This window comes from Mobula hypostoma, chromosome 24, assembly GCF_963921235.1.
Source record: "Mobula hypostoma chromosome 24, sMobHyp1.1, whole genome shotgun sequence".
In the NCBI taxonomy this organism is placed as follows: Eukaryota; Metazoa; Chordata; class Chondrichthyes; order Myliobatiformes; family Myliobatidae; genus Mobula; species Mobula hypostoma.
The window spans coordinates 4,465,062-4,609,240 of record NC_086120.1 but is presented as its reverse complement, the minus strand read 5'-3'; the positions used below and the strand labels follow the sequence as shown (position 1 = coordinate 4,609,240).

Sequence of the window (144,179 nt, the reverse complement as noted above, 5' to 3'; positions counted from 1 at the left end):
TGCTGGAGGCTTCCCCGTGGTTCAGGCATTCAGGCCCTGCACCACTTGGCCTACTTATTCCAAGCAAGTGCTTCCATCAGTTGACTTCTGCGGTAACATTAATGTAGCCAACAGCAGTGCTTTAATGCAAAGTTCCCTTTGTGGAGCAATTGAGAGCTATTTTCTACCACCTTTTTCATCATTGCATCATCCATTCATTCAGAAGCAATGCTTTCCAGGAGCTGGAAGAGTGCTACCTCATGGGAATTCTACAAAGTCCATTGCTTGTTTAATGAATGTTGTTTGATGTTCAAAGACACCAAGGTGAGACACTGACAACCAAGTTGCTGGTACAACAAGTAATTAGGAAGCTACATTGAATATTGCCTTTTATTATGAGAGAATTTGGCTCCAGGAGTAGAGACGTCTTACTTCATTTGCATAGGGTCTAAGTGAGAACAATGTACAGTTTTGGTCTTCTTCTTCTTTGTCTTAAGCCGATCACCCCTACTGGAGCATAGACTGCTAAATGCAGCTCACCAGAGTCCTCTGTCCTAAGCCAGTCTTTCAGGTTGTCCCCAGGTTCAGTCCATCTTACGTGTTCTAGGTGAAAATAATTCCTCACCCAGTGACGAGGTCTTTGGAGCTTCTGATGATATCTCTATATCTCTGGGTTTTATGGAATGGGGTTACAAGCCCTATAGCCAACCCTCCTCCAGGCTTGGTACCGGCCATGGCAGGGTTATATTTTTAGTCTCCTAACTTTAAAAGGATGTATTGTCATAAGGGAACATTCACTGGACTGGTTCCAGGGGTGGTAGGTTTCCATAGGAAAAGGGATTTAGCAAGAGATCGGATGTGGATTTTGAAGTTGGTTAACTGTTCTTCAATTTGTGCTAGCCATTCATTGATTCAATTTAAAATTGTACATCGTTATCATTTGACGAAGGAGAGACTTTCTAAAATCTTTTCTAATGTTGGTAGTCATTGTGATAGATGTAAAACTGAGATAGCTACACTGACACTTATGTTTTGGTCTTGTTCTATATTGGAACAGTTCTGGAAGTCAGTTTTTCCAACAATTTCTAAAGCACTTAAAATTAATCTACAACCTAATAAATTAACTGTGCTTTTTGGAATAATTCCTCAAAATATTCATGGTATTTCTGTGACTGACCAATATGTGATTGCATTTGTTACATTGATAGCTAGGAGGGCCATTTTGTAGAAGTGGAAAGATACATCAGCTCCCACTTTGTCACAATGGTTCTCTCAAGTGTTGCTATGTCTTAGTCTGGAGAAAATTAGAAGTCGAACCTTTGAATCTTTATTTGATTTTGAGAAAAGATGGGGCTCATTTGCTCGTTATTATCATTTGAGGTAATTGATATAATTTTTCCACGATCTAATTGTAAATTTTTTAGTATATTTTCTTTTCTTGCTGGCGGTTTGATGTTTATTTTTAGAAGCTTTTTATATGACTCATGACTCGGGGGTTGTACACCTAATGGGTTCTTTTTTTTCCTCACTTTTCTGCCTAGTAGGTTTCTTTTGTTATCACAAAAATTTTTTTCAATCTTTATGATGATGTCTTTTTTGAGACATTGTAAGTGTTGTTATTTCAATATACTCATGTTATTTTTTCTGTATAATATAACAATAAAAAGATTTGAAAAGAAAAGAAAGAGATTTAGCAGACCAGGTCTATATTCCCCAGAGTTTAGAGGAATTAGAGGGGTTTTATTGAAGCATAAAATTTATACAGAGCTGTACTGGCTGGATGCAGGAGGAGGTTCCTCTGGTCAAGGAGTCTTGAACCAGATATCACCATCTTGGAATGATGAGCTGGTCATTTGGGACTGAGATCAACAAAGCCTGAGAAGAAGGTGAACCTTTATAGTGCTCTACTTCTGTGGAAATTCAGTCACTGATTGCATCTACAAGTGAGAGGGATAGATTTCTGGATATTACAGGAATAAAGGGAAATGTGGAGTATGTAGGAAAATGGTGCTATGTTGAAGATCAACCACGGCCTCGATGACTGGTGGATTGGATCAGGGCTGTGGATGGCCCAGTGCTGATCTGTTCCACAGTGGTTAAGTCCTTTTAAAATCTGACTGCAAAGATAGTATCTGCCATGGCTGTAAGAGTGTACTATAGCGCACCCACAGAAATACAAGAGGTGCTGGAATACAAAGAGCCTACAGATGCTGAGTATCTGGATCAACGCACGCAAACTGCTGGTGTAATTCAGCAGCTCGGGCAGCATCTGTGGAGGGAAATGAACTTTCAACAGTTCGAGCCGAAGCTCATCAGTCTTGATGAAATGTTTCAGCCAAGAATGTTGACAGTTCACTTCCGTCCATGGATCCTGACTGATCCGCTGGGTTCCTCTAACTTTTTGTGTGTTAGAATCTCGGAGCTGTACAGCACGTCCACAAACCCACCACCCTCTGTGTGAATATGTTGCCTGGCAGATTTCTTTTAAATCCTTCCCCTCTCACCTTAAATCTGCGCCCCCTAATTTTAGACTCCTCAATCATGAGAAAATTACTTCAAACCTGCTCAGACACAGTTAGAAGGAAGGAAAATCTGCCTCTTCCTCTTGAAGCAAAACCCCTCAGGAGTCTGATCCAGATGTTTAAGAAACAGGCTGATATCTGCGCTCCAAAGCAACATGGCTAGAACACTATATATTTGCTACAATCATTTCAGGACTCTTATTCTCCTACATTCCTCGATCAAGACTCTCCTGCCAAAAGAAATAAATTCTAGCCGCCTATCTTATCTATGTCCCTCAAAAATTTATAAAGCTCTACAAGGTCACCACGCAGCCTCCCACGTGACAGTGAGAATAAGCTCAGCCTATCTAATCTCGCTTTATAATGACAGCCCCCATTCCAGGCAGCATCCTCGTGACTCTCTTCCACACTCAGCACATCCTTTCTGTAGTGTGGCAATCAGATCTGTACACAGTCCCCCAACTGCAGCTGAACAATGGTTTGTGCAGCTGCCACATGACGTCCCAAACAGCAGTGATTTCACTGCACGGTGCTGAGGAGAGGCCTGCTCTTTCCCCTCGTAGGTCACTTTCCCCAGATGCTGCACCCATGTAAATTTCCCCAGCTGGCCACAACCGAGGTGATACTAACATTCAGTTAGTGTGACCACAAAACCATAAGCCCATAAGAGATAGGAGCAAAATTAGGCCATTCAGCCCATCAAGTCTGCTCCTCCGCTTCATCATGGCTGATCCATTTGGCCTCTCAACCCCATTCTCTTGCCTTTTCCTGTAACCTTTCACACTCTGACTAATCAAGAACCTATCAACCTCTGCCTTAAACGCACGCAGTGACTAGCCTCCATAGCCACCTGTGGCAACAAGCTCCACAGATTCACTACCCTCTAGCTAAAGAAATTCATCCTCACCTCCGTTGTAAATGGACATCCCTCTATTCTGAGGCTGTTCCCTCAGGTCCTAGACTCCCCCACTATAGGAAATAGATTCTCTGCATCCATTCAATCGAGGCCTTTCAACACACCCCCTCATTCCTCCAAATTCCAGTGAGCACAGGCCACGAGCCATCAAATGATCCTCATTTGATAACCCTTACATTCCTGGGATCATTCTCGTGACCCTTGTCTGAACCCTCTCCAATGTCAGCATGTCCTTTCTTAGATAAGGGGCACAAAACTGCTCATAATACTCCAAATGAGGCCTCACCAGTGCCTTATAAAGCCTCAGCTTTACAGTACTATGCAAATGTCTTGGGTACATTATATATATATCTAGAATGCGTAAGACTTTTGCATAGTACTCTGATTGTCAACGTGGAGTAGAGAGCAAGTTTGTACGTCTGGCAGGACCAAAGCATGTTGGGAGCACCAGGGCAATGGTGTGGGACAGGTGGCAGACTGCCAGAGGTGAGGGTTGGTGCGGGTACAGATACGCTCAGCCTCGAGACCCCAGGCAAAGTCATTTCATTCCAAACAATTGGTTTATTGATTATTACAGAATGTCTCTCTGTGCTTCAATCTCCCTCCCCTCTTTCTTCCCCTTTTCCCAACCATGAATCCCCTCTCCCTGCCCCCATATCAGAATCAGGTTTTTATCTTTCACATATGTCATGAAATTTGTTTCTTTGCTGCAGTACAGTGGAATACGTAAAATTACTAGAGTGCCGTTCAAAAGTCTTAGTCTTTGAGCAAAGACTTCTGTACAATATTGTACATTCTTGCTTTTATTTTCTAGTAATCCTGAAAGGAATGCAAACATTGCATTTGCCTTCTTCTCCACCAACTCAACTTGCAAGCTAACCTTTAGAGAATCCTGCACAAGGATTCCCAGGTCCCTTCACACCTCAGATTTTTGAAATTTCTGCCTGTTTAGAAAGTAGTCCACACTTTTGTTCCTTCTACAAAAGTACATAACCATGCACTTCCTGACACTAAGTCGGCCCGAAATGTCGACTGTACCTCTTCCTAGAGATGCTGCCTGGCCTGCTGCGTTCACCAGCAACTTTGATGTGTGTTGACTGTATTCCAACTGCCATTTCTTTGTCCATTTTCCTAATCTGTTTAAGTCCTTCTGCAGACTCCCTGCTTCCTCAAAACTACCTACCCCTCCACCTGTTTTCATATTATCACATACATGGCCACAAGGCCATCAATTCTACCATCTAAAGTATTGACATTTAACATAAAGAGAAGTGGTCCCGACACTGACCCCTGCAGGACACCACTAGTCACTGGCTGCCAACCAGAAACGGCTCTCGTTATTCCCGCTCTTTGCCTCCTGCCAATCAACCAATCTTCTGTCCACGCTAGTATCTTTCCTGTAATACCAGAGGCTCTTATCTTGTTAGGCAGTCTCATGTGCAGCACCTTGTCAATGGACTTCTGAAAATCCAAGTACACAACATCCACCAATTCTCCTTAGTCTATCCTGCTTATTATTTCTTCAAAAGATTCCAACAGATTTGTCAGGTGAGATTTTCCCTTAAGGAAACCATGCTGATCTTGGCCTATTTTGTCCTGTCCCTCCAACTACCCTGAGACTTCATCCATAACAATCGATCCTAACGGCTTTCCAACTGCTGAGGTCAGGCTAACTGGCCTACAATTTCCTCTCTTCTGCCTCTCTCCCTTATTGCAATTTTCCAGTGATCTGGAACCATGCCAGAATCTATTGATTCTTGAAAGATCATTATTAATGCCTCCCCAATCTCCCCAGCCACCTCTTTCAGCACCCTGAGATGCAGTCCATCTGGTCCAGGTGACTTATCCACCTTCAGACCTTTCAGCTTCTCAAGCACCTTCTCCCTAGTAATAGCAATTGAACTTTCTTCTGCCCCGACACTCTCGAACTTTGGACATACTGTTAGTATCTTCAACAGTTAAGACGATGTAAAATACATGTTTAGATTGCCCACCATTTCCTTGCCCCTCCCCCCCATTACTACCTCTCCAGCATCATTTTGTTTTTCCCTGTGGTCTGGTATCTATTCTCATCTCTCTTTTATTCTTTATCTGAAGAATCTGTTGGTATCCTCTTTGATATTATTTGCTAGCTTACCTTCACATTTTATCTTCTCCCTCCTTATGTTTTTTTTTAAGTTGCCTTCTGTTGGTGTTTAAAAGCTTCCCAATCCTCTAACTTCCCACTAATTTTTGCTCTGTTATGTCCCCTCTCTTTATTTTTTATGTTGGCTTTGACTTCTCTTGTCAGCCATGGTTTGTGTTATCCTGTCTTTAGAATACCTCTTGTTCTTTGGGATGTACCTATCCTGCGCCTTCCGAATTTCTCCCAGAGGTACCAGCCGTGACTGTTCTGCCGTCAACCCTGCTAGTATTTCCTTCTAATCAACTTTGGTCAGTGCCTCTCTCATGCCTCTATAATTCCCTTTACTCCACTGTATTACTGATAAATCTGACTTTAGCTTCTCCCTGATGGTGAATTCAATCATATGATGATCACTGTCTCCTTTACCTTAAGCTCCCTAATCAAATCCAGTTCATTACACAACACCAATCCAGAATCGGCTTTCCACTAGTGGGCTCGACCGCAAGCTGCTCTAAAAAGCCATTTTGTGAACATTGTACAAATTATCTCTCTTGGGATCCAGCATCAACCTGATATTCCCAATCTAGCTGTATATAGAAATCCTCCATGACTATTGTAACATTGCCCTTTTCCCATCCATTATTAAGGACGCCCATCACCCAGGGCATGCTATCTTCTCAGTGTTACCATTAGGAAGGAGGTACAGAAGCCTGAAGGCACACACTCAGTGATTCAGGAACAAATTCTTCCCCTCTGCCATACAATTTTTAAATGGACGTTGAACCCATGAACACTGCCTCACTTTTTAAAATATATATTACTTCTGTTTTTGCACTATTTTCCTTTTATTCAATATGCATAATTGATTTACTTATTTGTTTTTTACTTTCTGTATTATTTATATTATCATGTATTGCATTGTACTGCTGCTGCTAAATTGACGAATTTCACGACGCATGCTGGTGATAATCAACCTGATTCTGATTATCCGCCGGTCCTTTCTCACTGCACAATACATCTACGGGTATACCAACTAGATTCAGTGTGAATCAGCTGCCTGTTTTGTACCCTGACAGCTTCTTTATTTAAGCCAACCAGATCTGATTACTCAGGGGGGTTTGTCTGATTGTACAAAGGAGTCTCCCAGACATCCTTCCATCCTCTGTAAACCTCAGGTCATCCCTAACCTTGTTTGTTGTCTGTACTCAGGGACCACATCAGAAACTCCCTCTGTGTCTCCTCCTCCCCTTCCCCTGCAGCGTCCAACCCTGGGAGAGAGATTTAAAGGGGTTCTGAGAAGCAGGATTATCGCACAGAGGGTGGTGGGCATAAGGAATGAGCTGCCAGAGGCACTGTTAGAGACTGGAACAGGATGCAATCACAGTATTTGAAAAACATTTAGACAGGCACATGACAGGAAAAGTTAAGAGGGTTATGGTTCGAACACAAGCAAATGGGATTAACGTAGATAAGCACCTTGGTCAGCATGGATGAGATGGGCTGAATGGCCTGTTGCTGTACCGTATAATTATGTGACTGTGTGCAAATGTATCTGTGAATGAGCTGAAGGTCTGCTAGGTGAATGGAAATGTGAGTGGGTTTGTGAAGTGTGTGAGATGGCTCACAATGTTTGTGAATGATCTGGTCACTGAATGTGATTGAATCACAGGCACCACTCCATTCACACACCCTGTCAGCATTCCACTCACACTCCCAGTCATCAGTTCTCTCACACACCCAGGACGTGAATGGGCTGAGCAATTGCTGCAGAATGAGACTCTCTCTCTCGTTCAATGATTAGGTTATTTAAGGCAAGAATCATTTGAAAAGCAGACTGTGTCCGTATTGGCTCTTACTCCAAGGGCACACAAAATTGAAGAAGTTACTGTATGTCATCTGACTACATTACAATGCCAAGGCCCTATGTTTATCCTTAAGTCATTGTAGCATTGAGTCTGAGGCAGTCTAAGTGATCTGTCAGTAAGATAGGCCACTTTCAGTGTGATTTATGCTGCAGAGCAGGAGAAGCAATTATCTGTGGCAGTTACAAGGCCCAGACAGAAACGAGGCTAAAATCTACTCAATTACTGGCAGCACTGTTACAAGTTCCAGTTGTTTTTAGGCAAGAAATAGTCTTTAGTATTTGAGTCAGGCCTATTGGTCTGAACCTCCTCAGTCTCTGTATTACGGATTAAGACAAACTGAAACGTCTCCCCAGCCTATGCTGCTGACAGATATGTGAGGTCCTACCCTGGGGAGACCCCATCATGGTGTGTTTAATTATTAACACTCGTTCATCCCACAGTCCTGCTGCATTTGTGGGCAATCCAGTTCCAGCGAATGCAGGACTGAATGAGTCGGTGTACGTCCTGAGGCAGGGGGATCTAAGGCTGTCTGCACCGCTGCCTCCTGGTGAGGGGCATGGCAGCGTTCCTGATTCTGGCCTGCTCAACGTAACAAGAGTAAGACATGGCTGGCAGTTATCTTGACCCTTCACTGTCCCCAAGCCTTTACAACTCCGGATGTGCAGTCAGTGTTCTAACGAAGAAAGCTGTGTAGCTAAGTCATCCACCTCAACACACACAAAATCCTGGAAGACCTCAGCATGTCAGACAGTATCCATGGAGAGAAATAGTCAGTCAATGTTTCGGGCCAAGACGCTTCATCTGGGCTGTAAAGGAAGAGGGCGGAAGTCGGATTGACGAGGTGGGGTTGGGGGCGAGGTGGAGGAGTACAAGCTGGCAGGTGATAGGTGAGGGGGCATATGGTGGGTGGGGGGGTGTTGCTGTGAGAGACTCTAGGTAATAGGTGGAAGGCGTAAAGGGCTGAAGGAGAACAAACCAGATAGGAGAGGACAATGGACCATGGAAGAAAGGGAAGAAGGTGGGGAACCAGGGGGAGGTGATGAGCAGGTCAAGAGGGGAAGTGAAAGGGTGAGACGGGTGTTTTCCGTGATCTGCTGAGTTCCTCCAGCATACTGTGTGTTGCTCAAGATTTCCAGCATCTGACGCTGATGCCCATTAGCATTCCGTTGGTTGATATCAGCTGAACTCTCCAGCATCCTCTCTCACTCTTTGTCAAAATAGTGCATTGAAAGAGGCGCAGACTCGTGGATGAACCGTTACCATAATTGAAACAATGATCTGGTGTGTTGTAAAAAATCTTAATCAATGTCACCAGTGTCAAATGAGGGAGCAGGAACTGGCACATTTTGTGCTGCGTAATCAGAGTGCTGGGTGTTGGGGTACAAACACGTCTCTACCAAAGGAGGTAAGCCTAACCCTAAGACGCACATTCTCTCTGCTAGCCTGTTTAGCCCACCCACCGCCACCCCGATCAGGGCCTCGTGAAGCCATGGGAGCAGGTGGTGGGTGGTCGTATGAGCAGCTGGTGCAGATCACAAGTCCTGGTTATGCGACCACTGACGCCGGGCAGACAATCTCTGAAGAGTATTGATAATGGCTGGGGTCACCCGTCTTGTAAAGACACTGCCCAGAAGAAGGCAATGCCAAACCACTTCTCTAGAAAAATTTGCCAAGAACAATCATGATGATGGAAAGACCATGATCACCCACATCATATGACGCGGCACAAAATGAACGAATAAATGCATCTGAGTGTACAATAACGAAGCGTACCGAGGTAACAACAGGATGTCCAGTGTCAATCTACTCAGGCAAAGATCTCACAGCAAACTCATTCTTCTTCTGAGTACAACAGATACCAAAAATGGAAAGTAAATCCCCTCACCTTACTAATGAGGACGCAAAAGAGGCTGCAGCTGCTGGTATCTGGAGCAAAAAACAAACTGCTGGTGGAACTCGGCAGGCCAGGCAACATTTGTGGAGGGAAATAGAGAATGAGGTCCGAGGAAGATGACCTTAACCTTCGAATCGCAGCTTCTCGGGGGTGAAACCAGAACCAATTTGTTGATTGTGTGTACCTGCAAACCTGGGGCTGTTTCTGCCAAGGGACGCAAGTGGGGTTCTCTGAGGAGGTTTAGAACTCATCTCTGCACCTCCAGGGATACGGAGCAGAGGAGGATGCAGGGTTTCAGATCAGCAAATGATCCAACTTTGTTCCTGGTTCAGAGATCTCTTTCACCATTCCATCTTTTGCCAGATTTGAAGGACTGATGCATTCTACCCCATTCCTTACACTCCAAACCTACTCAAATTATGGACCTCAACAGGAGGTGAATTATGTCTGCATTAACACAGTCAAGTTGTACTGCTTTGAGGAATGAAATTAGGCACTGATTTTTGCATTTTTCATGATAAATTGGCCAAGTTTTCAGGAGGAACCTTGAATGCGCAATAAATTCTGGCCTATTCATTCAGCTACTCCCCTTATCAGGGTCAACAGCAGTTAACGTGCAAGCACCCTGGAATGTGGAATTGCAAGGAGAAAGCTTGCTGTTTCCATAGCAATCCTGAGGCCCTGTCATTGTGCAAGTGTTTCATAACAGCACTTAAACTGATTGTAAATGTTCGAACAGCCATGTGGAAGCAGTTCAGGCAAGAGCCTGTGGACATAATGAAAGAGAGAACTGTGGGGGCAAAGCTGTAGGAGAGAGAGTGAAAGGCATCGAAACCACCAATTGCCTCCATACGGGGCAGCACATTGAAGGTTGCTGTGTTAGTTTCTTGTCAGAAAATGTTGCAAAGAGCTTTGATTCCTTACTATTCCTGATTATCTCAAAAGCTGATAGTGCAGTTCCCTATATTTTTTTAAGCAGCCCTATAAATCAATCCCAGTTCAAGCCTGCTCCACCATTCAACAGATGACTGATCCTCAAAATCAGGACCAAATTCCTGTCTCTCCCACATACACTTGAAGCATTTGTCTAGAAATCCATCCATCTCTTTGGTGCCTACATCCCCCAGAGGTGGGTGAGGCTGTGGAATGGCAGTGGATTCCACAGCCTTTCCAGACCCTGAGTAGAAGAATGTTCTCCTCATCTCTCACTCATCAATTTCTCATTGAGTAACTCTTTGTTCTTGATTCACCCCGCCCTACCAGAGAAACACCCAGTCACATCCAGTCTCCCTAGCTCAGTCAGAATTTGATGTCTTTCATTTAGATCCCTTTCTCACTCTTTTAAGTTCTAGTCAAAGCCAAAAGTCAAAATTGTGTTTATTGTCTTACGTAAAGGTGCATACAGGTAAAATGGAGAACTTAAGCACAAGAGATTCTGCAGAATGGTGGGGAACTTGGCCGGTCAGGTAACATCTCTGAAAAGGAATAAAACAGCCTGATTAAAGATCTCGGGCGGAAACACTGACTGTTTACTCTTTCCCATAGATGCCTCCTGCTGAGTTCCTCCAGCATTTTGTGTGTGTGGCAATGAAAACCTTAATTGCAACAGCATCATAGACACATAGGAACAGATACACAATATTCACAAAAGAAAGACATAAATTAAGCAAAGTTATACAAGAAAGGACAGAATTAGAACCAAAAACAAGTCCATTGTAGTGCAAAGTGGTCAAGTGATGCTAAACTGCGGTAGTGATTGGGTTTTTGATGGTTGATTCAAGAACCGAGTGGTTGAAGGGAAATGGCTGCTCTTGAACCTTCACACTTTTGTACCTCCAGCCTCATGGTAGCTGTGAGAAGATGGCATGGCCCAGATGGTGGGGACCTTTGATGATGATGCTTTCTTAAGGCACAGCCTCCTGTAGATAACAGTGAATACAAACCCGGTTGACTTAATTTCTTCTCAGATGGCAGCTCTGCCATCTCAAGAATTAGTCTGGTGAACCTTGGCTGCCCTCTCTCTACAATTAACCCTAGCTTACTTTATGGTATCAGTGAAGGAGAGCAAAACTACACATACTACTCCAGGCGTGGCTCAGTATAACTGTAACAAGATGTCCCTGGTCCGGCACACATATTCTCTATTCATGAAGACCAACATACTCCGCCTGGTGTTTTCAGTGGATATTGTGACAGGACACCCAAATTTCCTTATACATCAACACTTCCCAATGCAACATAAATAATACAGTGTTATCTTTGCATCTACTGAAGCGGGTTACTTTATCTTTCTGCATTTCATTATGTTACTGCCATGAAGATGCCCGACGCAGGCCTCTCATGGTCCGAGTCGACGTTCCCCTTCCCTCCCCATGTAGTTACCTACCTGCTCAATCTAACTCAATCGTAGAGACACAGTTAGAGATAGATACAACACGGAATCCATCTAGTACCCAGTTTTTGACTAATCTTGCCCTAACTTATTTTATTCTCCCCTCGATCCCATTAACTCTGTCCCCACAGACACGCTAGGGGAAAATTACAGAGGCCAATTAAACCTTTGGGCTGTGAGAAGAAACTGGAGCACTCAGAGAATACCTACTGGGCCACAGGGAAAACATGCAGACTCGACACAGACAGCACCTGGGGTCAGGATTGAAGTAATTGTGAGGCAGTGGCTCTACTGGCTGCACCAGTGCCCCACCCACAAGGTCCTTAGAAGTTTTCCCGGTTGTGACTGAGGTCCAGCACTTCCAGAGTAACCATACTTTTATCTTGTAATACTGGGTTGGGAAGCTCTTAAAGTCACTTCCACCCTTGACAGTGACCCTGAGGGGTACCCTCTCAACACACACCAAAACACCCCTTAGACTTCAAACCTCTGGTCTCAAATCACATCCTCTTAGTCTCAGGTCCTGTACCTCGAAGCACAGACCCCAACGTTCTATTCTCAGACCATCTACTATCGAATTTGGAACCCAGCCCACCAATTTCAGGTTCAGAATCTTTGATCTCACCCTGGACCTGACCTTTTAATCTCCATCTCTGATCCTCTCTTCATGGATTGTGAGGTCCCAAGCCTCTCATTTTGGCCTCAAGTGTCTACTCTCAGAACCCAATTCACTTTCTCCCAGTCCCCACACTCTAATCTCAAGTCCCAACCCTCTGACTCCAGGCCCTGTTGCTCTGATCTTAGGTCCCAATCATCCTGTATCAGGGTCCTCATCTTCAAATCCATGGCCCTGGTCCTCTGATCTCAGATCCTGACCTTTCATCTCAACCCTGCCCTTCCAATCCCAAGATCTGACTTCCAATCTTTAACCTGGCCAGAAAATCTCAGACCCTAGCTCTCTTATATTCTTTTTATTTTTTTTAATACAAATAAAAAACCGAAAAGAAACAACACATCTACAAAAACTACGACCTTAACAAAATCTAATTAAATATTGAGCAGCAAAAGGGAGAAAAATATACAGGCAAAAGTAAACATACACAGCAGAGGTGCACCACACCAAAAAACCTCAGTCCTCACCCCGTAAGAAAGTCCAATACAGGGCCCCATATCCTTTCAAAGATGTCCCCTCTGTCCTCATTACATAGTCTCAGTCTCTCCAAATGTAAAGTATTTGCCAGTTCTCTCTGCCACAGATTGCACATAGGCACAGAGTCCATTTTACACATTTGTAGGATTAACTTCTTAGCAGTCACCATGCCAAACAATACAGCCATTTTTTCATACTTATTGGCTGAAGATAGTGAGCTTGCTGCTCCAAGGATGGCTATGAGCGGGTCTCGTTCCCACCACTTCCCAAAAGCCTCAGAGAAACAGTGAAAAATACTTTTCCAGCATGCATAAAGCTTACAACATGACCAGAATGAATGTGACAAGTTACTGTTCATAGATTTACATCTATTACAAACTGGTGAAACATCAGGGTAGAAACTGTGCAACTTTTCTTTGGAATAATGAAGTCTATGTATTGTTTTAAACTGTATAAGTCTGTGTCTGACATTGACCGAACAATCATGTCTACTCTTTAAACACTCATCCCAGACCTCCTCTGTCAGTTCTATACCCAATTCATCCAACCATGCCTGTTTAAAACCTGCAGTATTCACCCGAGCTCCATTATGTAGGAAAAAAATAGGATACCGCACTACGAGTAACAGGATCAAATTTATTTATTGCCTCCAGGGACTCATGTTTGTCTAAAGCTTCGAAGTTAGGTATATATTTTCTAAAATAATCTCGAATTTGTAAGTATCTAAAAAAACTAGATGCAGGGATATCGTAAACTGCTTGTAACTGTGCAAATGAGGCAAAGCTTCCATTAATATATAGGTCACCTACGCTACAGATGCCTCTCTGTTTCCAGGTAGGAAAAACAGTATCATTCAGGCCAGGCAAAAAGGAATGATTGTCACAAATCGGAGTGTTAATATAAGTTTTTGGGGCCTTAATGTGTAGTTGAATCTGCTTCTAAATTCTTATAGTGCTGCCAACCACGAAGCTGTTACTAAAATGTGACTTATTAACTGCATTAGGGACAGCTGGTAAGGAAGTCTTCTTACAAAGCTAGCTCTCTTATGCCTGAGCCTCTGTTCCCAGATCCCACCCTCTAAAATCAGGCCCAGCCCCTCCTGATCTCAGATCACAACCATCTAATCTCAGGCTTTGAATCATTAATCTCATGTTAATCATAATCTCAGACCTCTGATTTTGGACCCAACCCTCAAACTTTAGGCCCCAAGCTTCTGATCTCAGTGCCTCATCTTCCAGTCTCAGGCTCCGACACTTTCCCGTGAATCTGATCATCGACTAGACTATCTCCAGGCCTAAGTATATTCTGTCCTATTTACTCCTCGTCAGTGTGAATCCTGTGAGAGACTGTCACTGCCACTGCCAAGCCGAGGTGGGTGTGGCTCAGATCAATCGCTCCAAAGTCTCGTGCTGTTGGAAGTTCCAATAAGTTTCAATCAGTTATTCTGCCTTTGTCTCTCACAGCTCCTGTGTTCACCTCGTTCCCTCCCTGTTGGTGATCCCTCTCACTCCCCACTCCCCCCACCCTAGATGTGAGGGGGGATCCCTCACATCTCCCCCAGACGTATCCTTTGTCATTCACCAGCTTCAGCACCTTCTTTCAGCTAACCTTTAGAGTACTCCCAGTCTTCACCCTTCTATCAACCTTTTCTTTTGCTCTCTCCAATCTTTCCCTCTTTCTCCACAGTGTATTTGCTCTCTATCTGCTTTTCCCAGCCATCAAGCAACTCTCCACAGACAATGTCTGATGTGATCTTCCCATTATTTACTCTTTTTATTTTATCTGAAATCTGAGCGGAATCACGAGATGGGAATTAACATCCCGGTGGAATTGTTCTCAACAATTGCCTGAATAATGTGGCTCCTCTGACATCAGCCAAATTCTTCCCCAACAATTGCTTTGTGCTGCAGGAAGTACATTTTTAATGGTACAACGTCCCCCACTGTTTAGCAGCAAATGAGGATTTGCTCAGGCATGTCAACATTAACCAGCTTTCAGTTGAGATTACAGTGTGCTGTATTGCCAGCAGCTGCCATATCAGTGTGACTTATCTCTTTCCACTGTAGAATGTTATGTGCTCTAAGTTACTACCCATTGAACCTTTCTGCTGACTTAAGAATTATGTATAATGAAGAAACATCAAGCAGTTTGCTAAGTTATACATCACCGTGCCTCCTTTGGCTGTAGTCTGGCTGTTGAAAGGTTGCTCAGTTTGTTCTAAGTCCATGCCTGGGGAAGCTCTCGCCTGGAGGGGCAAAGTTCACACATCAGACAGCATCGCTCACGGACAGTCCAGGATGTCTGATAGTGAGGCATGGGTGAAAGTGGAAGGCAAGAATATGCCCTGGTGACATGGGGTCACCAGTCTGCTGAGCCAGGGTGGGCAGTGCTGTGATGGTCTGCTGGGACTCAGACCCTCCTGAACCTTTGGCTGCCTGTGGTCTACTTCCCTTGTACTCCAAACATGGAAGCTTATGAGGTGTGAGTCTGTTCCTTCAAGATTCAAGATTCAGATTTATTTATGGAAGCATCATTGAAATATGACAAATGCACACATTCTGGTGCTAAAACAGCATGCCCACTATGCTCGGCGTAACAAAAACAAAATATAAGCAACAAAACAACAGGCCCCATTCCTCCCTCTGTCCCACCTACGTACATACACAGTCCTCTAACCCCAGGACAGGACATCTTCGGCCTCCAACCTCAGACATCCCACCCTGCAAAAACTCATTTCGGGGAGATAGCACCATCAATTTGCGGGAGACTTCCGGGACAGGTGGGATGTCTGCAATAGAGTAGCTCCTTAGCAGCCAGTCAGCTAGTTTAAATAACGTTCGCTCTGCTAATGAACGAATGACACCTGTTAAACTCACCTCAACATGTCTTTCACAGTCTTAACCCACCATGGGCAATAGAAAAGTCACTGTTGCAAACAGTGCAGCGAGCAATACTCTCATTATTTTTGACCCCTGTTACGCAGGGGTACACTTTAGTATAGTCTGGGGTGACGTACGATTTATATTTTCTTTTTTTGGAACACTCTCCCATAGCGAGCTCTCGCTCGTTCGCTCTCTCCCTCTCTCTCGTGGTCTCTCTCTCTCTCTCTGTCTCTCACTCGCGCGCTCTCTCGCTGTCTCTCACTCTCGCTTGCTTTCTCTCTCGCTCACTTGCTCTCGTACTCTCTCTCGTGGTCGTTCTCGTGCTTTCTCTCTCTCTCTCTCTCGCTCTCTCTCTCTCTCTCGCTTGCTTGCTCTCACTCTCTCTCGTGGTCGCTCTTCGCACTTTCTCTTTTGCTTTCTCTCTCGCGCTCTGTCGCTCGCTCGCTCTCAAAAAAACTGATTTCCGTGACATTGTATATAATTTGCAGGCATCAGGGAGCCACTATTAATTTGCGGGAGACTCCCGGAACTTCCGGGAGAGGTGGGATATCTGCAACCTCCAGTAGACTCGAGGAATTGCACACACTGGCCCTCAACTTCACCAGCTGAATCACATAGATCTGCAGAGACACACACAGGCTCCTGTCATTGGGCCCCAGATCTAGGCTTCTGATCACCTTCAAGCTTCTGTCTGGACCTCCTCTGAATATTGTCTCCATTGTCCAGACATTCTTGTTCCCAGAGCAGGCAACTGCCACCAGCTCATGTGGGGAATGGGGAGAGGGGGTAATTAATCACCAAGACTAAGAAAGCCATACCATTCTTCTCCAGTTCAGATTGCCTCAGGGAGTTTCACAACATCAGAGATGTGGCTGTGTGGTCACTGTTTCTCAACAAAGCACACAGTAAATTCCAGCAAGATTACCAAGAGAATGTTTCATTGCTGAGGAGTAAACAAGGCCATGTTGTGATCAAGAATAACTCCAATGTTACAATATTTCTCCTTTCTTGGGAAACTTACGTGTAGTGAGATGTTAGATTATTGCCCGTTGATTTGAAAATGGAGAGGAAAAGAAAATTGCAGTTAGCTGGAGTTGAGCCAGATATGAAGGATGTAATGGTGTTATAAGATGACCCTATTAGTCAGGACAGTTGTCTTTCCATTCCCAATTCAACAGGCCGGCTGCGAAAAATAACCCTGTTATTTGACTGGCACTTAATAGCTTTGCTTCCAGGATATTGATGCATATTCATCTCTCTGTTATTGAATGTAGTCTCATCTGTTCCAGGCTTGAAAAGGAGCTCGAATCACTGGAAAATGGAGACATTACTATCTGTAAAGAAAATAGCATTGACGAGAAGGAGAAGGAGAAGGAGAAGGTATGTGCAGTGCTGAAGACCCTGCAGGGAGAGGGTGCCTGCACTGTTGTATATGCTTGCTGACTTTACTATACGTCAAAGATCAATGATCACAGTACTTCGAAAGAACTCTGCTCAATGAGGTCAAAGATTGGGCCGGAGAGTCACACAAATCACATTAAATAGCACGTGCCTGGATTTTCTTATTGACTCTATGTTTTCTTACCCATTGATTTATGACTGACCTGCAGATATTGTGTCTGCCTCTGATATGTGAATATCTTAGGTTAACAACAACCTATCAATTACAGATTTAAAATTATTAACTCTGTTTTGTCAGAATCAGAACCGTTTAATAATTCGGCATTTGTCATGAAATTTGTTGTTTGCGGCAGCAGCAAATTGCAATACATGATAATAAAAACTATAAATCACAATATGAAATATATATATAAAATTAAATAAATAATGTGAAAAGAGAGGGAAAAAAGAAAAATATATAGCGCAGTATATATAATAACATACCAGCCGGTGGTATGGTAGCATCAACACCGGACTTAAGGCAGATGGTTCTGAGTTCAGACCCAGCCGGGTCCTGACCTGGAAGCAACAGTATCTGTGCGGAAGAAAGGCCTGGCAATCTTCTTCCATATCTTGCCGTGAAAACCCTATGGTCCATGAGGTCACGAAGAGTCGGACTCAACTGAACAACAAATAATAATAATAAACTATAAATTACATTAAGATATACAGTGGCATACAAAAGTTTGGGCACCCCAGGTCAAAATTTCTGTTACTGTGAATAGCTGAGCGAGTAAAAGATGAACTGATTTCCAAAAGGCATAAAGTTAGAGATGACACATCTCTTTAATATTTTAAGCAAGATTACTTTTTAAATCCCATCTTTTACAGTTTCAAAATAACAAAAGAGGAAAAGGGCCGGAAGCAAAAGTTTGGGCACCCTGCATGTTCAGTACTTAGTAACACCCCCTTTGACAAGTATTGCAGCTTGTAAACACTTTCTGTAGCCAGCTAAGATGCTTTCAACTCTTGTTTGGGGGATTTTCGCCCATTCTTCCTTGCAAAAGGCTTCCAGTGCTGTGAGATTCTTGGGCTGTCTTGCATGCACTGCTCTTTTGAGGTCTATCCACAGATTTTCAATGATGTTTGGGTCGGGGGACTGTAAGGGCCATGGCAAAACCTTTGCTCATTGCGGCCAAAACTCAGTGTCAGAAGTTTGCAAAGAAACATCTAAACAAGCCGTATTCATTTTGGAAACAACTCCTGTGGGCTGATGAACTTAAAATAGAACGTTTTGGCCGCAATGAGCAAAGGTATGTTTGGAGAAAAAAGGGTGCAGAATTTCATGAAAAGAACACCTCTCCGACTGTTAAGCACAGGGGTGGATCGATCATGCTTTGGGCTTGTGTTGCAGCCAGTGGCACGGGGAGCATTTACTGGTAGAGGGAAGAATGAATTCAATTTAATACTAGCAAATTCTGGAACCAAACATCACACCTTCTGTAAAAAAGCTGAAGATGAAAAGAGGATGGCTTCTACCACAGGATAATGATCCTAAACACACCTCAAAATCCACAATGGACTACCTCAAGAGGCGCAAGCTGAAGGTTTTGCCATGGCCCTCACAGTCCCCCGACATAAACATCATCGAAAATCTGTGGATAGACCTCAAAAGAGCAGTGCATGCAAGACGGCCCAAGAATCTTAAAGAACTGGAAGCCTTTTGCAAGGAAGAATGGGCGAAAATCCCCCAAACAAGAATTGAAAGACTCTTAGCTGGCTACAGAAAGTGTTTACAAGCTGTGATATTTGCCAAAGGGGGAGTTACTAAGTACTGCCATGCAGGGTGCCCAAACTGTTGCTTCAGGCCCTTTTCCTTTGTTGTTATTTTGAAACTGTAAAAGATGGAAATAAAAAAGCAATCTTGCTTAAAACATTAAAGAAATGTGTCATCTTTAACTTTATGCATTTTGGAAATCAGGTCATCTTTTACTCGCTTAGCTATTCACAGTAAACAGAAATTTTGACCAGGGGTGTACAAACTTTTGCATGCCACTGTATATATTTAAAAAGTAAATAAATACAAAAGAGAACAAAAAAAATAGAGAGATAGTGTTCATGGGTTCATCGTCCATTCATAATCTGGTGGTGGAGGGGAAGAAACTGTTCCTGAAACACTGAATGTGTCCCTTCAGGATGTTGTACCTCCTCCCTGATGGCAGCGATGAGAAGGGGTCATGTGCTGGATGATGGGAACCCGTAATGAGGAATGTTGCTATTTTGAGGCATTGCCTTTTGAAGATGTCCTCGATGCTGTAGAGGGTAGTACCCATGATGAAGCTGACTGAGTTTACAACTTACTGCAGCTTTTTCCCATCCTGTGCAATGGCTCCTCCATACCAGACATTGATACAACCAGTTAGAATGCTCTCCACAGTATACCTATAGAAATGTGACATACCATATCTCCTCAAACCCTGTAATTTAGGGGCACAATATTGGATTCCATTGTACCCACTGATCAGACACTAGGGGTCCCAATGTAATGGGCAGCATGCACCGGCCACTCCTATATCACAACTTGTCCTTCTGCCATATTCGAAAAGACGATACTATGTATGATAATTGCTCATCCAGAAGTGTACAGTGTGAGTGTGGAATCGAGTAAAAGCACAACCATCCAAGGAACACTACACTTAAAACATGCCCAGCACACCAGCAGGAAGAATCACCCCACCCACTCCGTCTGATTATTGAGAAGGGTCATCAGAGATTGTGGTGGACTAGGGGTTGACCAGGGGAAGAGCGGCCTGTGTGGAATTAGTACTGCTTGCTTTGTAGATGATGTTAGAGGTTCGGAAGCCCTGAGGGACAACATGAAATTTACTGTGGAAGCCCGCCTTGGAGAGAGAAAGAGAAGAAGGAGAAGGTGGGGGAGAAAAGAAGCTCTCAGAAGGAGTGCAGCAACGAACAGTGGTGAAGGATTAACTGACCTCAGGGAGGGGCAGAATCTGCACCTCAGCGAGGAGTTGCTCATTGAGGTAGACCAGATGTTGAAGGAACTACCACTGAAGCAGAATAAGGCTGTAGTGCTTTGGGAGACTGGAGGAAGTCGGCGTGTGAGGGTCTGCAGTCGGTGTGTGAGGGTCTGCAGTTGGTGTGTGAGGATCTGCAGTTGGCGTGTGAGGATCTGCAGTCGGTGTGTGAGAGTCTGCAGTCAGTGGGTGAGGATCTGCTGTTGGTGTGTGAGGGTCTGCAGTCGGTGTGTGAGGGTCTGCAGTCGGTGTGTGAGGATCTGCAGTCGGTGTGTGAGGGTCTGCAGTCGGTGTGTGAGAGTCTGCAGTCAGTGTGTGAGGATCTGCTGTTGGTGTGTGAGGGTCTGCAGTCAGTGTGTGAGGGTCTGCAGTCAGTGTGTGAGGATCTGCTGTTGGTGTGTGAGGGTCTGCAGTCAGTGTGTGAGGATCTGCTGTCGGTGTGTGAGGGTCTGCAGTCAGTGTGTGAGGGTCTGCAGTCAGTGTGTGAGGATCTGCTGTCGGTGTGTGAGGGTCTGCAGTCGGTGTGTGAGGGTCTGCTGTTGGCGTGTGAGGGTCTGCAGTCGGCGTGTGAGGGTCTGCAGTCAGTGTGTGAGGATCTGCTGTCGGTGTGTGAGGGTCTGCAGTCGGTGTGTGAGGGTCTGCTGTTGGCGTGTGAGGGTCTGCAGTCGGCGTGTGAGGGTCTGCAGTTGGCGTGTGAGGGTCTGCAGTCGGTGTGTGAGGGTCTGCAGTCGGTGTGTGAGGGTCTGCTGTTGGCGTGTGAGGGTCTGCAGTCGGCGTGTGAGGGTCTGCAGTTGGCGTGTGAGGGTCTGCAGTCGGTGTGTGAAGGTCTGCAGTCGGTGTGTGAGGGTCTGCTGTTGGCGTGTGAGGGTCTGCAGTCGGCGTGTGAGGGTCTGCAGTTGGCGTGTGAGGGTCTGCAGTTGGCGTGTGAGGATCTGCTGTTGGCATGTGAGGGTCTGCAGTTAGAGTGTGAGGGTTTGCTGTATTTAACTGTTGTGTCCCAGCCCTGGCAGTAGAACGGGTGTGCTGGATATATGGGTGCTGCTATTAGTGACAAATGAGCCCTTTAACAATTACAGGTGTGGCTTCAATCAGTAACATCCTGTGTTATGACTGTGACTACATCACTGGAGAGGCTGGTGGATGTGAAAGTCTTTATTCTTCACCACAAGCAGACATTCTTCTTGACACTCTCTTGGTAGAGTCTTCCAAACTCAAAGTAAATCAAGATTTTATATTCTTAAAGACAATAGTAACGGTAGGTAATTCAGTAGGTGAACAACAGTATAGTTTTTTTTATAAATTTCACTATATTTCTTTTTTAGCTATAAATGTCTGCAAAAAATATTCCCAGGTAACATATAAGTATTTTGGTACTAAATTTACTTTAAACCTTGAATGATAAAATTTCGAAAACTGCAAAGACGCCATTTAATTCAATATATTGATTCTGAGAAATGGTACCTTTGAAGTAGGTATTTATAGTGGGAGTACTTTGTAACTGATAAAGACACTTCTGAAGGTTCAAGCTTTTTTGTCTAAAAGCTTCAGAGCAGGATGCCCAAGGGATGATTCTCTGAGCACACAAATATCCCGGTTATTGATAAAGCATATGTGCCTATATTCATGTTTGATAAGTAACAAAATTTAGTCTCCTTGATCTCTGCTGGTGCCTTGTTCAGTGTCGCACAATTAACATAGCCATGTTGTCTTATGCTTGTCTGATGCAGCTGAGACATTTCATGGCCACATCATTTGACAAACCATATCCCCTGAGCAGCCAGCCCCCTGCTGTGGGCTATCAGCCTGTGCTCTGTATACAGTGCCATGTGCTTGCAAAGCTGTCCTTTTAACTGCTTGCAATGTGTATGAAGACTGGTTCTCATCTGAATTAATATCTGCTAGATTTACATAATTCTATAACCTCTGAATCTTCCCAAACACCTAAACCATACACTCAAGCTTGCAGCCTGTGGCTCTACATCCAATTAATAAGTGACTAGTTAAACACTGGCCTGTCACTCAAATCAAACTATTGAGGGCATAGTATGAAAAAGATGCAGTCTTACACCAGGTCAAGCATCAAGTTAATTGACCATCAGAATCCCAGTATAGCCCAGTTCATTCATCCCCTGTTATTATTCTGGTAACCCCACAATGACCTCCCTCCAATGTCCATCTGTTCAGCTTCAGGTCCTATGCCTGGACCGTTCACAGGGCTCCAGGCAAGGTGTAACTGTGCCAAGTCCCCTCTGCTCAGTAAACACAGGCATGCCATCAGCTTTGACCTTTACTGACCTCTCCTTCTTCCAGCTGCTTTCCATTTAGAAATTAGCCTAGTCCATCAGTAAAGGTCAAAGGTCTCTGATCCCAGTTTTCTTACACTGAAAGCCACTTTGCATACCGTCGTCAGCATTGGATTCACTCACTTTGTAATTTAAAGCTTCCAGCTACACAGTCTACATTTCTGCCACCAATGTATCATTGAAAATGAGGATATCTCAACTTCTATCCCCTCACCGGTGAATATGAAGAATAGCCCTAGTACAGATTGTTGTAGGACACCTCTCGTCATATCCTGACAATAAAAGTGGGTGTGGCCTTTACTCCTCCTGACACTTAGCCAGCTTCTGACCCTGGTCTCCCTTTTACCTTCAACCCCCTGACCTACAGCTTTTTATGAGGAATTCCATCAAATGTCGTAGACCTAGAGGTCTGTGTAAATAACATCCAAAGGCCTTCTACTTCCCACTCTGAACAAAATCTATAAATTCACAGGGGCCTGTATCTGATCGAGAAAGCATTTTCAAATCACTTTATTTCCTAAGTAATATTCTTAATACTTTCTCTCAAAAGATAATATATCTACAACCCTCTCCCTCTCCCTCTCTCAGCCTACCCCTACCCCTACCCCTCCCCTCTCCCTCCCCTTCCCCCTTCCCTCCCTCTTCCCCACCTCCCCTGCCCCTCCCTCTCCCCCTCCCTCTCCCCCTCCTTCCCTCCTACCTTCCTTCCCTCCTTCCTTCCTTCCCTCCTTCCCTCCTTCCTTCCTTCCCTCCCTTCCTCTCTCCCTCTCTCCCTCCCATCTTTAACTCCCTTTTTTTCCCAATCCCTTCAACACTCACCCAACTAATACATACACTGTCACCCAACAAAAGTCTTCTAGGAGATCACAGTATTGCCAGTCCTTCACAGTCATTGGCAAGTGCAAGTGATATGGAAACCGAGAAGCCACTTAACTCCTCAGACCCATTGCATCATTCAACTGGACCAAGTTTGATCAGTCCTCAACTTTGGATCCCATAACCTTTCACATGAAACCTGGCTATTAACATCTGCTCTGAACATTGGTCACTGACCTAACCCCCCCCCCCACCCCACTGACTCCAGATCCCACTCCCTTTAGTGAGATGCACATTTCACCAATGATAGTTCAGTTCTGGTCTCAAATACACTTCTGATTCCAGACGAAACACCTTGTCCTTATCCCATCTTTTCCTCATTGTGAGTGCCTCAGTTAGATCTGCCGCTCAGAATATGAGCCATACTTGTCCAGCCCAGCCCCTCTGTGCCAATTGACCAGGGCAGGAAGAGCCGAACGCCATACTTCACTGATCCATTGGAACTGGTTACCAAGGCACACTAAAAAGCTTGTACTTCGATACCTCCATACAAATCAAATCATTACACAGTGCATTGAGGCAGAGCAAGGTAAGACAACAATGGAGTCCAGAATAAAATGTAACAGCTATGAAGAAAGTGGAGTGCAGGCAGATAATAAGATTTGCAATTATAACAAAGTAGATAGTCAGGACCAGGCTTCTTATCACTGGCATTGTTGTGAAATTTGTTAATTTAGCCATCGAGTCCAACTTAACATACAGTTCAGTGGTCTTATGATAGAAGCTGTCTTTGTGCCGGGTTATATATGCTTTCAAGCTTTGAAATGGCTATGGGAAGCTAGAACTTACCCGTGGCTGAATCCTGCCTTGGCCTTGACCCCAAGCTCCAATTCACTTTACATTCTTCTCTGTCGACCTTGAATCCCCCCCACCGCCAGGAGTATACAGTCAACATTTTGGGCTGAGGCCCTTCATCAGAGCTGGAAAGGGAGGAGGCAGAAGCCAGAATGAGAAGCTGAGGGGTTCAAGCTGGCAGGTGATAGGTGAGACCAGGTGAGGCGGAAGGCAGGTGGGTGGGATTGTGGGATGATATGAGGTGATAGGTGGAAGAGGTAAAGGGCTGGAGAAGAAGTAATCAATAGGAGAGGAGTGGATCATGGAAGGGATGGGGAACTAGGGGGAAGTTGAGAAGAGAAGGGGTGAGTGGGTACCAGAATGGCAAACCAAGAAGGAGAGGAGGAGGGGTAAAATTGCTGGAAGTAATTGCCATCTTTCTTATTCTGGCTTCTGCCCCCTTCCTTTCCTAATCTAGTGTTTTGGCTTGAAATATCTGCTGATCGTTCTCCTCCATAGATGCTGTCTGACCTGCTGAGATCCCCCAGTATTTTGTGTGTTTTGCTCAAGATTTCCAGCCTCTGCAGAATTTCTTGTGTTTACTAAATTATCTGGAGTTGTGTGTCTCAGAACTGCACAATTGCATGTAATCTTCTAATGTTGCTCCTGTCCCCATTGCCACTGTGTAACTTCCCTTCTGGATTGAAAACAGAAAATGCTGGAAACACTCCGCAGGTCAGACACTAACCGTAGAGGCAAAAACATGGTTAAAGTTTCAGGCCAATGATCATAAAGATTCCCCTTGGAGCATTATGGAGGGGATACCAGCCTATCAGCATTCCCAGGACAATCAAACATCAACAATACAGCACCCAGCTGAGAACTCTCCCTCCAGCAGAACAGTCCCAGCCCTCCCAATGACCTCCCAACATACTTCCCAACCATTCTCCTTCAGAACTCAGTCATCTCATTGCCCCCCACCCAGTTCATTTCCACCCCCAGTCCTTCATCGCATGGCCAACTGCCCCCAAGGTTCTCCTTTCTCTCTGGTGTCCCTCAGCCTCAAGTCTGACAGGGACACTTTTCTCTTTTAAAAAGTGCAACACTAGTTTGCTTACCCTTGAGGTCCAAGGCTTTCATTGCCACCCCCCTTTAACAGTAGCGAAAACCATCAGTGACAAAGCCAGTGTTCCAACCCTCAAGAGAACTCATTAAGAAAACTGGAATGGTCACGGATGAGAACACAGCATAGAATTCCTGGCAACATCCTTGTCAGTTTTCTCTACACTCTTTCAATCTTATTGATATCTTTCCTGTGGGTAGGTGAATGGGACTGTACACAATGCTCCGAATTAAAGCTTCCCAATGTCTCATACAACTTCAACATAACATCCCAACCCCTGTACTCAATACTTTGACTTATGAAGGCCAATATGCCCACAACTTTCTTTACAGCTACCTACCAGTGATGCCACTTTCAAGAAATTATGTTGATGTATTCCCAGATCCCTCTGCTCTACTGCACTCCTCAGTGCCCGACTGCTCAGTGTCCTACTCTGGTTGGTCCTCCCGAAGTGCAACGGCTCACACTTGTCTGCATTAACTTCCATCTGCCATTATTCAGCACATTTTTCCAGCTAGTCTAGATCCCGCTGCAAGCTTTGATAGCCCCTGCTGTCCACGACATCCCCAAAATCTTAGCACCATCCACAAATTTACTGATTCAGTTTACCACATTATCATCCAGATCATTGATATAGATGACAAATAACAACGGACCCAGCACTGATCCCTGTGGCACTCCACTCGTCACAGGCCCCCAGTCAGAGAGGCAGCCATCTATTACCACTCTCTGACTTCTCCCATGAAGCCAATGTCTAATCCAGTTTACTATCTCACCCAAATCAGAAGCAGAGTCCAAGTCAGAACGGGGTTCAATATTACAGGTACAGTATATGTTGTGAATTGTGTTGTTTTGGGCAGCAGTACATTGCAATACATAATAATAATTGTGTGTGTCGTCTCCAAATTTACAGATGTCATTTGAGCTGTGCCTAGCTACGCGGTCGTGGTTGTAGAGAGGGTAGAGCAGTGAGATAAGCACACATCCTTGAGGTTTGTCAGTGTTGATTGTCAGCAAGCAGGGGATCTTACATCTGAGCCGCATAGACTGAGGTCTCCTAATGAGGAAGTCAAGGATCCAGTTGCAGAGGGAAGTACCGAGGCCCGGGTTTTGGAGCTTGTTGATTGGAACCGAGGGTATGATTGCGTTGAACACTGAGCAGTAAACAGCCACCTGATAGAGGTATTGCTATTGTCCAGGTGAGCCGAGACCAAGTGGAGAGGCAGTGAGATTGCATCCGCTGTGGACTGTCATGGCGATAGGCAAATTGCAGGTGATTCAGATCCTTGCTCAGGCAAGAGTTGATTCTAGCCATGACCAGCCTCACAAAGCACGTCAACACAGGGTGACAGTCATTGAGACAGCTTACCATGCTCTTCTTGGGCACTGGTATGTCTGTCGCCCTTTTGAAGCCGGTGGGGACCTCTGACTGCAGCAGTGAGAGGCTAAAGATGTCCATGAGCACTCTCTCCAGTTGGTTGGCACGGGCTTTCAGAGCAGTCCCATGTACACCACCAGGGCCTGACGCCTTGTTCAACCCCTGGAAAGATGTTCCGACATCGGCTTCCAAGACAGAGATCACAGGCTCAACAGATGCAGCAGGAATTCGCACAAGTGCAGTTCTATTCTCCTTTTCAATGCACCCATAAAAGGAGCTGCGATCATCTGAGAGTGAAGCATCCTACCCATGATGTTAGGTTTTATGTCAAGCAACTGAACCCTCTTGACCAACCTGCCAAAGACCTTGCTAAAGCCCATGTAGACAACCTCCATGCCTGATAACTTTCAGCTTTGCTGGTAGCCAGGTCTCCTTGAGAAAGCATCAAGTCTCCTTACACAGTTTAGGTGGTTGATGGTCGGTGGGATGAAGAGCTTGTTTCCTTGTCTCTGTGAAACAATGAAATCTTGAATGAACACTGATGCAATTCTCTTTCATTTTCCATAACAGGTGTCTCCAAGCAAAGGCAGTGGTGAGTATTTCAATAAAAATCAACTGGTGGTATATATAGAAATGTATATTCATTCTCTGCAATGGAACTGAAGTGCACCCCAACATGATTCAAATGTAATATTACTGCCAGATTATATGAAATAAAAGTCAATTGAGAGCGTGTTTTACCATCCAATGACATTATAGAAATCCAGGCACAGTGAACTGATCCTATCCTGGGTTACCCATTAACACTGGACCCCAGTAAATCTCAGGCAGAAATACTGAGCACATCGAGGATAATGGACTGCAACTAACTTCAGAGCAACTTTGTTGATTATCCCTCTGTCTTATCTGGTGTAAAGTGTGCTAGTATATCGATCCCAGGACAAAAGAGGAGTAACAGATGTTAGAATCAGAAACAGAATTAGATTTATTATCACTGACTTGGATTTGTTGTTTCGCAGTAATAATACAATTGAAAGACATAAAATTATGAATTGCAAAATTAATAAATTGTCAATTAAAAAAAGAGTAAGGAGGTATTGTTAGTTGAACATTCAGCGATCTGATGAAAGAGGGGAAGAAGTTGCTCCTCAATCATTGGATCTGGCTCCTCAGGCTCCTGTACCTGCTGTCTGACGGCCGTAGTGAGAGGAGGGGGGCATGTCCCAGATGCTGAAGTTTCTTAGTGATGGATGTCACCTTCTGGAGACACCACTTCGATGGTGCGGTGAGTGTAGTCAAAGTCGAATTTATCAAGTGTACTGTCACCTGCACAAGTACACGTATGGACCGGTGCAATGAGAAACTTACTCGCAGCAACGTCACAGGCACGTGGCGTCGCAGAAGCAGCATCCACCAGAAAGCATAACCATGAATTACACACTCAGAGTCCAGCAGGGAGCAGCAGTATTGCAGGAATGCGAGTCTGCGAAGAAGCTGGAGAGAATGAAGGGAGGGGAACGAGGGTTCCAGGGATTTTTACACAATAGTGAGGCAGAGATGGCAGTGATGGGAACACCAGGCTGAGACATCAGCAAAGCTGAGTAGGTTTGTAAAAAGGGGTGAATATTTTGAATATATCTGTCTAAAACTTTTAGAATATAGCAAGGGCTGACAAGGTAAGCATTTCATGTTCTTTATTTGATTTCCCTCAAAAAATGAGGGTGAACTGCTTTTAAAAAGTGCTGCAGTCCTTCAGATGCAAGTGTTTTCCCCCACCCCATCCCAGTGTTTATTGGGGAGGGAGTTCCAGGATTCATATCCAGTGTTTATTGGGAAGGGAGTTCCAGGATTCATATACAGTGAATTTGGAGGACTAGTGATATATTTCCAAGTCTGGATAATTCATAGCCCACAAGTGCTTGAGTTTCAACAGGTCTCTGCACTTGTCCTTTTGTAGTGATAATGGTGGCAGGTTTGGGACCTGTTGCTGGGTTCGCCTAGGCGAGAATCTGCAGAATACTTTGTAGCTAATAACAATAAAGATAACGATTAGCTTTATTTGTCACAAATGTACATCGAAACATTCAGTGAAGTGGTTGTTCACATCAAACAAATCAGCAAGTCTCAACGCACTTTGGCGCCACTATAGCATCCCAGAACTCACTGACATTAACCGGACCTTTTTGAAATGTGGGAGGAAACTGGAGCACCCAGAGGAAACCCACGCAGTCGTGTGGAGAATGTACAAACTCCTTACAGACGGGGCGAAATTGAACCCGCATTGCTGGTGCTGTAATAGCACTGCCCTGACCACGACACTACCAACGCCCCCAGTTCAGTGGCTACTCTGCAGTCTCTGTGTTCCAGTGGTGGATGGTGCGAGTGCCAATCAAGTAAACTGCATTGACCTGGATGTTGTGGAGTTTGTTGGAGCTGCTCTTATCCGGGCAAGAGGAGAAATTTTCCTCACATTCTTGAAATGTGCTTTGTAGACTGTGGAAGGCCTTGGGGTGTCAGGAAATGAGTCACTGAATGCAAAATATCCAGCCTCTGATTTGCTTTCATTGCTGCAAGATGCACGTAGGGCATGCAAGGCGCTCCAGGGTTGTTTTGAGGTGACAGACTGGCAGGCACTCTGTGAGCCACGTGGAGAGGATATTGATGGGCTCACAGAGTGCATCACTGATTACATCAACTTCTGTGTGGACTGCAATGTTCCGACAAGAGCTGTCCTTTGTTATTCAAATAACAAGCCATGGGTAACAAAGGACATTAAGGACATCCTGAACGCTAAAAAGAGGGCGTTTAGAGATGGAAATAGGGAGGAGCTGAGGGCAATACAGAGGGACCTGAAAGCCAGGATCAGGGAGGCTAAAGACAGGTACAGGAGGAAGCTTGAGTGGAAACTCCAGCAGAACAACATGAGAGAGGTCTGGAGGGGGATGAGGACCATCACTGGGTTCCGGCAAACTAGCAACAGAGGAGCTGAAGGCAGTGTGGACAGGGCCAATGAACTTAACCTGTTCCTTAACAGATTTGACATTGTGGCCCCTGCCCATCCCACACATGAGTCATCTGTTGTCGGCCCCCAACCAACACATATTCCACTCTCTCCTCCTACCCCTCCTCACAGTCCCCCACCCTGCTCTCATGACTATACCCCTTCCCCACACGAAACCACCACGGTGGGCTTCACAGCTGAACAGGTGAGAAGACAGCTGAAACGTCTCAACCCAAGCAAGGCTGCAGGACCGGATGGTGTTAGTAGCAGGGTGCTCAAAGCCTGTGCCCCTCAGCTATGTGGAGTACTTCGCCATGTCTTCAACCTGAGCCTGAGGCTCCGGAGGGTTCCTGTGCTGTGGAAGACGTCCTGCCTCGTCCCTGTGCCGAAGACACCGCGCCCCAGCGGCCTCAATGACTACAGACCGGTGGCATTGACCTCCCACATGATGAAGACCCTGGAGAGACTCGTTCCAGAGCTGCTCCAGCCTATGGTCAGGCTACACTTAGATCCCCTCCAGTTCGCCTACCAGTCCTGACTAGGAGTTGAGGATTGCATCGTCTACCTGCTGAACCGTGTCTACGCCCACCTGGACAAGCCAGCGAGCACTGTGAGGGTCATGTTTTTTGACTTCTCCAGTGCGTTCAACACCATCCGCCCTGCTCTGCTGGGGGAGAAGCTGACAGCGATGCAGGTGGATGCTTCCCTGGTGTCATGGATTCTTGACTACCTGACTGGCAGACCACAGTACGTGTGCTTGCAACACAGTGTGTCCAACAGAGTGATCAGCAGCACTGGGGCTCCACAGGGGACTGTCTTGTCTCCCTTTCTCTTCACCATTTACACCTCGGACTTCAACTACTGCACAGAGTCTTGTCATCTTCAGATGTTTTCGGATGACTCTGCCATAGTTGGATGCATCAGCAAGGGAGATGAGGCTGAGTACAGGGCTACGGTAGGAAACTTTGTCACATGGTGTGAGCAGCATTATCTGCAGCTTAATGTGAAAAAGACTAAGGAGCTGGTGGTAGACCTGAGGAGAGCTAAGGTACCGGTGACCCCTGTTTCCATCCAGGGGGTCAGTGTGGACATGGTGGAGGATTACAAATACCTGGGGATACGAATTGACAATAAACTGGACTGGTCAAAGAACACTGAGGCTGTCTACAAGAAGGGTCAGAGCCGTCTCTATTTCCTGAGGAGACTGAAGTCCTTTAACATCTGCCGGATGATGCTGAGGATGTTCTACGAGTCTGTGGTGGCCAGTGCTATCATGTTTGCTGTTGTGTGCTGGGGCAGCAGGCTGAGGGTAGCAGACACCAACAGAATCAACAAACTTATTCGTAAGGCCAGTGATGTTGTGGGGATGGAACTGGACTCTCTGACGGTGGTGTCTGAAAAGAGGATGCTGTCTAAGTTGCATGCCATCTTGGACAATGTCTCCCATCCACTACATAATGTACTGGGTGGGCACAGGAGTACATTCAGCCAGAGACTCATTCCTCCAAGATGCAGCACGGAGCGTCATAGGAAGTCATTCCTGCCTGTGGCCATCAAACTTTACAACTCCTCCCTTGGAGGGCCAGACACCTGAGACAATAGGCTGGTCCTGGACTTACTTCATATTTTACCGACATAATTTACATATTACTATTTAACTATTTATGGTTCTATTACTATTTATTATTTATGGTGCAACTGTAACGAAAACCAATTTCCCCCAGGATTAATAATGTATGACTATGACTACTACTACCATGTGGCTGGATTGGCAGAGTTTGTGGTCAGTGGTGATCGCCAGGATGTTGATGGTTGGGGACTTAATGGTGGTTGTCCCACTGGAGTTGCAGGGGACTGCAGATGCTGGAATCTGGAGCAACACACAAAGGCGCTGGAAGAACTCAGCTAGTCAGGCAGAATGTATGGAGGGAAATGGACAGCTGACATTTCAAGTCAAGGCTCTTTATCAGGACTGGAAGGAAAAGGAGATAGTCAAGAGATCTACCTATCAACTACAGCTCTGGCTCCACACCTTCATCTTTTTATACTGGTTATCTCTCCTCCATCTTTCATTCCAGATGAAAGATCTCGACATGTAACATCAATTAACGCACACCAAAGTTGCTGGTGAACACAGCAGGCCTGGCAGCATCTGTAGGAAGAGGTACAGTCGATGTTTCAATTGTCCATTTCCCTCCACAATCCCTGCCTAACTCACTAAGTTCCTCCAGCTTTTTGTTTGTTGCCCCATGGCAATCACGTTGACCATGAAGGGAAGGAGGCCAGGATCTCTGTTGTTAGATCTAGTCATTGTCTACCGCTAACACAGTACGGACGTTATTTACCCTTCACCATCCCATATCGGAATGCTTTCCAGGCTTCGCTGCATACAGACAGGGATTGAACATTCAGCAATCACCAGTGAACTCCCTACTTCTGAACCTTTGCTGGAAAGAGGGCCGATGATGAAGATGGTTAGGACTAGGACACTGCCCTGAGGAAATCCCGCAGAGATGTCCTGGGATGGTGATTATAAAAAAATAAGAACATAAAAAGTAGAATCAAGAGGAAGTCAGTCAGTCCTTGCACCTGTTCTGCCCTTCAGTGAAATCATGGCAGGGCTTTCACCTCAGCTCAGCTGCACAAACCCAAGATCCCTTGATTTCTTGATGTCTGAAATATTTTGACCTTCTTCTTGAATCAGCTCAGTGACTGAGTCTCAACAACGCCACTGGGAAAGAGTTCCAAAGGTTCCCATCCCTCTAGGTGAAAATACTTATTCTCTTCTTTATCCTGAATGTCCAACACTTTATTTAGAGACTGTGGACCTTGGGTGACCCAGGAGAAACCTTAAACCGGCATCCTCCCTGTCAATGAATCTCTGACAACCACAAGAATCTGTTTGTGCAAAGTATGCACCCAGCTATGGCAGTCTTTTCCCCTTGATGGCCATTGACTTCAGATAAACCAGGGCAACTTGATTCTAAACTCAGTCAGTCTCCCCTCACCTCTGGTGCTCTGCTCTTTGGCCCATGTTTGACCAAGGATGTGATGAGGTGATCCTGAGTAGAGTCATGCAGTCACGGAGTCATTCAGCATAGAAACAGGCTCTTCTGCTCACATTTTCACTGCTGGCCAGTAAGCCTATCTACCCTAATCCAATCTACCTGCATTAATTCTATATCCCTCCGTGTCCTGCTCATCCAAGTACCTATCCAGAGCCCTCTTCAATATTGTCACTGTTCCTGTCTCCACCACCTCCTCTGGCAGCTCATTCCAGGTACCAATTACTCTTTGTGTGGAAATATACTCCTCAGATCCTTTAAACCTTCTCTGGCTTACCTTAAGCCTATGTCCTCTAGGTTTGGACTTCCCCCCGCCCCCAACCCCCGAGAAACAGCTCTCTACTGTATGTAATTCTGTACCCTATATACATCTACCGTATCTTGTCACCTCTCAGCCTCCATCACTCCAGATCAAGGTTATTGCCAATCAAACTATTGATGACACATGGATAAGTGATCAGGTTTGGGAGTGGATTTTTACTGCTTACGTGAGTAAGTTTGCATATTGTTTGTAGCTGCCAGTATTGTAACTGCCCTGAAACAGCTTGGCTAGACGTGCAGCTAGGCCTTCAGTCCTGCAGCTGGTATGTTATCTGGTTCCACAATCTGTGCTGGAAGCAGTGCTCTTGGCCACTTATCAACATCACACGAAGCGAATAATGGATTTGAAACTTAATTTCTGTGCTGGATGGAATCTCAGGAGAAAGCTGAGATGGAGAATCCGCTCAGCACTCCTGAGTGAAGGTGACTGTGGACGCTTCACCGTCATCTCCAATGCTGACATACCGGGCCCCACTTTGACTGAGAGCTGGGACAGCTCCAGCTCAGCCTTCGGTCTGTGTCCACTCACGCTGGGGCGCGCTGCAATGAAACAACAGAGCCTCAGTCTGATCCGTCAGTTGTGAGATCACTCGGCCCTGCCTGGTACGCGCTGGCTTTGCTGCTGTGGTTTCATTAAAGTCGCACCTCACAGGGGTGGCAAACATTTTTGAGACCGTGTGCCCAAACCTTTGAAAAATTTCTCTCACGTATCATGCTAATTTTGAGCAGAGATTATCATTGACTAATGATTTACTAACAATAACCATAGACTTTTTCCAAGGAAAAGAGGATGAGTCCTGTTGTTTATTTATGTGTATTCATTGTTTTATTATAAATAACTAAGACGGATTGAAATAACTGTTGGATTTTAGAAAAAGCTGTTCAAAATTATTAACATTAATCTTTTTAAAAGACAGTTAGAAAATAACATAATTTCTAAATAGTATTGTTATTGTTCAAAGTAAATTTATTATCAAATCACATCTATGTCACCATATACAACCCTGAGATTCATTTTCTTGCGGGTGTACTCAGTAAATCCAGGAACCACAATAGAATCAATGGACAACCAGGCCCAACAAGCAGACAACCAGTGTGCAAAGGACAATGACTGTGCAAATACAAAAAAAAAAATAATAATAAATAAATAAGCAATAAATACCGAGAACATGAGATGAAGAGTCCATGAAAGTGAGTCCGTAGGTTGAGGGAACAGTTCAGTGATGGGGCGAGTGAAGTTCTCCCCTCTGTTCCTGAAACTTGGTGGTGTGAGTCCCAAGGTTCCTGTGGAATCCTGATGGCAGCAGTGAGAAAGGAGCATGACCTAGGTGGCTGGTAGTGGGGGGGGGGGGGTCCTTATTGATGGAAGCTGCTTTCCTCCAACAATGCTCTGTGTGGAAATGGTCAACAGTGGGGAGGGCTGTATCCATTACGTATTGCATGGTTTTCCATTCAAGGGCATTGGTGTTTCCATACCAGCCTGTGATGCAGCCAGTCAATGTACTCTCCACCACACATCTACAGAAGTTATTCGAAGTTTTAGATGTCATGCCAAATCTTTGCAAACTTCTAAAGAAGTATAGGCACAGTGGTGCTTTCTTCGTAATTGCACTTATGTGCTGGTCCCAGGACAGGTCCTCTCAAATTATAGCACGGGGGAATTTGAAGTTGTTGACCTTCTCCATCTTGGCTCCCCAATGCGAACTGGGTGGTAACACAAGATGGCGCCAGTGAACAAAGCGACCAAGGGCAACGTCCTTCAGACGGGTCGCAAAACTACTTCTTTCACTTCCTTTTCTTTCAAATATGGTTCTGTCACTGTTGAGCTTGTGATCTACATTTTGATGATGTGCTTTGAGCATTCTGGCACTTTGCTGTCTCCGAGTGGTTCCATGAGGTTTTGAACAAACTGTGTGGCCTCGAGGTCAAGAAGCATGGAGACGGGGTGCGAGCCCATGATTTACTCAATTTCCTGCTTTTCTCAGCGATTAAAGTGTTGGAATCATCGAGGTGAGAGCGGAAGGTGAGTGAGTGGGTATTCAGCGCTGTCTACCAGTCTCTCTCACTCTCTCTCACTCTCTCTCGCTCTCTCACGCTCGTGCCCGCCCTCTCCTGCCCTCGCCCCGCCCTCGACCTTGCCCTCTCACGGATGGTGCTGGAGTCCTAGGTGTTGAGCAAGGTTTAATTGATGCAATTTGTGGACTGAACTCTGTAGTTCACATTATGATATGTTTCTGGTTTCTGATCACGCCACTTTTAGTTGTTATTTTGTGTGATTTTGACTGGGGCAGACTGGCTGAGCGACCTGAAGTTAACAGACAAGATTAAACTGAACCTAACTGAAACGGAATATACCTGGACTCGGTCGATGATTTGTGGTTTGGTGTTTTATATTTTGTGTTTTTGGCTCTTTTTTTGCGTGTTGGGTGTTTGATGTTCTTTGAATGGGTTCCATGGCTATCTGTTGTTGTTTCATGGCTGTCTGTGGCAAAGACGAATCTCAGGGTTGTATACCGCATACATTATTCAATAATATACGTACTTTGACATTGACAACATGAACTTCTGGTTTCCTCCTCATGAAGTCAATAATCAGCGTCTTGGTCTTGCAGTAGGAGGTTGTGGTTGATTCTTCACAACCTTTCATTTGGGCAACATTTGAGCATCCTGGACATCTTCAAGGAGCGATGCCTTGAAATGGCGGCATCGCCCAGGACATGCCCCTTCTCAATGCTGCCATCAGGAAGCGGGTACAGGAGCCTGAAGGCACACACTCAGCGATTCAGGAACAGCTTCTTCCCCACCGCCATCAGGTTTCTGAACGGACAATAAATGAACACTACTTCACTATTTTTCCCACCACTTACTTCATTTAACTTTTGACTTCTTACTATAATTGGCAGTTTTTATGATTATGTATTGCCGCTGCATAATGACAAATTTGACAACGTTTGCTAATGATATTAGTTCTGACTCTGAGTCTGTGCCTCACGAAAACAGTATCATTATTAATGACCCTCACTATCCTGGTCCCATCTTATTACTACTGCCGGGGGGGGGGGGCGGGGTACAGGAGCCTAAAGACCCACACTCAATGATTTCCAAACATCTTCCCCTCCATTATCAAACTTTCAAATGGTCCATGAATCCACCAAAACTACCTTGCACAAAATATTGACCTTTTGTAACTTACGGTAACGTTTTATGTCTTGCACCGTACCCCTGCCACAAAGCAACAAATGTGACATGCTGCATGTTAGTGATTACAACACTGAATCTGATCCTCATTCTGAGAATCCTTAAAACTTTCTATTTATGTTAAAAGAAAGAATCAAAATCAAGATGATTACCACTGTCTTAAATGATGAGAAACTTGTTGCTTTGCAGGAGCAATACAGTGCAAAAACATTTAAAAATTGCCATAAATTATGTAAATAATAAATAATACAACCAGAAAAGTAAAAGTAAGTTTAATATTCATGGATTTATGGACCATTTACAAGCTGATGATGGAGGGGAAGAAGCTTTCATTAAAATACGACAGGCCATGGAGCATAGAGAGGGGTTCATGCCTGCCAGAGTGCCACTCATCGAGTGTTGAGTGAGATGGTGCTGGGTAAAGTTGCCCATTGCAGCTACAGGATCAGCAAGTAACCTGGTGCAACACTTTACAATAAGGGTTGTTGCACCCCATCTGGCTGGCTGCCAGCTTGGTCTGGACTAACAGGTGCCACAACTGGTTAACAGAGAAAGACATTGCCCTGGGAGCACTAATTGCAGGCTGGGCCCGCACCTGCTGCCACGCGGCGCTACGCAGAGACAACATCAGTCACATCAAACAATCATAATCCCACAACATCCCTGCAGAGCCCGGCTGCAGTCGTCAGTGCAGAGCGTGGTGCTAACCTGATCACACAAAGCACAGCCCCGGTGATGGAACATCACATCGACATCTTCCAGATGCAGTCTCTAATCAAGTAAACTTTTTGTCCCTTTCTCTCCTTTTATCTTTTCTTTCCCTGGTGTCGTCTCTGTCCATCTTTGACTCACATCCCTTCATCTCCTCTGTCTTTCAGGTTGTTTAATCTTTTCCATCCTCATCTCTATCTCTCCCTTGCTCTCTACTTTCCCCATCCTCTCTCTATCCCTCCAATTTTGTTGTCTTTCCCCACTACTTCTCTCTTTTCTTTCTCTCTCTCTCTTTCTCTTTCTCCTCCTCCTCCCCCCCCCCGCCTCCCCACCTCATTTCTATCAGATTCCCCCTTCTCCAGCCCTGTACATCCCCCCTCCTGGTTTCACCTATCACCTAAAAACAGGAATTCTGCAGATGCTGGAAATTCAAGCAACACACATCAAAGTTGCTGGTGGACGCAGCAGGCCAGGCAGCATCTCTAGGAAGCACCTCTTCCTAGAGATGCTTCCTGGCCTGCTGTGTTCACCAGCAACTTTGATGTGTGTTGCTTCACCTATCACCTTGTGTTTTTTCCTCCCCTCCACCACCTTCTTGCTCTGACTCCTCATCTTTTTTTCTAGTCCTGATGAAGAGCCTCGGCCTGAAACGTCGACTGTTTACTCTTTTCCATAGACGCTGCCTGACCTGCTGAGTTCCTCCAGCATTTTGTGTGTGTTGCTTTGTATTTTCTTCTCTTGTAGGTAATACAACCCCATTGTATTCTAAGGCCCTTACACTCTTTATTCTTTGTCAACAGTAAAATCTCACAGAAGATTAACACACACAATTGGCCCATTTTCTTCTCTCCAAACATATCAGTGTTTACAACCTGATCAAATGTGAGCAAGTTACACACAGCTATTGTGAAGAGAACTATTATTCCCAAAGTCAAATGGCACCTTCTTTTCAAGATTCCCTCTGTCTGTAACCTTTGATCCTCATTAGCTGTGGTGAAATACTGTGTAGACTAAACTGAATGGGTAGGGGAACAGACATAGCCTGTGTGGGCAGACCTCGTTTAACCTGTGCCCTCTCTATTTGCAGAGCTGGAGAAGCACCACAGTAGCCCAGTGGCCAACAAACCCGAGGGATGCACGGAAAAGATGAAAGCTGGTAAGAGGAATGAGTACACAGGTCTTATTCTCCCACCCTCCTCCAGCCACCCCTTCAGTGTGACACTGCTCAAAGGAAGCTTCCGGATTCACCTGCTCCTATATAGCAGCTTGTGGCTGGGTCTGCAGTGTCTCCCAGTCTGAGCTCAGGGCGGGTAGCTGGACTCCCCACACTGAGTCTGAACCCGAATATAACCAGCTGGTTAAAAGCCACACCTCTCACACTGGGGGTGCTCAGTCCCTCAGGAGGCAAAGGACAGAGAGCTGCTGCCTCTCAGCTCCAGAGACCAGCTTCTGTCCATGTGGAGTCCGCCCGCTCCCTGTCTGGTAATGTGGATTTCCTCCCACATCCCAGAAACGTAGAGTTGGGTCGGCTAATTGGCTGCAGTAAGTTGCCCCCTATGTAGACTGGTAGTTGGTGAATTATTCCATTGGCTTATTTTGTCATATGTGCTGTGAAAAACCTGCCTTGTATACCAGCTACACAGATCGGTTCTTCACAGATGCATTGAGATGATGCAAGGTAACAGAGTTACGGTTACAGAGAAAATGCAGTGTAGGCAGACAATGAGGTGTAAGGTCATAACGAGGGAGATTCTGCAATCAAGAATCCATTTTATTGTACTGGGGACCATTCAATAGTCTTACAGCCACAGGGTAGAAGCCGTCCTCGAGCCTGTCTGTACATACTTTAAGGCTTTTGAAGATTCAGGAATGGGCATGTGAGGGGGAGCAGGTTATCGGTGAGATATCCCTTCACTCCCCTCTCCACTCATACAGCCTCCACACTCCATCAGTTGCCAGTGTTACTTGAAATCTACAGCATGTAAAGCCTGGGACAAGAGCAGCAGGAACACGGGAATGAAACGTCCCTAGAGGCTCCACTCCAAAGTACACACACCTTCCCCTGACAGTGAAGTACATTCTTCCTGGCGCTGTGTGTGGGAGAGAGCACAATGTGGGTCAAGGAGGCAGCTCCCCACTGCCTCATCAAGGAGTGACAACACATTCTCCCCGTACCAGCAATAGACAAACACTGAGGGGTTCATTGGCTGGAGGATGTGACCTCAAACACTGAGCAATTGGTGTGACCAGGCTGAGTGAGGACAGTACAAGAATCCTTCCAGAAATCCTTCTCCCTCTTGGATCATTTAGTGGAGGATACATCCAATACAGGGAAAAATCAAGCACAAAGTCGTCGAGTTATACAACAAGGAAACAAGCCCTTCAGACCCTCTCATTCATTCTGAGCAAGATGCCTACCAGCGCTGGTTCCAGTTACCTGAAAGCGGACAGACCAGGGAACTGCTGTGTGAGCTCCGACACCGCCACACCCCTCTCCCTCCCCAGGTCACAGCTGACACTATAGATACACTGCTCTTCGTCTGATGCTGACTCACCAGGTCTCTGCCCACTACCACCTCCTGGTTTAAAGTCCACGCTGCTTCTCAGCTTCTGCTGCAGTTGTGGTGGCGACTGCTGCCACCCTCTGGTGATTGTGCTGAACAGCAGGACAGCCCACAGCTGATTCCAAACTTGTTGCTCACCAGATTTACATTGGGTATAGCGTACCGTTCTATACATGGTGCAATGAAATTCCTTGCTGTGTGAAGCTCGCAGTGTACATGGCAATATTAAATATAACAACAATCACAAATCGGCAGAACAGTGCAGAGACAGTAGTGCAAACTGAGGTCGTGCAAAAATAAATGCTAAAGTGACAGTAACAGAAGAGATCAAATCAAGGATTTCAGAATGCAACAGCACCATTGGGAAGGGGACATCAGAGAGGTGAATAGTTCAGGAGCCAGACAGCAGGGAGGAAGAAGCCATTCTTCACTCTTTGATTCTCAAGACTTTCAAGCTCCTGTTTCTTCTCCCAGAAAGTAGAAGAAAGAAAAGGGAACGGCCAGGCCAGTGGGAGCATAGACTTCACACTGAAAACAAAATAAACACCAACACCACAGGGCCACTGGCACGGGCGACGTACAGCAGCCAACCCCTCCATGGGCAAGACAACATTATCAACATTTGAACTTATATTTAAGCACTTGGAATTTTAGCTCCATATACATCCCATGTCCTCACTCAGGATCCTGGCTCCCACTGATTCTTAATCCCTGCTGTTCCCAATCCTGATCCTGCTTCCAGCCACACACCTACAATGGATACTCCGCAATCCACATTGGAGCAGACGCCAGGGGAGTGCACTCCGTAAGACAGTAGACGTTTACCGCACACAACAGCCCCAGGAGTACAAGATCGGGAGGCAGTAAGCCAGTAGACAGTGAGAACTCAGTGTAGAATGGGCCAGGGAAGGGATAAAAGAAAACAGAATGATGATGGAAAAATCAAAGGAGGATAAGACGTTCCCTATGGAATGTGGGTTTAAAAAGTTCAACAGGGAATATCATTTCCAACTACCACACCCAAAGCACAGACCTGATTAACCCCTTTTGTCCTTCAAATACTAAAGCATCCTCTACCACCCAGCCCCATGTCCAAGCTGGGCAAAGGGTGATGGACCACAGGGAGGTTCCCTGCAGAGAATGTTCATGTGCCAAGCTCACACCCATTAGGATACCGCAGGGAATGTTCATGTACTGAGCTCACACCCATTGGGATGCCGCAGGGAATGTTCATGTACTGAGCTCACACCCATTGAGATGCCGCAGGGAATGTTCATATGCCGAGCTCACACCCATAGGGATGCTGCAGGGAATGTTCATGTGCTGAGCTCACACCCATTGAGATGCCGCAGGGAATATTCATATGCCGAGCTCACACCCATTGAGATGCTGCAGGGAATATTCACATGCCGAGCTCACACCCATTGGGATGCCGCAGGGAATATTCACGTGCCGAGCTCACACCCATTGGGATGCCACAGGGAATGTTCATGAGTCGGGCTCACACCCATTGGGATGCCACAGGGAATGTTCATGTACCGAGCTCACACCCATTGGGATGCCGCAGGGAATGTTCACGTGCCGAGCTCACACCCATTGGGATGCCGCAGGGAATGTTCACGTGCTGAGCTCACACCCATTGAGATGCTGCAGGGAATGTTCATGTACCGAGCTCACACCCATTGGGATGCCGCAGGGAATGTTCATGACTCAGGCTCACACCCATTGGGATGCCGCAGGGAATGTTCACGTGCCGAGCTCACACCCATTGGGATGCCGCAGGGAATGTTCACGTACTGAGCTCACACCCATTGGGATGCCGCAGGGAATATTCATATGCCGAGCTCACACCCATTGGGATGCCGCAGGGAATGTTCACGTACTGAGCTCACACCCATTGGGATGCTGCAGGGAATGTTCACGTGCCGAGCTCACACCCATTGGGATGCCGCAGGGAATGTTCATGTACTGAGCTCACACCCATTGGGATGCCGCAGGGAATGTTCACGTGCCGAGCTCACACCCATTGGGATGCTGCAGGGAATGTTCATGAGTCGGGCTCACATCCATTGGGATGCCGCAGGGAATGTTCACGTGCCGAGCTCACACCCATTGGGATGCCGCAGGGAATGTTCATGTACCGAGCTCACACCCATTGGGATGCCGCAGGGAATGTTCACGTGCCGAGCTCACACCCATTGGGATGCTGCAGGGAATGTTCATGTACCGAGCTCACACCCATTAGGATGCTGCAGGGAATGTTCATGTACCGAGCTCACACCCATTGGGATGCTGCAGGGAATGTTCATGTACCGAGCTCACACCCATTGGGATGCCGCAGGGAATGTTCACGTGCCGAGCTCACACCCATTAGGATGCCGCAGGGAATGTTCATGAGTCGGGCTCACACCCATTGGGATGCCGCAGGGAATGTTCACGTGCCGAGCTCACACCCATTGGGATGCCACAGGGAATGTTCATGAGTCGGGCTCACACCCATTGGGATGCTGCAGGGAATGTTCATGAGTCGGGCTCACACCCATTGGGATGCCGCAGGGAATGTTCACGTGCCGAGCTCACACCCATTGGGATGCTGCAGGGAATGTTCACGTGCCGAGCTCACACCCATTGGGATGCCGCAGGGAATGTTCATGTACTGAGCTCACACCCATTGGGATGCCGCAGGGAATGTTCACGTGCCGAGCTCACACCCATTGGGATGCTGCAGGGAATGTTCACGTGCCGAGCTCACACCCATTGGGATGCCGCAGGGAATGTTCACGTACTGAGCTCACACCCATTGGGATGCTGCAGGGAATGTTCACGTGCCGAGCTCACACCCATTGGGATGCCGCAGGGAATGTTCATGTGCGAAGCTCACACCCATTGGGATGCCGCAGGGAATGTTCACGTACCGAGCTCACACCCATTGGGATGCCGCAGGGAATGTTCACGTGCCGAGCTCACACCCATTGGGATGCCGCAGGGAATGTTCACGTACCGAGCTCACACCCATTGGGATGCCGCAGGGAATGTTCACGTGCCGAGCTCACACCCATTGGGATGCCGCAGGGAATGTTCACGTACTGAGCTCACACCCATTGGGATGCCGCAGGGAATGTTCACGTGCCGAGCTCACACCCATTGGGATGCCGCAGGGAATGTTCACGGGCCGAGCTCACACCCATTGGGATGCCGCAGGGAATGTTCACGTGCCGATCTCACACCCATTGGGATGCCGCAGGGAATGTTCACGGGCCGAGCTCACACCCATTGGGATGCCGCAGGGAATGTTCACGTACCGAGCTCACACCCATTGGGATGCCGCAGGGAATGTTCACGTGCCGAGCTCACACCCATTGGGATGCCGCAGGGAATGTTCACGTACCGAGCTCACACCCATTGGGATGCCGCAGGGAATGTTCACGTGCCGAGCTCACACCCATTGGGATGCCGCAGGGAATGTTCACGTACCGAGCTCACACCCATTGGGATGCCGCAGGGAATGTTCACGTACCGAGCTCACACCCATTGGGATGCCGCAGGGAATGTTCACGTACCGAGCTCACACCCATTGGAATGCCGCAGGGAATGTTCACGTGCCGAGCTCACACCCATTGGGATGCCGCAGGGAATGTTCACGTACTGAGCTCACACCCATTGGGATGCTGCAGGGAATGTTCACGTGCCAAGCTCACACCCATTGGGATGCCGCAGGGAATGTTCATGTACTGAGCTCACACTCATTGGGATGCCGCAGGGAATGTTCACGTGCCGAGCTCACACCCATTGGGATGCCGCAGGGAATGTTCATGTACCGAGCTCACACCCATTGGGATGCCGCAGGGAATGTTCATGTACCGAGCTCACACCCATTGGGATGCTGCAGGGAATGTTCATGTACCGAGCTCACACCCATTGGGATGCCACAGGGAATGTTCATGAGTCGGGCTCACACCCATTGGGATGCCGCAGGGAATGTTCACGTGCCGAGCTCACACCCATTGGGATGCTGCAGGGAATGTTCACGTGCCGAGCTCACACCCATTGGGATGCCGCAGGGAATGTTCATGTACTGAGCTCACACCCATTGGGATGCCGCAGGGAATGTTCACGTGCCGAGCTCACACCCATTGGGATGCTGCAGGGAATGTTCACGTGCCGAGCTCACACCCATTGGGATGCCGCAGGGAATGTTCACGTACCGAGCTCACACCCATTGGGATGCCGCAGGGAATGTTCACGTGCCGAGCTCACACCCATTGGGATGCCGCAGGGAATGTTCACGTACCGAGCTCACACCCATTGGGATGCCGCAGGGAATGTTCACGTGCCGAGCTCACACCCATTGGGATGCCGCAGGGAATGTTCACGTACCGAGCTCACACCCATTGGAATGCCGCAGGGAATGTTCACGTACCGAGCTCACACCCATTGGGATGCCGCAGGGAATGTTCACTGCCGAGCTCACACCCATTGGGATGCCGCAGGGAATGTTCACGTACCGAGCTCACACCCATTGGGATGCCGCAGGGAATGCTCACGTACCGAGCTCACACCCATTGGGATGCCGCAGGGAATGTTCACGTGCCGAGCTCACACCCATTGGGATGCCGCAGGGAATGCTCACGTACCGAGCTCACACCCATTGGGATGCCGCAGGGAATGTTCACGTGCCGAGCTCACACCCATTGGGATGCCGCAGGGAATGCTCACGTACCGAGCTCACACCCATTGGGATGCCGCAGGGAATGTTCACGTACCGAGCTCACACCCATTGGGATGCCGCAGGGAATGTTCACGTACCGAGCTCACACCCATTGGGATGCCACAGGGAATGTTCATGAGTCGGGCTCACACCCATTGGGATGCTGCAGGGAATGTTCATGAGTCGGGCTCACACCCATTGGGATGCCGCAGGGAATGTTCACGTGCCGAGCTCACACCCATTGGGATGCCACAGGGAATGTTCAAGAGTCGGGCTCACACCCATTGGGATGCCGCAGGGAATGTTCATGAGTCGGGCTCACACCCATTGGGATGCCGCAGGGAATGTTCACGTGCCGAGCTCACACCCATTGGGATGCCACAGGGAATGTTCATGAGTCGGGCTCACACCCATTGGGATGCTGCAGGGAATGTTCACGTGCCGAGCTCACACCCATTGGGATGCTGCAGGGAATGTTCACGTGCCGAGCTCACACCCATTGGGATGCCGCAGGGAATGTTCATGTACTGAGCTCACACCCATTGGGATGCCGCAGGGAATGTTCACGTGCCGAGCTCACACCCATTGGGATGCTGCAGGGAATGTTCACGTGCCGAGCTCACACCCATTGGGATGCCGCAGGGAATGTTCACGTACCGAGCTCACACCCATTGGGATGCCGCAGGGAATGTTCACGTGCCGAGCTCACACCCATTGGGATGCCGCAGGGAATGTTCACGTACCGAGCTCACACCCATTGGGATGCCGCAGGGAATGTTCACGTGCCGAGCTCACACCCATTGGGATGCCGCAGGGAATGTTCACGTACCGAGCTCACACCCATTGGGATGCCGCAGGGAATGTTCACGTGCCGAGCTCACACCCATTGGGATGCCGCAGGGAATGTTCACGGGCCGAGCTCACACCCATTGGGATGCCACAGGGAATGTTCACGTACCGAGCTCACACCCATTGGAATGCCGCAGGGAATGTTCACGTGCCGAGCTCACACCCATTGGGATGCCGCAGGGAATGTTCACGTACTGAGCTCACACCCATTGGGATGCTGCAGGGAATGTTCACGTGCCAAGCTCACACCCATTGGGATGCCACAGGGAATGTTCATGTACTGAGCTCACACTCATTGGGATGCCGCAGGGAATGTTCACGTACCGAGCTCACACCCATTGGGATGCCGCAGGGAATGTTCACGTACCGAGCTCACACCCATTGGGATGCTGCAGGGAATGTTCACGTGCCGAGCTCACACCCATTGGGATGCCGCAGGGAATGTTCACGTGCCGAGCTCACACCCATTGGGATGCCACAGGGAATGTTCACGTGCCGAGCTCACACCCATTGGGATGCCACAGGGAATGTTCACGTGCCGAGCTCACACCCACTGTAGAACCACCTGGGCAGTTGTTGCAGTTTGATGGTCCATGGTGGGATGTCCTTGTGTAGAACCAGCTACTATCTTTCTGACTTTACAACACTGAACGGTCACTGACAGTGATGTACTCGGGAAGCCTGTGCTGATGAAAGTCTCCACACAAGTGTAACAGCCTTTCACCTGAGCGAGCTGGGATGTTTATTATGTGAATGGTCAGACCCTCAGCCAGAGAGTGACACCATTCTTTGTACCCATTAATCAGACAGGTACATCAAACAGCAGTTTAGCTGTGATAAGATCTACGGTAAGAACCTTTTGTGAAGTTCTCAGGCAGACAGTTTAAGAGATATTTGGAAAGGTACACAGATCAGAGGGGTTTGGAGGGATATGGCCTAGGTGCAGGTGGAGGGACTAAGCAAAAGATCAAGTTGGCATGGACTAGATGGGCCAAAGGCCCATCTAGTTCTGTGCTGTAGTACTCTGTGACTGTGATTCCAACAGGCTCTGCTGATACGTAAGCTGGTGGAAAGGTCCCCATCAGGAATGAGAGATTGATTCTCCCAGTGAAGACTAAAGCAACAGTACTTGCTGTTGTCACAATTAAACAATAAAAGGTCCCCCTCCACTTGTGACTGGTAATTGATTGATTATTGTCGCGTGCTGAGATGCAGTGGGAAACTTGGTTCTGTACGCCATCCATACAGAACATTCCAGACATCAATACACTGAGGAAGTACGAGGGGAAAGCAATCACAAAGTGCAGTGCAGACAGGCAATGAGGTGCAAGGGTCATGGCAAAGTAGATTGTGAGGGCAAGAGTTCATCTTCATTGTACCAGAGGTCCATTCAGAAGTCTTATAATAACAGTTTAGAATCTGTTCCTCAGCCTTGATGATCTGGGTTTTCAAGCCTTTGTATATTCTGTCTGATGGAAGAGGAGAGAAGAGAGAATGTCTGGAGAGGGAGAGGTTGCTCTGCCAAAGCAGTATAAAGTGTAGACAGTCCATAGGGGGGAGGCTGGTTTCCATGATGGACTAGGCTATGTCCACAACTTTCTGCAGTTACTTGTCTCAGGCACAGCAGTGGCATCTGAACAAGATGCTTTCCATGGTGTATCTATAAAGATTACTGACGATCAACAGGGACATGCCAAATTTCCAAAGCCTTCTCAGGAAGTAGAGGTACTGGTGTGTTTTCCTGACCATTGTGCCTATGTGGCTGGACCAGGACAGACTTTTAGTGATTCTTACACCTCATGTAGTTTATCCCCTCCAGACCATTGCTTGTAGAGCCTTTTAAAATGCAAACAACAGGAATTCTGCAGATGCTGGAAATTCAAGCAACACACATCAAAGTTGCTGGTGAATGCAGCAGGCCAGGCAGCATCTCTAGGAAGAGGTACAGTCGACGTTTCAGGCCGAGACTCTTCGTCAGGACTAACTGAAGGAAGAGTTAGTAAGAGATTTGAAAGTGGGAGGGGAGGGGGAGATCCAAAATGATAGGAGAAGACAGGAGGGGGAGGGATGGAGCCAAGAGCTGGACAGTTGATTGGCAAAGGGGATATGAGAGGATCATGGGACAGGAGGTCCGGGGAGAAAGACAAGGGGGGGAGGGGGAACGCAGAGGATGGGCAAGGGGTATAGTGAGAGGGACAGAGGGAGAAAAAGGAGAGAGAGAGAAAGAATGTGTGTATATAAATAAATAACGGATGGGGTACAAGGGGGAGGTGGGGCATTAGCAGAAGTTAGAGAAGTCAATGTTCATGCCATCAGGTTGGAGGCTACCCAGACGGAATATAAGGTGTTGTTCCTCCAACCTGAGTGTGGCTTCATCTTTACAGTAGAGGAGGCCGTGGATAGACATGTCAGAATGGGAATGGGATGTGGATGTGGATGGGACGTCCCCCCCATCCCTCCCCACTGATCTCCCTCCTGGCACTTATCCTTGTAAGCGGAACAAGTGCTACACATGCCCTTACACTTCCTCCCTTACCACCATTCAGGGCCCCAGACAGTCCTTCCAGGTGAGGCGACACTTCACCTGTGAGTCGGCTGGGGTGATATACTGCATCCGGTGCTCCCGATGTGGCCTTCTATATATTGGTGAGACCCGATGCAGACTGGGAGACCGCTTTGCTGAACATCTACGCTCTGTGCACCAGAGAAAGCAGGATCTCCCAGTGGCCACACATTTTAATTCCACAACCCATTCCCATTCTAACATGTCTAACCACGGCCTCCTCTACTGTAAAGATGAAGCCACACTCAGGTTGGAGGAACAACACCTTATATTCCGTCTGGGTAGCCTCCAACCTGATGGCATGAACATTGACTTCGCTAACTTCCGCTAATGCCCCACCTCCCCCTCGTACCCCATCCGTTATTTATTTATATACACACATTCCTTCCCCCTCCTGTCTTCTCCTATCATTTTGGATCTCCCCCTCCCCCTCCCAGTTTCAAATCTCTTACTAGCTCTTCCTTCAGTTAGTCCTGACAAAGGGTCTCGGCCTGAAACGTCAACTGTACCTCTTCCTAGAGGTGCTGCCTGGCCTGCTGCGTTCACCAGCAACTTTGATGTGTGTTGCTTGTAGAGCCTTGGTAGGTAGGTAGTACCCACACAACTACCCTTCCCAGCACTGATAACAAGTATGGACGTAGTTTTCAATAACATTGGTGCAATGGTTATCTAGTCATTGAGGGCAGTTTTACACATACTTCTCTCATTTGCTAATATACTGCTCCTTTACTGTTGGCCAGCAATGTTTGCAGTGGAAATTACTGTGGAGAAGGACAATGTGACAGGAGAGACTAAGGTTTTGTCCACCTCCAGCGTATCTCCCAAAAGCATCCACCAGCAAGGTGTCAAGGTCTACGAAGATGACCTCAAGGTGATCCATGAAGTACGCAAGGGCGATGGAGCAGCAGAAAATGGAGTCCATCTCCTGAGCACCACGGAGGTCGATGAGCTCATGCAGAAGGCAGACAAGGTGTCAGACTACAACAAAGCTGTGGTTCCTGAGGGGAAAGGACCTTCTATTCAACTGGAGGCCAACAGTCAGTCACCAGGAAAGTGGCAGGCAGACAGGATAGCCGGTGAAAATCTTAAAATCCTTCAGAAAATGCCCGGAGATGGTGCAGAGCCCAGCAAAGACCAGCCAGTGACCATGATTTTCATGGGATACCAGGATGTGGAGGATGAGAACGAGACCAAGAAGGTCCTGGGCTATGATGGAACAGGGAAAGCAGAGCTGGTGGTAATTGAGGATGGTGACACCAAGAGCGAGCGGGTGGTGACAGGCCAGGCCCCACCCAATGGCACAGCGGCCGAGCCCCCAGCCACCGAGGAGAAGCCAGCTGGGAAGGAGAAGGAGGCAGTCGATGATACAAAGGATCTCAAGGAGAAACAGCGTTGTCAGTGTTGCATTGTGATGTGATTATGTGCTGTTATTACTCTAATGTACAGTTGGAATGTTATATGTCCATAGTCTTCATGTCTTCTAACACGTGCTTTTAATTGGGGATGCAAGGATCACAGCCAATTCATCATGATATCTCAAACACCTGAAGTTTTATATACATTTAATCAACATGGTTAAAAATATGAAAGCTAATTTTCTGAGGATTGTCCAAAACACCTCTTCCATACAGCTACACCCCACTTACACTTCCTTGATGATGTCATGACAACATTGTAATATCCTGTTAAATTTATCAACAGCGGAAGCTGCATTTAAAAAAAAACATTGAACAGTACAGAGAGGAAGTGAAGTTGCAATTGACCCTTTGAAATTGCTCTTGGTCAAGCTGTAGGGCAGGGTGCTTTCCCAATGGCCATAGTGTTCCCAGTCTGGAAATCTGATCATCCTTCATAATCTCATCCTATTGCCCTCAAGTTTTCAATTGGCTAAAAGGTCCCCTTCAGTAGTCAGCTAGAGCAAAGCATTTTTTCCTCTAGGGTAGCTTGTCAAAAGGCACTTGCTAATATAGAGATCAACACTTGTAAAGATATACAGTAGCTAAATTAGAAAAACTAAAATTTTAAGAAATGGCAGAAGAGCAAAGGAGGCAGAATGGGAGAAAAAGAGACGTATGCAAGTGAATTTGGTTAAGTGCAGCTTTTATGTAAAACAGAGTTAGTAAAGCAGTAATAAATCTACTGTAGGTAATTTATGGAGTATCTTCATGACTGAAAATAGAGTTTTATTTCAGTATGACAATCCCTGAAATGAAGCCAAACAATTCAGCAATGGGGGGGGGGGGGGCATATGAGTTGAGAATAAAATGTTCAAAAGTTATTGTGGCAGTCAACTTCCAGTTTCACGTTTTGTCATCTGGTCCAGGACAAACACTGGACCACATCCATAGTGTTTCTTCCTGCCCTTCCTTCGAATTATGTCCATCTTTCATTGAACCAGGGACCACTTAGTTCGGTTTTTCTAACTTGATGTTATATATGATGCCTTAAATCATCTGAATAAGCAAAAATTAATATTGATCTTTGATCATTTTGAATCATAATTAAGTTTTCAAAAGAGCTGAAATGTCCCATAGAAGGGGGAGCAGCTATTTTCTGTGAAAACTTTGAGTAGATGAAGGAAAATCGACGTCACTGGGTCCTGGGGAACAGCCCTCCTGTTGAGTTCAAAGCCAGCCACTTTCGGAGAGACCTGAAGCTCAATTATTCTGTTTTCTCTTTGTCACAAGGTCACTTTAATTCTTGTTCAAACCTCAGGTTTAGTGGTCAGTTAAATCACTGCAGGAACTCATTTACACAAACAGGAATCTCTAACCCTGACTCTTTCAGCATCAAAGGTGAATAAATAGGTTGTTCCGCTTTGTCACAGGGTGATCTGATTAATCTATAGTCAAGCTTTTAAATCACTGTCTGTTTAACAGACCACAGAATTAAAGAATACCTTGCTTACATACATGCTGAATTCTGAATTTTTTTTGCAATTCCCACATCAAAACTATACCTGAAATATCTTAGCAACTCTACAAGGTTATCTAAACTGGATTTTCTGAATCATTGCATCCCTAATTTGAATACACTTTTCTATGTCACACGTAAGTCAGATCAACATATCTTATACACTGCCAGTCACCGTGCACAACTCTCAATATTTGATGTGTAACAGTGGGACCATTTTATTTTTTCTGTGCATGTTCTCTAGCTGATTGCAGAACATTATGAAAGCTGTTAAATGACATTGTGTGTTTATTACTTTACTGAAACCTGTCTGGAAGATTTTACATCACTAACTAACCTCCAACAACATGAAACCAGAGGCCATTTGCAATGGCATCATTTAGATGAGGACCGTTCAGCTGTAGTAAGTGAAAGTACCCACTACAAGTCCTCTGAATCAACCATTCCTTCAGATTAAAGAGTCGGGTGCAGCAAACCTTGATCTGTGATCGGTTCTGAGCCCGCGCCGGCCTGATCATAGATAACCTAAGACTATGTTGTCGAAGGACACACATCTCTCTGCTCCAGTGCCAAGTCCCTGAAGTTGCCTATGGGGGAGAGGGAGAATGCAAACAGAAAAGGAACTCATTTGACCACTACTCTTAGCAGTCACTTTTAATTGCTCCGTGATTCCACATGTACCAAAGACCCCATCAAATTATATCACAATGAGAGTTGCTTCACTGGTTGAATTAATGGCAACTTTATTGCAAGTGAGCAAACAAGACAATCAAATTTCCCTTAAAATAATTTCACTACTTTATTGCTGTGCTTGAACTGTAATTGAAAATTCATATATATACACCATACATATATATATCTATTTTTAAACACATTGCCTTGGGAATGGCATTAGCCATGTTATGGACTCCACTGAGCAATTGACCCAACAACAAGGATGTGATAGGCTCCATTGGACTTTATACCATTGTTTGAGCATGCTCATTAGAAGAATAAAGTAGTCCCATTTTATTCAAACACATTCCAGGGGCCTGTGGCACTAGCATTCTCACACAAATTCCCAAGTGTAGCACGTGTAAGCATAACACGCACTTCCTCGAAGAGTTGCGCGCTATGTCTCTCGTGCGCTAATGGATTTCTGAGACCTGAGGCTACGGCCCTCTGTACCAGAGAGGCAAGTATCATTCTGAGTGCAGATTTCCATCACGTGTCGGAAGTTAGCCTTTGTAACTAGTCTGTGTTCTTCGTTGTTGAGTGCTGGTATGAGCTATGTTGTAAAGATGGAAACCCTTATCAATTTCTTCTCTATCGCACCCCATTCCAAAATCCTATGGCATATCAATGGATTCTTTAGGAGCTTTCAAACAGCATATTGTCCAAAAGACTATCTTACAGCATTAACCAGATAAAGGATTCCTATTAGTAAACCATAACAAAGGTGCACACAGAGTGCTTTAATTATAAATTGCAAATGTTTGTCTAACTTTATGTTTTAAAATGAAGGCTTTGTTTTTTTTTTAAAAAGCAGAACTCTAAGTTGCCATTGAAAAAAGAAAATGTAATGCATATATTTTTGTTATGACATCTTATATTTACTCTTGAGTTGTGGTGTGCTCTTCACCCACACACCCACGCACTTCGGTGAAGCTGACTGAGGTGTCCAAATGCTTATTTGGTAAATCATAGTCTCTGGACTTGTACAGGATGAGTTATACATGCTGTACAATGTTTGCTCTATGTTACAGAACCTAAGCAAATCCTACAGGATGAATTCGATGCCTACAGAGTTTTTTTTTGTGAGGGAAGGTTGTATGAGGAATGCAATACAGTTCACTCCCTGTAGGAGCACACGCCTACAGAATGAGTGGCAAGTCCTAGCGAAATGTTGGCTATGCATACAGCTAGCTCCCAAGTCTCGTCTTTCACAGATAGAGCTGATCTATCAACTTTCAACTACTAACAGGACATTATTGGATAATGCTGACAACCTGCACCACTGACATGATGCAGCACAAGAGCTTGTTCGTTTTACTTCTATCAGGGATTGACACAGAGTGAGTGTCTGCCCAATGGCAGGACGGTCTCTAAAACACAGCATTTCATTTGATGCTCGCATTAGACCATAATGGAAAAAGAAACTAAATTTTAAAAATAAAAGGCATGGAACTCCCATGCTCCTAGGTGGAGTCAACTGTATTTCATTATTTGAATCAATGTGAAACTCAATATGCAAAAATGTATAGCAATCAAAAATAAAATCTAGATGTGGTTAAACGGAGTGCATTAATGTGAGTAAATCTAGAGCAAGATTTCAAACAAAACTTAAAGTTCAACTGAAAATGGATCAGGAACCCATCCAGATTTCTCCTGGTAGTGTTTGACTGATTGGGTCAATCCGCTCCTGGTTTTCCGGGTAAATGTGTCTCCAGTTTTGCAGATGCTTTTTAATATTTAGATGTTCAGGACTACCCATATGTTAGGTATGTGCATCTTCGCAGATTCCCACAAATGGGAAGGTAAGACATAGAAGCAGAATTAGGCCATTTGGCCCAGAGACTGCTCCGCTATTTCATTATTGCAGACCCATTTCCCCCCGAAGACCCAATCTCCCACCTTCTCCCTGTGCCCCTTCATGTCCTGACTAATCAAGAATCATGAAACTCAGCCTTAAATATACCCAAGGAGTTGGCTGCCACTGTCATCTGTGGCAATGAATTCCACAGATTCACCACTCTCTGGCTAAAGTTCCTCCTCACCTCTGTTCTAAATGGACATCCCTGTATTCTGAGGCTGTGTCCTCTAGTCTTAGACTAGCCACCATAGGAAACATCCTCTTCAACTCTGCTCTATCAAAGGCCTTTCAAAATTCGATAGGTTTCAATCAGATTACCCCCTCATTCTTCTCAATTCCGGTGAGTACAGGCTTAAGTTCTCCTTATATGATAAGCCTTTCAGTTGCAGAATCATTTTCATGAATCTGCTTTGAACCCTCTCCAATGTAAGTACATCCTTTCTAAGGGACCCAAAACTGCTCACATACTCCAAATAAACCAGCACCAGTGCCTTATAAAGCCTTAACATGACATCCTCACTTTTGTATTCTAACCCTCCCGAAATGATGCCAACATTGCATTTGACCTCCTCGCCACTGTCTCTACCTGCAAATTAACCTTTAAGGAATCATGAGGACTCCCCAGTCCCTTTGCACCTCAGAATTTTAAATTTCCTCACCATTTTGAAAACAGTCTATCCTTTTATTTCTTCTACCAAATTGCACGACACTTCCTGACACTGTATTCCTTCTGCCATCCATTCTCCTAATCTGTCTAAGTCCTTCTGCAGACACCCTGCTTCCTCAACCCTATCTGGCCCTCCACCTATCTTGGTATCAACCACAAACTGGGCCACAAGGCCATCTATTCCTTCATCCAAATCATTGATATATAAAGTGCCTATAAAAGGTATTCACCCGCGCCCCCCCTTCCCAGAAGTTTTCATGTTTTATTGTTTTACAACATAGATTTACAACATGGATTTAATTTGGCTTTTTTGATACTGATCAACAGAAAGAGAGTCTTTCGTGTCAAAGTCAAAATAAATTTCTACAAATTAGTCTAAATTTTTAGAATTATTAAATACAAAATAATTGATTGCATAATTATTCACCCCCTTCAAGTCAGTATTTAGTAAATGCATCTTTGACAGCAAATACAGCCTCTATATAGATAGATCTATCAGCTTTGCACATCTGGCCAATGCAGTTTTCTCCATTCTTCTTTACAAAACACTCAAGCTGTTAGATTGCATAGATCATGAGTGGATAGCCCTTTTCAAGTCCAGCCACCAATTCTCAATTGGATTGAGGTGTGAACTCCGACTTGGCCACTCCAGGACATTAACTTTGTTGTTTTTAAGCTATTCCTGTATAGCTTTGGCTTTATACTTGGGGTCATTGTCTTGCTGGAAAACACATCTTCTCCTAAGTTACAGTTCTCTTGCAGACTGCATCAGGTTTTCCTCCAAGATTTCCCTGTATTTTGCTGCATTAATTTTCCCCTCTACCGTCACAACCCTTCCAGGGCCTGCTGCAGTGAAGCATCCTCACACAGCATGATGCAGCCACCACCATGCTTCACGGTAGGGGTGGTGTGTTATTGACGATGTGCTGTGTTTGGCTTATGCCAAAAAGAGCGTTTAGTCTGATGGCCAAAAAGCTCAATTTTGGTTTCATCAGACCATAGAACCTTCTTCCAGCTGACTTCAGAGTCTCCCATATACCTTCTGGCAAACTCTAGCCGAGATTTCACGTGAGCTCCGCACCCCCCCACCCACCCAACCCCACCACCACACCCAACAGTGGCTTTCTCTTTGCAACTCTTCCATAAAGCTGCAGCTGGTGAAGCACCTGGGCGGCAGCAGTTGTGCGCGCAGTCTCTCCCATCCCAGCCGCTCGAAGCTTGTAAATCCTCCAGAAATGTCATAGATCTCTTGGTGGCCTCTCTCACTAGTCCCTTCTTGTACGGTCACTCAGTTTGAGGACATCCTGCTCTAGGCGGCTTTATAGTTGTGCCATATTCTTTCGATTTCTTGATGATTGATGACTGTACTCCAAGGGATATTCAGTGATTTGTAATTTTTTTCCTATCCATCTCCTGACTTGTGCTTTTCAATAACCTTTTCCCGGAGTTGCTTGGTGTTCTTTTACCTTCATGGTGTACTTTTTGCCAGGATACTGACTCACCAGCAGATCCAGGTGTATTTTTACTACAATCAATTGAAACACCTTGACTGCACACAGGCGATCTCCATTTCACTAATTATGTGACTTCTAAAACCAATTGGCTGCACCAGTGATGATTTGGTGTGTCATGTTAAAGGGAATGAATACTTATGCAATCAATTATTTTGTGTTTTATATTTGTAATTCATTTAGATTTGTAGAGATTTGTTTTCATTTTGATACCAAAGAGTCTTTTTCTGTTGATCAGTGTCAAAAAAGCCAAATTAAATCCACTCTGATACAATGTTGTAAAACAATCAAACATGAAAACTTCTGGGGGTGGGGAGTGAATACTTGTTATAGGCACTAATGTAAAAAGAAGCGGTCCCAACACAGACCCCTGTGGAACACCACTAGTTACCAGCAGCCAACCAGAAAAGGTTCCCTTTATTCTCGTTCTTTACCACCTGCCAATTAGCCAATGCTCTATCCATGCCAGTATATTTAATACCATGGGCCCTTAACTTGTTAAGCAGCCTCATGTGTGGCACCTTGTCAAAGGCCTTCTGAAAATCCAAGTACACAATATTCTTTGTCTATTCTTCTTGTTAATTCTTCAAATGAATTCCAACAGATTAGTCAGCCAATATTTTCTCTTAAGGAGACCATGCTGACTTTTGGCTTATTATATCAAGTGCCTCCAAGTACCCTGAAACCATATCCTTAACAAATCGACTCTAACATCTTCCCAACCACTGAGGTCAGACTAACTGCCTTATAATTTCCTTTCTTCTGCCTTTCTCCCTTCTTGAAGAGTGGAATGACATTTACAATTTTCCAGTCCTCCAGAACCATGCCAGAATATATTGATTCTCAAAAGATCATAACTAATGCCTACACAATCTCTTCAGCCAATCCTTTCTGGCCCAGCTGACTTACTTACATTCAGACCTTTCAGTTTATCAAGCACCTTCTCCCTAGTAATGGCAACATCACTCACTTCTATCCATGAAACTCTTGAACCTCTGGCATACTGCTAGTGTCTTCTACAGTGAAGAGTAATGCAAAATAGTTATTCAGTTCATCTGCCATTTGTCTTGTCCCCCATTACTACCTCTCTAGCATCATTTTCCAGCAATCTGATATCTACTCTCACCTCTATTTTGCTCTTTATATATCTGAAGAAGTCTTTGATATCCTCTCCAATTATTATTGACTATCTTATCTTCGTATTCCATCTTTTCCTTCTTTACGACTTTAGTTGCTTGCTGTTGGTTTTTTAAAAAGCTTCCCAATCCTTTAACTTCCCACCAATTTTTGCTCTATTTTATGCCCATTTTGGCTTGATCCTACCAAAGAATACTTCTTTGGAATGCATCTACCCTGCGCCTTCAAAATTGCTCCCAGAAATTCCAGCCATTACTCCACCAGCATCCTTGCTAGTGTTCTCTTCTAATCAATTTTGGCCAGCTCCTCTCTCATGCCTCTAATTCCCTTTACTCCACTGTCATACTGATAACATTTGACTTTAGCTTTTCCTCAAGTTGCAGGGTGAATTCTATCATATTATGATCACTTCACCCCCACCCCCCCAAGAGTTACCTTAAGCTCTCTAATCAATTCCAGTTTGTTGCACAACACCCAGGGGCCTCTACCACAAGTTGCTCCAAAAAGCCATCTCGTATGCATTCTACAAATTCTCCCTCTTGTGAACCAGCACCAACCTGATTTCCCTCAATCTACCTGCATATTGAAATCCCCCGTGAGTATTGTAACATTGGCCCTTTGACATGTATTTTCTATCTCCCATTGTAATTTTAAAACCACATCCTTGCTACTGTTTGGAGGTCTGTATGCAACTCCCATCAGGGCCTTTTTACCTTTGCAGTTTCTTAGCTCGACCCACAATGATTGTGCGCCTTTCGACCCTATGTCACTTCTTTCTAAGGTTTTGATTTCAGTTTTTAAATCAACAGAGTGACCCCACCACCTCTGCCTGCCTCCATTCCTTTCAATACAATGTGTATCCTGGGACGTTAAGCCCCCACCTATCATCTTCTTCAGCCACAACTCAATGATGCGCACATCATATATGCCACCTTGTAACTATGCTACAGGCTCATCTATCTTACTTTGTATACAGCATGCATTCAAATGTAACACCTTCAGTCCTATATTCATCACCCTTTTCAATTTTGCCCCTTTCTTACATTGCAGCTCATCCTGTTGACTGCAATTTTGCCCTTTCCTCGCCTCTCCTTGCTAGCAGGCTCACTGCACACCACATCCGTTTGTAAGCCAACTGCCCATCCTCAGCCCTATCACTCCATGTATTGTGACCTGGCTTGGTTGATCTCAGCTCTAGTGATCTTTGTCCTCAACCCTTGATCCCATTGATTTCCCTGGATTTGGTGATCTTGATCTCATTGATTTCCCTGGATCTGGCCTTCCCCAACTTTCCTGGATCACTTGATTCTGATCCTGTGGATTTTCCTATCACAATTTATTTCAAGAACCTGATGCTTCGTTTCTAAGTTCAAAACTTTAGTTGATGTCCACACTCTTTGTAATGTACTGAGTTCAAATACAGAGTTGTAACTCACAGCTGGTGTGCAGCAACTGAACTCATCCGATGGAAATCTCTGGGATTCTATTTCCTTTCAATAACTTGCTTTAGGTTTGTCAGTCCTGCTTGATAACACAAGGAAACCTCATCTGCCACCCCTCACCTCCGAGTGCTGCCTTTTCTCATTGGCTGGATGATGAACGATACAGGTTATGTAACCCAGGAAGTTCTCCTTCATCCTTTCATCAGGTGTTTGAGGAGCAAGAAACCAGCACCATTGAAACTGGGTTGCCAGTTGGCCAGGTAAGCCACTTACAGAACTACTGTACCTCCTGCAAAAATGACAGCTACTTCTCAGACAGAAGAGACTTGAGACCAAGGTCTGCACTCCTCCTTAGTGGATGCCGCTACGGTGAGTGAGGTGTCCTACCATGTGAGGTATTAGGCCACAAGATGTAGAAGCAGAATTGGGCCTCTTGGCCAATTAGTCTGATCCACCATTTATTTTCCCACTCAAGACTATTCTGCTGCCTTCTCCCCATAACCTTTGATTCACTTACAAATCGAGAACCTGTGAACCCGTGCTATAAATATAGCCAATGGTCTGACCTCCAGTTCTCAGTGGTGGACCATGCCCTAGCCTGGTATGCTGACTTGCCTTCCAGTGACAAACCCTCATAGTTCTGATCAGCCACCCAACAGGCACTAACCTTCCACACACACAACATACATAAGGTATAGGAGCAGGAGAGGGTCATCTGGCCCGTCGAGCCTGCTCTGCCATTCAATACGATCATGGCTGATCTGGCCATGGACTCATCTCCACCTGGTCTCCAAGTGGTCACATCAAAGACGTGCATTCATATAGTGCCTTTCACAACCCCAGGATGTCCAAAGTACTTTACTATCAACAAGGTTTAGAAAATGGTATAGCTGTTGTGATAGCACTCAGATGATGTACCCCAATGAAGAAACCCAAAATAATTATATTCTTTCATGGTTATGTTGAGCCTCGATCCAACATTGAGGCAGGAGAAATCTCTCCTCTTTCTCCAGTACCCGCTCCTTCACATCAATGGCTGGATCTGGGTTAATCCTGGGTGCCTAGCAGGTAACCACTCCAGCAGACCTGCTTCCCCTTAGTACACCACTGCAGTATTGGCAATCAGCAAGTCCTCAAATTGGGTTGGATCTGCAACCCTCCTGGGATACTGAGCCGAGGTGGACATTAGGACAAAAATCATTATTAAAATCTGCCAAGTAATAAATTGAGAGTGATGATGGGGACACTGAGTTGTTAATGAGGAGTGCTTTTCAGGTGGAAAAGAATCAGATTTATAGAACATAGAAAACGTAAAGCACTATACAGGCCCTTCGGCCCACAAAGCTGTGCCGAATCTATCCCTTCCTTAGAGCTACCTACACTTTACTCATAGCCCTCTATTTTTCTAAGCTCCATGTAGCTATCCAGGAGTCTCTTAAAAGACCTTATCGTTTCCGCCTCCACCACCGTCACCGGCAGCCCATTCCACGCGCTCACCACTCTCTGCGTAAAAAACTTACCCCTGACATCTCCTCTGTTCCCACTTCCAAGCACCTCAAACTGTGCCCTCTTGTGCCAGCCATTTCAGCCCTGGGGAAAAAGCCTCTGACTATCCACATGATCAATGCCTCTCATTATCTTGTACACCTCTATTAAGTCACCTCTCATCCTGGGTCACTCCAAGGAGAAAAGGCCGAGTTCACTCAACCTATTCTCATAAGGCATGCTCCCCAATCCAGGCAACATCCTTGTAAATCTCCTCCGCACCCTTTCTATGGTTTCCACACCCTTCCTATAGTGAGGTGACCAGAACTGAGCACAGTACTCCAAGTGGGGTCTGACCAGGGTCCTAAATAGCTGCAACATTACCTCTCGGCTCTTAAACTAAATCCCACGATTGATGAAGGCCAATGCACCGTGTTTCTTAACCACAGAGTCAGCCTGCACAGCAGCCTTGAGTGTCCTATGGACTCAGACCCCAAGATCCCTCTGATCCTCCACACTGCCAAGAGTCTTACCATTAATGCTATATTCTGCCATCATATTTGACGTACCAAAATGAACCACCTCACACTTACCTGGGTTGAACTCCATCTGCCACTTCTCAGCCTAGTTTTGCATCCCATCAATATCCCACTGTAACCTCCGACAGCCCTCCACACTATCCACAACACACCCAACCTTTGTATCATCAGCAAATTTACTAACCCATCCCTCCACTTCCTCATCACGAACAGTAGGGGTCCCAGAACAGATCCCTGAGGCACACCACTGGTCACCGACCTCCATGCAGAGTATGACCCACCTACAGCCACTCTTTGCCTTCTGTGGGCAAGCTAGTCCTGGATCCACAAAGCAATGTCCCCATGCATCCCATGCCTCCTTACTTTCTCAATAAGCCTTGCATGGGGTACCTTATCAAATACCTTGCTAAAATCCATATACACTACATCTATGGCTCTACCTTCATCAATGTGCTTAGTCACATCCTCAAAAAATTCACTTGGGCTCATAAGGCATGACCTGCCTTTGACAAAGCCATGCTGACTATTCCTAATCATATTATGCCTCTCCAAATGTTCATAAATCTCAGGATCCTCTCAGGATCTTCTCCATCAACTTACCAACCACTGAAGTAAGACTCACTGGTCTATAATTTCCTGGGATATCCCTACTCCCTTTCTTGAATAAGGGAACAACATCTGCAAACCTCCAATCCTCTGGAACCTCTCCCGTTCTCATTGATGATGCAAAGATCATCGCCAGAGGCTCAGCAATCTCCTCCCTCGCTTCCCACAGTAGTCTGGAGTACATCCCGTCCAGTCGTAGTGACTTATCCAACTTGATGCTTTCCAAAAGCGCCAGCACATCCTCTTTCTTAATATCTACATAAAGAATATCAAGATTTTCAGTCCACTGCAAGTCATCTCTACAATCACCAAGATCCAATATCCATTGTGGGGAGATTTGCGAGGGCTACTGAGGTGACTTTAAACTAGTATGGTTGCGGGAGGGAATCAAATTAAAGAGACTAGGAGAGAGGAGGTTAGTTCACAAATAGAGAAAGCAGGTAGACAGTGTGTGAGGGAGGATAGGCAGGGGACAGAGATCAGGAGTACTCAGACCAAAGATGTAGGGAACAAGGAAGAAAAAGATAACAAAGTTGTTTGCTCCATTAAGGATAAACAGAGAGTAGGAGGTGGAGAGTTTTTTAAATGCATCTATTTTAATGATAGGAGCATTGTAAGAAAGATGGATGAGCTTAGAGCATGAATTGATACCTGGAAATATGATCTTGTAGCTATTAGTGAAACGTGGTTGCAGGAGGGGTGTGATTGGCAACTAAATATTCCAGGATTTTGTTGCTTCAGGTGTGATAGAATAGGAGGGGCAAGAGGGGGAGGTGTTGCATTGCTTGTCAGAGAAAATATAACAGCTGTGCTCTGGCAGGATAGATTAGAGGACTCTTCTAGGGAGGCTATTTGAGTGGAATTGAGGAATAGGAAAGGTATTGTGACACTTATAAGGGTGTATTATAGACCACCTAATGGGGACCAAGAATTGCAGGAGCAAATTTGTAAGGCGATAGCAGATATTTGTAGTAAGCACAAGGTTGTGATTCTGGGAGATTTTAATTTTCCACACATACACTGGGAAGCCCATTCTGTAAAAAGGCTGGATGGTTTGGAGTTTGTCAAATGTGTGCAAGGTAGTTTTTTGGAGCAATACATAGAGGTACCAACTAGAGAAGGGGCAGTGTTGGATCTCCTGTTAGGGAATGAGATAGGGCAGGTGATGGAGGTATGTGTTGGGGAGCACTTCGGGTCCAGTGATCACAATACCATTAGTTTCAATATAATTATGGAGAAGGATAGGACTGGACCTAGGATTGAGACTTTTGATTGGAGAAAGGCTAACTTTGAGGAGATGCGAAAGGATTTAGAAGGAGTGGATTGGGACAATTTGTTTTATGGGAAGGATGTAATAGAGAAATGAAGGTCATTTAAGGGTGAAATTTTGAGGGTACAGGATCTCTATGTTCCTGTTAGGTTGAAAGGAAAGGTTAAAAGTTTGAGAGAGCCATGGTTTTCAAGGGATATTGGAAACTTGATTCGGAAAAAGAGCGGGATCTTCAATAAATATAGGCAGCTTGGAGTTAATGAGGTGCTCGAGGAATATGAAGAATGTAAAAAGAATCTCAAGAAAGAAATTAGAAAAGCTAAAAGAAGATACGAGGCTGCTTTGGCAAGTAAGGTGAAAGTAAATCCAAATTGTTTCTACAGTTATGTTAATATCAAAAGGATAGCGAGGGATAAAATTGGTCCCTTAGGGAATCAGAGTGGATGGCTATGTGCGGAGCCAAAAGAGATGGGGGAGATTTTGAACAATTTCTTTTCTTCGGTATTCACTAAGGAGAAGGATATTGAATTGTGTAAGGTAAAGGAAACAAGAAGGGTAGTTATGGAAAGTATGATGATTAAAGAAGAGGAAGTACTGGCGCTTTCAAGGAATATAAAAGTGGATAAGTCTCCGGGTCTGGACAGGATATTCCCTAGGACCTTGAGGGAAGTTAGTGTGGAAATAGCAGGGGCTCTGACAGAAATATTTCAAATGTCATTAGAAACAGATTTGGTGCTGGAGGATTGGCATATTGCTCATGTGGTTCCATTGTTTAAAAAGGGTTCTAAGAGTAAACCTAGCAATTATGGGCCTGTGAGTTTGATGTCGGTGGTGGATAAGTTGATGGAAAGTATTCTTAGAGATAGTATATATAATTATCTGGATAGACAGGGTCAGATTAGGAACAGTCAACATGGATTTGTGAGTGGAAGGTCATGTTTGACAAATATTATTGAATTTTTTGATGAGGTTACTAGGAAAGTTGACGAAGGTAAAATGCTGGATGTTGTCTATATGGACTTCAGTAAGGCCTTTGACAAGGTTCCATATGGAAGGTTTGTTAGGAAGGTTCAATCGTTAGGCATTAATATCGAAGTAGTAAAATGGATTCAGCAGTGGCTAGATGGGAGATGTCAGAGAGTAGTGGTGGATAACTGTGTGTCAGATTGGAGGACGGTGTGTAGCGGTGTGCCTCAGGGATCTGTACTGGGTCCAATGTTGTTTGTCATATATATTAATGATCTGGATGATGGGGTGGTAAATTGGATTAGTAAGTATGCAGATGATACTAAGATAGGTGGCGTTGTGGATAATGAAGTAGGTTTTCAAAGCTTGCAGAGAGATTTAGGCCAGTTAGAAGAGTGGGCTGAAAGATGGCAGATAGAGCTTAATGCTGAAAAATGTGAGGTGCTACATTTTGGTAGGACTAATCAAAATGAGACATACATGGTAAATGGTAGGGCATTGAAGAATGCTGTAGAACAGAGTGATCTAGGAATAATGATGCATAGTTCCCTGAAGGTGGAATCTCATGTGGATAGGGTGGTGAAGAAAGCTTTTGGTGTGCTGGCCTTTATTAATCAGAGCATTGAGTATAGGAGTTGGGATGTAATGTTGAAATTGTATACAGCATTAGTAAGGCCAAATTTGGAGTATTGTTCACAGTTCTGGTCACGGAATTATAGGAAAGATGTCAATAAAATTGAGAGAGTACAGAGGAGGTTTACTAAAATGTTGCCTGGGTTTCATCTCCTAAGTTACAGAGAAAGGTTGAACAAGTTAGGTCTTTATTCTTTGGAGCGTAGAAGGTTGAGGGGGGACTTGATAGAGGTGATTAAAATTATGAGGGGGATAGATAGAGTTCACGTGGATAGGCTTTTTCCATTGAGAATGGGGGAAGATTCAAACAAGAGGACATGAGTTGAGAGTTAAAGGGCAAGCATGAGGGGGAACTTCTTTACTCAGAGAGTGGTAGCTGTGTGGACCGAGCTTCCAGCAGAAGTGGTTGAGGCAGGTTCGATTTTGTCGTTTAAAATTAAATTGGATAGATATATGGACAGGAAAGGAATGGAGGGTTATGGGCTGAGTGCAGGTCGGTGGGACCAGGTGAGAGTAAGAGTTTGGCATGGACTAGAAAGGCCGAAATGGCCTGTTTCCGTGCTGTAATTGTTACATGTTATACGTTATATAAGATCCTCTTCTGTAGTGAATACTGAAGCAAAGTATTCATTAAGTACCTCCGCTATTTCCTTCGGTTCCATACTCATTTTTCCATTGTTACACTTGATTGGTCCTATTCTCTCACGTCTTATCCTCTTGCTCTTCATATACTCGTATAATGCCTTGGGGTTTTCCTTAATCCTGTCTGCCAAGGCCTTCTCATGGCCCCTTCTGGCTCTCTTAATTTCATTCTTAAACTCTTTCCTGCTAGTCTTATCTTCTAGATTCATATCATTACCTAGTTTTTTGAACCTTTCATAAGCTCTTCTTTTCTTCTTTTATTGCCACTGACTTATGCAAAGTGAAATTTGTTTTGCAGCAGCAGTATAATACTGAGATGTAGGGATCTATAAATAGCAAAATTAAATAAATGGTGAAAAATTGAGAAAGTTAATGGATCATTTAGAAATCTGAAGATAGGGAAAGAAACTTCATAAATCATTTAGTGTAGGTTTTCAGGAAACTGGTAAGGATCTCTATTGATAGATGCCACCTCCTTGAGGCACTGCCTATTGAAGATATCCTAGATGGTGGAGAGGGCTGTGTCTGTGATGAACTGGCATCCTTCTGTGATCTGTGTGTTGGAAGCTCCATACCAGGCAGTGGTGCAACCAGTAAGAATGCTCTCCACAGTACATCTATAAAACTGTGACCAAGGAGTCCATCGCTGTACAACAAGTGCAGATATCTAACAACATCTTCTAATTAGGCTTTTGGGCAGAGATTAAAAATAATGAGGTGTGATCATCTTGCTGTAGTTAATCCACAGGCCTCCCAGAGGGCAGCATGAGATGAGCAAAGCAGAGAACTGTAACAGCAATAGGATTATAGATACAGGGGATTTTCACTTTTTAAATATTAACAGATCACCTGAGTGTGAAAGGTTTAGATGTGAAGCTTTTCAATTACCTTCAGGGGAACTTCATGCACCCAGACATAAACAGACCCACTTGCAAATGAAGCAGATCAAGTGGTTGAAATGGCAAAGGCCAAACACTACAGCTATAGTGGCAGAACTCAGCAATGACAACATAATAATGGAAATGACTTGGTCTGAATTGGCTGGAGTGGGTGACTTAATTTCTACATCATTAGACAGGGCCTGGCAAAAGTTGACTCAGCATCTACGTGCTGTTTACTTGGGCAATTGGAAGCCAGAAAAAATCAGTATTAGGACCTTTACTAAATGCATTAACGTTAGTGGTATGTAGGAGGTATGATTAATGTATTTACAGAAAATAAATAGTTCTATGGATAGGGAGAAGGATCATTTTAAGATAAAGTTTAACCAGCTGGTAAATTGGGCAGAACAATGGCAGATGGAGTTTAATCCAGGTAAGTGCATGGAGGTGCATTTTAGAAGGTAATAATGGGGCTTTGAGGAATAAAGGAAACTTAGTGTACAATTCCCAAGATCTCTCAATGTGACAACAGGTAAGATAGCTTTATAAGACATTAAGGAACCCACTTGTATACAGCTTTGGTCACTGTAATAAAAATAGGACACAACTATAATGGCACTCTTCCCACAGCACCTCTACTTTCTTAGAAGTTTGCAAAGATTCAGCATGACATCTACAACTTCGACAAGCTTTCATAGATGCACAATGGAGAGTATACCGACTGGTTGCATCACGGCTTGGTATGGAGACACCAATGGCCTTGAATGGGAAGTCCTATAAATAGTGGAAAGAGATAAAGTCCCCCATCTCCGAGCACACCCACAAGGAACACGGTCACAGGAAAGCAGCATCAATCATTAAGGAACAGCATCTAGACCTTGCATGTAAAGTTGTAGAGTCCTCAGAAATCCACAGGTTGTGGACTCAGTTCAGGTTTGGGGTAAGTGAAGTTATCCCCCCGGTTCAAGAGTCTTGTGGTTTAAAAGTAATAATTATTCCTGAAACCCATGGTGTGGGACTTGGGGCTCCTGTACCTCCTTCCTTGATGGGAGCAGAAAGCAGAGCTTGGCCTGGCTGGTGGGGGTCTTTGATGATGAATGCTGCTTTCCTACGACAGCACTCTTCGTAGATGTGCTCAATGGTGAAAAGTGCTTTGCCTGTGTAGATGTGCTCAATGGTGTGATGGGCTGGGCTGTATCCACTTTTTGTAGGCTTTTCTGTTCAAGGGCATTGATGTTCCCATACCAGACCATGATGCAACCAGTCAGTATACTCTCCACAGCACATCTATAAAGTTTGACAAAGTTTTTGATGACATATCAAATCTGCACAAACATTTGAGGCACTGCTGTGCCTTCTTTAAATGGCACTTGCATGCTGGACAGATACCCGGATATTCCACAGCACTGAGTACTTGTTTCCCCAAAAGCTTCCTTTGTTACAAATTGAAAGGTCCAAACCACAGGTCAACCTTGCTTCACACCAGTTCAAATTCAGGTAGCCACTTCCTCTCCACCCAACTGAGTAAATCTAAACCCACTCCAGTTAAAAACTTGGCAGCAAGTCAGCAGTGTCAAGAGAATTTCGATAAGGCCAATATGTTCTGATTTAACACAGGTAACGTTTTGGATACTGTTGATGGGGATGACCTACCAGGGACAAGTTGCAGTGGTTGCGTCTCTGGCACCGAGATGAGACCCTCAACTCAGAAGGGAAGGAGGGAAAAGAGGAGAGCAGTAGTGATAGGGGATTCGATAGTTAGGGGGACAGATAAGAGGTTCTGTGGAAGAGATCGAGAATCCCAGATGGTCTGTTGCCTCCCTGGTGCCAAGATCCGCGATATTTCGGATCGAGTTCTCAGTATTCTCAAGAGGGAGGGTGAGGAGCCGGATGTCATGGTCCAGGAAGGGACCAATGACGTGGGTAGGAAGAGTGAGGAGGTCCTGAAAGGCGAGTCTAGGGAGTTAGGCACCAAGTTAAAGGACAGGATCTCCAGGATAGCAATCTCAGGATCGCTACCAGTGCCACGTGCAGGCGGGTTTAGAAAGAGTAAGATAGTGCAGATCAACACGTGACTGAAGACATGGTGCAGGAAGGAGGGCTTCAAATTTATAGATAATTGGGCAGTTTTCCAGGGAAGGTGGGACCTGTTCTGGCGGGATGGTTTACATCTGAATCGGAGGGGGACAAATATTCTTGCGGGAAGGTTTGCGAGAGAGGCTCCAGTGGATTTAAACTAGATACAAAGGGGGGAGGGGAACTAGAGTGTATGAATAGATGTAGGGGAGAGGGAAGAAAGAGGAGATAATAAAGTTGTTTGCACCATTAGTGATAAACAGAGAGTAAGAGGTGTAAAATTTCTTAAATGCATTTATTTTAATGCCAGGAGCATTGTAAGAAAGGTGGATGAGCTCAGAGCATGAATTGATACCTGGAAGTATGATGTTGTAGCTATTAGTGAAACATGGTTGCAGGAGGGGTGTGATTGGCAACTAAATATTCCAGGATTTTATTGCTTCAGGTGTGATAGAATCAGAGGGACAAGAGGGGGAGGTGTTGCATTGTCAGAGAAATTATTACAGCGGTGCTCTGGCAGGATAGATTAGAGGGCTCGTCTAGGGAGGCTATTTGGGTGGAATTGAGGAATGGGAAAGGTGTAGTAACACTTATAGGGGTGTATTATAGACCACCAAATGGGGAGCGAGAATTGGAGGAGCAAATTTGTAAGGAGATAGCAGATATTTGTAGTAAGCAAAGGTTGTGATTGTGGGAGATTTTAATTTTCCACACATAAGACTGGGAAGCCCATTCTGTAAAAGGGCTGGATGGTTTGGAGTTTGTAAAATGTGTGCAGGATAGTTTTTTGCAGCAATACATAGAGGTACCAACTAGAGAAGGGGCAGTGTTGGATCTCCTGTTAGGGAATGAGATAGGTCAGGGGACAGATGTTTGGATTAATAAGTATGCAGATGATACTAAGATAGGTGGAGTTGTGGATAATGAAGTAGGTTTTCAAAGCTTGCAGAGAGATTTAGGCCAGTTAGAAGAGTGGGCTGAAAGATGGCAGATGGAGTTTAATGCTGATAAATGTGAGGTGCTACATTTTGGTAGGACTAATCAAAATAGAACATACATGGTAAATGGTAGGGCATTGAAGAATGCAGTGGAACAGAGGGATCTAGGAATGATGGTGTATAGTTCCCTGAAGATGGAATCTCATGTGGATAGGGTGGTGAAGAAAGCTTTTGGTATGCTGGCCTTTATAAATCAGAGCATTGAGTATTGGAGTTGGGATTTAATGTTAAAATTGTACAAGGCATTGGTAAGGCCAAATTTGGAGTATTGTGTACAGTTCTGGTCACAGAATTATAGGAAAGATGTCAACAAAATTGAGAGAGTACAGAGAAGATTTACTAGAATGTTACCTGGGTTTCACCTCCGAAGTTAGAGAAGGTTGAACAAGTTGGGTCTTTATTCTTTGAAGCGTAGAAGGTTGAGGGGGAACTTGATGGAGGTATTTAAAATTATGAGGGGGATAGATAGAGTTGACGTGGATAGGCTTTTTCCATTGAAAGCAGGGGAGATTCAAACAAGAGGACATTAGTTGAGAGTTAAAGGGCAAAAGTTTAGGGGTAACATGAGGGGGAACTTCTTTACTCAGAGAGTGGTAGCTCTGTGGAACGAGCTTGCAGCATAAGTGGTTAAGGCAGGTTCAATATTGTCATTTAAAGTTAAATTGGATAGGTATATGGACAGGAAAGGAATGGAGGGTTATGGGCCGAGTGCAGGTCGGTGGGACTAGGTGAGAGTAAGCGTTCGGCACGGACTAAAAAGGCTGAGATGGCCTGTTTCTGTGCTGTAATTGTTATATGGTTATAGGTAGCTTATGGGATGAGCTACCAGGAAAATGATATAGTGGGTACAATTACTAAGTTTAGGCAGGTTTATGGATGGGAAAGGTTAAAGTAGTATGAGCAAAATACAGGTGAAACAGGACTAGCTCAGGACTTCACCCTGCATGGCATGGACAGAGTTATTCCAAAAAGACTATTTTCTGTGCTGTAACATTATGGGGGCAGATGGAATAAGGTGCAACTAGGGTTTTAAAGTCAAGAGAGTCAGAGCTGAAAAGCCAAGTACTAATATCCATGTTTGTTAAACACAGGCGAGTTCAGATAAACCAAGGCAAATACGAGCAATTTTATGATACAGGTAGTGCTCAGAGCAGTGAAAGGATGCTTGAAAGAAGCAGCAAAATATTTGCCAGGATTCAGTGAGATGAAACCATGAGCCACCAGCCAGAACAGAGGGTAAAAAGGTCAGATCAGCTGGAGGTTATTCTTCGATGGGCATTCACCTTGTAACTGTCCTTTAGTGGGATGTGTTGCTTAAATAAGTGCTGCATAATTAACCCATTTATTCGGTCCAATGTTCCATCTGCAGGAAGAAAGCCCAAAACAACCAGGATTGGCAAAGAATCCTTTTGCTCACCTCTTCATAGATGTGCTTGAGGGGAAGTAAAGGGCTGTTAACTATAGATTGGTAGGCAACTTTTGATCATTTTTTAAAGATCAGTATTGTAATACAGTTCTACATTACAGAGAGATCACCTTTTTCCAGAGATTCACCCAAAACAGAAGAAACAATAAGTAAACAGCTACAATTAATGACACATGAGAAATTCATGAAGTCTCTAAACATTTTTGGTATAATTACAAAACACTTAGCCTGAAGCCAATTATTTACAGAATGAGAGTTCACAACAAGTTAACATCAAAGTCCATTACAAACAGGATTTGGATCCACAAAAGTTCACCAATCAATGATCAAGATGGTCTGACAGTTGGCAGAACGTAATTGCTAATTTGGAGATTCTAGTTGCATGTTCAATATCCCGGTCATTACAAGGCAAAGATGGGGAAGTGCAAAAAGGAATCGCCACAGTGGAAACTTATCTGGGGCGCTCTTCATGGTGTGGGGTTCCAGATGACAGACACTAGTAAATCGTTAATTGGTGAATTGCATTGGAACTTAAAGAGTTTATTCCCAGCAGAACTGAGAAAGCAATTAAAATTTGTAAAAAGCCAAGTGCAATAGAGGTGTACCATTCCAAGCAACGTAACCCATAACAAATTACCATTCCATTCCTCCACACCTTTTGTAGTTACCAACATCTATAACTGGACCTGATATTTTGCAGGATCCACCCATCGGAAAATTCACTTATTCTAAGAGCTTCAGATTTCAACAAAGTTTCTCAACTGTGGATTGTGGAGGAGGTGAATTTAACGATGCTTAGAAGCTGGATTTTGTTAAATAACTATTAACTTTCCTATATCATAGCCTTGTATAGTTCTATTACAGATCATTACTGTCCAGTGTATTTGTACAAACCAAGTTATTGAAGTTTGGTATATTATTGCACAGAATTAGACTTTGGGTTTGCTGTACAGAATATAATGTTGAACCATGAAAATGACATCAAACAATATGGATACCAGTCCAAGACCAAACTTTGTTGGATCTCCAAAGATCAACATCCACTCATCTGCAATAGAAGAATAGATTTCAGTAAAGAACAGCTTCAGTCACTTCAAAATCTACCCGAGAGAGGTTAATTATAATCATCTAGATTTCGAGACTTAAGTACTCTGTGCAGTTGTCCAAGTAGCCTGATCACTAGAGGAGATTTACAGACCAAAGAACATGTGACTGATATTCTAGGAGACAGACAAACCCCCTCCCCCCGGGGTTATTTCACAAGGCAACTATTTCTGGAAAGGAGGTCTTACCATTGTTGTAGGACTGCAAGAACATCTGTAGAAGGCTAAAAATGCCCCCAGTCAAGTCTAGCAGTGTGTTCCAAATACACCAACCAACTGTGCTCTCCCTTTGATAGTTCATGTAAACCTGGAGGCAGAGGAAATTACAGTGAAACCAGTTTCTGACAAACTGCAGGACCACTACCTTGCAATTACGAACTAATCAGGTAATCTGTACTGACAAAGTCCAGAAGGTCAGGCAAAAACATACCAAATAACAACCAACCTGGCTTTCAGGACAAAATAATGAATAAGATGGTGCCAGCGATCATTGACAACATTCTGTGGGCTGCAAAAACTTGTTCCAAAATTTCACTTAAATATACTTTTGAATTACTTTCACTGCAATCTGTAGTGTGCAACTTCCCTCCAAGCAAAGGACTTTTAGGTGCACCTCAAGGCAATACTCATCTTACACTTGTGTGGCTAAGCACAGCTCCAATGCCATACTCAAGTTTGCTGATGACACCACTGCCGTGGGCAAAATCAAAAGCAATGATGAATCAGCATATAGGAGAGAGATTAACTATCTGGCTGAGTGGTGTCATAACACCAGCCTCTCACTCAATGCCAGCAAGACCAAGAAACTGTTTATAGAGTTCAGGAGAGGGAAACCAGAGGTCCAAAAGCCAGCCCTCAGAGGATCAGAGGTAAAGGGTTAACAACTTTAAATTCCTACGTGCTGCCCTTTCAGAGGAGCTGTGCAGTTGTGAAGAAAGCATGGCATACAGGGTAGTGCTATGCTCCGTTTGCAGGATGTGGGAAGGCAGGGAGACCTACAGTATCCCTGACAACTACAGCTGCAGCTTCTAATAAACTGTTAAGGAGTTGGAGCTGGAACTGGGTGAACTCCAGATCATTTGGCAGGCTGAGTGATTGAGAAACAGGAAATACATGGAGGTAGTTACACACAAGGTGCAGAACACAGGCAACTAGGTGACTGTCAGGAGGGTGAAAGGGGGCTCAGAAGTGGGGAGAGAGGTGAGCTCTCGTAAAAGGGGAACAGAAAGGAGGTTCTGTGGACAAGAACAAAATTCCTGGATGGCATGTTGGCTCCTGAGTGCCTGGGTTAGGGACATTGAATCGAGTGCGCAGCAATATTAGTGGAAGAGTAAGCAGCCAGAAGTAGTGGTTAGCATCATGACATCCTGCAGAGTGAGTTCAGGGAGTTAGGTACCAAGTTAAAGAACAGGGCCTCCGGGGTTGGAGTCTCAGGATTGCTACCCATGCCACACGCTAGTGAGGCCAGAAATAGGAAGTCCATGTAGGTGAGAGAATTTCAGATTTTCAGATTATTGGGCCCTCTTCTAGGGCAGGTGGGACCTGTACAGAAGCGACCACTTGCACCCAAGCTGGAGGGGAACTAATATCCTGTGCTAGTGCTGTACAGGGGAGTTTAAACTAGAGGTGCAAGGGGATGGGAGCCAGATTACCACAACAGATAGTGGAGTGGCTGTGGAGAAAGACGTCATTAAGCCCATGTTCATTCAAAGTCAGAGATCAAAAGGTTAAGCATGGGGGTGGGGGGGCGAAATTAATGTTTTGAGATGCACATTTTCAATGCAAGTAGTATTACTGGAAAGGCAGATGAGCATAGGGCATGGATCAGCACACGGAATTATGACATTGTAGCCATTAGTGAGACTGTGTTGCAGAAGGGACAGGACTGGCAGCTCCGTCTTCCAGGGTTCCATTTTAAATGTAATAGAATGGAGGGATTAAAAGGGGAACTACTGTAGTCAGAGAAAATGTCACTGCAGTGCTCAGTCAGGATAGACTGGAGAGCTTGCCTAGTGAAGTTTTATGGGTAGAATTGAAGAACAAGAAAGGGATGATCACATTAATTGGATCACGTTATAGACCACCCAACAATGGCTGGAATTTAGAGGAACAAATTGAAGGAAGATTACAAACTGTTGCAAGAAACACAAAGTTGTGATAGTAAGTGATTTTAACTTTCCACAGATAGACTGTGACTCCCAAACTGTTAACAGTCTGGCTGATAAAGAGCTTGCCAAATGTGGTCAGGAAAGTTTCCCAAATGAATACATATAAGTCCCAGACTAGACAGTGCGATACTAGATCTACTATAGGGAATGAGACAGAGCAGGTGACAGAAGTTTCTGTAGGGGAATACTTTGCATCCAGTGATCACAATTCCATTAGTTTCAAGGTACTTTTGAAAAAGGATAGGTCTGGTCCTTGGGTTGAGATTCTAAATTGGAGAAAGGCCAATTGTGATGGTATCAGAAAGGAGCTGCAAGTGTGGTTGCTTTCTGGAAAGGGTGTACTAGGTAAAGGAGAGGCTTTGAAAAGTGTATAGAGTTTGGATATTCCCATCAGAATAAAAGGCAGGGATATTGAAGTCCTGGTTAAGAAAAAGTTGGTGCACAGCAGGTATAGGCAAATTGAGTACAAGAAATGCAAGAGAACACGAAGGAAATCAGGAGGACTGAAAGGCATGAGGCTGCTCTAGCAGACAAGATGAAGGAGAATCCCAAGGCCTACTACAGACACATTAAGAGCAAAATGATAGCAGGGACAAAGTGGGTCCTCTGGAAGATCAGAGTGGTAATCTGTGTGTGGAGCTGAATGAGATGGGGAAGATCTTAAATTGATTCTCTTTGCATCTGTATGTACTTGGGAGACAGAGGTTGTGGACTCTATACAGATTACAGAGGAGGAGTTTGCTGTCTTGAGACAAATTCGGGTGGATAATCCCTAGACCTTGACAAGGTGTTCCCTCGGACCCTGTGGGAGGCAAGCGCAGAAACTGCAGGGGTCCCAAAGATATTAAAACATCCTTAACCATAGGTGAGGTGCCAGAAGATTAGAGGATAGCTAATGTTGTTCTGTTTAAGAAAGGTTCCAAGAACAAGCCAGGAAATTTAAAGGCCAGTGAACCTGACAACAGTAGAGGGAAGTTATTGGGAGGCATTCCAAGGAATTGGATAGACAGGGGCTGATTAGGGCCTAGTGCGTGGTAGGTCGTGTCTGACCAATCTTGTAGAGTTTTGAGAGGAAGTTACCAGGAAAGTTGAAGGCAAGGCAGTGGATGTTGTCTGCATAGAGTTTAGCAAGGCCTTTGACAAGGTCCCACATGGGAGGGGAGTCTAGAATGTTCAGTCGCTTGGCATTCAGGATGAGAGAGTAAATTGGATTAGACATTGCCTTAGCAGGAGAAGCTAGTGCGTGGTGGTAGATGGTTGCTCCTCTGACTGGAGGCCTGTGACCACTGGTGTTCCATAGATACTGAGGTTGGGCCCATGGTTGTCTGTCAAGGATATCAAGAACTTCAGAGTTCAAAATACATGCATGATCATGTGGTAAACTAAATCAGCAAATTTACAGATTACAGCAAGATTGTGGATGTTGTGGACTGCCAGGAAAACTCTCAAAACTTACAGCATGATCTGGACCAGCTGGAAGAAAGGCAGATGGCATTTAACGCAGATAAGTGTGAGGTGTTGTACTTTGGGAGGATCAACCAAGGCAGGTATTAAACGGGGAGTGGTAGGGCACTGAGGAGTGCAGTAGAATCTGGGAATACAGATCCACTTTCCTTAAAATGGCATTACAGATCGACAGGGCCGTAAAGAAAGCCTCTGGCACATTGGCCTTCATAATTCAATGTATTGAGTCCACTCAGACCCCATTTAACACTGAGGATGCGTTCCTCAGAGATGGAACTGTATGTAAATCAGCACTATACGGGGTCATTATAACATCACGCATATGGACGTGTACCTGATTTTTAAAACAATAAATCAAACCCTAGATACAAGATGTATTATTTTATGTATACACAGTAATTTGTGGAGTAACGATCACACAGATAGGCCTAACCCATACATCAGTGAAGCAACAACACATCGCAGCAGCAGTGCAGGGAATCGGGTGGTGGTTACATCTTACAGGGACCAGGCTGTGGGTCCTCCTCTAATTTTGGTTTCTTCAAGTAGGTGTCGAGATTTTCCTGCCTTTTCTTAAGTTTCCTCCAATGAAGCGGTTCTCAGTAGCAGGAAATCATGTTGCAAACACGTTTCTTTGCCTTACTGCTTCGCTCCCAGTCAGGGTCATTATCGATGAACTAGTTCATGATTTGTGCGACTGCAGTCATGTTAGTGCTGAGGAGTTTTGTGATGAGGTTTGCTGGTGTTCCCTCTTCTCCATCCGTGTCCTCTGATTCACCGAGGATGTGTTGCTCTGCCAATTCTCAAAGCTCTTCGTTATTGAGGCTCTCACCATAAGAATGCAGTAACTCTTTAACAGCGTGATCATTAACATCCTCTAATCCTGCTTCATTGGACAGTTCAATGACGTTTTGGATGACAGGTTCCATCTGAAATCCCAGGACGTCATTGCATGCTTCTTCCACACTGTTCATGCAGTTTGAAGTTACTTCATCCCAGGCTGCTCTGATATTGTCTACAGCTTTCATGACATAGTTTTTCCAAGACTGGCTGATGGATTGTTTGTCTTGACCTTTTGTTTCCTCTACAAGTTGCTTGAATGTGTGACAAAGGTAGCAGGCCTTAAAATTTGATATCCATTGGTTGGAGTAATGAAGTGGTGTTGCGTGGAAGGAAAATCACTCCTACATGAATGCAGGTCCGAAGTGTGTCATGATTCTCAGTGTGTCCTGCTGAGCACCAATACTGCTTTAGGTTCAAGGTCATGCTCCTTACAATAATGCTTTACCGCTGGACAAAAATGTGAAAAAAGCCAATTTTGGAAAACATCAATTGTCACCCAGGCTTTCTTGTTTGATTTCCAAATCACTGGAAGACTTGACTTTAAAATACCTTTCAGTGTTTGTGGTGGTTCAGGCTTTAACTTAAAATCACCCTTAGCATAGCCTCCTAGCAAGAGTTTAGAGAGATGAAAGTATGAGAAGGCATTCTTTCCAAAATAAGCCCATTTCATTCACATTGAAGATGAGCTCAGGAGCATAATTGTCCTTTTCAATAATGGCTTTCAGTGGCTGCAGGAAAATCCTGGGCTGCCTTGCTGTTTCACTGGAGATATGTATGCTATGGAAGGAACTGTGCTGTTTAAAATCGATCCAATCAACCTCTGCTGGCTGTGAACGTTAGCGATGTTGCTTCTTAAATATGATTGAAGATGCTTCTTGCCTTTTCCGTTATTATCAGCTGGCTTAGGGGCATGTTTCATTGTGTTTGGTTATCCATGTATACTTATAGCCTTTTTCAAGCAAATGGCTCCTTGAATGAGTCACCTTTGTTGGTGATAACTTAGAGGTTGTCGTTGCAGAAGCTTTTATCTTGTCTGCATTTTTTATAATTGTTCGGATCATCACATGTAGCCAATTTCAAAGAGGTGCGAACATCAACCTGACACTCATCAGCTTCCAAACACCGTATCACTTGCAGTTTCACATCTATTTTAATGCTTTTCCTAGACATCTTGGATGTGCTACCCTCTCTGGAAGTAGACAGCTGTTTTCCAGACATCATGGGTGGAAAAAAAATGGGATAAATTGGCATGGGAGCAAGAAAGTTTATACACGTGGGGGAGGCAGAGCATGAACTAATACGTGATTGGCTGTGAGTGGCTCAGAGTGTATGTAAAGCGCTCTCATTGGCTGATGAATGATTACTGCAGAGGCGGCCACGCTTGAGAAGTTTTAAGTATTGTTTAGAATGAATTTGTCATTTTTTAACATTTCAATGGAGAATTAAATAACTGTATTGCAATGAATCAGTGCTATGCGGGGTCTGAGTGTATAGAAGTTGGGATGTTATGTTGAAATTGTACAAGCCATTAGTGAGGCCTAATTTGGAGTATTGCATGCAGTTTTGGTGACCTACCTACAGGAAAGATACAAATAAGATTGAAAGAGTGCAGAGCCAATTTACAAGGATGTTGCTGCAGCTTGAGGACCTGAGTTATAGGGAAAGGTTGAATAGGTTAGGAATTTATTCTCTAGAGCGTAGAGGATTGAAGAGAGGTTTGACAGAGGTATACAAAATGAAGGGTATAGATAGGGTAAATACAAACAGGCTTCTTCCACTGAGGTTAAGCGAGACTACAACTATAAGTCATGGGTTAAGGATGAAAGGTGAATGTGGGGGGGGGAGCACATTTTCCACTCAGAGGGTGGAGAGTGTGGAATGAGCTGCCAGCACAAATGGTAAGTGGTTGATATGGATTTGATTTCAACACTTAAGGGAAATTTGGATAGGTATATAGATAGGAGAGGTATGGAGGGCAATGGGCCAGGTATGGGTTAATGGGATGAAGCAGATTAATGGTTTGATACAGACTAGATGGGCTGAAGGGCCTGTTTCTGTGCTGTAGTGTTTTATGACCAACTTCTATGACAGGCACTCGCCTCTCCATCAGTAGCACCTACACAAGGCACTGCCTCAAGGCGGCAACTTGTATCAAATATCCCGACAATCTGGGCCATGTCGTTTCTCACAGCTACCATCGAGCACGAGATACAGAAACCAGAAATCCTACATCACCAGGTTCAAGCCAGTTTTGCAGCTAGTACTTCCCTTCAACCATTCAGTTCTTAAACCAACCTGCACACCCCCAATCACTACCTCATCACAGCAACACTACCACCACTTTACAGTAGACTTTCTTCTATTTATGCACTTTCCTGCGAAGGAAAAAACAATACCAGCTTCCCTCACGAATGTTCTGCCTGTAAGCGTGCCCACAATGCTGCTGCAGGTTCTTCGTTGTGCTTTGTGAATACGTGTCAAGTTGATTGTTACAGGGACAAATGTCCTCCATGGTGCGGAAGCAAGTTACGTCCCAGATAACAACCTTTCCATTTGATGCAAAAGGCAAACAGCAAGCCCTTCTCTGAAAAGATAAAGATTTTAAAAGACTGGCTTCATTTTATTTATTGATACAGTGCAAAATAGGCCCTTCCAACCATGCCACATCAGAAACCCCAATTTAACCCTCAGCTGGTCATGGGACAATTTACAATGATCAATTAACCTACCTGGTAGGTCTTTGAGAGGAAACTGACGCAGCCAGAGAAAACCCAAGCATTCCATGGGATGGATGTACAGAGGCTCCTTAGAGAGGACATTGGGATTGAACTCCAACGTCCCAAGCTATAATAATGTCACACTAACGGTGGTGTCCAATGAATTTTGTTCTTTTTCGTTCATGTATCAAAATCCTCACATTAAAGTTTAAGCTACTTTGAGACAAGGGTGTGGAGCAGACTGTGTTAATGGCATTGCCTTAGTTGTTTAACCAAAGGGGTCTGCAACAGAGTACTGATGTAATCAAGTTGCCAGAGATAAGTTCTGGTCAGTGAGCGCTAAAGCACCTGCTTATCAGTCAACATTCCACAAAATCACTTTGACATCAAGATGCAGATCCAAGATGTACTTATTTATTAAACATAGATGGGATTGCACCATCATAGATGTCAAAGTGGTTTAAAAACAAGACAGCTCCTGTCATTGGTTATGCCCTGCACAACCCTGTGCTTACCTGAGGAATATACTTAATGAGGACGATGCCCAGCTTGATGTAGGAGAAATAGTAGACAAGTTGCAGCCATGTAACTTGACCACTTACAGCCAGGATGAGAGAGATCACAGCAGGTAGCCAAGCCGCTACAAGAAATCCCAAAGCAATCTTGGACACCCTCTGTGACCCCCGCTGAACGACAATGGAAACAAAACAAAAGATATCAGTAACATAGCTCAACAGTCAAAACAACAATATTCTAGACTGAATAACGTCTAACAGCTACACAAAATTAGTTCAATAGTCAAAATTTTAGTGGAGATTTAGGAGCAAATTGATGGGATGGTTTAAGCTTTGTAATTATATTGCACTAAATATTAAATCAACTTCATTTAAAGTGAGCAAGTTTAATTAAAGAAGTTCATTTAATATGCAAATCCTAATTAACTGGACAGATGATCTGGGATAGATCATACGGTATTGTTAAAGTATCTAGTCCACAAAGGATGCAGCTGCAGCAGGTTAAATGATTCTAATGAGACATGTGGGAGGAAAGGAAGGGGGCTATATAAAGGATTCTACTGAGACGTGTGGGAGGAGAGGAAGGGGGCTATATAGAGGATTCTAATGAGACACAAGTGGGAGGAAAGGAAGGGGGCTATATAAAGGATTCTAATGAGACGTGTGGGAGGAAAGGAAGGGGGCTATATAAATGATTCTAATGAGACGCAAGTGGGAGGAGAGGAAGGGGGCTATATAAAGGATTCTAATGAGACGTGTGGGAGGAGAGGAAGGGGGATATATAAATGATTCTAATGAGACGCAAGTGGGAGGAGAGGAAGGGGGCTATATAAAGGATTCTAATGAGACGTGTGGGAGGAAAGGAAGGGGGCTTGATAAAGGATTCTAATGAGACGTGTGGGAGGAGAGGAAGGGGGCTATATAAAGGATTCTAATGAGACGCAAGTGGGAGGAGAGGAAGGGGGCTATATAAAGGATTCTAATGAGACGTGTGGGAGGAGAGGAAGGGGGCTTGATAAAGGATTCTAATGAGACGTGTGGGAGGAAAGGAAGGGGGCTATATAAAGGATTCTAATGAGACGTGTGGGAGGAGAGGAAGGGGGCTTGATAAAGGATTCTAATGAGACGTGTGGGAGGAAAGGAAGGGGGCTATATAAAGGATTGTAATGAGACGTGTGGGAGGAGAGGAAGGGGGCTTGATAAAGGATTCTAATGAGATGCAAGTGGGAGGAAAGGAAGGGGGCTATATAAAGAGTAGCTAATGCTGGAAAGCACGGTTTTGTTCTAAAACACAAAGTTTAGGTTGCTGGAAAATAATCCCAGAAAATAAGTGTTAAAGTCAAGGTGGAAGCAAGTACCCAATGTCAGACTGTACACTTCTACATTCAGTCATTCAATAACTGGATAAGAAATACAAATATTGTAACTGAGAGGTGGAGAGTGATGAGCATAAAATTCCATAATTGGTATTAACATGGAAACTGAAATTTCTAAATGACAGTAAAGGAGGACTGAGTGTTCTCATAATCTAGACATGGAAACTGAAATTTCTAAATGACAGTAAAGGAGGACTGAGTGTTCTCATAATCTAGACATGGAAACTGAAATTTCTGTGGAGAGCATTCTGACTTGCTGCAGGTTCCAATGCGCAGGACTGCAAGTGGCTGCAGAGGGTTTTAGACCCCAGCCAGCCCCATCACTGGCACTACCCTGCCTGCCATTACAGTATCAAGAGTTGTCATCCATCATTAAGGACCATCACCATCCAAGAAATTCCATCTTCTCACTACTTTTATCAAGGAGTGGTACAAGAGCTTGAAGACCCATATTGAATGATTTATGAACAACTTCCCCTCAGCCAGATTGCTGAATGATCTTGAACACTACCCCATTTTGCACTGTTTTAAGGTTTGTGTCTGCACTATAATGCTGCAAAACAAGTTTCACATACAGTATGTCAGAGTTAATGGATCTGGTTGTTATTTACAGCATTGCCTCAGCTAAAGTGCAACAATTGTTGGGGCGGGGAAGGAGGGAATGAATATTTTATGCACCTGTGGTTAGTTACCAAACTGGAGCTTGCAAATCAGCCCATGCTGTACAGAGACACCAACCTCATAGATGCAACACTGAAAGATTGTAATCAAGGTTAATAAGATGGCATGGAGACTAAAAAAGACATCATTTGATTCCACTGGGCTCACTCCCTCTGGATTACACTGAAGAAATTGTTTCTGGAAAGACAAATCAGAAACACCACTCACCAATATGTTTAGGAATCAAGGTTAAATTCATTGAAATACCTCTTTCAACTATTGTACTAACCTCACCATTTCCTCCCCCCACATCACAAGAAAACGGAAGCAGAGATATCTTCGCTATAAAGTTCAAAGGTCATCAATTATATTATAATATCTGCTAGCTTGGGTGTTTTACTTTTTAAACGGATAACCATCATGTCTCCATTTGCTACCACAATATTGGTGGAAATCGGCACTTCACACTCAGTAATGCACAGCTTGTTTTCAACCCTGCCACCACTGTTATTGTGATGTTGGACCACTCTTTACCAGCTGAAGGTCATCATCGACTTCAAAGATTGCCATTTGGTGAATGAGTCTGTAGAACTCACTCCCTTGGGAGTGCATCCAGTAATTTAGCACCAAGTAGATCATATCAAAATTCCAAGCAGCACAGCAGTATCCTTGGCAAAGGGCAAAAATTAAAAAGCAACTGAATAGCAACTACTCAATCAAAACATTCTCTTCTAGTCAAATGGTTTCCTGGGATTAAAGCACAACAGATGTTTGACCAAAGCTATGAAGTGCAAATCATTTGTCTAAATTTAGGTCACTCAATCTCAGCATTCATCATTTCAACAAATTGATATTTACCTTAACACAAGGAATCCAGAAAAGGCCAATGTTAAACACCCCATATGCCAAGTGACCAGTCAAGTTCAGTGCCAGAAAATCAAAGTTCAATCCTATTACGCTGTTAAGGAGATAGAATTAAACAATGTCAGCTAGTATTGAGGAATGATCCTGGAACAGAGCCCCAAAACATGGTCACAATGCATCACCGAACTAGATAATGAATGAGATATCTCAAACATGAGGAAATCTGCAGATGCTGGAAATTCAAGCAACACACATCAAAGTTGCTGGTGAATTGGAAATTCTGCCTGGCCTGTTGCATTCACCAGCAACTTTGATGAATGAGATATCTGAAGTCTTTTGCACATTTCAGCCTTGTAAGCTATTGTCTTAATCAGGTCTTCATACATCTGTCATTTAGGGATTACTGTGGAAAACAGTGCAAACCTTAACTGACCAACATTAAAATCACAAGTTCTCGCATTTGGATATTACTAGACAAAAGACCAGGAAAAGGGCAAAAAAAAGTCAGAACCCCGGCCAATATTTATGAAAGGCTTTCCCTTTTAGACTGGTTTCTAATGAACACTAATGGTTTGGTGGCTTGTTCCTCCTAGTTTTACTGATATCATGAACGCAAGTACATTATGGCGATCTCAGATCCAGGTTTGGGACAAAGATGAAACAAGGAGTACAAGCGAGAGGGCAGTAAAACCGACATTGATACAATGCAAGTGGAAGGAGTACAATCCCAGCACCACAGCAGTGAAAACAGCTGAAGATTGTTGAGTATCAACAGGACTGACATGACGAACACCACTTCCCCCCCAATACAGGATGTCAATATCTGGCAAACCCCACAACGGCCCCCTCCCAGATCTAAGGGGGATATTCAACCTGTAACAATATTCTATATTACAGTACGGTTGACTCTTGATGTAGCAAGATCCGAGCCGCTGCTTTCAACTTTGTTTTCCCACAGTATAATGGTGTAAATGGCCTCCTGAGCTTATGCCGGCTTTCAGGGTATTCCTATCTGTCCTTTTAGTGAACAATTCCACATCCACAGTACAGGTAACTTACAAGAACTTTAAAATCAGCCAGTTCACCATATTCTGGACCACGTGGATACATTAATCTACAAGCGACTGAACTGGAACTTAAGTCTGGTTAGAGTTCAGAAGTCATTCATCAGTAGCCTTTACCTTTTACGCCTCCAGTTTTCAATGACCTGAGGGTAGAAAGAGATGGACCATGCCAGGAAGTATATCCAACCAATAACCTTATTTACAAACTTCAGAGCACTACTGTGCAGTACCAGAAAGTGAATGTGTGCTGAAGACCTACAAAAAAAATTTCAGCAATTAATACAGAAACTGAGAGTGAAGAGGAATGCATGCATCAGGAGTCATTATGGTGGTAAGAAAGGTTTGAAGTTGCAGCTTAATTCTATCTTGCCAAGATATCTCCTCGTTCTGTTCAGACTAGTAGGGTGCCACAGTGGCAAAGCAATTAGCTCAATGTCATTACAGCTCAGGGCATCAGTGTTTGAAGTTCAATTCCAGTGCCATCTGCAAAGAGTTCGTACATACTCCCTGTGAATATGTGATTTCCTCCAGGTGCTCTGGTTTCCTCCCATACTCCAAAGATGTACCAGTTAGGAAGTTAACTGGTCACTAAATTGTCCATGATAAGGACAGGGTTAAACAGGTGGGTGCCAGCAAGTGCAACTCATTGGGCCAGAACAGGCCCCCTCTCTAAATAAAAATAAGATTTGGCTTGATAGGGTGAAAAGACATCCCTACCAAAGGAGATGCAAGGTGCTCTGTTCCTCTGCTAGCCTCCAGGTCACTCTTTGGGCAAAGTGGAGTACCTCCTTAGCACCACGCGCCCCCCCCCCCCAAATGGACACGTGAAGCCGTTGAAGCAGGTTAGTAGCTGGTGCACATCACAAGTCCTGATTATGTGGCCACTAACTGCAGGTAGAAAACCTGAAGAATATTGATACGGTTAGGGTCACCCATCTTGTTAAGACACCACCCAGAAGGTATGGCAAGCCCCCTCTGCAGGAAAATATGCCATGAATAATCACGGTCATAGAAAAGTCATGATCACCTACATCACCCAACACGGCACATAACAAACAAATGAATGGCTTGATGACATATTGCTGGTTAGAGTTTCTTGCTCTACTTTCAAATTGGATTCAAAACTTTCTGGCTTGCTTTTTGTATATCTCAACTTCCATATTGCACAGAAGGCTACTTTAGCCCTCAAATCTATACCAGCTCAGAATGACCCATTTTGCCTATAGCTTCTACCCACCAGCCTAGAGACAAAGTATGGTTGTCAATTAACCTACTATCTTTGGGATGAAATCTACAGAGTCACAGGGAGAACATGCAGTCTTCACGTACAGTAAAGAGTCTCAGGAGCTGCAAGACAGCAGCTCTACTTGGTGCCTATGAACTAATTTATTGCCAGTGCTCTTTAATTAAATATTCCCATCCAGTACAACAGATAGAGGAAAAAAGCACTGAGTTTATTGATGTCCCATCATATTTCTATTCAAGTGATTCAGTCACTGCAATTTTGGCCAATGTTCTTATTAGATTTCCCCTAATCCCAGTGACCTAAGCCTATCATGTCTGCTTATTGAACAGCCTGCAAGAATGGAGCAAGTTCAGGGACAGTTCTATCTCACTGTTGAATGATCCTATAGTATAAGATGGACTCTGCCTCAAACCCACCTTTTCACCTGAGAGCACTCTAACTATAATACCACATACTGCATTGTTACTATTTTACCTATACTGCTTCATCGTGCTGTGTAATGAAATGATGTAACAAAGTTTCAACTGCATCTTAGTACATGTGACAATAATAAACCATCTTATTCATCAAGGTATTTTAAAAGATTTCTGAAAGTTTAAGCATCTGCCATCACTGACATGCTTCAGGAGCCAGGGGTATGCACTACAGTCTTCCCTTCATTATACAAAACATACATCAAATATTCTCCATAGGCCCATGGTCTTTGCAGTTTTGTCATTTTTTTTCCTCTGGCCTTGAAGTGGTAATCACTGAAAATTCCTGCTTAAAGAGTACCCTTGAAAAAAAGATAGGACCCAGGAATTCAAATAAATGAAGCAAATGTACGGCAGTCAGTGTCACCAAGTTGTGTGGTAGTGGACTGAAGATAAAATAACAGTATCTTTATTTTTAAAATCTCAATTTTCAAACTCACACCTCTTACTAAAATGTTAGCCCATTTTAAAAAAAAAACAAGGCTGACACAGCAATAAGCAATATCACTCCCCCCCCACCCAAAAACAATCTCATTTTAAAGTAATTTGAATTTTAAATTCAGTTGAAGTTTGGTTATCATTCAGCCATACGTGAATACCCATGACTACAGCCACATGAAGCAGCATTATTCTGGGGCCAAGATGCAAAACGCAGTACCAAGTCACACACAGCGCAAGGCAGACAGCACATACAAGACAGCAAGCACACAAGATAGCAGTAAAACACAGTCACAAAAATAATATATAGTTCAAGACTCCAAGTCCAAGAATGTTGCAGAAATCTGCAGTTGACCACAAAACAGCTCAAATTCTGCCGAGCAAACACTGAAACGGCACAGACCCCAGCTGGGACACCGCACCATACCAGGCACACCAACTCCAACGCCTCTCTCCTGGGCAGCTGTAAACAGGTGACGCTGCAGCTCGAGACCCTGTCCTCACTACGACTGAGGCCATGCATCTCCACCAGCGTCCGTCAATCGGATTTGCAGCATTCCATATTAATGATGTCCGACAGGGTCTTGTGATCACAAGAAAAGCAACTAATATGCTCACTCGCTGTTAGACTGCATACTGACTCTTGACACCCTTCTGATGCAGGCAGCAGCACGATCCACACCAGATCCAGCTCCTTCAGTTTCTCTACCAATGAGCAACTTGCTGCTGGGGTAGATCTGCAGTACTTCTTGTGATCATAAGAAAAATGTTTATACAGGACATTAACACCTTTGGTTGATCCTGTGGAAGCAGCACCATCTGTGGAAATCTGGTTCAATTAGAGTACAGACACTCCAGGCCCAAGGCAGTGATTTGTAATAAAGTAGTGAGCAATTAGAGAGATGTTCAGAAGGAACACCATGGTTCCAATGAAAGCCACCACTGGGATATGGAGATAACAGAAAAGGATTATTACTTCACATTTCAGTCTGTATAGAAATACCCACCTGGTTAAATTGCTGCTGTTAGAATAAAGGTAAGCACTGACTTGTCCAACTTCAATTCCTCTAACTGTAAATAAAGAGAAGTTTGCAAACTTGGGCAATAAAATCTGAAATAAGAAAAACATTTTCCATTAGTAAATGGTGAAATCAGCAAGTGCAACTCAACTTTAATAAAGACCCCCTCCCATCCCTAAGGGATTATATGTGCAGTGTAAATACAAGCACAAATTACAACTACACAAAATGCCCAAATCCTTCTGCAGTCAAGTTTTCATGTGAACCATGAAAATAAAAATGGACCAATATGTTCTAATGTCATCTTCCCATGAATATTTTTCTACACAAGGCCACAACCAGATCAAAAAGTAACCAAATGTGCCACTAAACTTGAAAAGCAAACAGTAAACATTGGGATTTTATACATGGTAGGCAGAAGCCTGCAGTGACAAGGATAAAACCTTCATTTACAGGATGCACAACCATATGAAAGCCTGAGAAGGAGCTGAACACAAGAACGTGGGAGCAGTATGGATCAGCATTACCATCATGGAGGACATGAGTTTCCAGGAAAGACAATTGCTGGACTTGGAAGTAAATTTGATTATCAATCCAACATTGTTTTACCCTGCTAATTGTCAAGTCTGACCAATGTTACTTACTTGTTCAGGGAGTTCAACAATACTAGTTTGTTTAGATGAAAAGGTCACAGCAAATCTAATGACTAAGGTCTCTGGCAGAGGAGCACTGGGGAGAGGAAAGTAGAGCAGTTTTTAGAGCAGAGATTATACCCAACAAGTAGCTTCCTAATATAGTCCAACCCAAGTAGCAAGTTCACGTTTCTTTACATTGCACAGTTACTTGGGACTTACCTTGTAGCAATCTTGATATTCTGAATGGTGTTAACTGTCAAACTAACAAATTCTGGTACAATCAATGTCTCTAATGCACCTGAAAATAGAAGATTGACTGCTCAGATTATAAATGAAGTCATTCGCCATACAACCCCATCTTCAATTCAATCACAAGCCTTCTTTCTTAGGCCTATCCTATTATTCCCTTAGCAATTACAATATGTCAGAGGAAGTACAAGCCTTAGCCTTTAGTGGGGTGGAGAATACTGCATCATTACCATATACTAAGAAATATTTCCCACCATCTACTCAAATCCAAGCTCATGGCTGTTGTTCCTCAATGCTACAGAACAGTTTCTACACCTCCCCAGCAAAATCCCACAATCTCAAATTACTTTGGATATCCAAAATGAAAAAAAAGATTTTTAGATGACATCCAAACGTCAAAAGGCATAACAAGCAGCAAGGAGAGTACAACTACTGGAGCAGCATAGAATTGCTGTAGTCAGTACTGCCTCCACAGCTCCAAGGGCAGGTTCAATCCAGATCTTGTGTACTTTACGCCATGGCCGCATTGTTCCCTGCTCCTACTTTCCCCGAACTCCTAAAGATGTGCTCGTAGGTTAATTGGCCAGTGCATAGGCAAATAGCAGAAGAATCATAGAAGAGTTGAGAAAGAACAAGTCAGAGCAATGGAGACATAATGTGAGAATTGGAATGATGGTTTAAGTCCAAGCCAGCTGCCTACAATGGGTCAAATGGTCTATGTAATAATAAGCATGTATTCCTCAGAAAGCTAAAATTAAGCTGGCAAACGAAGACATCTCAGCAGCAATTCCAGGTTGGCAGAGAAAGGGTTACTTTAACATTGAAAACTAGAATGAAGGCAATTCTTCACTTCCACAGAAACTTACCAATTTGGAGCAAGTTGACCAGAATGTAAAAGAGAATCATAAGGGGCACTGGGAGCTTCATATCTCTGGTTACAGACCTGCAGGAGAAAAAGTATTAAAACTGGCTTCTATACATCTGTTTACAGTATAATCATTTGCCATAAGGTGAAATTGCTGGCCAATAAATACTTGCTCCAATTCCCATTTTCACTTTGTATGACTGAGATAGTGACCAAAAATCCATTAAAATTTAGTTATCCAAAGTACAATTTTCAATTCAATCAGGAATCTTAATTCTGTCCGTGTGCCCAAAACAAGCAATGATTTTTAAGCAGGTACATTGGTACAAATACTAAGCTACTCCCAACCGATTGTTCAAGAGTTTAAGCAGTTATCTACAACTTGGACAACTTCTGATCAATGGGCTTGGAGTTAAACATAAGGAGAGCAGTTTATTTTAGTTGTTGAGTGTAGCAGCAGCATTTCCAAGTGATTGTTCCCCCCCCCCCCCCGTGACCTCCAGGAGGATGAAGTTAAAACTCAGTGATACAGATAAGCTAGTTCCAGGATGTTGACCCAGAGATAGGTATCTGGTTATAAAACTTGAAGACACTTGTGATTTGTATACTTCTGTTGCCTTGTCAAGGTAAATGAACATAGCAATTTAGAAGTGAAAGGAGCCTTGGAGATTCCAGTGCAGCTATGGTTTACTCTGGACAAGGGCAGTCTATGAAGTCAATATGGCACAGACAAGGAGAGCTGGGTTCCAATTTGACCATGCTCCTTTGATCTTGTAGACAGAAAGGAAGATGGTAAATCACTAACAAAGATCTAGTCTCAGATCAGGTCTTGTTACTACAGTATGCATGTTGGTCTATTGACTAGAGTCTAGACAAATGCTTCGTCTAGCAACCGCAAACATGCAGGTGATCACGGCAAGCACAGATATTAACACAAACTAGTTCATCCAAATCTCAGAAAAGGCCCATTTCACCTGGCAATATGCAAACGGCACCAAATCTTGCAAGAATCACGGCCTTTATTATATCCTGTGCACATCAGTCTTGCTGTATGCTTCCGAAACATGGACTATAACACCAGAACTCCAAAGAAACTTAGAAGCAACAGAAATGTGGTTTCTTAGAAAATGTGGTTTTCTGCAATGTCCTCCCAAGTCCTCAACAAAAGGGAGGGCATAGGCTTGGGGAAAAAAAACAATTCCATGTACAAGCAAGCACTTCTAGTTGTCAACCCGACCAATCTCTCTCCACACCCCTACACTATTCAATAAAGCTCCATCACCTTATTTTAAGGAAACATTGACACCTTTCAGACTCCATTCCAATGCTGGTTTCTATGATCGCATTTGGCCTCCAGCTCCATCCTGGTATCTTACTCATTCATTCTGCTAGTCTTTTTTGTGGTTCTTAGACATTTGTCTTAAGACACTTAAATCGACAAAGCGTAGGACACGGTCCTAATGCAAAGAAATGAGATTATTAGAGGTGGGACAAAGGTCAACAAGACAAAGTAGGCTAAAGGACCTATTTCTGTGCTGGATGATTTTATGACTTAACATCTGCCACTTTTACACCAACCACATTTGCCTCCATGCCAAACACATTCTAATGTAGGGTCACTTGCCTGAACACCAAATTCCCATGATGTTATTTAGATGATCACTGTATTTGCCATTTACAAAATCTCTAGTTTTGTTTTATGCCGAAGGAACAGCTTTGTCACCAAGCTACTCTGATGATGGGTATTTAAAACCCTCACACCCCACCACCAGAGCACATTCCATTCCCTTGTTGTTCAATCTTTCAGTATCAAAGTAGGACATTAGCTTGCCTCATCTAACTCAGGCCATGTGGAATCAGTCTCCAAACCAACAGTGTACCACTGGCAGCTTTAACCCATTGGTGGTACAAGAGTTATGAAGCAGGCCAAAAGTATGCAATGAGTATATACAGATATAACTGTTTTACCAATCTGTGGGATAGGATTCACAGTATCAACCACAGTCAAAATTTACAAGGGCTCTAACCTTGTACTACAGTAAACAAACTCCAGCTTATGCACTATTCTGCTGGAGTAACAACCAAATGCACTACTAGCCCAGTTCAAAAGGTAGTGGAAGGACATTGTTGATTCAAACTTTCAGTGTGCAGTCACAAACCTGAAGGCGTAATGACAATCCTCACGAGAAAGGATCAACAAACTACCAGAAGATCTCAGCAGGTCAAGTTGCAGAGTTTCAGCAAATTTTTACTCCAGGTTCAAACATCTGCAATCTTATGCCTGGATTTAAAGTGACCATAGACCACAAGAATACAAGACAAGTGCAGAATTAGACCAATCAACTCTCTGGGCTAATGTACCATTCTGTTATGGCTGATGTATTATCCCTCAACCCAATTTTCCGGCCTTCTCTCTTTGATGCCCTTATTAACCAAGAACCCATCAACCTCCGCTTTAAATGTACCCAATAACATGGCCTCAAGAGCTGCCTGTGACAATCAATTTCACAGATTCACCACACTCTAGCTAAAGGAGTTTCCCCTCAATTTTAAAGGGACATCCCGCTATTCTGAGGCTGTACCCTCTGGTCCTAGAGGAAAGTACATGACCATATACTTAGCTACACTGTATTCCATCTGCTACTTACTTGCCCACTTTCTTAATCCAATTCCTTCCAAAGACTTCCTGCACCTCCACTTATCTTTGCATCATCCACAAATGAAGCCACAAAGTCTTCAATTCCATCATTCAAATCATTTACATACAACACGAAAAGCAGTCCTAACACCAACATCTGCAGAACACCACTAGCTAACCAGAAAAGGTTCCTTTATTCTCAATCTTTGCCCCCTGCCAGTTAACCAATCTTCTGCCCATGATACTATTTTTCCTGTAATACGGGCTCTTATCTTGTTAAGGAAGATAATCTTCATAATTTTTTTAGTGCAGCACCTTGTCAAAGGCATTCTGAAAACCCCAGTGCACAACATCCACTGACTTGTCTACCCTGTGTGTTATTCCCTCAAAAACTTCCAGATACAGCGGGAGGAGAAGATGGTGGCGTGACGCAGCTCACAGCGGCCACTCCGGTGGTGATGTCTATTATTTGTCAAGTAGGGTGCCGTGCACAATCCTGATTTGATAGAGAGAGACATGAGAGCACGGAGAAACTTCTGAAATGCCTGCTTCGCTGCTGCTACTACTGTATGGTCCAGAATCTCCAGAGGAGAAGGCCCCAAGTCCTTGGCTTTGCTTGTTGCTCGGCGGCCGGGGCGGGGTCGAAGCGCTCGGCAGAGGATGGTGCTCGGAGAGGCTGGTCGGAGGTTCAAAGTTTTCGGATGGACTCAAGAGTCGGCTGCTGTCGGGTGCTTCCAATGCATCGGCAAGTTTTCAGCACTTGGAGGTTCATGGCAGGGAGAGTTTCTCCCTTCTGCTGCCTGCATTAGATGATGAGTCAATCAGGACTTTGAGACTTTTTTTTTACTGTGCCCATAGTCTGCTCTTTATCAAATTATGGTATTTCTTTGTACTGTTCTAACTATATGTTATAATTATGTGGTTTTGTCAGTTTTAGTCTTGGTTTGTCCTGTATTTTTCTTGTGATATCATTCTGGAGGAACATTGTATTATTTTTTAATGCATGCATTACTAAATGACAATAAATGAGGACTGAGTGTCCTCATAATCTAATCTAATCAAATTTGTCAGGCAAGATTTCCCTCAAGGAAACAATGCTGACTTTAGCCTTTTTTATCATGAGTCTCCAAGTACTGAAACCTTAGCCTGAATGCTGCTTCCTGCACCCATGCTGAGCTCGTCAATTTCATCGACTTTACTTCAAACTTCCACCCAGCCCTCAAATTCACTTGGTCTATCTCGGTCATTTCTCTCGATCTCCATCTCTGGAGACAGACTGTCCACTGACATCTTCTACAAGCCCACTGACTCTCATAACTACTTCGACTATACCTCTTCCCACCCTGCTACATGCAAAAACGCCATTCCATATTCCTAGTTCCTCCGTCTCCGCCGCATCTGCTCCCAGAATGAGGCTTTCTGTTCCAGGACATCTCAAATGTCCTCTTTCTTTAAGGATCGTGGTTTCCCTTCTGCCGTTATCAATGAAGCCCTCATTCGCATCTCATCCATTTCCTGCACTTCGGCCCACACCCCTTCCTCCCGCCACCACAACAGTGACAGAGTTCCTCTTGTCCTTACCTACCACTCCACCAACCTCCGGATCCAGCATATTATCCTCTGCAACTTCCGCCACCTTCAAAAGGACCCCACCACTAAGCATATCTTTCCCTCTCCACCCCTCCGCTTTCCACAGGGATCGGTTCCTCTGCGACTCCCTTATCCACACGTCCATCCCCACTGATCTCCCACCTGGCACTTATCCCTGTAAGCGTAAGTGCTACACTTGTCCTTACACCTCCTCTCTTGCCATCATTCAGGGCCCCAAACAGTCCTTCCAGGTGAGGCAACACTTCACTTGTGAATCTGTTGGGGTCATCTATTGCATCCGGTGCTCCTGGTGCGGCCTCCGCTACATCGGTGAAATCCAACGCAGATTGGGGGACTGCTTCATCGAGCACCTCCACTCCGTCCGCCACAACAGACAGGATCTCCCGGTAGCCACCCACTTCAACTCTGCTTCCCATTCCCATTCGGATATGTCCATACATGGCCTCCTCTGCGGCCATGATGAGGGTAAACTCAGGTTGGAGGAGCAACACCTCATATACCGTCTAGGTAGTCTCCAGCCCCTTGGTATGAACATAGAATTCTCCAACTTCTGGTAATTCCATCCCTCTCCCTTCCCCTATCTCTATTTCATTCTGCCCCCTCCCCCAGCTGCCTGTCACCTCCCTCATGGTTCCGCCTCCTTCTACTACCCATTGTGTTTTCCCCTATTCCTTCTTCACCTTTCCTGCCTTTCCCCTCCCCCACCCCTTTATCTTTCCCCTTACTGGTTTTTCACCTGGAACCTACCAGCCTTCTCCTTCCCACCCTCCCCCCACCTTTTTTATAGGGCCTCTGCCCCTTCCCTCTTCAGTCTTGACGAAGGGTTCCGGCCCAAAACGTTGACTGATCGTTTCCACAGATGCTGCCCGACCTGCTGAGTTCCTCCAGCATGTTGTGAGTGTTGCCTCAGCCTGAGTAGACTCCAACACTTTCCAACCACTGAAGTCAAGCTGACTGACCTATAATTCCCTTTCTGCCTCCCTCCCTTCTTAAAGAGTGAAGTGACATTTGCAATCTTCTAGTCCTCCAGAATGATTTCAGTATCTAGTGATTCTTGAAAGATCATCAATGCCTCCATAGTCTCTTCAGCTACCTCTTTCAGAACCTTGGGGTGTAGTCCACCTGATTCAGGTGACTTATCTAACTTCAGACCTTTCAGTATCCCAAGCACCTTCTTAGTAATAGCAATTTCACTCTCTTCTGCCCCGACAATCAAATTTCTAGCATTTTGCCGATGTCTTCCACAGTAAAGACTGACACAAGATAATTCGAATTTGTCCACCATTTCTTTGTCTCTCTTCCCCCTCACCCCCCATTACCAACTCTCCAGCATAACTTCCCAGCCATCTGATATCCACACTTGTCACTTTTACTCTTTATATTTAAAAAAGCATGTGGTATCCTTATTATTGGGTAGTTTATCCTCATATTTCATCTTTACTCGTTGTTTTTGGGAACCATCTTTTGATTTTTATATGTTTCCCAATCTTCTAGCTTCCTACTAATTTGCTAAGTTATAATGCTTTTTTGCTTTTATACTGTCTTTGACTTCCCTTGTCATCCACAGTTGCCTCATCCTCCCTTTTGAATAGTTCTTTGGTGAAAATCTATGCTGCACTTTCCAAATTGCTCCCAGAAACTCCAGCTGTCGTCCTTGCTAGTGTCCCTTTCCCATTAACTTTGGGCAGCTCATGCCTCCTTGTTTACTTTACTCTGTAATATTGGTAAATCTAACGTGAGCTGCTTCCTCTCCAACTCTAGAGTATTAAGATCATATGATATTATGATCACTGCCTCCTAAGAATTCCTTTGCCTTGGGCTCCCAAATCAAATCTACAGTTGTTCATTACTCAACACAAAACATAGAATTGTCTTTACCATACTGGGTTTAACCACAAGTTGCTCTAAAAAGCCATGTCATAGGCATTCTACAAATTCCTTCTCTTGGGATCCAGCACCAACCTGATTTCCCCCACTCTACCTGCATATTGAAATCTCCCATAACTGTTACAACATTACCCTTTTATACTTTATTGTCGCCAAACAATTGATACTAGAATGTACAATCATCACAGCAATATTTGATTCTGAGCTTCCCGCTCCCTGGATTACAAATATTAAAAATAGTAAAAATTAGTAAATATTAAAAATTTAAATTATAATTCATAAATTGAAAATAAAAAATTTGAAAGTGAGGTAGTGCAAAAAAACTGAGAGGCATGTCTGGATATTTGGAGGGTATGGCCCAGATCCAGGTCAGGATCCGTTCAGCAGTCTTATCACAGTTGGAAAGAAGCTGTTCCGAAATCTGGCTGTTTCAGGCTCTTGAGCCTTCTCCCGGAGGGAAGAGGGACGAAAAGTGTGTTAACTGGGTGGGTTGTGTCCTTGATTATCCTGGCAGCACTGCTCTGACAGCATGCGGTGTAAAGTGAGTCCAAGGATGGAAGATTAGTTTGTGTGATGTGCTGCACTGTGTTCACGATCTTTTGCAGCTTCTTTCGATCTTGGACAGGACAACTTCCATACCAGGTTGTGATGCACCCGAGAAGAATGCATTCTACGGTGCATCTATAAAAATTAGTGAGGGTTTTAGGGGACAGGCCAAATTTCTTCAGTTTTCTCAGGAAGTAAAGGCACTGGTGGGCCTTCTTGGCAGTGAACTCTGCTTGGTTTGACCAAGTCAGGTCATTTGTGATATTGACCCCGAGGAACTTAAAGCTTTTGACCTGTTCCACTTGCGCACCACCGATGTAAATTGGGTCGTGTGGTCCGCTACTCCTTCTTTAGTCAACAAGGTTATTGCCTTCACACCATGCCACCAAGTTCTTAATGGGTTTTACAAGCCCATTGTAATTTGTACTCCACATCCAGTTTTAATTCCCCCCCCCCCACCAAGGACTTGGTTGCATTTTTTAAAACCAGAGTCATCCCACCCCATCTAGAAGATATCACGGCTACACATCCAACTTGAGATTTGCAGATGTTCAGTAGCACCGGCTAAACAAAGATCTTGTCTTAGATATTCAAAGTTGATATAATAATTCCCAAATCGTAAGCCAACAGTGGACAACAATAGATTTATCTGTAAGCAGCCCATACTTGACAAAAGGACAGGGTTGAAACTATTGGGCCAGAACCACTCCATCAGATTGCAGGCAAGTAAGTGTTTCTGAACTCCAGAATTCACAAGGCCACTTGATTGAAATAAGATCCTGAGAGGTCTTGATTGAGTAAAGGGGAAGATCAGAGTCTTTGGAACTCTCAAAGGATGATAGAAACAGAGAGTGGGTTTTGGATTATCTTAGTTAGATGAGAATGTGGTGTAGGGGTCGCAAGCCAATTAACTAACAACCCACCAAATGGTGAAGCAGCCTACTGATGTTCTTTGAAAGTTTTACCAGCCACTATTTAGTCCAAATGACAGTAGTCAATATAATCCCTTTTGCTTCTGGTTTTACTAGCTCCAACATGTCTTTGTTGATGGCTTCAAGCTCTTGTACCCAATTAAGTGTTGAACACAGGATCTCATTTAGTACTCAGTTGCACTGAGCACCAAATCTACAATAGTTCAATGGGCAATTGCCTCTGATACTGAAAAGGAAAATAATCCCAAAGGAACAGTTGTTATTGTTAAGAGTTGCTGATATCATCAGAATTGAACCAATGCCCTGAGTTATAATAAAGTCACATTAACCATTACACTACCTTAGCACACACAATTTAAACCCATAGCATGTAATAACATTCGGTAGTTCATATTTCAACAGCAGCTCAAGTTGGTTCTGTAGCTCAATGCATTAAGTATTACTTCCAGATTAAAACTCAAGCCAAAATTGTTAATTCACCATGTGGATGAACTGTTCAAGTTTTTCCTTTGGAAGGAATGGTTCTCAACATCTTAGCAACAATCAATATCATGCTTCCAAGTTCTAATTACCCAATCAACCCCTTAATTAGATCCCATGTTTCACAAAGCAATATATTTGATGCAATTATACATGCACTCCCTCGAATAGAGGACATTTCAAAGCTGTGCAGAGAACCAGAATGCCTAATGGGGTCCAGTACAGCTTTATTTAAACAAAAAACATCCACATATTATACTCCAACCCTTGGAGAAACAGGTTACTTTTAAAAAAAAATCTGCATCATTTTATCAGCTCAGATTTAGAAAGTAGAAAAGAGGAAACAATTTAGTGAAGGATAGCAAAGAACACACAAACATACACCCACGTGCAGGGAAGGGTGCACCACTGATACCAAAGATCCACAAAATTCAAAGCTTCCCAGGAAATAAAAATGTGGAAAAGTGCCGTAAGCTGCACCAATGAACTGGCTCCAAGCAAGAAATAATTACAGAGCCTTAGTCGGAAAATTGCAATTCCCACCCCCTTCTTCGATGAGCCCTCTAGAAATAAAAGTTTGCCCAGTGTCCTGGGTTTTATACTCAAAAACATTTCCTGGGAGCGGGGGCTGGAGGGGGAGTGAGCCCAATCGGATGCCTGGGTCAATGGACAGCTACAATGGCATCGAGAGCAGTGACAAGGGTGGGCGCTCATTTCCTGCCCACCTGCGTCAGCGACGGACGATTCATGGACCCAACAGCTAGGCCGGGAGGTAACTGGTTGTTTCCAGATACAGGGAGACCGGTAGCAGCCCAGAGAATATGCTTGCTTGATTGAAATGTTGATCATACGGTATAATATTACCGGCAGGAAATGTGCGTGAGGTAAGCCCCTGACTGCTGTTGGTTTCTCTGGGTCAGACCTCACATCATGAAGCCCATGGAGATATATGACTTGGTGGTGAACTTGGGGAGCAGTGGTGTTTCTACACAACCTCGCACAGGCCATTAACGAGATAAAATCGGGAATATCGAAGCCATAAAATCCCTCTTCCCATCCCTGATGATGTATTAGGCGCATGTCGGATGTATATGCTAGTAAGAAGCATTTACACGTGGTGTAACACTGTTGCACCAAACACTGTTGTTGGTTTAATTTTCATTGCATTTAGCAGGGGGATGTTTGACTTTCCGCATTAAACAGCAGGGTGGAGAGAATCTACGAATGCTGCATTGGCTGCAGGTTCGGGACGTTGCTGCTGAGCAAGTGTGAGGGAAAGGGTCAGAGGATGCACCGGACAGATACAGTGGTGACACAAGAAGTTCTGCCAATGCTAGAAACCTTGAGTAACACGCAGAAATATGCTGGAGGGACTCAGCAGGTTAGGCAGCAACAAAAGAGGGAAATAAAGATGTCTGATTTACAGGGTCACTTTCCTCTACGTAAGTTCCTGAGGGCCAACGAGATCACTGAGAAAGCACGGAGCAACTATACAGAAAGCAGGCATAGCCCAGGGGTTAAAGGATGCAAGACCCACAAAACAAACGGCGCGTGAGGTTTCTTACGGGACACTTGTATCAATCTCCTTCTGAGATCCCAGTGGAAAGGCGATGGTCCCAAGTATGAAGCTGCAGTGCAACTTGGGAAGATTTATGAGTATACCTTTTTCAACAGAAGAATGCCAGTATTATTTTTCAAGCCCAGGGAGGTTACTGCATTCTCTGTAGTGAAGTGGTAGGGTGATACTCTTGTCCACGGTGGACGTGTCTGTGGAAGGACAGTGAAGACCACGACATGAACAGAGCAAGGATACATGTCAGAGACAACAGCTCCTGTCGGCAGTGGAAAGGGGGCAGCCAGCCCACTTCCCTGAGCAGAGGGAGTCTTCGTGGTCCTCAGAAGTGAGGAATTCAGAGGTGGATGATATCAGACAGCCAGTACAGGAGTGTGTTGGTGCCATAGCTAACTGTCAGCTACAACTCCCAGTGATAACTTAACCCATCAATTACTCTACAAATGTGCATTACTTGCAAAACATTTCTAGGTATTACTAAACTAATAAAAACAATGCTTAACTTAATTCCTCCAAAAGTCTGGCATCTTCCTGTCCTTGAGCATAAAAACACTTTGTCCCATCAGGGCCATATTCTGTACTTCCCCTTCTCTTTGTTAACCCTTTTGAAGCTGGGAATTCAGTACTGACCTTCCTGATCAGATGGTCCCCAAAATACGGTTCTCAGTCTATTCCTCCGCTCTGGCCACACTGCACTAAGCACATAGAAAAGTGCAAGAACAGCCCATTCAGCCCTTAATTTTTACAAAACTACTTAAACTAATAAGTAAATGCCTAACTAAACTAATTCATTCTGCTTACATAATGACCATATCCATCCATTCTCTTACATCTTCATGTGTCTATCTATGAGCCTTACATTCTTCTATCATATTTGCATCCACTACCACCGCAGGCAGTGCATTCCAGACACCCTTTAGTCCCTGTGTAAACAAAAACTTGACCCACGCATCTCCTTTGAACTCACCCTGTCTCCCCTTAAGTGTATGCCCTCTATTTGAATCATGGGAAAACTGAAGGCTGTCTTCTCTCTACCTCTCCCCTCCCCCACTCTTCTCCCTCTCCTTCTTCATAAACTTCTATCAGGTCTTCCCTCAGCCTCCACCATTCCTAGCACTTGGTATCAAATTTGAGGACATTTGGTCTGTCACCAAGGACTTGAAGGTGTCTACAGGTGTATGGTAAAGAGCATTCTGACTAGTTACATCACTGCCTGTTGTGGAGGCTCAAACACACAGGATTGAAAGAGGCTCTAGTGCAGCCATTCTCAACCTTTTTGCTCTGGAGGAACCCTTGAAATAATTTTCAGGTCTCAGGGAACCCCTGCGTAAAAATTATTACATTTACAGCTCATGGTACATGAGCGTGATCAGTAAGTTGTAGATATAATAATCTAAAAACAATTGTCAATGCTCTTTTGAGTACAGAATGAATTTTTAGACAACCTTTCTTGAAAAAAAACAGGTAGTTAAGCTTAGCTTACCTTTCTTGAAATTAATCTCCTTTTCCCTTTCATAAATTTTAAAAACTCTTAAGGCAAACATAATAAATTTCTGTTAAGTAACAGGCTTAAGCCAAAATAAAATTTAATTTTTCTAAAGGTAGACTCAGTAGATTTAATTTAAATAAAGACTGTAAATTGATTTTAATTAATGAACACTTATTGACAATGTTGAATAGTAAAGTTACTAAAAACCATAAGCCAATGCAACAGGAATAAAAATATAGCCTAAGACACAATTTTATACAAGACTTTGAAAAAACATTTTCTTACTAAGTGACATGATCAGGCTCAAATATAGGCCTAGAATGTGAAACCCGTGCTTGCTTTTGCTGCACAAATACTCAATTCTGGGTCAAGTTTGAGATATGCATATACAGGTTTCGCCTTCAGTGAAATGAGAGGATTTCTATCCTTGCTCTTGATGCTTGTTAAACAAAAAAAAGCTTGCTCACACATGTAAGAAGTTGAAAACTGCAACAGAGTGTACATTGCTTCCCTTGAATGTCAGGACACTCTTCTTTCACAGAAATCCAGAACTTGTCCAGGGACAGGTCAGTAAATCTCATCTTGAGTGCACGATCAGTCTGCAGCGAGTCTATTCAATGCGTGGAAAATGCAATTCACACTCATTAGCCTACCGTCCTCCCCTCCATGCAATACAACGCTCACCAATTATGAACGGCCTCCCCTATCTCATGTCAAAAACTGAGAATGGACTCAACCAAATAAACACGGTCCTACTGCCACACTGGGCTGAGAGACCTCAAATGAGATTGTTAATGGGGCTGCTCAGTCACTGCCCACCACAGTGAGTGCTAGTATAGTGTGTGCACGAATTTCAAAAGCAAAGTTTTTTTAATCATGATCTCTCACGAAACACTGGTTGAGAAACCCTGCTCTAGAGGTTCCATCACAGCCACAACAATAGGGTTGTTGTCATGGGCATTAAACTTCTCTAATATAAACTGGGATCTTCTTGATACAAGATGTTTAGATGGGGCAGAATTTGTTAGGTGCATCCAGGAGAGTTTCTTAACTTAATAAGTAGATAGTCCAACAAGAGAAGGGCCTGTACTAGACCTGGTGTTGGGTAATGAGCCTGGCCAGGTGACCTGTCTTTCAGTGGGTGAGCAGTTAGGGAACAGTGACCACAAGTTTTTAAGATAGATAGGGATAATTATGGACCCTGTGGTTGAGTATTAAATATGAGCAAATTAGGGGAGCATCGGGCAAAAACCAGAGGAAGTTCATTGTGACCAGCAGTTTTTGGGCCAGTCCATATCTGACATGTGACGGTGTTTAAAGACCAACTGCACTGAGTACAGGGCAGGTATATACCAGTAACAAAGAAAGACAAGGGAGGTGATGAATTTAGTCAAGAAGATAAAGGAAAAGTATGTAAAACTTAGGACGCTAGAATCAAACAGAGACCTTGAGGAATATAAAGAAGCCAGGAAAGAACTCAAGAAGGGAATTAGGAAAGCCAGGAGGGACCATGAAAACCCATGGCAAGTAGGAGTAAAGAAAATCCCAAGGCATCTATACATACGGTACATCAACAGCAAGAGGATAACTAGGGAGAGGGTATGACTGCTCAAGAATAAAGGAATGAACATATGCTTGGATGCAGACGATGTGGGTGAGGACCTTACATCAGTACTTTGCATTAAGGAAAAGGACAAGGAGGATAGGGTAATCAGTGCTGAGCATATTAATATGCTTTGTCATTTAGAGGTAGAGGAGGAGGCATTGGGTCTCTCAAAGAGCATTAGGGTGGATACGTCCCCAGGGGCTAACGCGATATGGCCCAGGTTATTGAGAAAGGCAAGTGAAGGGATTACTGGGGCCTTGACCAGTATTTCTGAGTCCTCTCTAGCCAAAGGCAATATCCCAGAAGACTGCCAGTAGCTAATGTTCCATTATTCCGGAAGGGAAACAGGGATAATCCTGATAACTCTAGATCAGTGAGTCTCACGTCAGTGGTAGAGAAGTTACTGGAGAAAATTCTTAGGGTTAGGTTACATGGGTTAAAAAGGGAGAGCCAGCATGGCCTTGTGTGAGGCAAGTCATGCCTTATTAACTCGACTGAGTTTTTTGATGAGGTGACATGGCTGATTGATGAAGGTAAAGATGTGGATGTTGTCTATGTAAGGCATTTGACAAGGTCCCTCATGGGAGGCTCATCCAGAAGATTAAGATGCATGGGATCAATGATGAATTGCCCATTTGGATTCAGAATTGGCTTGCCTGTAGAAGACAGAGGGTAGTGATCGAAGGGACTTATTCTAGATGAAGGTCTGTAATTAGTGGTGTTCTCACAGGGATCTGAAATGGGACTTCCGTTGCTTCTGATGTATATAAACAACCTGGGTGAAAATGTAGATGGGTGGGTTAGTAAGTTTGAAGATGATACCGAGATTGCTGGTGTTGTGGATAGCATAGATTAGTTGCAGATATGGGTAGTGAAGCGGCAGATGGAGCTTCACCCAGCCAAATGTGAAGTATTACACCTTCGTATGTCAACTGTGAAGAGACAGTAACTGTTACGGGACTTGATGAGCATAGGGATCTTGGGAGACAAGTTCATAGCTCCCTGAAATGGACCACACAGGTTGATAGGGTGGTTAAGAAGGCATATGGCATGCTTGCCTTTATTAATTGAGACACTGAGTTCAAAAGTCAGGAAGTTACTGTATGTTGCAGCTTCATAAAACTTCAGTTAGGATGCATCTGGCATATCACTTACAATTCTGCTCACCCCATTATAGGAAGGATATCGATGCTTTGAAGAAGGTGCAGAAGAAGTTTACCATCAGAGTGCATGTGTTATAATGAGAGGGTGGACAAACTTGGATTGTTTTATTTGGAGTGGTGAGGCTGAGGTTTATAAGATTATGAAAGGCATAGACAGAGTAAACAGACAGTATCATTTTCCCAGGGTTGAAATATCTAATACTAGAGGGCACGCATTTAAGGTGAGATTGTGTAAATTCAATGGGGACGTGGAGGACAAGTGTTTTTTTCACAGAGAATGGTGGGGGCCTGGAATGCACTGCCTGGGGTGGTGGCAGAAGCAGACACATTAGGGATTTTAAGAGGTGTTTAGCTAGGCACATGAATGTAGGGTAAATGGATAGATATGGACATTGTGTAGGCAGAAGGGATTAGTTTAGTTGGCCATTTGATTACTAACTTAATTAGTTCAGCACGATATTGTGCACTGAAGGCCCTGTTCCTGTGCTCTACGTTCTGTGTAATCCTCCCCATCATTAAGGACCAGAGGTGGTATCTCAAGACAGTGATATCCATTATTAAGGACCCTCACCATCTGGGACATGCTCTCTCCTCAATACTACCATCAGAGAGGAGGTACAAGAGCCAGAGGACACATACTCAGCATTGTAGGAACAGCTTCTTCCCTTCTGCCATCAGATTTCTGAATGGTCCCGGAACCCATGGACACTACCTCACTATTCCTCCTCTGCATTATTTATTTATTTTGTAACCTATCATAATTTTTATGTCTTGCACTGAAATGCTACTGCAAAACAATTTTCACCACATATGTCAGTGGTCATAAACTTCATTCTGAGAAAATGAACATGAAAGGCTTGATTTACTTTTTTTTAAATAATTCTGCTGCCTTGAAAATGATAAGGCAGTTGAAGTTGGTGTGCTATTGCTTTTTCAGAAGGTTATGTGAACAGGGCAGATTGTCTCCAGATGCAGCAATACAGGTCTTTGGGCTGTTCACAATCTGATCTCTAGGAGCAGTGTGTAAGACAAGCCTTTCACTGTATTTGGTACGTGAAAGTCTAATTCCAATTCCTCTGTTGCAAAGGGGGGAGATCACCACTTGGCCCGGCTGGGATACTTCCCTCAGTTTGGCTGGAATCACGATCAGCACGTCAGCAAGCCACAGCAGCACCTTTCTAACACTTTGTTCTGGAAGCTCTGTGGTGAGGCAGATCCTCCTGGGTGTGTAGCATTGGGGCAGGAGATGCCATCAGCACAGCACTGAAGATGTTGTGCAATGGAGAGGATGCAATGCTGGAAAGATTTACTGAGATATAACTCCCTCCTTAGAAATGAACCTTGATTAGGAGCAAAGAAGAAACTGCTGGAGAACCTCAGTAGGTCCCAAAACATCGGCCATTCCTGTTTCCTCAGATACTGCTCAACCTAGTTTTTCATTCCAGGTTCAAGAATCGTTAGTTCGATTGGGACTTTTAGGCTGGTGAGACTGTACTATCTGGGGATGTGTTCAGTACAACATACCCCTGTTGTACACCCACCAAAGGGTTCCTTTTGTAAACTGTTTTTCTCTGTCCATGGGCACTGCCTGAGCTGCTGAGTATTTCCAGTACTTACCTTTATTTCAGATTCCTGGCATTTGCAGTTTCCTTGATTTTCAAGGTGCCAGCTTCCAAAGGTGAAGGGAAGCATTTCAGGGGAACACCTTCACTGGGAAGTGGATGGAAAGAATGTCTGTCCTTTGCAGTACAGAAGCACTGGGGTTTTGATTGGATACACACACACAGGATATGGAGTCAGTGTAGGAGACAGAGAAAATGGGAGCAGAATTCTGCCCACCATTCAATATGATCAAGGCTGTTCTGTTTCAACACTCCACTGCTCCTGTCAATTCCCTGATCTTTTGAATGTTATCTTTGTTCCACTTAAATACTGCCAATGAATCAACCTCTACAACCTACCACGGCAGAGAATTCCAGAGATTCACCACCTGCTGCAAGAAATTTCTACACACCTTAGTTTTAGATGTCTGTTCACTAACCATATAATGAAGTCCCTTTAGTCAAAGCTCTGCTGGATCTTAACATTTACCATCTCAGTATCACCCTTAAGGATCTGCTATGTTTTAAAAAGATTACCCCTCTCTCTCCACAGATGCAATGTGTGATAGGCCAACCCTCTTATCCTAGGTATTAGCCTAGACTGGAATGCTTAAACAAGATTCCGTTGACTAGAACGGGAAGAGGCAGCTGATGTCTTAAACGCCAGCTTGGAGATGTTTGGCTGACTATTCCACCTGAGGTTGTGGGGCTGACAGGGACTACAGATACCGGAATCTGGAGCATCCATCAATCTGCTGGAGGAACTCAGCACATCGAGCTGTGAGGGGGGAGAACTCGTAAGGGGTTGCCTGAAACTTTGCAAATTCCTCCCCCCCCCCGTAGATGCTGCTCGACCTGCTGAGTTCTTCTAGCAGATTGCTGCCTCTCTGAGGGTCCGAAGCGGGCTGGTGTGGTCAGGAACCGGGTGTGTGCGGGGTTATGGTGCTGGGACCGGAGCGGGAGTGTGACGGGACTGGAGCGAGACGGGAGCGTGACGGACCCACTCCACCCGCAATCCTCACGACCCCGCCCCTCGCGCGCCGCGGCGCCCGCGCCCGTCCCCCTCCCCCTCCAATGCTGCCTCAGTCATGGCAACTGCGGCATCGCAGCCGCGGTCGGCCGACGAGCCGACCTGCCCCATCTGCCTGCAGCTGTACACCGACCCGGTGGTGCTGGGCTGCGAGCACCGGTTCTGCCGCTCGTGCCTGGCCGAGTTGGCGGCGGCGGCCGAGCGCTGCCCCGAGTGCGGCCCGCGGGAGCCGGAGCCGGTGCCGGTGCCCTGCAGCTACTGCAGCCGGGCGCAGCAAGCCGCCGTCAAAACCTGCCTCAAATGCGAGGCGTCCATGTGCTCGCTGCACCTCAAGCTGCACACGGGCAGCGGCGTCTTCCGCAACCACCCGCTGGTGGACACGGCCGCCGACCTCTCCGCCTGGAAGTGCGCCGAGCACGAAAAGGTGCTCGACGTCTACTGCAGGGACGACCGGGTGTGTGTCTGCACCCTCTGCACGCTCATCGGCCGCCACCGCGGACACCGCTGCGGCAGCATCAGCGAGGGGGAGAGGGAGCTGAGGGTAGGTGCGCGCCCCCGTCCCCCCGCCGCCGCGACCCCCACCCGCGCTCCCGACACCCCGGTTAACCCGCTTCTACCCCGCCCCATCTCCGTTCCAGGCTCAGCTGTACCGGCACCTGAAGACCATCGAGCGGAACACCGCGTCCGTGCAGGCCGCCCTCAGCGAACTTCACACCCAGAAGGTGAACACTCAGGTAGGTTCCCGGGACCCCGTGTGCACGGTCGGCCGGCTCCACCCACTGGGTGGGGTAGGAGAGGGGAGGCTGCGTTTGAGTCAGGGATAGGAGGAGGCTCCCTATGGGACGGGAGAAGATTTCCTGTTGGTCAGGGACAGGGTGAACTTTTGTGTGGGTTAAAGCTAGGAGAAGGCTTCATATGGGGCAGAGTAAGGCTTCTTGTGGGTTAGAAGCAGGGTGAGGTCAAAGTGTGAGCAGACTTTGTGTGGTCAGGAGCAGGGTAGACCTGGGATAGTTGGAGGCAGGGGCTATAGGGGAGCTGGTTGGTGTCTGGGAATCCTTTCAGTGAATCACATTTAAAGCCCCCAGAGGTGGTGTTGGCCAGGAAAGTAATAAGTGAGAGCAGAAAAGGGATGGGTGGTGGGCAGATGGTATCAGTTGAGGAAGGGGTTAGGGCGCTCCTTAAGTATAGTGTATAGGTGATAAGCAAATGGAACGTGGTGAGTGAGGGGAGCAAGAGTAGGTGCAGGAGGGAGAAAGGAACACAGAAAATGTGGGTTACCTGAAAATGGAAAATTCAATGCTCATGTCACTGGGTTGTAGATTATCCAGACAGAACGTGTGGTGTTGTACCTCTTATTTACATTTGGCCATGGAAGGGGTTGAGGACGTAGAATTGTTGTAATGGGAAGGGGAGTTGAAGTGACCTACAACTGAGAGGTTAGCATGGCTATTGAAGTCAGAACATACTGTAGGTCCTCAGCAAAATGGTTGCCTCGTCTCTACTTGGTTAGTCAATGTGACAGAGGCCATCTGGGAGCACTGAATGCTGATGTTTGATCTGAACCTCTTGACCAAGTCTGCATGCTTTTATGCATTGAGTTCCTGCTGCACGATTTGCTGTTTAGATATCTGCTTTAATAAGCAGGTGTACAGGTGTAGCTAGTTAAAGTGGACACTGAGTGCATAATGATTTGTATAGTATTAATCATTTCAAACTAAATGTAGACGACATGATTAAAATATTGACCATGTTGGTGACAGTGATGGTGTTTCTGAGCCGCTGGCATGGTTTCCACTTCTCAGTTGTGAATTTGTGACTGAGTTTCCTCACTGTCATGTATCAACAGGGATACCCCAGGCCCATCGTTTTTTCAGCTGGTGGATGGTTTGTTCAACTTTGTTGGTCAGACGTGACACCACATTGGATAGCTACTTATATTTCTATGGAATGGAGTGAAAGGCACTCTCACTGAAGAATGTAGCAGCTGAGGAGGTTCTTGAAGTCTTTCTTCCAGTGGGTATTGGCTGCTGCTTCATCCCTGAAAAGATCACTTCTTGGTTCTCAGTGGGTGAGTCTTAGGGTGTTTGGGCCATAGATGATCTCACCAATGCTGAAGAACTCACACCTGTCATGCTGTGAGCCACCCACCTGGATTTCTTGTACTCTTTTGGAGTACTGGATTAATATCGTGACATGTTCTGAGATAAGGAGAAAAGTTTCTCTTTGAGTGCTATCCAGTCAGATCATTTCATACATAAGCACATTAAGGTAGTACAACTCAAAACAGAATGCAGAATATAGAGTAACACACACAAAATACTGGATGAACTCAGCAGGTCAGGCAGCATCCATGGAAATGAACATACAGTCGACGTTTTGGGCTGAGACCCTTTTTCAAGACTAGAAAGAAAAGGGGAAGATCCCAGAATAAAAAGGTGGCGGGGGGGAGGGGAAGAAGGACTAGCTAGAAGGTGGTAGGTGCAGCCAGTGGGTAGGAAAGGTTAAGGGCTGGAGAAAAAGGAATCTGATACGAGAGGAGAAAAAGGAGGAGGAGGAGCACCAGGGAGAGTTGATAGGCAGGTGAGAAGTAAGAGACCAGAGTGGGAATAGAAGAGGGGGAGGGGGGATTTTTTTTACAGGAAGGAGAAATCGATATCTATGCCATTAGGTTGGAGGCTACCCAGATGAAATATGAGGGTGAGGGTTGCACCTCCACCTTGAGGGTGGCCTCGTCATGGCACGAGGAGACTATGGACCGACATGTTGGAATGAGAATCGGAAGTAAAATGTTTGGCTACTGGGAAATTCCACTTTTGTCAGATGGAGCAGAGGCGCTCAATAAACCAGTCCCCCAGTTTACTACAAGTCTCACCAGTGTACAGGAGGGGGAAGGCTGCATCGGGAGCACTGGACACAATAGACGACCACAGCAGGTTGGCAGGTGAAGTGTTGCCTCACTTGGAAGGAATTTGAAGCCCTGAATGAAGGGGAGGGAGAAGGTGAATGGGCAGGCGAAGCATTTTGGCAGCTTGCAGGGACAAGTGTCGGAAATCACAGAAGGAGCAATCCCTGTGCAAAGCGGAGAGAGGGAGAGGGGTAAAGATGTGTTTGCTGGTAGGATCCCTTTGGAAATGGCAGAAGTCGTGGAGAATGATGCGTTGGGTGTTTGGCACGTAAAGACAAGAGGAACTATCACTGTTAAGGCGGCAGGAAGATGGGGTGAATGCAGATGTTCGGGAAATGGAGGAGATGCCAGTGAGGGCAGTATCAATGGTAAGGAAGGGAAACCCTGTTCTTTGAGGAAGGAGGGCATGCCTGATGTCCTGGAAAGGAAAACCTCTTCCAGGGAACAGATGCAGCAAAGACAAAGGTACTGAGAAATGGGAACAGCATTTTTATGGGAACAGGGTGGGAAAAGGTTTAGTCCAGGTGGCCGTGGGAATCAGTAGGTTTATAAAAGATGTCAGTCGACAGTTTGTCTGCAGAGATGAAGACAGAGAGAACGAGAAAGGAGATGGAGGTGTCAGAAATGGACCAAGTTAATTTAAGGTTGGAATGGAAGTTGGTAGCAAAATTTATTAAATTGATGAGCTCAGCAAGGGTGCATGAAGCAACACCAATACAGTTGTGTATGTAGTGGAGTCAGAGTTGGGGAGCATTACCGGGGAAGGCTTTGAACATGGACTGTTCCACGTAGCCAGTGAAAGGGGTATGGCCCTCCTTCGAGCCTGAAGAACATGGGTGAGGCGAAGGAAAAATTATTGAGAGTGAAGACCAGTTCTGCCAAACAAAGGAGGGTGATGGTAGAGGGGAACTGGTTGGTTCTTTGATTGAGAAAGAAGCAGAGCTTTAAGGCCTTCTTGATGGGGGATAGAAGTATATAAGGACTGGATATCTGTGGTGAAAATGAGGCGGTCAGTGTCAGGGAGTTGAAAGTTACTGAGGAGACAGAGAGCATGAGAAGTGTTGTGGATGGTGATGGGAAGAGACTCAACCAAGAGGAATAGAATGGAGTTGAGGTATCAAGGCACAAGTTCAGTGGGTCAGGAGAAGACTGTGACAATTGGCCTACATGGACCATCAGATTTGTTCATCTTGGGCAGGAGGTAGAAGCAAGTAGTGTGGGTAAAGGTAAAATGAGTTTGGTAGCAGTGGATGGGAATTCACCAGAGTTAGAATTTCATGTCATAGCTATAGTGAAAGTGCAGTGTAGGTAAACAAATAAAGTGCAACAGCCAGAACAAAGTAGATTGGAAGATCAAGATTTTGGCATGTGAGAGGTCCATAACTGTGGGATTGAAGCTATCCTTGAGCCTGGTGGTATGTGCCTTCATGCTTTTGTATCTCCTACCTGACAGGAGAGGGGAGAAGAGAGAATGTTCAGGGTGGGAGGGGTCCTTGATTATTTTGGCTGTTTTCCTGAGGCAGCAGGGAATATGGCTGGAGACAGTGGAGGGGGAGGCTTGTATGCATTCACAGCTCTCCGCAACTTCTTGCTGTCTTGGGCAGAGTAGTTGCCATACCAAGCTATAATGAGGTTCCTTAGATCATGGTTTTTCAGTTGGACCTTGGCCTTCAGATACCTGTAGAGCCTCTTCTCTCTTGTGTGGTGAAATTTCAGTTCCAGTAACTCCTGGCCCAAAATTTTACCTAAGTCACACATGGTAAAATTTGCTCATTTAAGTTCAAGTCTGAAGTCTATTATTGTCATATGCATATATACAAAGGGTATAAATACCAAGAAAATTAGCTTTTTGCTAATTTTGAAAATAAGCTATAATTAGCAGCAAATTACATTGCAAGATGAGGACAAAGATTTTAATATAAACTTAAAATAGGTAATACATAGCTTAATCCCTCCATCCCACTTTACAGCTCACTCTTCGATAAGCCAAGGTTATATTTTCTTTCGTCTTTCCTGGTCTTCATGTTCTTTTTGTTCCTTTATGAAGTGCTCTCTGATCCACTTGGGAATACTTCCAGCATCAATGACAGCTCTGAACATAATTGTCATCAACTGAGATTAAACTCCGGACAAAAAATTTTCTTTGAACACAAGTACATTACGGTAGCTCTTTTTGACCATTGTAGACACGATTCAAATTTAAGTTCAAGCCATCAGAAGGCCAATAATCTTTAAATAGTGCATTGTTTTATAATTATTTTAATTTTTCAACTAATTTCTGAGTCCAATTTGATACTTACCTACAGTACAATAATCTACAAATGAATAACCAAAACTAACACATCTCTTTAAGAATCTGATAGCAGAAACGAAGAGGGAAGTCAAGGAGAAGTATGATGAATTGAGGAAACATATTGAAAATGAAGAGCGGGATGTTTTCCTGTGTCTGGATAAGGAGCAGAACCGTGTGATAACAGAAATTGACATTCAAATCCACAAGCTGGAGAAGGAAATCAAGTTCTATGAGATGTGCCTGGACAATTTTAATGACCTCTCACAAAAGAGTGAAAAGCTTTCATTTATACAGGTAATAGGATCCATCGGAACTTACTAAATTTGTCATAATGCATTGATAATTCAGGTTACCTGCATCTTTTACAAGTAACGTGCTGTCAGATGTGCAGTTTATATTGCTAATATGCTAGTTATTTAGATACTGGAAAGTTATAAGAATAATAATGTTTATACAAGTAATATAATATTGTGGGGAATGTATAATTTACAGTTGATATGCCTTTACTCAGGTGATATTTTTACACAGTTTTATCTACTCAAATTGTTATTTTCACTTAGATGCATCCATTATCATATTGCTAGAAGTGCTGTTCTTGCTGAGATTGCTTTGCAAGGCTCACGCTCCGAAAACAGAGCAGCGTTGTGGCAGGACTTGCAGCACAACATCATTTCACTGACTTTAAAGGTTCTTAGAATTTCTGTTTTCGTTCCATTGTCATAATAGTGACACCATAGTTTGATGCCCTCTCCTGTGTAAAGAACTCGCTGATGCTTTATGATTTAAAGCCGCCCTCTTCATCACCTCAACTAGTCATCTCAACAGTACTGTGGGGGTGGGGGAGTAACATAATTCATCAACCTTCATAATTCCCAGCAATCCAGAGTTCCTTATTGTCTCTGTGCACAATCTAATGTTTTTCATGACTTAGATAGGTCCCATTCCACCAATATTTCACTGGTATGCAATAACTAGTACATGGTAACATAGTGTTTCTCAAACAGCTCCCACATACTGTTTTTCTAAGATATTATCATGTCACCGTTATTGAGAGGGGAGTGGGAGGATGACTCTTGAGAAATCGTAGACCAGACTGAAGCAGAGTGAAAGCTCGAGGCAAATACTAGGTAGAGCATAATTATCTAACCTTCCCTCAGACAGCTGCATTAGACACCCTGGGCTATGAATGATGCTGGTAAGTGTGGATGTTAGATTCAATGGTATCATCCATGACTCAGGTTTGCCGGAAATCAATCCTCAGCCACTTTCACCATCCCCGACATGTATGAGTTAGAGCTTCATAGTGGGTTCTGTCCCTTTGCCTATGACTCGTATCAGTGTGAACTCTCTATAGATAATGGAGGTGAGAGGGTCATAACTCACCTAGTGAGCAAGGGCATATGTGTCAGATAGAGATTATATTCTGGAAGGTTCATTTAAATTTTAGTTCGGTGATGCCTCCACTGTCCACAAGCCCTGTCAATAATCAAATCTGCAGTCAATGAAATCTCTCAATAATCGAACCTCCAGTCAAATAAATCTGTCAATAATCAAATCTACAGTCAATTATATCTGTCAATAATCAAATCTACAGTGAGTTCAGGTACCCTGTCCTTTCCATTGTATTACTCAACATGCCTGCATGAGATGTAATGAACCAGATTTGATTCGGGACCTTATATTAAAGGAACACATAGGAGACAGTGATCATAATATGATAGAATTCACCCTGCAGTTTGAGACTGAGAAGTTAAAATCAGATGTATTTCAGTGGAGCGAAGGGAACAGCAGAGGCATGAGAGAGCGGCCATCCAAAGTTGATTGGAAGGGGACAATGATGAGATGGCTGACCTTGAGGCCTGTTGCTAGACAAATATCCACTTTCACAATGTCAACAAGACAAATGAGATGGTTATCATAAACATGAGAAAGTCTGCAGATGCCAGATATCCAAAGCAACACACGCAAAATGCTGGAGGAACTCAGCAGGTCAGGCAGCATCTATGGAATGAATAAATAGTCGATGTTTCGGGCCAAGACCCTTCTTCAGGACTGAACTGGAAGAGGAATACTCCAGAATAAAAAGGTGGGGGAGAGGGGGGAGGTGGCTAGCTAGAAGGTGATAGGTGAAGCCAAGTGGGTGGGAAAGGTAACGGTCGAGAGTAGAGGGAGTCTGATAGGAGAGGGGAGTGGACACAGGAGAAAGGGAAAGGGGAGATGATAGGCAGGTGAGGAGAGATTGGAGGACAGAATGGGGAATAGAAGAAGAGGGGAGGAGGAGGGAAAAACATTTTACCAGAAGGAGAAATTGATATTCATGCCACCAGATTGGAGGCTACCCAGATGGAATATAAGGTCTTGCTCCACCACCCTGAGGGTGGCTTCAGCTTAGCACAAGCAGAGGCTATGGACCGACATGCTGGAATGGGAATGAGAATCGAAATTAAAATGTTTGGCCACCAGGAAATTCTGCTTTTGGCAAATGGAGCGGAGGTGCTCGACAAAGCAATCCCCCAACTTGCGGTGTGCCTCACCAATGTAGAGGAGGCCGCATCAGGAACACCAGACACAACAGACAACCCCAGCAGATTCACAGGTGAAGTGTTGCAGATGGTTATCAACTTCAGGAGAACTCATATCACTCACACCCCCTTTTACATTGACAGCACAGCAATAGGAGCTGTGAGCAGTTTCAAATTCCTGGGAGTGCCCATCACCCACAACCTCTCATGGTCCCAGAACACATTCTACACAATCACCAACACCTCAACTTTCTGAAGAGAATGAAGAGAGCTGGACTATGCACATCTATACTCATGTCATTCTACAGATGCACAGTAAAAAGCATCCTAACATGCTGCATTACTGCATGGTACGGAAACTGCACTGCAGTGGACAGAAAGTCAAAAATGGTCGAAGCACCAGAGATAGCAGCCTGCTCACCATCAATAACATATAAACAGAAAAGTGCCAGTAATATAGTGAAGGATCCCACACTCATCCTGCTCGTGGACTATTTGTTCCACTCTCATTAGGGAGGAGACTACATATCATCCATGCCAGGACCTACCAGACTCACAAACAGTTACTTTCCCCAAGCAGTAAGACTGATCAATTCCTCCACCCCAACACCATTAGTTTATCACTTCCTGTTAGTCATCTCATGTACAGACACTCTTGTACCTAGCGTCACTTTATGTACAGTCAATCTATGTATATAAGCTATATTATGTATTTATATTTGTGTTTTTTTTAATTGTGCTCTTTATCTTATTGTTAATTTGTATTGCTTCAGATTCAAATTAATAATTATTTTGTTCTCCTTTACACTTGTGTACTGGAAATAACATTAAACACTCTTGAATCTTGACACTAGCAGAACAGCAACTGGGAGCAATTCAGAAGGCACTGGTTAGATACATCCCAAAAAAAGAAGTATTCTAAAGGGTAGATGAGGCAGCCTTGTCTGACAAAGGAATTCAAAGACAGCATAAAAGCAAAAGAGAAGGTGTAAAATATAGCAAAAGTTACTGGGAAGCTGGAGGTTTGGGAGGCTTTTAAAAATCAACAGAGGACAACTAAAATAGTAATGAGAGAAAAGATGCAATTTTAGCTTAAACTATTTAGCTTAAACTAGCCAATAATATAAAAGAGGATACCAACAGTTTTTTTCAGATAGATAAAGAGTAACAGAGGCAAGAATAGATATTGGACCGCTGGAAAATGACATCAGAGAGGTAGTAATGGGGGACAAAGGAATGGTGAACGCACTTACTAAGTATTTTGTGTCAGACTTCACTGTGGAAAACACCAGCAGTATGCCGGGAATTTAAGTGTGTCAGGGGGCAGAAGTGAGTGTGGTTGCTCTTACTAAGGAGAAAATGCTTTGGAAGCTAAAAGGTCTGAAATTAGATAAGTCACCTGAACTGGATGGACTACACCCCAGGGTTCTGAAAGATGTAGCTGAAGAGATTATGGAGGCATTAGTAGATTATGGAATGGTTCCGGAAGACAGGAAAATTTCCAATATCACTTTACTCTTTAAGAAAGGAGGGAGGCAAAAGACAGGAAATTATGGGCCAGTTAGCTTGACTTCAGTGGTTGGTAAAATATTGGAATCCATTATTAAGGATGAGATACTTAGAGGCACATGATAAAATACACTGAAGTCAGCATGGTTTCCTTAAGGGAAGATCTTGCCTGGCAAATCTGTTGGAATTCTTTAAAGAAATAACAGGTGGGATAGACAAAGGAGAGTAAGTGAATGTTGTTTGCTTGCATTATCAGAAGACTTTTAACAAGGTGCTGCACATGAGGCCATTAACAAGATAAGAGCGCATGGTATTGCAGGAATGGTATTAGCATGGATAGAAGATTGGTTAACTGGCAGGAGGCAAAGTGTGGGAGTAAAGGGGGAATTTTCTGGTCGGCTGCCAGTGACTAGTGGTATTCTGTGATGGTCAGTGATGGGACCACTTCTTTTCATGTTATGTGTCAGTGATCTGGATGCTGGAATTGACGGCTTTGTGCCCACATCTGTGGATGATGTGAAGATAGGTGGAAGTGAATGTAGTGTTGAGGAAGCAGGGAGTCTGCAGAAGGACTTAGATTAGAAGAATTTGCAAAAAAGTGGCAGATGGAATATAATGTAGGGAAAAGCATGGTTTTGGATTTTGGTAGAAGGTATAAGGGCATAGACTATAGTCTGAACCGGAGAGAAAATTCTGAAATCAGAGGTGCAAAGGGACTTGGTAGTCCTCGTGCAGGTTTCCCTAAAGATTAACTTGCAGGTTGACTTGGTAGTGAGGAATGCAAATGCAATTTATTTCGAGAGGACTAGAATATAAAAGCAAGGACGTAATGTTGGGGCTCTACAAGGCATTGGTCAGACTACATTTGGAGTATTGTGACCAATTTTGGGCCCCTTTGTTAAGAAAGGATGTGCTGGCAATGGAGAGGGTCCAGAAGATGTTCACAAGAATGATCCCAGAAATGAAACAGTTAACGAGTGAGGAACGTTTGATGGCTCTGGGCCTGTATTCGATGGAGCTTAGAAGAATGATGGGGGATCTCATTGAACCCTGTTGAATATTGAAAGGCTTAGATTGCCTGGACATGGAGAGGATATTTAATATAATAATAACTTTCATGCATTATCTCCAAGAGGACCACAACCTTGTCGCAGGGTTTGCAGGCTTGTGTGCCGCAATGACACAGAGCATTATGTTAGCTGGAGTCAGGGCCTTGTGCTTTGGCTCTTGGTAGGGTCACCCATGCTAAAAAAAATCAAAGGTAGAGGCCAGACTAAGAGTAGCCCACTAGTCCTCCAGCTTCGGGGTTCAGCTCAGGGCTAACAACCCTGACTGGCCAAAAAAAATTCTTATGGAAACTGCAATGAAGAATCCTTCTATATCTGTGTTGCAATGGTATTCCTGAGTCTCCACCTGGGATTTGCATGGCTGACAGTAGTGAAAACCGAGAGGAAGCTACTGGTATGATGAAGGAAGCCCTGGCTTCATTGGGCTCCTGGAGGGTGGAGGAGACACAGGAGACCACAGACTACTTGGTGCTGTATCGTAAAGGCTGAAGTGAGGACCCTGAACCACTCCTGGGCACAATAGAGAAGATGGCCAAAGACAGACAGGGATGGAGGACATTCATTGATGCCCTAAGCACCAGCAGCCTAACAGGCAATAGGTAAGTAAGTCTCAAACGTTAAGATGCAGGCTCAAAGTGCTTTACATAGATTGTAAAGATAGATCAATATAGTTATAAAAATACAAGACAAAATTAAAAATCATAAGACATATTATACAGAATAAAATGTAGTCATCAAGTATGCTGAATAATATAAATGTAATCAACATCAACAGGCATTAAGAAATCCTACTAGTAGGCCAAATTTTTTAAAAAGTAGGTTTTTAAAGAAGTGTTTTGAAACGTTCTACAGTGCTAGTCTGGCATATCTCAGTTGGTAAAATATTTCAGATTTTTGGTGCATAAGAGCAAAAGGCCGCATCACCTGTTCTTATCTGCTTGGTTCTAGGAACACTAAGCAAACACTAAGATTACGATTAGGGATGTAAGGGGATAAACACTCCAAAATTTACAGAGGAGCTAGATTATTCAGAACCTTGGATACAATAAAGAATATTTTAAAATTGATCGTAAAGAACACGGGCATTACCAGTGTAATGATTCCAAAACCAGTGAAATGTGCTCAAATTTTCTTCTTTTTTTTGGTTAAGATTCTTGCTGATGCATTTTGAATAAGCTGCAGCTGATTGTATCTTTTGTAGGCAGACCTGAAAAGAATGCATTACAGTACTCTAATCAGCTCAAAACGGAAACGCCTATCAATGTTTCTGCATCTTGAGATGTTATAAGAAATCGAACGTTTGCTGTACTGAACTATAGCGGGAGAGTCTCGGATCAGAGGGCACCACCTGAGAATAGAACGATGTCCCTTCCGAACAGATGAGGAGGAATTTCTTTAGCCAGAGCGTGATGAATCTGTGGAATTTATTGCCACAGGTGGCTGTGGAGGCCAAGTATTTGAGTATGTTTAAAGCGGAGGTTGATAAATTCTTGGTTAGTAAGGGCATCAAAAGTTACGGGGAGAAAACAGGAGAATTGGGTTGTGAGGAAAAATAAATCGGCCATGATGGAATGGTGGAATAGACTTGAGGGGCAAAATGGCCTAATTCTGCTCCTTTGTCTTATGGTCTTTTTAAAGTGGAAGTTGATAGGTTCTTGAGTAGTAAGCGCGTCAAGGTTTATGGGGAGAAGGCAGGAGAATGGGGTTGAGATAATGGTTGAGCAGACTCAAACTAATTCTACGCCAATATCGTATGATCTTTTGGTTTTACGACTGGAATTTAGCCTGGGAATGTTGCAGACTTGAAGCAGCCCCACTGTTGGTTGAGAGTCTAACCACGTTTAAATAGGAAGGACAACTGTCCCATTATAGGACAGTTATAGGAAGTCCCACTATAGGAAGGATGTGGAAGCATTGGAAAGGGTACAGAGGAGATTTACCAGGATGCTGCCTGGTTTAGAGAGTGTGCATTATGATCAGAGATTAAAGCTTTACTCTTTGGAGAGAAAGAGGATGAGAGGAGACATGATAGAGGTGTAAAAGATAATAAGAGGAATAGATAGAGTGGATAGCCAGCGCCTCTTCCCCAGGGCACTACTGCTCAATACAAGAGGACATGGATAAGGGGTGGGAAGTTCAAGGGGGATATTAGAGGAAGATTTTTTACTCAGAGAGTGGTTGGTGCATGGAATGCACTGCCTGAGTCAGTGGTGGAGGCAGATACACTAGTGAAGTTTAAGAGACTACTAGACAGGTATATGGAGGAATTTAAGATGGGGGGTTATATGGGAGGCAGGGTTTGAGGATCGGCACAAGATTATGGGCCGAAGGGCCTGTACTGTGCTGTACTATTCTATGTTCTGTTATTTTTATTTTACTGGAGAGTCCAGGAACAGTTTTTAATTTGCTTGTTATGTTTTTTTTTTGTTGTGTTCTGTGTTGTTCTGAACATTGTGGGCATGCTACGTTGGCGCTGGAATGTGTGGCAACACTTGCGGACTGCCTCCAGCACAGCCCTAGGTGTACTGATTGGTAACACAAATGACGCATTTCACTGTACATTTCAACGTACTGTATGATAAATCAATCTGAATCTAAAGCCAGATCTGAATCATTCAGAGCACTATCCATGGAGATAACTCTCCATCCTGGTAATCTAGTGTTTAGACACGCTCAAGTCCATTCAGGCCCCGCAGACTTTTCAGTAAAAAACACAGATGGTGCACAGGTTTAATTCAGGTCCAGACAGCACTCTATCTGCTTGACACCCCTCCCCTCTCTCCCTCTCTCCCTCTCTCCTTCTCTGTGTCTGACACACACACTTAGTGCTTCTGACTGACTCAAGTCTGTAAAAGGGCTGAAGGGACCCTGTTGATGTGACATTTTTCTAGTGAGTAATCCACCATGCTATGAAAATGCACTGTGAGTTAACCTGAGTTTCCAGCATAACCTCACTGTTTATAGCCGCTGTACTAATGCTTATCTGACCTGGTGACGTTTGCTTGAAAAATCAAGTAAGAACAACACTTTGAGCTTAGGTCTCGGCCGCCCACATCCTTCAACTGCGTGAGATTCTCTGTGGGTGCTGCAGCTCCTGTGTACCGGAAACATTTAGGAGAAAGGCATAAATGGGGTCTAGACAATGTCGGGACCCCTACAAGGAACCAGCACTCAGGGGAACATGAGCTGGAGACCAGGATCCAATTCAGAAAAGGCTTAGATTCCCTCTACACAGGTGCTGCCTGACTTGCTGAGTATCCCCATTGCGAAATATCTGTTTTTGTTTCCAGTGGGTGGATTGCACAAGGAGCATGAAAACATCCATTATAAGCTCCACTGACAAGATTCCTTGCTGTCCGGAGGTGATGCTTAACGTCATGTCATGAGCAGCAAGCTTCCAGAGCTCTTTATAGGAGTTATCTATTTATCACATCCATGGCATGACATTCATGTCACATAAGTTCCAGGAAATGGTCTTTTTGTAGTTACTGCCTCCTTCCTCTGACATGACCTTGAAAAGGTCATAGTTCAATCGGCTGTTTCCACCCCTTCCACCTTGAAAAGGTGGCTAATGTCCCATTGTTAAAGGGTATCAAGGATAAGCCAGGAAACTACAAGCTGGGCAGCCTGACGTCAATAGTGAAGAAGTTACCAGAGGGTATTCTGAGGGACAAGATCTACCAGCATTAGGATAGACAATCTGATTAGGAGGAGTCAACATGGTGTTGTACATGAGAAGTCATGTTTGATGAACCTTTTAGAATTTTTTGAAGAGCTAACCAAATGTAGAGGAGGGTAGGGCTGTGAATGTTGTCTAAATGGACTTTAACAAGACCGTCAACACGATCCTGCATGGCGGGTTGGTCTGGAGGGTAGGTCCCATGGATTCTAGGTGGAGCTGGGAGATAGGAAACAGAAGGTGGTGGTTGGAAGTTGTTTCTTGGAATGGAAGCCGATGACTAATGGTGTGCTGCAGAGGTCTGTGTTGGAACTCTTGTTATTCATTATTTAAATGATTTGGATGAAAATACACATGGCTTGATCAGTAAGTTTGCAGATGACACAGCATTAGTAAATGTTGATCATGAAGAAGGTTTTTGAGATTACAAGGGAACTTTGATCACTTAGGGAAGTGGGCAGAGGATTGACAAATGGAATTCTATACAGGTAAGTGTGAGGTTATGCATTTTTGAAAGTCCAACCAGAGTGGGATTTATACTATGAACAGTAGGGCACCAGGGAATGTAATGGAACACGGGAACCAGGAATGCAAGTACATAGTTAATTAAAAGCAGCATCACAAGTAGTCAGAATGGTGAAAAGGCATTTAGCATGCTGGCTTTCATCAGTCACACATTGAATATAGGATTTGGACTTTGTTGCAATTGTGTAAGTTATTGGTGAGGGCACACCAGGAGTATTATGTATGGTTTGATCAACATTATAGGAAAAGTGTGGTTAAACTGGAAAGAGTGCCATAAAGATTTGTGGGGATGTTGTCAGTACTAGAGGGTCTGTATTATAGGGAGAGGTTGGCAAGGCTAGGCTTTATTCCTTGGAACATAAGAGAATGAGAAGCCGCCTTAGAAAGGAAATTATGGGAGGAAAGATAAATTGGATGGTTACAGTCTTTTCCCCAGTATAGGGGACTCCGTAACTAAGGGGCATAGGTTTAGGGTGAGAGGGGAAAGATTTAAAAGGGAATTGAGGATCGGCTTTTCACATGGAGGGTGATGAGTATGGAATGAGCTACCAGAGAAAGAGGTTGAGGCAGTACAATAGTCTCATTTAAGAAGCACTTGGACAGGAACATTAAGGGATATACGCTGAACACAGGAAATTGGGACCAGTTGGGTGGGTACTGTGCTTGGTTGAGCAAAGGGTTTGTATCCATGTTGTATTGCTCTATGACTCTATGATACCTTTGACCTCTCTTATACCTTACCAATTCCGGAGAGTGGATGGACATAGTCAGTTTGTAAGAAATATTCCCCTTTTCCACTGTAAAACCTTGTTAGTTTCTGCAGTTACAGAAGCTTTTTTAATTTCAAAATTAAACTTTACACATAAAACATATGTAGGAAAAATAATGCACAGCTTTCTGTACACCAGTAGTATCATTGTTTGAATAATACAGGGTTAAGGTGTTTGAGAAGGTGCTGCACACTGCCCAGTAGTGCAAGGAGGGCCTCAGACAGCGGTCTCACAAAGCTACTCCGTTGGCTGCACCAAGTTGTATGCATACCTTAGCACCTATTCTTGCCATCTGGGATATGTCACGCTGTTTGTTAAACCTGTTCCTTTGTCCATAGTGACAGGTTCAAAAAGCAGACCAAATTAGAAATGGCTGATAGCTGGACATTACACCATGCTTGTGCCCAGGCCGAACTAATCACTGGCAAACTGCATCCAGAAAAACACCTGAGATAATTGTTTGGCAATGGCTTTGGCACTGCTGCCTCCTTCCTCCGGAAGGTTTTAATCCTCACTCCTTCCTCTGACGTGACTTTGAAGAGGTCATAGTTCAATCAGCTGTTTCCACCCCTTCAGCCTTGAGAAGGTGGGGCTGCTGCCTCACCGCCCAGGGCTTGATCCTCATCTTGGGTAACATTCTCCCCATGGCCATCCAGGCTTGCTCCAGGAGCTCTGGTTTCCCGTCATACGATATGCCAGTTAGTCACTGTAAACCGCACCTATTGTAGGTTTATGGAAAAGGATAAGGTGATGGGAAAGTAGTTAACAGGGAATGCATGAGTTAACATGTCATTTTTGGTCAGTAAACTTGATATGATTTATTGGTAGTTTATTCTACAGAGATAAAAGATACGTGAAAATCTATATCAGGACAACACACAAACACGATGAGAACATAAGATAAAACAAAAATTGAAAACCAGTAATTTGCATTAAAAACAATGTTTACTCTGACAAACAGGAGAAAATGTGCAGATGCCGGAAATACACACACACACACACACACACACACACACACACACCCCCAATCTATGGAAAAAAGTAAAGGCGATGTTTCGGACTCTTCGGCAGGACTGGAGAAAAAAAGATAAGGGGTAGATTTAAAAGATAAGGGGTAGATTTAAAAGGTTGGGGGTAGGGGAGAGAGAAACACAAGGCGATAGGTGAAACCTGAAGGGGGAGGGATGAAGTAAAGAGCTGGGAAGTTAATTGGTGAAAGAGATACAGGGCTGGAAAAGGGGGAGTCTGATAGAGGAGGACGGAAGGGAGAAAGAAAAGGGGGAAGGAACACCAGAGGGAGGTGATGAGCAGGCAAGGAGTTGGGGTGAGAGAGGGAAAAGGGGATAGGGAAAGGTGAAGGCGGGGGATGCATTACCAGAAGTTCGAGAAATCAGTATTTGTGCCATCAGATTGGAGGTTGATTTCCAGATGGAATATAAGGTGTGGTTCCTCCAATTTAAGTGTGTCCTCACCACAACAGTGGAGGAGGCCATGGATAGACATTTCAGAATGGGAAGTGGGATTAAAATGGTGGCCACTGGGAGATCCCGCTTTTACTGGCAGATGGAGTGTATGTGCTTGGCATAGCGTCTCCCGATCTGCATCGGGTCTCACCAATATACAGGAGGCCATACCAGGAGCACTGGATACAGTAGATGAATCCCCAGCGGAATCCTAGGTGAAGTGCCGCCTCACCTAGAAGGATTGTTTGATAGCGAGGGAGGAGGTGTCAGGGCAGGTGTAGCACTTGTTCCGCTTAGAAGGATGAGTGCCAGGAGGGAGATCAGATCAGTGGGGAGGGACGAATGGACAAGGGAGTCACGTAGGGAGGGAGTGATCCCTGCAGAAAGCAGAAAAAGTTGGGGGATGGAGATATGCTTGGTGGTGGGATCCCATTGGAGATGCTGGAGGTTGTGGAGGACACGAGGGCTGGTGGAGTGGTAGGTGAGGACCAGAGAAACCCTATGCCTGGTAGTATGCACCTTGAAGTATGCACCTCAGTAAAACTTGGGCCTAATCTATTAATGTTGCTGTGAGCAGTTCAGTTTTTCCATAGATACTTTGGTTATCTTTGCAGCTCCCAGTCATATTCTTAGACCTGGCTAAATACCAGAGTTTTACATAAGATTTCTTAGGCAATGAAATAGTTGTTATTCTAAAAATTAACTAATCATCATGCTGACTCACATAATTTTCTTTAATTTCAGGATGTCAATACAAGCTGCCTGTCTAAGAGGTCATATTGATGTGGGGGCAGCTTACAAAACATCAGTCACTTGCAGTTAAATACAGTGAACGTTAAAAGGGAAAACTGGTGGTAGGAGAGAGCGGAGGGCAGGAGATGGGCAGAGCTTCTTTCATTTTAAGATGCAAATTACGCCTTGCGCCAAATAATATACAACAGTACAGAACTGAAACAGGCCCTTTGGCTCGTGATGTCTGTGCTGACCATAATGACAGATTAACCTAATCCCATCTGACTGCATGTGGTACCTATCCCTCCATTCCCTGCATGTTCATATGCCTGTCTAAATGGCAATTAAATGCTACTACTGTATTGTATTTGCTTTCACCATCACTCCTGGCAGTGGATTCCAGGTACTCAACAAAATAAAAATTTGCCCCGCACATCTACTTGAAACATACCCCCCTCACCTTAAAACTATGCCCTCTATATCTGACATTTCCACCATGGGAAAGACACTGTGTACCCTGTCTGTGCCTCGTTATTTTATAAATTTCTATAAGGTCTCCCCTCATCTGCGCCTTGTAAGGCATGAAAATGCCCGACGCAGGCCTCTCATGGTCTGAGTCGATGTTCCCCCTCCTCCTCTCATCATCTGATGGTCAAGAGGAAACAACCTAAGGTTAATCAAACTCTCCTTATAGCTAACAGCCTCTAATCCAGGCAGCATCCTAGTGAAGGTCTTCTGTATCTTCTCCAAAGCCTCCACATTCTTCCTCAAATGGTGCAACCAGAACTGCACACAATACTCCAAAGCCTTATGCATCTGCAACATGAGATCCTGACTTGTAAATTCAATGTCCCAAATGCAAAATGAAATTCTCAGTGCCTATTTGAATTCTTAATGCATTTGAAAGAAGTGCAATTTCTGAGTTTACATACTGGAAATTTATTCATCCTGTCTCATATTTTACAGGGATTCAGTTCAATGATAACCAGGTGAGTGACCATGACATTATCACTGTTATATTTAAATGGATCAGCTAATTTTCAACAGTATCTCAATTTTGGCACTGAGTGAGTTCCATCCCTGTACATTAACCCATTGTTTGCTTTGATATTGTGATGTGATGCACACTGCGGCTGTGAAATGAGAGTGTGTCACAGTACAAGTAGAGCGCCTGCCCCACAGCTACACCAATCCTGACCTCGGATGCTACCTACGCGAAGTTTGCATACACTCCCCCTGACTGTGTGGGTCTCCTCTTGGTGGCACAGTTTCCTCCCACATCCCAAAGACACGGCAGGTTAATTGTCATGTAAGATTTCTTGTAAATGTGTCAGTGGGTGGTAGAACCTGGCGGGGCGGGGGCGGTGTTGTTGAGGGGATGTGGAAGAAAATAAAATGAGATTGGTGTATGGGTGCTTGATGGATGCTGTGTACTCAGTGGGACAAGAAGCCTTTTTGCATTTACATGATTTTATTATTACATAACCAGGTCATTACAAGCTGGAGGTGCACTGGCTGCACACTGAGATATTAGATATAAAGGAAATTACGCTGTTCATACACGAGTCTGACCAGGGTGAGGCCCTCCATCTAAAATTATTTTTCCTTGAGGTAGCTGATGGTAAAACCTTGAATTTCTCTGTTTTTAAATGCAAACAACCTGTAAATTAACATTTAAAATATTTATTAATGTTGCTTAAAATGCTAAACCTACATACCTGTTTTTGAATATTTCCCAAGAATTGCTCGTTTTTCTTTTCATTTCAGTTTTGCCTCTCCATTTATTTATCGAGCTTTGGAAAATCAATCTATTGAGGCTTTGGATGGTGTATTTTTATAATACACAAGAATACCATGGCAACGTAGCAGACAATATATCACATCTGCAGGAGTTTTATACTCAGGCAACATCATGCACGAGGACTTAAGTGTTGTGCTGTTATATAATCCTTTCACAGGAATTTTGGTTTCCTAGTAACGTGAATTGAAATAAAATTAGTACTTTGTGATGGTTCGGTTCACAACACACGGTTGCTGTTTATCAGAACCACGTAAGAGCAAGAATTGTTTAAAATCCACTTCCGCTTTTCTCACTTTGATGTATTTTCTCAGTGAAGTGACTTCCCTTCACAGAACAATGTTACAAATGTCAGCCCTCTTCCCCTGTGTAATATACTCCCACACTTGATGATAGTCTTATCAATACCATCATCTACCCCAGTGCTCATGCATCCTGAGTTGATCCACCTACCACTGCCACAGTGATTTAGCAGTAGGTGTTGTGGGATCATTCAGCTCACAGAACCTGTTCCATTATTGTTAGTTTATAGCTGATTGGTACTGTAATCCGGAGACGAAGTGACGTGCTGGTAGTACTCTGGTACTCTAATGGAGATGGTACTTGACAGGATTGAGACAGGAGTTTGCAAAGGTTACTTGGATTAGGTTGTTCATGGCAAGAGGGAGGCATTTAAAGGTGAGATAACGAGAGCTCGAAGTCTGTACATCCCTGTTAGAGTGAGGAGCAAAGCTGATAGGAGAAGGAAGCCCTGGATGTCACAGAATATTGAACCCTGGCCAGAAAAAAAGGAAGAGGCACTGGTCAGATACAGGCAGCTAGGATCAACTGAATTCTTGAAGGGGTGTAAATGATGCTCAAAAAGGAAATCAGGAGGGAAAAGGGAGCATAAAATATCTTTGACAGAGAAGATTAAGGAAAATCCAAAGAGATTTTTTAAGTATATTAAGAGACAGTGAATAACAAGACCCCTCAAGGACCAAAGGAGATACCCTTGTGTGAAGCCGCAGGAGATGGGCAAGGTCCTTAGTGAATATTTCTCTGCGGTTTTTACTGTGGAGGAAGATTTAAGGACTTCAGAACTAGGAAAAGTAAATATGGAAGTCTTGGGGATGGTCTGCATTAAAGTACTGGAGGTGCTGGATGTCTTAAAAGGTATGAAGGTAGACAGATCTCCAGAACTTCACTAGGTATATCCAAGGACACTGTGGGAGGCTAAAGAAGAAATCGTGAGAGACCTGGTTGAGGTATTTGCATCATCATTAGCCATTGGCGAGGTGCTGGTAGACTGGCAAATGATGTATATTTGCTGCAAATGATGTATATTTATTTAAGAAGGATGGCAGATAAAACCCTGGAAACTATTGGCCAATAAATCTAACCTCTATGATGGGTAAGTTATTAGAGAGGATTCTGAGGGATAAGATATATGTACATGTGAAAAGAGCGGTTGATTAGGATGGCTTTGTGCATGGGAGATCATGTCTTACGAAGTTTGATTTTTGACCAAGATAGTTGAGGACAGGGTGGTAGACGTGAATTATATGGATTTCAATAAAGTCTTTAATTAACAGTGTACCTCAGGGGTTGGTGCTGGGCCCACTTGTTTGTCATCTGTATTAACAATTTGCATAGGACTGCACAAGGCACTGTCACTAAAATAGTTGATATAGTAGACAATGAACAAGGCTATCAAATATTACAGGGGATCTTGATCAGCTAAGGAATGGCAAAAGGAGTTTGATTTGGAGGTGTTGCATTTTGTAAAGTCAAATCTAGGTAGGATTTTCACTAAGAATGGCAGAGTCCTGGGGAGTGTTGTAGAACAGATGGACTTTGGAGTACAAGTACATGGTTTCCTGAAAGTGGAGTCAGCGATAGGCCTTCATAAGCCAATGAGGACACTGAGTATCAAAGTTGGGAAGTCATGGTGTGGTTGTTCTTCATGAAGGTGAGGCTGCACTTGGAACATTTGGTTAAATTTTGGTGACTATGCTATAGGAAAGATACTATTAAACTGGAAAGACTATAGAAAAGATCTATAAGGTTGATACCAGAAGTTGAGACACTGAATTATGGAGAGAGATTGGACAAGCTATGATCTCATTCCTTGGAGTGCAGGCGATTGCGGGCTGATCTTAGTTGTGTAAAATTATGAGAGGCATAGATAGGATGAATGCACTCAGTCTTTGTCCCAGAGTTTTGGGTATCAGGAACTGGAGGGCATAGGTTTAAGATGAAAGGGAAAAGATTTAAGAGGAACTTGAAAGGCAGCATTTTTTACACAGAGAAAGTGGTTGCAGCAGGTACAATAACAACACTTCAAAGACAATTACCTGGGTAGATAGACTGAAATGTTTCAGAAGGTTATGGGTCAAATGCAAATGGGACTAGCAAGATAGGAGCATCTTGGTCAGCATTGACCAGTTGAACCAAAGAGCCTATTTTAATGCTACATGAATCTGTAACTTAAGAACTGATACCCTTGCTTGTGTGGAATAGGCAAACCCTCATCCTGAATATCTGATATACTCACGTCTTACTTTCTGAAGGTATCACCCCAGCACTTGTTCTTTAGTACGGGTTGAGTCCTCCTTATCCGAAATGCTTGGGGCCAGAAATGTTTTGGATTTGGAATTTTTTCGGATTTTGGAATATATATTGAGATAGCTTGTGATCACCACCATTTCCGACTCTGTATTTATGTGTTACCGGTAAGCAGTCTTTGTCTTACACTTGTTCATCACACACATGTACTGATGCAGCTGTTCAGTGTGTTAGATTTTTATCAGCAATGATCTTGGCAAAATTCATCAATAAATTTCTTTGCTGCTTCATTGACAGCAGCCGCTTTATCACCATAAATCTTTAAAAAATTAATATTCTGCCTTTTCCTAAATTTCTGCAACCAGCCTGTTGAATATTCACAATTAATTTCAATTTTCAGTTAGTCGTAATGGATCTTTGCTTTTCCATGATCAGCATAGCATTAAGTAGCATATGTTCATCCTGACACTGACGAATCCACTCTTTCAATACATGGTCGAGATCTTCATTTCTTACTTTATGCAGTGTTTTTTTCTATTTTTCATTAACTTCTGTTCATCACATACGTGAAGTCAGTTCTCAGAGCTGTCTTGAGTGTGCAGAGATCTTCTCTGGGAACCATCCCAGAATTTTCCATTTGTGATGTCATGTCAGCATTCAAGAAAAACTCAAAGAATTTTCGGATTTCCAAACTTTTCAGATTTTGGAATTTCAGATAAGAGGTACTCAACCTATACTTCCAAATATCAATGCCTTTCTGATCTCCTACTCAAACTTCAGGGATAACAGTCTGCACTTTCCAACATGGTCCTGCTCACATTCTGATGGCTGTTACATCTTCACTAGCACCCACTTGTCCAACATGAGCATTGCCTTTATTTTAAAATGCTCACCTGTGTGTACAAATCGTCCCCGTACATTCATCCTTTCCTCTAATCTAAACCCTCTTGAGATCCATCTCTTCTTTCAATTCTTCTGGATTGCCAACTTCCCTTGCTCTGCCTCACAATAGTAGCTGTGCCTTCTGCTACCAGACCCCTGAGTGCTGGAATTTCTTCCTTAAATCTCTTCTTCATCTCCTCTGAGACCTTCTATCTCTGTGTCTGTCCCTCTGGCTGTCTCTCTGTATCATTGTGTCTGTCTCTGCCTCTCTTCCTCCTGTTCCTCTCTGTCTCTGTTCTTCACACACTTTCTGTACGTCTTCCCTCATAACTCTCTGTCTCCTTGTCTTTCTTTCTTTTTCATCTGTCTTACTACCTGTCTCTTTTCTTACCTGCTCAAATATCATCTGCCCTCAGTGACAATCTTTCTCAGATAATGCTGCTATGAAACACCTTGAGATGTTTAACAAGGTTAAATGTGCAGTATAACTGCAAGTGTTGTTTTCATATCGTTATTAAAAAAAGAAAACCATGGTTTTACAATTTGGCTTATCCTCAGTCACCTTACCTTCCAGACAAATATAAAAGTGATTGGCCCTGAGTGCTAGAGCAGATAGAACTGCTTAAGTGTGTTGAAGTGGAATCTCAAGACTTTTATTCCTGAACAGGCCTCTCTGTGTCTTTATCTTTCACGGATAGAGTGATTTATATTGTAAAGGCCAGATCACTGTGTGCGTGCCAGGGTGGATGAAGTGATGGCCTTTCTTCTGGCGGTCACTGTCTACATGGCTAACATACTGCATTGATATTTCAGGATCAAGAATGCATCAGAACCATTCAAGTCGCCTCAGCCTCATCCTTGCCTGGATAAAATAAAACTGGATAGGATAAAAAATCACACACAGAAAAACTTCGAGCTTGTCTCCCACGTGAAGAAAGACAGGGATCGCCTGGTTTCTTTGTGTAAGTGGCAGTACGCAACTGCTAATGAGCCAAAATGTAAAGGGGCCTTTCTGTGCAACCAAGAATCACACAATGCTGAAGAAGACATTCGTCCCACTGCCGCTCTGTAGGATCCAGTCCTCGTTCCTCTGTCCTTGCCTCACAGCCCTATAAACGTCACCTTTTTGAGCACAGGTGATTTTTGAAACCATCCTTCTTAACATAAACAATATTTCCAAGACATACAGTATAATAGGTGCATACCCATATTCCTCTTCACAGTTGCTGCCTGACCTGCTGAGTGTTTCTGGCATTTTATCTTTTATCCCAAAACATTACTATTGTGTGCCAATTACCAGTGGTATAATTATGATATGTTAGGAGCACTGTGGCTACATACCCTCCAAGGATCTCATGGACAACCGCTTCTGGTGTGCTTCCTACACAGAGAACCATGAGCTCTGGGGTAAGGGTGCTTTATGAGGAGCTAGCAAGGGGGTTGCTGAGGGCAGTGCTTTTGTTGTAGTCCTTTGGTTCCAAGGTACTTAACAAAGACCCACATGATAGATTGATAAGTAAACACCCTTAGGATCCAAAGGAAAATAGGATCTCACAGCTGCTCTCCAGCCCAGGGCCTTTGACACAACGGTTGGTTCCCATTGTTCTTCATATGCTATTGATCATTGCCACCATCCCTCACCATTCTTTGACCTCAAACTCAACCTTCGCTCCTTTGAACCTATTCCCCCCCCCAACTCTCTACCTCACCTCTCGCCCCCTGCCTCTGCCCTCTTTGGATGCTCCACCTGACACCAGCTCCCGTATCTTTACCATCCGCTCTGATGCAGAGTGGTCTGTCCTCAGTTGAGACCTCACCTTCATCCATCTGCGTCCTCACCTCAAGTTCTGCAACCACCACTAGGTGGTGCTCTTCTTCCATCACCCCCACTTCTGTTTCCATGGTAAAGAATCCCTACCCCCACTGATGATCCCTTCTCATGCCTCAAACTCTCCTTTTCCTCTTGGACAATCCCTTCTGGTCTTTTGCACTTTCTAGACCTTTTCATTTCCTCAGTCCAACTGAAGGGTCTTTGCCTAAAATGGCAACTGTCACATTTCCCTCCATGGATGCTGCCTGACCCACTGAGTTCCTCCAGCATCTCATTGGTTGCTCCAGATTCCAGTGTTTTCGTGTCTTGAAAGTGGGAAATTAGATAAAGTACTGCCTCAGGGACTGAAGTAAAGGCCAACTGGAGTGTTAGTGGTTGGAAAGCTGTGTGTGCATTGGAGATCTACAGGCCTCACTATCGGGTCCATAGGTTGTCAAGCTATATGTTACTGGCCTGGACAGATGTAGGGGCTGTGATTAATTAATTGGTGTGGTTAATAATTACAACAGAAGCTCTAAGCTGAAGGAAGATATCAGTGGACTGGCTTGGTGGATGTAAAAGTCATCGGTTCAGTGAAATATGAGTTACACTAATGGACAAGGGACAGGCAAAATAAATGGTAGGATACTAAAATAAATTGTAGAGGAACAGAGGGACTGTGGAGAGCTGGTCTACTGATCCCTGAAAGTTGTAAGATGGTTAAATAAGGTGATTATAAAGATATACGGGATATTTGCCTTTATTGGATGGCACATAGAACAGCAAAGTTACGTCAGAATTTGTAAGGTCACAATTGAAGCACTGTGTGCAGTTCTGATGACCACACCATGGGAAGAATGGGAGGTATTCAAGGTGCTGCAGAGGAGCGTTACCAGGATGTCTCCACGGCTGGAGTTGCAAAAAAGTTGGCTGGGACTATTTGTTTATGAGTAAAGGTGCCCGAGTGGGGAATTGATTGAGAGGTTGTTAACCAGGACCACAGATGTACAGTCATTCATGGAAGGGTCAGAGAGGAGTTAAGGTTATAGTTCTTTCACCCAAGGAGTAGTTGAGTTCCAGAATAAACCACAAACCCTCATGGCATTTGAAAGGTACCTGGATGAGGTCTTGCAAAGCTGCGAACTATGAGACTACAGATCAAGAGCTGGGAAATGGGAGCATCAAAATTGATCCATTTTGTCTGTCATGAACATAATGGATCAAGTGGCTTCCTTTAGTCTGAAGTTTCCATGTTTCTGAAGCCCTACAGTATGAGGAAAACAGAGCCATGGATGTTTTTTGTACTGAACAGGAGATGCCAAATTATGAGTTCCCCTGATATCTGGACAAAGTTAAGGTTTGGCTTTATCTCATTTTCCTCCAACTTAGAAATGCGGTGGAAGATTTGGCATGCGGTAGCTCCCTGGCTGATGGGAACTTCCTAATCATTTTCCCACTCGTGGATGGAAGGATGCACATCAACTCCATCCCACAGAGCAGGATTCCAAAAGCTAATGGCTTTATTTATTGGGAAGCAAATGTGGAATTCCAGCTTTTCCAAGTTCAAGGCACTAATTTGGGGATCAGTGATAATATGCCTTTAGGAATTCATATTGTACTTTGAATAGAGCACTGTGAGAGGAATAGAAATACTGATTTCATTTTATCTCTAGAATGTAATAAATACACCAGTTGTAACATATAATTATTGACTGACTCACCAGACTTTACAATCAACTATACAACACAGGAGGTCTTTCAGCCCATAATCTATGCTGACCATGCCAATCTAATTAATACCACCTGCACAGGCAGGGAATCCCTCTATGCCTCTTAAACATTGCTATCATATCTGCTACCACCACCTCTCTTGGTGGTGTACCTACCACTCTGTGTATTAAAAACTTGCCTCATAAACCCTTTAAACTTTTTCGTCTCGTATGAAAGCTGTTTCGACCCTGGGAATAAGACTCAGACCATCAACTTTCTCTATGCCACAAGATATTCCTCCAACAAGATAATGGGATCTCTCCCCAAGAGGCTCGGTTGCTGACTCTATTTAAGAGAGTGATCAGTAGTGTATTAAAGCCATCAAGGGACAGAGCCTTAATGCAGGAAAGTGACGCTGAGGTGAGAGATTGGTCATGATCTTGAATGGTAGAGTGGGGATGAAGAGATGAATGTCCTCTTTCCACTTCTGTTTCTTACTTTCTCATCATAGCGCAGGATAGAATATTCTTATTCAATGTGGTTGAGTAATGGCCTTTGATCCTTACCCTGAGAACCCGACCACTCTCTGGCTAAAGAGGATCCTCCTTATCTGTGATTTTTAAAAAAGTGAGGAGCGTGGTTGTTTCTATAAATGGACAGTCGGTAAATGGAATGAGCTGCCAGGTGGAATGTTTGAGGCAGGTACCTTAACAACATTTAAAAGACACTGGATATGTTTAAGTTTAGGCTTATTATTGTCACATGTAACAATGTACAGGTTGTCTTACATTTTGTTAATACAGGTTAATTCATTACACGGTGCATGGAGGCAGTACAAGGTACGTGTAATAGCTACAGAGAAAGCATGATGTGGTTTAAAAGTATATGGGCCAAATGCAGGCAAATAGGGACAACCAGGTACAGGAACAGTTATTACCCTTCAACCATCAGGCTCCTAAACCAGTATGGGCGGCTTCAACGCTGAACTATTTTCACAACCTATGGGCTCACTTTGAGAACTCTACAACTCACCTTCTCAGTAATAGTTATTTATTTGCGTGTTTTGTATTTGCTGCTTGTCTTTTGCACATTGGTTTGTCAGTCTTTGTGTGTAGCTTTTCGTTGGTTCTGTTGTATTTCTTTGTTCTATTGTGAATGCCTGCAAGAAAACGAATCTCAGGGTAGGATGTGGCGACATATACTGTGCGTACTACGATAATGAATTTACTTTGAACTTTGAAATGGGGGCAGTATAGATGGGAATCTTGGTCAGAATAGGCGGGGGGGCGGCAAAGGGCTTGTTTCCGTGTCCTATGACCCTATGACTCTCTGAATCCACAGATGGACAACGGCTGACCCCGGATCTGAACTCGGCCCACGCCCAGTTTATCCTGTCTGACGGGAACCGAACGGTGTCCCTGGCTGCCAAGAGGCAGCCGGTGGCCCGGAGCACGGAGCGGTTCGACTGCTGCCAGCAGCTGTTGTGCGCCGAGGGGGTGAAGGCGGGCCGCTCCTACTGGGAAGTGGAGGTGACTGGGGACAGCGGGGTCTGGAAGATCGGGCTTTGCTACAAGACCATCAGCCGCAAGGGCAAGGGCACCGAGTGTCTGCTGGGCCGCAACTCCAAGTCGTGGTGTCTCTACTCGCTGGTGGGCTCGGTGCTGGCTCTGCACAATGACAGCGACACCAAGCTGACGGTGGGGAGCATTTCCAGGGTGGGAGTGTATGTGGATTTTGAGGCTGGAACGATCTTGTTCTACAGCGTGTCGGATAGGAAACTCACCCTAATCCACAGCTTCCAGGAAGCGGCATTCACCGAGCCCCTCTACCCGGCACTACAGATCGGAGATTTCACCACATCTCTGACCCTCTGTTCACTCAAGTGACTTGGCCACGTACAGCGGAACAGCAGCAACCCGCTGTGTCTGGGTCTTGAAAGCGCTTTTTAATTAGTCTCACCCTCTTTTCCTTCCCCACAGACCTGCGTATCTTACACCATCTTTGATTGAGCTCATTCTTTTTATGGTTAGGATTGAGTGGTGATTTTACACATTTCTCGTGCCTGCTTTTTAAAACTTAAATGCCTTCCCGTACAGTAACTCATCGATAGGGCTGAGTGCTTAGCCTCTTTACAACTAAGCATTCGTTCGGACCAGCAGAACCTCACCTGGCAGCCGAGGCAAGGAGAATGTCTGGGTCATTTGTAAGACATTGGTCTGAGACTGCGGGGGTGACAGGGTTAAGTCTACATGAGTGGCAGTGGCAGGGTGTGTGTCCTGGCCATAGCTTGAGCGCTCATTGCCCCTTTTAGCCCACGTGATGGCTCAGGGGTTGGAAGAGACCTGGTCGCGCTTACAGTCTTGTCTCCACTCAGTCCGCCAGCTCACCGTTCGGTCAGCAATGGATCAGCCATAACTCCACACCCCCATTTCCAACGTCCACCTCAGGCGGCTGATCTCTCAGTTGATTTTGGCTCTCGGTTTTAACAGATCGTGACCAGTACGGCAGTCTTTGTCCCGCAATCTTTAGTTGGCCACTAAAACTTTCTCCCCCTCCTACCCGAGTCACTACTTCCAGCCTTGGACGCCCTGTAGGGAACTGGGACTTTTGTGGACAACCCGTTGGTTGGAATGAAGGCCTGATCTTGTTGCTGACTTTCCAGCACAGGAGAGTCCAGCCCCGTGTCCCGTTGCATTTCACCTGGTTACTCTCTAATTCCCAGAGGCGCGACTGTTCCTTTCGCTCGAAAACATTAGACCGTTTTGCTTTGACCTCTCTCGGACCGATTCAGCTCTCTGTCCCCCGTGAGTTTCTTTATCTCCTGAGCTGATGTGCGTGTAGTGGAACCTGTGAACTGAAATATGACTGCCAGTGAAACATTGTGAAACGTTCAGGAATTCCTTGTATTACTAAGTGTTTTATTTTGTTATGGAATGGCACGAATGCCAATGTAATTCTTGCTCGTGAACTGGAAGCTGCTAAGATGTTTAATATTTTGGATTTTGAAAAATAAAGTGCTGATATATCGAAAGCCTGATTTGTCGTTAATTTCACAAGATACGCAATGTGTAGCACACTTCACGATCTGCTCTGAACCTGCTCTAGATCCAAGTGTTTTCGAACCATGGACACTACAGGAGCGTTGAACTGAGTCCCATAAACACCCAACCGACAATGGCTACACCATCCTCTTGAAGTCGGTTAAGGGATAAAGTATCGGCCAGAACACTGGGGAGGATTGCTACGTTCCTCTTCAGGATAACGAGTGAAAAAGACTAGTCGTTAACCATTGCACTGCTCTGAAATACAGAACGAAAGAATACTTGTCTGTCAATCAGTCAATCAACCAGCTGATTGGATAAAATGGCGGAACCCCGGGTTCCGACATCATCTACAGTTTAACACATACAAAATGCTGGAGGAACTCAGCAGGACTGGAAGCATCTATGGAAATGAATAAACAGTCGACGTTTCGGGCCGAGACCCTTCGTCAAAGCTGGAAAGGAAGAAGGAAAGAAGCTAGAATAAGCAGGTCGGGGTGGGGGGAGAAGGACTACAAGCTACAAGATGATGGGTGGGGGAGTGAGGAATGAAGTAAGACACTGGGAGGTTTTACTGAAAGGGTCGAAGGGGGAGAGGAGAGGAAAAGGGGAAGGAGAGCTGGTCATCCCATCAGGTTGGAGGGTAGCCAGACCGAATATGAAGTGTTGCTCCTCCAAGCTGAGAGTGGCCTCATCATGGCAGTAGAGGAGGCCGTGGACTGATATGTCGGAATGAGAGTGGGGATTGGAATTGAAGTGGTAGACCACTGGGAAATCCTGCTCGTGGCGGATGGAGCGAAGGTGCTCGACAAAGCGATGGAGGGTCTCGGCCGAACCGTCGACACCTCCATAGATGCTGCCAGGCCTGCTGAGTTCCTCCAGCATTTTGTGTGTGTTACTTGGATTTCCAGCATCTGCAGGTTTTCTCTTGTCTCCAATCTACGTTGAGGTTTCTCTTTTTCTCCACCTTGTGTCACTGAATCTAGCACTGGTCGCGACTTCATCTTAAAGCTGGGAGTTAGTTTTGCACAAGGGAATAGACCCTTTGCACCTTTCAAAGCCTCTCCTTAGTACTTTTCCATTTTACCAAGCTGTACCTACTTACCTCTCGTGACCTCTCCGGTCTAGGCACAAAACTTAAAGACATCAGATTTTGCAGAAAAACATTTTTCACTGTTATCTACTCTCAAAGCTGGGAACCAGGACTTCTGTAGCTTCTCAAAACATCCCCCACATTCACGGCCGACATCATTTTGTCTTACACACCTTTGCACATACTAACGAGGAATCAAATATAACTTAGAGAAAATTTAACTCTCTCTGTACACTCCGCCCTTTGATTCCTCGTTAGTACACTATAACAATAAAAAGAATAAAATACGATACACTATTAAACACAAAGTGGGTTGTTACAGATGTTTAAACAGCGGGATTATAACAACGCTCTCTATGGGTAATATACCATACAACATAGGAGAGGCCTCATGCTACAGACACTTAACCTCTTGCTGAAGACAGTGAACAAAATAAACTGCACTACAAGAACAACAAATCTTATCTTACAGCAACATAAGAAAGGAAGGATCCTAAACCAAGGTTGTCCTTAAATGTTTCCCGATTGCAGCCCTGCCCCCTCAGATCCTTAATCTGTCTCGGTCTTTGTTTCCCGGGCTTGTTCTTCCCTGTTGCATTTTCTGTTCCTTGTGTATAATTAACCAGTCTAAACCAACCATCAAATGCTCGCTCAGACCCTCCTGGGTTACTGAGACAGTCCCAACCTCCAGCCGTGTTGTGCCTGAGGCAGTGACCCTGAACCGTGGAGTGAAAAATGACATGGCCACATTGCACCTTTGATTCTCAAGTCCCAAGCTTTATTTCGACTGAGGTGGACGCAATGATAAGTAATAACAGTCAGATACAGATACCATGCTGAGGCTGGGGGTTGGAGGTGGGCAGGGAGAGGTTGCCGCATTGAAAGACTTCTCTTTCTGTGTTGAGCTGACGTCCTGGGGTGTCCCTACCACACGTCCAGAGGGTACTCTACCTGAAGAAGGGTCCACATCTTCAATAGGAGTAACTCCAACATCCTCATTCCATCTAAAAGAAAACAGAACATTTGTTATTAGAACAGAGCATTGTTAATTACCCTCTCCCTTCCCATTCCCGTTTCCCTCTCTCACCTTCTCTCCTTTCCTGCCCATCGCCTCCCTCTGGTGCTCCTCCCCCTTCCCTCGTCTTCTACCCTCGCCTGTCAAATTTCCCCTTCTCCAGCCCTCTATCTCCTTCACCTATCACCTTCCGAGCTCTTTACTTCACCACTCCCCCTCTCCCAGTTTTACCTATTATCTACCAACTTGTACTTCTTCCTCCCCTCCATCTTCTCGTTCTGACTTTCATCTTTTTTTCCAGTCCTGATGAAGGGTCACGGCTCGAAACGTCGACTGTTTACTCTTTACTGCCCGGCCTGCTGAATTCCTCCAGTGTTTTGCTGCCATAAACCAGACGTGACATTCGTCTGCTTCAACCAGCCGTTCATACGCATGCCCCACGTAACAGGAGAGAGGGACACCGGGGTGGAGTGTTGGATGGTCTCTGTGGACCCATCCAGAGGCGTATGGACTACATGTTCGTGCGGCTCATTGACCCCTTCCACACCCTTGCTCGTACCACTTCAACTTCACAGCAGAGGCTCTCTGTACCTTCCCCAACTTGTCAGCACAGCCCTCCAAAACCATTCACGTCGTAACGGACTGGTCAGCTCTGTCACACAGGGATACGTCACCGTTTCCTTGGCAGCCCTCAACACTTGTTTCTGTTCTGGGATCACACTCGAAAGCTACCATTTCCTAGTTACTTTGTACAGAGGTCGTAGCAAAACAATTAGGCATGGAGCGGGTGAGACGGACCGTCATGCACAAGTCCCTGGACAACGGGGGCAAGAACGTCCCCAATGTCGCCCTCACCCTGATGGCCAGCTTCGTGTGTGGCCGCATCAGACTGTGCGTGGATCCCAGATACGTGGGCACAAAGTACTACTATGTGCCCAGGTTCTACCTGTCGCCCTGGCTACGAAGGATGGGTCTGGCCCCTTTCCAGCGCAACACCTCTGTCAGCTGGTCGTTGCCTCCATACCTGTCCTTCGTAGAAGATTCTTCAAGGCCAACGCATTTGACCACAAGGCCATTAGACAATGGTCGGCACGTACTGTCCTGCAGGCACTGCAGGAGAAGGACGAGATGGACTCAGTGGGGTGGTTCCCCGAGCAGACCGTCCAGTTCATCTGGCAAAATGCCTCATCGCCAGATCTCACCAACAGGCACAAAGATCTCGCCTGGCTGGCGGTGAGAGGGGCCCTCACAGTCAGATCCCTCCTGCACGCCCGGAATGTCGTCTCCGCACCCCACTGCCCACGGGAGGACTGTAATGGGGTGGAGGCAGTGGCTCACCTCTTTGCACGCTGTGGGTTCGCGAAGGAGGTGTGGAGGAGAATGGAGGGGACAGTGCTAAGATTCACGCCCAGCAGCTGCGTTACCGAGGACTCCGTGATCTACGGGCTGTTCCTGGGGACGCACATGGAGACAAACATCCGGTGCTGCTGGCAGATCATCAATTCGGTGAAAGACGCGCTTTGGTCTGCCCGAAACTTGATGGTCTGCCAGCACATGGAGATGCCCGTGACTGAACGCTGCCCACTGGCTCACTCTCGCCTGCAGGAGTACGTGCTGAGGGATGCACTCAAGCTTGGTGTTCATCACCCGTGGGAGTGTGAGGGGTTGGGTGGGGAGGAGAATAACCCTCATCAGCGGTGTGGACAGATGAATCAACATGGTGCCCCAGGAGAGGGTGGAATTGTTAATTTGGAAAAGGAATTAGAGCCAACGCCTGCATTTATTGTTGATAATTTTATTGCAAATAAGTCTTAACTCTTGACCAAGGGTTGAGAGTAAATGAACGATTTATTGTAAACATCTTTCATTTGTATATGAACAGAGAGTCAACGCATAATTTTATAGTAAATAACTTTATTTATTGAATAAGGACTCAGGGTCAACGAATGTTTTTTTATATATGTATATAACTTTATTTTGTAATACTTCTGAATAAAGTATTTTTGGAGAAAAAAAATAGGCGTGGAATGTGCTGCCTCCAAGCCACAAAGCAGACAGAAACACAACTGAATTGGTTCCTCTGTCTACTTTATCCATCATTCTCTCCACCCTAGTCTAGGTCAGATTGTTCTCCCACAGGAGAAGCACCAGGCTCAGCTTTCTTCATGGCACTGTAGTATTTCCACGTAGTTACTGTGGAGATACCATCAATCATTACATTTTCCACTCCTGCCTTCAAAAGAGACAAACATTTCTTTGTGAGTAAACTGGAGTTACCGACTGCATGATTTTGATCAACTACCCCCCCCGACCCCCCGTACTTCCTTTTGACAGACTGCTCAGACCGTTTTTCCATCATCAATCTGCCTCAGTCCCCCAATCCTGCCAACTCCACTAATGTTGTACCGGAATATTTTAATATTTCTTCCTTGTTCTTTCCTGATTTAGCAACATGAAGGATTCACAAACAAAAGAGGTGCTGTAAACATGTTAAAAGTTGTTTTAAAAGCTACTTTATTACAATTATATATAGATGACATTAACTTCATAAAACTAAAAAGGAAAGAATAGTTATCGATTAATCCGACTTAATACTGACAATAAAATCTGCAGATGCTGGAAATGCAAGCAACACACACAAAATGCTGGAGGAACTCAGCAAATACCAGGCAGCATCTATGGAAAAGAGTGCAGTCAATGATCAGGCTGAGACCCTTCATCAAGATTGGAGAAAAAAGACGAGGAGTCAGAGTAAAACTGAGGGGTGAAGGGAGGAAGAAACACAGGGTGACAGGTGAAACGGGGGGGGGGAGTAAAGAATTGGGAAGTTGATTGGTGAAAGAGATACAGGGCTGGAGAAGGGAGAATCTGGTAGGAGAGAACTGAAGGCCATGGAAGAAAGAAAAGTGGGAGGAGCACCAGAGGGAGGTGATCAGCAGGTGAGGAGATAAGGTGAGAAAGGAAAAATGGGAATGGGGAATGGTGAAGGGAGGGCATTGCTGGAATTTTGAGAAATTGATGCTAGGTTGTATTAGGTCAGTTGACTGATTGATTGATTGATTGATTGATTGATTGATTGATTGACTAATAAGGATCGAAAAGTATTCCAGATTCCACTCAGATTTGTCAATTTTACTCAAGCATTGACCAATTGAACACCTTATACACTTCCTCATATATAAAGAATAAAGTTCACCAATCACAAAAATTACAAGCTTAATGACCAATATAAACTACATTATTTGATTCTTCACTTAAATTTAATTGACTTAATTTACATTATCAGAAAGTTCGTTAAACTTCATTAGCATTTTAATTTTGGTTAGTCTGCTGAGTCTGTTCACGTCATTGGTATTTCACCATGTTCTCAGGGGATGTTATTCTTCCAAGGACCTTGTTCTCTATAGCTGCATGTTATTTTAACTTTACTATGCCACGACTTCCATACGCGCCCCCCCCCCACCCCACCTTTTCATGCTGTAAAGGACAGAGTAGGTCTTTGCCAAGGTTCTGGAATTCTGTAGTGACTCTGTCAAGGATGTGATGGATCATAACAGAGGCAGTTCTTCTTTGAGCTACCATTCTACAGAGCGATGCCAAGCAAGAGATTGAAACAAATACCATAACCAACAGAAGAAAAATCCCGATGCCTACAGTTCAATGGAGCTGCCCCAATCAGACAGCAGGGAATAAAGCCAGCTACAGGGCTTTTATGCTGAAGAAGGGAACTTATGTAACTCCTGCCCAATTGTTTCAACCTTATCATTCTCCCTCTGGATACATGTGTGAAATTAGTGATGTTCTCAGACAAATCAGGAATGTATGTGCATCAGTCAATGCCAATGACCCAGCACAAGAGTGGCCTTCCTTGGTCAACAGTAAGTCTAACGCTAACTGGTTCTGAAGTGCCACAGTGTGAATTGCTACAATCTCAGCCGTAAGGTTCCTAACTAACATCCTGGTTGATGTGATGTAACTCCTGGGCCATCTCATCTGCCAGCTTTCGCATTGTTGATGCCACACTGATGTTATCACAAGCCAGTTCTTGCAGGTCCCCATAATGAGGCCATTATTACCCAGCAACATACAGTATTTGTAATGGTCTACAAAGGAACATGCTACCTTAGATCCGGTCCTGTGCAAAGAAACAGGTAAAATTAGTGATCTTATCATAAGGGATCCTCTTGGAAAGAGTGATCACAGTATGATTGAGTTTCTCATACAACTGGAGGGTGCAATAGTTCAACCAAAAACCAGTGTATTATGCCTAAACAATGGAGACTACAAAGGGATGAGAGAGGATTTGGCTAGTATAGACTGGGAACACCGGCTATACGGTGGGACGATTGAGGAACAGTTGAAGACTTTCAAAGAGATTTTTCACAGTGCTCAACAAAAGTATATTCCAGTTAAAAGCAAGGACAGTAAGGGTGGGAGAGCCAGCCTTTGATAACTAAGGAAATAAAAGAAGGCATCAAACTAAAAGCTCATGCATACAAAGTCAACAAGAGTACTGGGAAACTGGAATATGGGGAAAACTTTAAAAAGCAACAATGAACCACTAAGTGAGGAATGAAGAAAGGGAAGATAGATTATGAAAATAAATGAGCACAAAATATAAAAACGGATCGTAAAAGTTTTCATAATTATATAAAAGGGGAAAAAGGTGGTGAAAGTGAACGTAGGTCCCTTGGAGGATGAGAAGGGGAAATTGATAATGGGTAATGAGGATATGGTAGAGGCTTTGAACGACTATTTTAAATCTTCAATGTGGAGGTCACATCAAACATGCCAAAGAGAGATGTTATAGATATGATGGGAGGTGAGGAACTTGGTACTATAGCTATCACTAAAGAGGTAGTGCTGAGCAAACTTGTGGAGCTGAAGATAGATAAGCCCCCTGGTCCTGATGGAGTGCATCCCAGGGTACTGAAAGAAATAGCAGAAGTTACAGTAGAGGCTTTGGTGATAATTTAACAAAATTCTCTGGACTCGGGACAGGTCCCAGCAGACTGGAAGACAGCAAATGTTCAAAAAAGGATGTAGGCAAAAGGCAGGTAACTATAGGCCAGTTAGTTTAACATCTGTAGTTGGGAAAATGCTTGAAGCTGTCATTAAAGAAGAAATAGCGAGGCATCTGGAAAGAAATGGATCCATCAGGCAGACGCAGCATGGATTCAGCAAATGCAGGTTCTGTTTGACAAACTTACTGGAGTTCTTTGAGGATATAATGAGCGCAATGAATAGAGGGGAACAGATGGATGTTATTTACTTGGATTTCCAGAAGGCGTTCGATAAGGTGCCACATAAAAGAAATATCCATAAGATAAGGATGCTTAAACTTTTCGATGATTTTAAGTTCCCTGGCCCCCACCGCTTTATTTTCACCATGGATGTCCAGTCCCTATATACTTCCATCCCCCATCAAGAAGGTCTCAAAGCTCTATGATTCTTTTTGGATTCCAGACCTAATCAGTTCTCCTCTACCACCACTCTGCTCCGTCTAGCGGAATTAGTCCTTACTCTTAATAATTTCTCCTTTGGCTCCTCCCACTTCCTCCAAACTAAAGGTGTAGCTATGGGCACCCGTATGGGTCCTAGCTATGCCTGCCTTTTTGTTGGCTTTGTGGAACAATCTATGTTCCGTGCCTATTCTGGTATCTGTCCCCCACTTTTCCTTCGCTACATCGACGACTGCATTGGCGCTGCTTCCTGCGCGCATGCAGAGCTCGTTGACTTTATTAACTTTGCCTCCAACTTTCACCCTGCCCTCAAGTTTACCTGGTCCATTTCCGACACCCTCCCTCCCCTTTCTAGATCTTTCTGTCTCTGTCTCTGGAGACAGCTTATCCACTGATGTCTACTATAAGCCTACTGACTCTCACAGCTATCTGGACTATTCCTCTTCTCACCCTGTCTCTTGCAAAAACGCCATCCCCTTCTCGCAATTCCTCCGTCTCCGCCGTATCTGCTCTCAGGATGAGGCTTTTCATTCTAGGACGAGGGAGATGTCTTCCTTTTTTAAAGAAAGGGGCTTCCCTTCCTCCACTATCAACTCTGCTCTTAAACGCATCTCCCCCATTTCACGTACATCTGCTCTCACTCCATCCTCCCACCACCCCACTAGGAATAGGGTTCCCCTGGTCCTCACCTACCACCCCACCAGCCTCTGGGTCCAACATATTATTCTCCATAACTTCCGCCGCCTCCAACGGGATCCCACCACTAAGCACATTTTTCCTTCCCCCCCTCTCTCTGCATTCCGCAGGGATCACTCCCTACGCGACTCCCTTGTCCATTTGTCCCCCGCCCCATCCCTCCCCATTGATCTCCCTCCTGGCACTTATCCATGTAAGCGGAACAAGTGCTACACATGCCCTTACACTTCCTCCCTTACCACCATTCAGGGCCCCAAACAGTCCTTCCAGGTGAGGCAACACTTCACCTGTGAGTCGGCTGGGGTGATATACTGCGTCCGGTGCTCCCGATGTGGCCTTTTATATATTGGCGAGACCCGACGCAGACTGGGAGACTGCTTTGCTGAACACCTACGCTCTGTCTGCCAGAGAAAGCAGGATCTCCCAGTGGCCACACATTTTAATTCCACATCCCATTCCCATTCTGACGTGTCTATCCACGGTCTCCTCTACTGTAAAGATGAAGCCACACTCAGGTTGGAGGAACAACACCTTATATTCCGTCCGGGCAGCCTCCAACCTGATGGCATGAACATCGACTTCTCTAACTTCCGCTAATGCCCCACCTCCCCCTCGTACCCCATCTGTTACTTATTTTTATACACACATTCTTTCTCTCACTCTCCTTTTTCTCCCTCTGTCCCTCTGAATATACCCCTTGCCCATCCTCTGGGTCCCCCCCCTTGTCTTTCTTCCCAAACCTCCTGTCCCATGATCCTCTCATACCCCTTTTGCCAATCACCTGTCCAGCTCTTGGCTCCATCCCTCCCCCTCCTGTCTTCTCCTATCATTTTGGATCTCCCCCTCCTCCTCCCACTTTCAAATCTCTTACTAGCTCTTCTTTCAGTTAGTCCTGACGAAGGGTCTCGGCCTGAAACGTCGACTGCACCTCTTCCTAGAGATGCTGCCTGGCCTGCTGCGTTCACCAGCAAGGTTTATGTGTGTTGCTTGAATTTCCAGCATCTGCAGAATTCCTGTTGTTTAAGGATGCATAGAGTTGGGATGATGTATTAGCATGGATAGAGGTTGGTTAACTAATAGAAAGCAGAGAGTTGGGATACATGGGTGTTTCTCTGGTTGGCAATGAGCAGTGTACTGGGCCCACAACTGTTCACGATATACATTAACAATCTGGTAGAGGGGACTGAATGCAGTGTATCTAAGTTTGCTGTTGATATTAAATTGAAACATAGAAACACAGACAACCTACAGCACAATACAGGCCCTTCGGCCAACAAAGTTGTGCCGAACATGTCCCTACCTCAGAAATTACTAAGGTTACCCATAGCCCTCTGTTTTTCTAAGCTCCATGTACCTATCCAAAAGTCTCTTAGAAGACTCTATCATACCTGCCTCCACCACTGTTGCTGGCAGCCCATTCCACACACTCAACACTCTCTGCATAAAAAACTTACCCCTGATATCTCCTCTGTACCTGCTCCCCAGCACCTCAAACCTGTGCCCTCTTGTGGAAGCCATTTCAGCCCTGGGGAAAAAGCCTCTGACTATCCACACGATCAATGCCTCTCATCATCTTATACACCTCTATCAGGTCACCTCTCATCCTCCGTCACTTCAAAGAGAAGAGGCCAAGTTCACTCAACCTGTTTTCATAAGGCATGCTCCCCAATCCAGGCAACATCCTTGTAAATCTCCTCTGCACTCTTTCTATGGCTTCCACATCCTTCCTGTAGCGAGGCGACCAGAACTGAGCACAGTACTCCAAGTGGGGTCTGACCAGGGTCCTATATAGCTGTGCAGAGGGACTTGGGAGTGCTTGTCCATGAATCACAAAGGTTGGTCTGCAGGTACAGCAAGCTATCAAGAAGGCAAATGGATGTTGGCCTTCATTGTAGAGGGATTGAATTTGAGAGCAGGGAGGTCATGCTGCAACTGTACAGGGTACTGGTGAGGCCGCACCTGGAGTACTGTGTGCAGTTCTGGTCTCCTTACTTGAGGAAGGATATACTGGCTTTGGAGGCAGTGCAGAGGAGGTTCACCAGGTTGATTCCAGAGATGAGGGGGTTAGACTATGAGGAGAGATTGAGTTGCCTGGGACTGTACTCACTGGAATTCTGAAGAATGAGAGGAGATCTTATAGAAACATATACAACTATGAAAGGGATAGATAAGATAGAGGCAGGAAAGTTGTTTCCACTGATAGGTGAGACTAGAACTAGGAAATATAGCCTCAATATTTGGGGGAGTAGATTTAGGACGGAGATGAGGAGGAACTGCTTTTCCCAGAGAATAGTGAATCTGTGGAATTCTCTGCCCAATGAAGCACTGGAGACTACCTCAATAAATATTTTAAGACAAGGTTGGATAGATTTTTGCATAGTAGGGGAATTAAGGGTTATGGAGAAAAGGCGGGTAGGTGGAGATGAGTTCATGGCCAGATCAGCCATGATCTTATTGAATGGCGGAGCAGGCTCAAAATGACCTACTCCTGCTCCTATTTCTTATGTTCTCTGCCTGGATGTACAAGTCTTGTCTGTCAGTTTCACTAGGGCCAATAAAAAGAAGTTAGGTTTAAGCAGAGTAGCCATAGTCTGGGTGGACAGGGTTAGAATGAGTAATTGAGGCTTTGGCTCAGGTGAGAGACTGAGATGAGTCTCCTTCTTCCTTTATTATTGTTCGAGAGTTTCAATTGCAGGAGTCGGAACGAAGCAAATGCCAGAGAATTGAAAAGAGACGAGTCTCCTTGCTTTCTGGAGAGTTTCACTTGCAGGATTTTAAAAGAGGTAAGTCAGTTAATTGTTTATTGATAGGTGATTGGCTGAATAACAGCAGCCAATAGAAAAAAGTTAGGGTCAAGCAGAACAGCCATTTTGAATGGGGCTGCTGAAATGTCAAAGAGGTGCTGGGCGTCTATGTGTTGGCATTGGTGAATACCAGGCTTCAGAGAGGGTTGAGCTGCACTAAGGTAAGGTGATGTGAAGTTCCTTTTTTTTGACTCTCCCGCCCTCCCCCCTCCCCCCAAAGCTTTATAGTCGTAGCAGCCCGTGTGATGCTCCTTCTGCATAAT

The 144,179-nt window shown here is 44.5% G+C and overlaps 3 protein-coding genes across 13 annotated transcripts in view; 2 read left to right on the top strand and 1 right to left on the bottom strand.

Moving 5' to 3' along the window:
* The window catches only part of palm1a (paralemmin 1a), a 334,532-nt gene extending 281,772 nt beyond the window's left edge, over nucleotides 1–52,760 (top strand). For all 4 annotated transcript variants that reach the window (XM_063032807.1, XM_063032806.1, XM_063032808.1 and 1 more), the window contains exons 5-8: nucleotides 17,015–17,105; nucleotides 27,165–27,186; nucleotides 37,978–38,046; nucleotides 48,315–52,760. In XM_063032807.1, the coding sequence (XP_062888877.1) occupies nucleotides 17,015–17,105; nucleotides 27,165–27,186; nucleotides 37,978–38,046; nucleotides 48,315–48,991 (859 nt within the window). In that variant the 3' untranslated portion in view covers nucleotides 48,992–52,760. The remainder of the gene's footprint in view (nucleotides 1–17,014; nucleotides 17,106–27,164; nucleotides 27,187–37,977; nucleotides 38,047–48,314) is intronic.
* A 16,765-nt stretch (nucleotides 52,761–69,525) lies between these two features.
* On the bottom strand, nucleotides 69,526–104,371 carry LOC134337618 (cystinosin-like). 8 transcript variants are annotated; one of them, XR_010016031.1, is made up of 13 exons: nucleotides 104,244–104,371; nucleotides 88,320–88,494; nucleotides 87,039–87,115; nucleotides 86,143–86,221; nucleotides 85,933–86,017; nucleotides 85,277–85,380; nucleotides 82,230–82,367; nucleotides 81,043–81,142; nucleotides 80,263–80,382; nucleotides 78,149–78,319; nucleotides 77,313–77,500; nucleotides 70,631–70,748; nucleotides 70,356–70,386 (listed from the first exon to the last, which is right to left on the bottom strand). XR_010016031.1 is itself a non-coding variant. In XM_063032783.1 (12 exons), the coding sequence occupies exons 2-12, from the start codon at nucleotides 88,415–88,417 to the stop codon at nucleotides 70,268–70,270; spliced, it is 1,209 nt and encodes a 402-aa protein (XP_062888853.1). In that variant the 5' UTR covers nucleotides 88,418–88,494; nucleotides 104,244–104,371; the 3' UTR covers nucleotides 69,526–70,267. The 8 variants fall into 8 exon arrangements, 7 of the variants coding, with proteins under 7 accessions (XP_062888853.1, XP_062888856.1, XP_062888854.1 ...); XM_063032783.1 differs by lacking the exon at nucleotides 77,313–77,500 and having other exon boundaries at nucleotides 69,526–70,386; XM_063032786.1 differs by lacking the exon at nucleotides 77,313–77,500 and having other exon boundaries at nucleotides 69,526–70,386; nucleotides 88,344–88,494.
* On the top strand, nucleotides 103,625–132,828 carry LOC134337616 (E3 ubiquitin/ISG15 ligase TRIM25-like). The gene is made up of 6 exons (XM_063032782.1): nucleotides 103,625–104,134; nucleotides 104,232–104,327; nucleotides 108,852–109,085; nucleotides 122,025–122,047; nucleotides 127,099–127,247; nucleotides 131,147–132,828. The coding sequence occupies exons 1-6, from the start codon at nucleotides 103,652–103,654 to the stop codon at nucleotides 131,689–131,691; spliced, it is 1,530 nt and encodes a 509-aa protein (XP_062888852.1). The 5' UTR covers nucleotides 103,625–103,651; the 3' UTR covers nucleotides 131,692–132,828.
* Nucleotides 132,829–144,179: the final 11,351 nt, after the last annotated feature.

Coding starts and splice junctions, on each gene's coding strand:
- LOC134337618 (XM_063032783.1), bottom strand. CDS start 88,417: ATGAGTAAGATACCAGGATGGAGCTGGAGGCCAAATGCGATCATAGAA. Junction 86,018..86,142: donor AATATCAAGATTGCTACAAG/GTAAGTCCCAAG, acceptor TCCTCTCCCCAG/TGCTCCTCTGCCAGAGACCT. Junction 70,749..78,148: donor TCATTAAGTATATTCCTCAG/GTAAGCACAGGG, acceptor CTCTGCCTCCAG/GTTTACATGAACTATCAAAG.
- LOC134337616 (XM_063032782.1), top strand. CDS start 103,652: ATGGCAACTGCGGCATCGCAGCCGCGGTCGGCCGACGAGCCGACCTGC. Junction 104,328..108,851: donor CCCAGAAGGTGAACACTCAG/GTAGGTTCCCGG, acceptor CATCTCTTTAAG/AATCTGATAGCAGAAACGAA. Junction 122,048..127,098: donor TTCAGTTCAATGATAACCAG/GTGAGTGACCAT, acceptor TTGATATTTCAG/GATCAAGAATGCATCAGAAC.